Raw genomic sequence first — 109015 nt, forward strand, 5'->3', positions numbered from 1 at the left:
GGCCTGAGATAGAGAGAAATTCACACATGGAATGCAGGATGAAATACTCGAAGAAGGAATTGATTGAAATGTTCATTGTTGAGAAGTTTCAATTGAAGCAAAAGTATTCGTTTTGTTCCACAATAATTATGTCTTTTGTACGCAACTTTGTAATAATTACACTGAGTAACAATTAACCATTTGGAAGAAAATAATATTAAAATATTCTTCGCCCAATACGAACAAAAAAATGACTTTCCGAAATCAATAAAAAATATTATAGACTTTTGAAAGCATATTAAAAACTAGTTGGTTTGGTATTTTGCTTTGAGGCAAGTTACATGAACTTCCCGAAATGTGTAAATAATCGACTTAATCAATAAAAAATAAATTAATTTATGAGTGATTATAAGTATTCCAAGTGGATTTATTACACATCATTGCAAACGAAAGAACGAACACATTAACTCGGAGTATTTTCTAAAAGCAAATTTAAAAAAATAAATAATTTTAATTAATCAATAATTATAATTGAACCAGTTTCCGTGGTATTTTAATGGTTTACTATGTTCAAGACCAAGTACTCTATCGTTATACCAACTAAATCATCTAATTTTAATTTTAACAAACGTCAAAAAAACTACTGATTTTCTCAAACTTTGATGAATTTTTAAAATTAAACTACTTGTCGTGAGGCCGTTATAATTCAGTAAGTTCTATAAGACTATGATATATATCACCAAAAAAGGTTCCATAAAAATCGGCCTATTTTTTTTTTTCAACAGTTAATTACAAAAAAACGGCTCGGTAGATTTTCACCGAGCCGTTTTTCACGGCTTGGCAGATTGTCGCACAAAAAGACAAACAATAGTCCTCACCGAAATACATCAATGGCTTTTAAATTTCTAAAATCGGTTCAGGCGTTTTTTGAGAAAACGTCGATCAAAGGTCTAATTTTGACAAATGCCAAAAAACGATACCAATTTGCAAACTTTGACGAATTTTAAAGCTGAACCAGGGTCGTAGGGCGTAATATTTTAGTATGACCTAGGAAAACTATGGTATCTACCGTCAAAAAAATAATCATAAAAATCGATTTTTTTTTTTTTAAACTTTATTACAAGAAAACGCCCAGGCGATCTTTACCAAAAACTAATCAGCACGATTCCCAACCAATATCGTTCGAACGGTTTTTGAATTTTCAAAATCGATTCAGAATTGCGGGCTAAAAACGTAGACGAAATATTTTTCACTTTTCTGCGACTTATAAAGAAACGGCTTGGCCGAACGTCGCACAAAATTGACAAACAATAGTCCTCATTCAGATACATCGAGTGGCTTTTAAATTTTTGAAATTGGTCCGCCGTTTCAAGAAAACGTCGATTTACGGCAAAAATCTGTTCACATACACACACACACACATACTTTTTCCAAATTTGGTCTCATTCGATTCAGAATGGCTTGAAACGTCGAGAAACAAAAATAGCAATTCGGATTTTTTGATGATTGAAAACATAAAACTTCTCCTTCGCGGAAGTTAAAAATAACTTAAGTAAAGTTTAATGAACCATAATAAAGAGCACTTCATTATTCGCTCAATAATGTATTACTCAAAATAAATCTTGCAGTTAATTGAATAATTGGAAATTATTTTTATTTTTTCTTGCACAGATTTATTGCCGATCAAAATAATTTTTAAGGCAATATCCTGGGTGTAAATGCATTTAAAGAGATTATCTCCTATGATATATCTCTTTTTAGAAATAAATATAATAAATTCCTAATCCTAAAATAGTCCCGAATAGGGAATGCAATACCGGTATACCGGTATACCGAATTACCGGTGAACCGCCCGATTTTTCGGCGGTATTTTTACCGGTATTTATTCCAAAAATACCGGTATTTTCGGTAATTTTACATAAACGCTATTTGATATACAAAATACCCTAATGTTTAAATTTCTCGGAACAAATTTATCTTTAAATTCTATAATCGCATAAACAGCTATATCTTCACGTGCTTCTATAAGATAAACAAATGTCAAATATTATCTCATCTCGTCATTAAACTGAATATTTATTGCTTTCCAAAGGGCTTCATATCGTATTACAATAAATAGAATAGTACTGATAGATAATTCTGTTTGTTTCATCTTTTGTAAAAATGTAACGGTTTTTAAATATTTGCGCCAAAATATTTTATATCATATTGCGTAATCTTTATTTTTTTCTAACTTTATACATAATAATTATGATAATTACTAAATATTTTTGTTTCTTATTACAATTATAAAATATTATTTTTCGACGTTTTGAAGTTTGAAAATACTATAGAAGCATCGCATTGTTTTAAATAACAATACTCAACAATTATAGTAACTAATTATTTATCTCGACAAAGTATCCGATCTTAAATTAGTGTAGAAAAATTATTTTTTTTAAAATATTGGAGATTATGCTAATTCTCATTGGATACAGACAATGCAGTTTATTATAATAATGCAATATGATCTTTTATGAGTTTTTGGCCTTTCTTACTCATAAGTTTGTTTTTGGTGAAAAGTACTCAATATACTTGATAGTGATAATGAATTAATTAAATTGCATATGCTTTTGTTAAATTATTATTTAAAAAAATAAATTTATTGTTTTATTTTATTGTTTAGTTGAATATAGTTGTAGTTGTATATACGTTTTTCTTATATTTGTACTAGTAACTTTCAATTTTATTTACGTTTGTTGAAGATAATAAAAATACCGGTAATTTACCGGTATTCCGGTTTTAAAATGAAAAATTACCGAAATACCGGTATTGAAATTTTCCATCGGTATTGCATTCCCTAGTCCCGAATTTTCGTAATAAGAAATATTTATGATAATTAAAAAAGGATAAAATAAAGACACAAAATTTCATAATCAGAATATTTGATAATAATAAATCAATAAATAGTAATTTTTCATTAAAAATGCTTCATATAAGACTATGTAGTAATAATATGTGTGTAACTTTAACTATGCAAATTAGATCAATTTGTAAGTATGTAATTAATATAAGAGTTATCAAATTTTTTATTTAAATAATGAATTATAAGAATATTAAAAAAAAATATTTTAAGGATAAAATTTTAGAAAGTTATTGTCTATTAATTTAATGTAATAATATACTTAATATTTTTTTATCATTGATTTTGTTTATATTTTATTATAGTTTTTGAAGAAAATTTTTTTTAAATAAATTTGTTAAAATAATTATGTTGTAATAATTTATTTTTCAATTTGAGGTAAAATTATGACTTAAATATTTTATATTCCCAATATATTTATATTAGTTTTACAATTGAATAGTAGAATTATATTTATATTAGCTAATTTAGTAGAATTTATACAGAAATAATTTAAATTTGTTATATTTAGGAAAATCTAGACTTTTTTAATTATTTCAATGAATATTGATAAAAATCACTGAGAAATGTTCAATATATGAAATTCTGGTTAGGGAGCCTCAATTAATCACGTGATCGATTTTTTTAGGATTTTAACCTCCCCCCCCCCAAAAAAAATTGATTTGTTTGAAAATTCAGGTAAAATATAAATGCACGTGATATCTTACGAGCCCCACGTGATATTTAAATTTATTAAATAATTTTTGTAGTAATGCACTGTTTCTAAAGAAGCATCAAGCCTTTCAAATTTGCAATAATTATCTTCAAATTTCAAAATATATAAAATAATCTATTATCTTACCGTTTGAGTGACGAAGGTGGTTCTAAGCTATTTGCACTATCACTCGTTTCATCTCCCGTTACGATTGGTGTGGGTGGCTTGTCCAGGGAGTCTTCAGTGTATGAGGTAGTTGAATCATCCATAACATCTGCTGACACTTTACCTAAAAACAAAAAAAAAAAAAACAATCAATATAAAATTACCTGTTAATATTAATAAATGCAGCAATTGAGTGATTTACCATTGTGCTTACCGTTCACAGGTTCCTGATTACTTTCATCGGACGGCTCAATTTCATTTCCATTAATACCATTGTGTGATAAGGGTTTGTCTTTGGACATAGGCGGGAAGCCGGGGACATCATCTAGTAACTCGGGTCTTAAATCTGATACTATGTAGTGCGTCCATAAGGCTAACTCAACCCTAAAGGGATAATTGATACACCATTAGTATATGTAAACATATAAATTATATATTATTATTAACTTCCCGTAGGGCAAGTTATAGTAATCGCAAAAAAATCGAAAATGAACATTTTTATATATCTTTACGTTTCAGAGGTTTCTGAACATTTTGGCATACCTTAGAAAAAATGGATGTATGTGTGTGTGTGTGTGTGTGTGTGTGTATGTATTATGTGCGGATACAAATTTTCGTCGACGATTTCGGAAACACGGATCAACCGATTTGAATAATTCAAAAAACATTCGATTCGTATTGATAAGGAGACGTGCTGATTAGTTTTTGGCGAAGGCAGGTCCAGCCGTTCCAAAGATACGGGGCAAAAAGTGCCGAAAACGGTAACTCAGTTTTTAAGAGAACGGAGCGTCCGATTTGAATAATTCAAAAAACATTTCACTTGTATTAACAAGATGAAGAATCGATAAAATTTTAATGAGGGCAGGTCTAGCGGTTTCGGAGATCTAACGAAAAAAGTAAAAAAAAGTGCCATTTCGCGGTCAAAAATGATCATTAGACATATGCACATCAAATTATCAGATATTTTATAGAGATTTTAACAATAGATATAAATTTTGTTTACATTCCTATGGGTTCCGTACCAATATTTATCCGTTAGACAGCGACGCGGCGCTTACGCGCTTTATATTTTGTCTCTATGCAGTTAAAGCAGTACGATTGCTTTGAAAAAAAGTTCAGATCTTCCAAGATATATCAAAATAAAGAAAACATTTTTTTTTTCAATAAAAAAAAAATTAAAAAAAATTTTTTTTAGAATTTTTTTTTTTTTAACAATTTTTTTTTCAAGAAAAAGTAATTCTTTGTCCAATTTATAGTTTCTCAAAAATCTTATTTTTGCGAAGTAAAATTTTTTCAAAAATGTTAATCGTTTTTAAAAAAATAATAATTTTTGGTACGGGAAGTTCCAGCAATTTGCCTTAAGGCACAATGCCCTAATTGCCTTAAGACAGAATTCCACTTACAGCTAGTTTATTTATTATGTTTACCTGTGTGGTGACCAGTATTTTTCCTTCTTTTCTTCCCCATTTTCAGCACCCTCCTCTTTCTTTTCATCTCCGTTCAGTCTGTTAACAGTAGCCTGGATGTGCGATACAAAGTTTAAATATTCCTTAGTTGTGTAATCGATTCCTTCAATTTCTGGAATTGCCATCAGACATTCATCGGCCATGAAAGGGGCAGTTTCTGGAGCAGCAGCACATAAAAGAGCAGATGCCATCGTAGTACCTGGAAAAAATTTGATATTAAATGTATTTAAGAAATTATATTTAATTTATTATGTGTTTGTTATATTTCTTACCAACTCCTTTCAAATTTGATAGTGCTGTTATAGCTTGTTCTAAGTTTGGGAGTTTACGGAAAGCCTTTTTGGTTTCTGCCATCACAGCTCTGGGTGTGTTAACTTTTACTAAATAAGACAGCTGTGGGTAAAACTTTCCACGCTGAAAACAAAAACATTAAAAATATATTAATTTAGATAAAAAATGAGTCCTTTTTGTTTGCTTAAAAATTAATAAATGTTAAGATTCTTACCGTCTGTTTCCATTTCATCATCTGCACAAGTTCTTCGTGAATAAGATGTGCATCCTTACCACGAGATTTAATTTTTTTTGGCAACTCATTTTGGTACCTTGAAAAAATAGAATGAATAATTTAATTACATGTATTTAATATACATAATTAAGGAAAAATTTAATCTAAGTAATGAAAATATAATAAAAAAATGTATGTGTAATGAATTTAGAAAGAAAATGAAAATAAAATAAATGTGTTTTTTTTAAAAACAATTGAAAATATACATGCATAAAATACACACTCATACATAAAAAGATCAGTACTGGTGGATAAATGTGAGTTTTTAAAAAAATAAGCAGAAATTAATTAAAAAAAATACAAATTAAATGTCTGAAAATCAAATTAATTTAATAAAATAAATTTGATTTCATTTATTTGTATCCTTGTGAAAGATACACATTAAGATGTTTTTGAACTTTGATCCAATAATTTACAAAAATTAATAAAGTAAAATGTCTATTAACGTTTCGAGTCTTTATTCAGCTCATCTTTAATTTTAAATTAAAAGAATTACAAAATTATAAGATAAAAATATATAAAAAATTACAAAATACAAATAGTAATTCTAAAACGATATATTATGGAATAATATATAAACAATATATTATGGAATATTATTTATAATTTTTTTTATATCCTGTAATTTTTTAATGTAGCTCTGAAAATGAGTCAAATCAAGACACGAAACCGAAAAACCCAAAGTTTATTAAGAGATTTTTATTTATTATCGACGTTTCGGAACTAAGTACGTTCCATCTTCAGGACATCAGTCACAAAACATGTATTTTGCAGCCAAATTATTCAAAATAAAAGGCAATAAATAATTAACTATTTAGTACGTACGTTTCGACACTGTATGTGTGTCATCATTCAGCAAGTTAGACAAATTCAAACCAGGAAAAATAAAAAAAACAAACTTTCAGGGCATTGTTTAATGAAAAAAACAAACCATTGATTAAAATTTAATAATTAAAAGTTAAATATTAAAATTATGTAGTAGAAAAATAATCATTATCATTGGACTAAATGCTGATTATTTTGCAATTTGTTGATCATGTGACCAAATTAAATAATAAGTTGTATTTTTCTCTTGGTTTGGTATGTATTCATATTTATTATAATTGTTACATCTTCCAGTAATTCTGTAAAAAATTTAAATTTTTGTAAAAGAACCTTTTGGAAATTTTTCAATGTGCTGAATGATGACACACATACAGTGCCAAAACGTACATAATAAACAGTTGATTAAATTTTGTATTAAATAAACAAATATATTTTGTATATAACGAATGTATTCTGTGTGGATAGATATCAATTTAAAAATATGAACAAACAGCACTTTTTTGGACTAATTTATTAAATAATATTAATTTTAAAAACGTTTTGAGACTAGGTTTGCTTCATTATCAGTGTATTATAATTTTATAAGTTTAATACATTAATAATGAGACAAACCTAGACTCAAAACGTTTGAAAAATTAATATTTAATAAATTAGTGCAAAAAAGTGATGTTTGCTCATATTTTTAAATTGATAAGATTTAATCTTCAGGGCAATACATCAATTAAAAAATTGTAATTTATTATTCCATACTTTTCGACATATTTTATGTCATCTTCAGTGAAATGTACATTGGAACACTCTTAATTATTTCATGATAATAATAGTTCACAATAGCACTACTAAAATATTTCTTGTCAATTTAAATTGAACAATTATATATATTATTAAAAGAAATTTCTAGTAGTAATAGTATATATAATTGTTCAAATTAAACTGGCAACAAATAGTTTAGTAGTGCTAATGTGAACTATTATTATTATGAAGTAATTAAGAGTATTCCAATTTACATTTCACTGAAGATGACAAAATAATATGTCGAAACGTATGAAAAAACAAAAATTTTATGAATTTTTACAACTTTAAAGAATTAATTGATGTACTGCCCTGAAGACTGATATTTTAACATCAAAATTATTATATATATGATAGTTTTGTCGACGTTGATACATATTTGAAGTATTTTGCAGCCCCGATCGCCGAATTAAAAAAATATTAATATAAAAAAAAATTAAACGTTTCGACACTTAATGCGTGTCAACAGTAATCTAAAAAAACATATTACATAAATAATATGAATGATGACACATTAAGTGTCGAAACGTTTAATGCAAAAAAAATTATATTTTAATATTTTTTAATTCGACGATTGGACTGCAAAATATTATGAATATATATATATATATATATATATATATATATATATATATATAATAGCTGACTCAGCAAACGTTGTTCTGCTAAGTAACAATTTATTTAGTATACAATTTTTAGTATATACATATACATATATATATATTTTTTATTTCGACGAATGGGCTGCTAGTTACTTTGAAATATGTTTCAACGTCGAAAAAACTATCAAGATATATATATATATATATATACGATTTTATAAGTTTAATATATATATATATATATATATATGTATATATATATATGTGTGTTAAATTTTTATACTTTTGATGTTGAGATATGTGAGATTCAATCTTCAGGGCAATACATCAGTTAAAAACTTGTATGACTTTTAAAACATTTTTATTGTTTCCATACGTTTCGACACATTATTTTGTGTCATCCTCAGTGGACTCTAGTTTGAAAGCACAGATAGAAATTATTGATCAAAACTAATTTATAAGAAAGTGATATGGTATAAAAACTTACATGTAACATTGTTGTTACCCACATGTTACATGCATTTGTAAACAATTATCATTATGAAATAATTATGATTACTACAATTACATGTGAGTTTTTACACCACACCACTTTCTTATAAATTAGTTTTAATTAATAGTTTTAATCTGTGTTTTTAAACTAGAGTCCACTGAGGATGACACAAAACAATGTGTCGAAACGTATGGAAACAACAAAAATGTTTTAAAAGTCATACAAGTTTTTAATTGATGTATTGCCCTGAAGATTGAATCTCATATTATATATATATATATATATATATATATATATATATATATATATATATTAGGTTGTCAAATATCTCCCTTCCGCCTTGTTGTATTATAAACCAAGAGCAAAAAAGCGGAAGGGAGATATTTGACAACCTTATATATATATACATATATATATATATATATATATATATATATATATACATATATATACATATATATACATATATATACATATACATATATAATTTTATAACAATATTAACATATAAGATAATGTGTATATGAAATATATATGATGAGAAAACAGTTTTGTAAGCCAATCCAATGTACCATATGTTCAACAACCGTGCGATTTTTCAACCAAAATTGCCTTCAAATTAACCAGCCGTCGATTCCCTTCAATTTTTTTCCCAAATTCGACCCAATTCCTTTGGAAAAATGTGATAAATCGTGGAAAAAGTAGGTCACCGTCCGTCCGTCCGGAATTAACAATTAACCGCCAGGGACTGTACTCGCTCCACAGGTTAGAATATGTGAATCATCCGAAACCACACATAGGAAAATTACATTACACCAATTGTGAATTACAGAAATATAGGTTTTGCGATGATTTTAGTGTTAGTGAAATCACATCAAGACAAATCGAGACCGAGAAAGAAAATATTGGGGATAAATTAATAAGAACGCTTAGAAAAGCGTTCAGTCAGAAAACGCACGCCGCAGGATAAAGATAAACACGACCGGTGGTAATAGATTCATTCTTTCACAATCTTTGTATCAAAATGGATTTTATTTAAGGTTCTTTATACGTGGTGAAGATAACTCCATCTTGAAAACCTGCATACGTAGTATGTTCGTACAAAAATTCATCAAAACGTTCAAATTTAGTGTTAAAAGGACCTGAACGCATTACCGAAGTGTTCACGGGGTACGTACACACAAAAAACGCGCCGAGTGCACCCTCAAAACCGTCGCTACACGTAAAATAAACTTTTCACCCAGGCAGCCATTTTATGTTAAAAAAAGTATCACTATCAAAACAGCATGTGTGTATTAACCCGGCACTGGTCATTAAACAAAGGCACAAAGATCCAAAAGGATTTAAACAAAAAGCACACAACCCTCCACCTCGCCGATTGTACCTATCCTCTACCCACACTACTTTTCTTTATACTTTTTTACTATCATCTCACCAATTATCCAACTTGATCAGTTCCTCCGGCTTTTTCGATCGCTTCTCCGCTTTCAGTTTCAAAGCTTCAGGATACAATTTCAGTACGTGTTCGAATTGCTTACAGTTTCCTTTTAAGAAAAATGTTGCCGTGTCCCGTGCGGAAGCCATTGCGATAACTTAACTACTGACGACGAATGCGGACTCGACGGTAGTTCGCGCGATCGCCGAACCGACGGAGCGGCGGCACCACTCTCGCCACTCGGTGAGGACGAGGGCGACGGCGGTGCGCATGCGCGGACAAGGGGGACGAGAGAGAGTGCGATAGAGCGTGGCCTTGCGGGTGCGTTGGGAACGACGGCACCGGGAATTAGACAATGACGTACTGGTGGTAATGCATCGATGGTAATGTATCCTAGACAATATAATAATATATATATAATGCGTTTTATTGCATTCGAATTGCATTTGTCATTTGGGGTCGTTTTATGAATGAATTTTGGGCGGATTCAATATCAATGCGATCATCGATATCTAAAGAAAAAACATAACTAGGGTGCATGGCATCATGCCTCATAGAATGTCTAGAATGTCCTGTACAGTATTTTAAATTTTTGGAAAAAATCTACATTTTTTTAAATTTTTTTTTTTTAATTTCGAAATTTTTGAAAAACATTTTTCATTTTTTGGAAATTTTGAAATTGCTTGTAACCCATTCAAGTCGGTTGATTTGATACATACTGTCGAAAATGTCAAGGACATTTGTTTAAACTATATAAGTAAACTTCAAACCTAACCTAAAAAATATAAAACCTTTATAAAATATGTAATAATTTCATGTGCATATGTCAAATGATGATTTTGGACTCAAATGACATTTTTGAACTGCCTGTAGGGTAAGTTATAATAATCGAAAATAATTTTTTTTTATATTTTTACGTTTCAAAACCTTCTGAATATTTTGGCATTTTGTGTGTGTGCGGATACAAATTTTCGACGATTTCGGGAACACGGATCAACCTACTATATTCAAACTTAACCTAACTGAACTTCAAACCTAACCTAAAAAATATAAAATGTTTATAAAATATTTAATAATTTAATGTGCACATGTTAAAGGGTGATTTTGGATCCAAATGGCATTTTTTAACTTCCTATAAGATAAGTTATAGCAATCGAAAATGAAAATTTTCATTTATCTTTACGTTTCAAAACTTTCTGAACATTTTGGCATTTTGTATGTGTGCCGATACAAATTGTTGACGATTTTGGGAACACGAATAAACCGATTTGAATTATTCAAAAAACATTCGATTTGTATTAATAGAGAAAAAAAATCTTTTTGTTTATCTTTACGTTTCAAAACCTTCTGAACATTTTTGCATTTTGTGTGTGTGTGTGCAGATACAAATTGTCGACGATTTTGGGAACACGGATCAACAAATTTGAATAATTCAAAAAACATTCGATTTGTTATAATAGTGAGAGGGAGAAAGAAATTTTTTATTTATCTTCACGTTTCAAAATTTTCTGAACATTTTGGCATTTTGTGTGTATGGGGATACAAGTAATCGACGATTTTGGGCACACGGATCAACCGATTTGAATAATTCAAAAATCATTCAATTCGTTTTAATAGGAAGAGGCACTGATTAGTTTTAGGCAAAGGTCTAACCGTTTAGAAGATATAGGGCAAAAAGTGACAAAAATGGCACTTCCATTTTTAAGAGAATAGAGCGGCCGATTTGAATGATTTAAAAAACATTCAATTCGCATTAAGAAGGAGAGACGTTGATTAGTTTTTGGCAAAAGCAGGTCTAACCGTTTCGAAGATACAGGGCAAAAAGTGACAAAAATGGTACATGGGTTTGAGAGAACGGAGCAGCCGATTTGAATGATTCAAAAAACATTTTACTTGTATTTACAGACTGAAAAATTGATAAAATTTTTGTAATGGCAAGTCCAGTGGTTTTGGAGATCTAGAAAAAAAGTTGAAAGAAATGTTGTATGAATATTTTAATTATAAAATTAATTTTTATGGGTTCCGTACCCAAGTTTATATGTTAGACTGCCACATTTTGTTTCGTTTCTAAAACTGATATTTTAGATATTCTATTTGCAATTTTAGCATTATGATCAATTATGAGTGCATTGAAAACAAGTTGAAAAATGTTAGAATATAAAAAAAATATTTGAAAAAAGTCAAATTTTAAGATTCTCAAAAGCTTGTTTAGGAATTTTAATTTTCAGTACAGGAAGTACTTGAAATTTATCTTAAGGCGCGATGCCATGCATCACTAGTTTATTGTTAGACTTATAGGTTAATTGAAAAAATATATCATCATAAATTTAATGTTCCCAATACTTATTACGAGAAACTACTCAAGTGCAATGATCACCAAAAAAAGCTGTTTTAAAAGTTTTCTTCAAATTCATACGTTTCGACTACAGTCCTAGCCTTCAAATATGTAACAGAATATAGTCTATATATATCTGTTCCCTACGCACTCTCAAAGTCACGCCAGTCGTCGTTGTTTTCCGTGGCTGTACCTCTAAACCTCTAGTTCTATGAAATCGCTTTGTACGCTGTACGAATGCGAACGGACTCGGGCGCCTTCGACGCAACTGTCCCTCGTCGCTCGACGCTCGTCGTTCGACGCTCGGCGAGCCGTATGCGCGCTGAATAACACCGTGTGCGCCGTTCGGCGTACACTCGGCGACACAATTCAACGACCGATTTGGCTCCCGACTAGTGTTGGAACGAAATATCGAGTACAGAGTAAATATCGATACTTTTGCTATCGATTTTTTAGCTCGATCTATTTTCCAATATCGATTCTTTTCGTCGATAGTACTCAAAAAGAATCGACAGCGTAATCTATGAACACCACTCATTGCAGTCATAATTGTTCAAAGAAGTGTCAAAAAATTTAAGAAGTGTCAAAGAATTTATTGCTTAAAAACCCAAAATGAATATGACCACACTAATAAATAAAGATGTTTATTTATTACTCTTGTGTAAAATGAGATGGTTTTTTAAAGTACCTTAAATGTTTTATAAAAACATATTCAACAATCGAAGAAATAGGTTGTCAAATATCTCCCTTCCGCCTTTTTGTATTATAAACCAAGAGCAAAAAAGCGGAAGGGAGATATTTGACAACCTAATATGATTGTTTCAAATAACAATACTCACCAATTTCAATATATTAGTATATTTCGTTTATTATATTTCGATTCTTTTTTTAAGAAAAATACTCATGTATTGAAATTTTTGAATATTATTATTTGAAATAATTATATTTCGATTCTTTTTTACGCAAAATACTAATATATAGAAATTGATGAATATTATTATTTGAAATAATTATATTTCGATTCTTTTTTACGCAAAATACTAATATATAGAAATTGATGAATATTATTATTTGAAACAATTATATTTCGATTCTTTTTTTACGAAAAATACTCATGTATAGAAATTTTTCAATATCAACATGCAAACATATGGGTTTGAGTTTCTCGGAACCATTTAAACTTTAAATCCCATCGCTCCGAAGGGATGTTTCTCTACAAATGTCGAAATATTATCTTGACCGTCATTAAACTGAATGTTTATTGCTTTCCAAAAAGCTTCATATTGCAATTTTTCAAAGTTGCATGCTCGTTAAAATAATAATAAAAATATTCAACAATTATAAAATATTATTTTACTTAAAAGTATTAACAATAATACTTAAAAATACTTAAAAAGTATCGCTTTTTGAATATAGTATCAGACTATTATCAAAATTTTGCATAATTGATAATTGGAACGTGAACTTATATATAATTAGGTAACGATTTAGGACATTTTTTTAGATTTTTTCAAATAACTTGGAAATTTTGCACATTCCAATTTATTTTCATTAGTAAAAACTAGATAAAATTTAGTAAAATTCGGTATAAATTGTTGCATACACTTTGATATCAAAATTTTGTATAAAACCAGTTGAAACTTCAACTTGTAAATAGTGCTAATTAGCATTTTACCTTTCAAGTACATTTTTTTGGATTTTTTCAAATATCTTGGAAATTTCGTTCTACACATTCCAGTTTATATACATTAGTTAAAACTAGATAAAATTTATTAAAATTTAGTATAAATTGTTCTATGTATTTCCATAATGAAATTTTGAATAAAAATAGTTTCAAAACGGAGCTGTATGTATATTGTGTTAATTAGCATTATACATTTTTAAAGTTTGATGGATTTCTATAGATTTTTTCAAATAACTTGAAAAGTTTGTTCTAGACACTTTAATATATTTATATAAGTAAAAATCATATTGCAATTTTTTAAAGTTGCATGCTCGCTAAAATTATTCATACAAAAATATTCAACAATTATAAAATATTATTTTACTTAAAAATATTAACAATAATACTTAAAAATACTTAAAAAGTATTGCTGTTTGAATATAGTATCAGACTATTATATTGTTTTAATCAAAAATACTCAACTATTATAACTTGTCTTTTTTTAAAAAAAAATAGAATATGAAATTAGTGAAATATGAAATAATAAAATATGAAATTGAAAAATTACTGTTAAAATTTTACAATATTGAAAATGATTCTGATTTAACACATCAGATACAAGCAATAGAATTCATTCTAATATTGTGATGTGATATTTAATTAGTTTTAAATCTTTCTTGCACTTATGTTTGATTTTGATGAAAGGTACTCAAAATTCGATATTGAGTACTATCGATACTTTCGCCACAATATTTTTTTGGCATCGATATTTTGATTAGATACTTTTTAAAGTACTCAATATCGATCTTTTGCCTGCAATAGAATCCATTCTAATATTGTGATGTGATATTTAATTAGTTTTAGATCTTTCTTGCACTTATGTTTGATTTTGATGAAAAGTACTCAAAATTCGATATTGAGTACTATCGATACTTTCGCCACAATATTTTTTTGGCATCGATATTTTGATTAGATACTTTTTAAAGTACTCAATATCGATCTTTTGCCTGCCATAGAATTCATTTTAATATTGTGAAATGATATTCAATGAGTTTTAGATCTTTCTTGCACTTATGTTTGATTTTGATGAAAAGTACTCAAAATTCGATATTGAGTACTATCGATACTTTCGCCACAATATTTTTTTGGCATCGATATTTTGATTAGATACTTTTTAAAGTACTCAATATCGATCTTTTGCCTGCCATAGAATTCATTTTAATATTGTGAAATGATATTTAATGAGTTTTAGATCTTTCTTGCACTTATGTTTGATTTTGATGAAAGGTACTCAAAATTCGATATTGAGTACTATCGATACTTTCGCCACAATATTTTTTTGGCATCGATATTTTGATTAGATACTTTTTAAAGTACTCAATATCGATCTTTTGCCTGCAATAGAATCCATTCTAATATTGTGATGTGATATTTAATTAGTTTTAGATCTTTCTTGCACTTATGTTTGATTTTGATGAAAAGTACTCAAAATTCGATAGAGTACTATCGATACTTTCGCCACAATATTTTTTTGGCATCGATATTTTGATTAGATACTTTTTAAAGTACTCAATATCGATCTTTTGCCTGCAATAGAATTCATTCTAATATTGTGAAATGATATTCAATTAGTTTTAGATCTTTCTTGCACTTATGTTTGATTTTGATGAAAGGTACTCAAAATTCGATATTGAGTACTATCGATACTTTTGCCACAATATTTTTTTGGCATCGACATTTTGATTAGATACTTTTTAAAGTACTCAATATCGATCTTTTGCCTGCAATAGAATTCATTCTAATATTGTGAAATGATATTTAATGAGTTTTAGATCTTTCTTGCACTTATGTTTGATTTTGATGAAAGGTACTCAAAATTCGATATTGAGTACTATCGATACTTTCGCCACAATATTTTTTTGGCATCGACATTTTGATTAGATACTTTTTAAAGTACTCAATATCGATCTTTTGCCTGCAATAGAATTCATTCTAATATTGTGATGTGATATTTAATGAGTTTTTCTTGATCTTTCTTGCACTTATGTTTGATTTTGATGAAAGGTACTCAAAATTCGATATTGAGTACTATCGATACTTTTGCCACAATATTTTTTGGGCATCGATATTTTGATTAGATACTTTTTAAAGTACTCAATATTTTTTTTTTTTTTTTATTTATTTTATATATATATACATTATTTTCATATCTCAGTCAGGCAGAGTTGCCTGGTATTAGAGATTATGAAAAACAGTTTTCATATAATATATACATTTCATTTGACTATAATATCTATTTCATTAATATAATATCTATATATAATTAAAAATATCTTATAATATCGATCTTTTGCCTCGATATTTCTAACACTACTCCCGACCCGAGGCACACGCCGCGTCCGCTGAATACACTCTCTCGAATAAAGTCACCTCTTTATCACTTGCCGACGCTGACGCTCTTTATCTGCTGCCCCCGAGTACGATTCTGTACATTTCCCCATCGTCGCCGACATGCGTGTGCTGTGTGCTGTGTGTACATAAATACAAAACAGCTGATTAGCACAAAAGTCTTTTTGACAGATCCAAGAATCAGTTGTTCGCGGACACCGCCACCAACGGATCGGTGGATCGGTGTCTCTCTAGCACGTGGTGGACCGACACCGACACGGAGGCTAATAAAAACAAAACACACGAAACGCCGGGTCGGACACATGTGCTCTCGCAAACACTTGTGCGCAATTGATAATAATACGATGCGATACGATTCGATGACATGACGACGATAATAAACAAGGAAGGACGGAAGCTGGCGGAAGCAGAGGGAACGGCCGAAGACGAAACGATAACAAATCAAACGATCGGAAGAAGAAGTTTCGATCAACAGTCAATTAAAGAAATAGAAATTTGAGAGAACAAAATAAGTCAATTTGGGTATATTTTTGTTATCATGCAATTTTTGATGTACTGATGGATTTACTTGAATATATTCTCTACAATTTATACCTAGAGATGCATGTCCTTAAGGTAAGATGCCATGTCACTGTAAATTTTCAAAAATCTTGGTACGAAACCCAAAAAATTAAAAATAAAATTTGTACTTGTTTTTGTAATCTTTATAAAATCTGTTATTATTAATCTTATTCTGTTATCTCACAACACTAAAACGTGGAATCAATTTAAGCTTTATTGCTATTATATAAAGTTCATATTAAATTACAAGCACTCATTGTATATTCCTTCTAAACGATTATGCGGATTTTGATAAATCTTTCTGAAGTTTATTAAGGAAATTTTCTAGGATGTATGTGATTATAAAGTACTGGGATTTATGTGCAATATTGTAGAAATAAATGGAAAAAATTGCAAAAACGACATGTCATTGTTTGCATTGAAAATAAATGAAAACTATCATCTGCCAAAAATTTCAATTTACCTATGAACCTAGACAATATTAGAATATGTATAATAAATTTATGATCATGAATAAGAAAAATGAAATGTCTACATTATTATTGCCGAAAGGCAGCTGAGATGTGCCAGAAATTAAAATAATATAAGATTTTTTTTTAATATATAATTTCTTTGCATTTTTCCACAATATTTTTAAAATTCGTAATAATTTCACTTCATAATTACAAATGAGAAAGTAAAGATGAATGCATACAATTCGGCCTTCACGATATCGATTAGTAGAAGTTCAAGACGCAATTTTGGATATCTTAAATAACAAAAAATTAAATTAATTTAATCCAACATGAAGTACCAGTATTAGGTTATGGTTATGGTTATGTTATACCGTTTAATAAACTTCAATTTCCAATATTACAGTGTGGGAATTGAGACTCATCATTTTATTTAAAGAAGTTCTACATTTATCATCGCTCATATTATAAATGTATATGCATTTTGGGGTAAAGAGTAATTTTCAAAACAATAATTATTCTTTTTAGGTAAACGGTAAATATTAGTATATTATATTAAAAAATTGTAGACATGGGTACAGGACAACGTCTGTCGGGTCATCTAGTATAATATAAATCAACTAGGTCAAAAATGTTAGAGTAATTTTACTCCATGAAAACGCTCATTAAACCATTCAATTTGTTATCATTATTATAGAATACAAATTGTTTTTCCTATATAATTAAGTTTATTAAAGTAAAGTAAAGTAAAGTCATCTTGGTCCGGAACTCAAAGAATTGAAAACAAAATTTGTACTTGTTTTTGTAATCTCTATAAAATATCTGGTTGTTTGATATGCACATGTCTCGTGATCTTTTTGAGCTCCAAATGGTTAACTATTTTATATCTCTGAAACGGCTAGATCTGCTTTTTCCAAAAACTACTCAGCCAAACCAATCGAATGTTTTTTGAATCATTCTAATCGGTTGATCCTGGTGGACGAAAATTTGTATCCGAACACACAGAAAATCTCTGACACATAAAGATATGCAACAATGATCATTTACAATTTTTTTTATTTATATTTATAAAATGCCATGTCACTGTAAATTTTCAAAAATCTTGGCACAAAACCCAAAAAATTGAAAACAAAATTTGCACTTGTTTTTGTAATGTCTATAAAATACCTGATAGTTTGACGTGCATCTTTTTGAACGCCAAATTGTTAACTTTCTTATATCTCGCCTAGATGAGGCTAAGGCTAGATCTGCCTTTCCCAAAAACTAAATTAGCCAAATTTGAATCATTCTAATCCGGTGATCCTTGTTCCCCAAATCGTGAACGAAAATTTGTATCAGAACACACAGAAATCTATATTTTCTAATTATGCCAAAATGTTCAGAAACCTTTGACACGCAAAGATATGCAAAAATATTCATTTGCGATTTTTTGCAATTAATATAGCTTATTATCCTACGGGAAGTTAAATATATTAAGATGAATAGTAGATGCACCCTTTCAAATAAAAACTATTAATTAATTAATAAAAAAAGAAATAAACAATTTCATGAGTAACTACCAGGTCACAGGAATCATCATTAATATGAATTAAGCCAAAAATTACCGAGAAGAAGATTCAAATGAATGGCCATGGTAAAAAAATCATTAGATTTTATCTTTATCATTATAAAAAATCAACAAATTATTACAAAGAAACGGTTCGGCCAATCTCTGCCAAAAACTAATTAATTAATCAGCATTACTACTTATCGAGTTACATCGAATGGCTTTTAAGTTTTTAAAATCGATTCATCCGTTTTTGAGAAAACGCCGACGAAAGGTCAAAAATCGACTCACATACATACATACATAATATACATACTTTTCCCAAATTTGATCTCAAACGATTCAGAATGACTTGATACTCCAAAAATCATAAAATTAGCAAATCGGATTTTTTAGCGAAAACAAACTTCGGGTAGTTAAAAATGACAAAAAACAGATATTTTAAATTTTTGGTTCTCTCAATAAGTGAATTATTTATTCAATAATTCAGCCTTACTTTCAGCTTTTGCTATATCTAATTATTATTCCTGTAGCTTTATTTTAATATTCATATTTTCTCATTATCTGAAGTAATAAATTCATTAAGCAGCTGATAAATTACCTATGTTTGTGCAATTTAATAAACCAATATTAGTTTTGTCATATGCAAAGAATACACATTAATAAATGACTAAATAATTATTACGCAATTTTAAATCAATATGAAAGATTTTAAAAATATAATCAGAAAGAATCATTATATATAGTTCAGTTTCTCGTACAATTGATTTTTCAATTATTTTCCATCCAGTTCGAATGTTATTTAAATATTTATACCCGTATAAAATAGTTAGAACGTTTTTAGAACATTTGTGCAGCAAAATGGGGTAATTTGCTATGCGGGTAATTGTTTAAATAGAAGTAAACTATAAATTGCACATAAAATTTAAAAATTACAAACAAAAACAAAATTGAAAAACAAAGCGTTACTTCATCTATTGATAATTTAGTTCATATATTGGTTTTTGTTAAATATAAGATTAAAATTTTAATTTATTAAAGAAGACAGCAGAAATGTTCTTTTAAGATTTTCAGGTATCACAATCCTAAAACATTTAGCTCTATTTTTTGACGTTAGAAAAAAATTTCTCCTGAGTGTTTTTCCCCAAAACTCAATATTTATATTATCTATAAATTTATATTAACCTCGTTGAATAAAATTTCAAGAAATATTCTATGACTGTACAGTAGTCGATGATTCAGTATGGGAAATACAACATGAATGTGCTGCGCCCACATTATAAAATTATTATATAAAATTTATTGCATTAAATATGTAATAAGAATAAAATTATATATTATATACAAAAAAACAAATAAAATTAAAGCAATAATTATTATTCGTACAACTGTATGTAAATTAAGGTAAAAGCTAATTAGCACTTTATGAATTTTGGTCGTTTTTTCAGATTTTTGTAAATATCTTAGAAATTTTGTTCTGGACTTTACAATTTATTTATATTAGTAAAAACTAGATAAAATCAGCTAAAGTTTAGTATACGAGTATATTATTATATATACTTGCATATTGAAATTTTGAATAAAACTAGTAGAAACGCGGACTCGTATATTAAGCATTATATGTTTTAAGTACATTTTTTGGATTTCTTCAAATAACTTGGAATTTTTGTTCTAGACATTCCGATTTATATACATTAGTTAAAACTAGATAAAATTTAGTAATATATAGTGCCAATTGTTTTATATACTTGCATACTAAATTTTTGAATAAAAGTAGTTTCAAAACGGAGTTGTGTGCAACTTAGCATTATGCATGAAGTATAGATTTTTATGGATTTTTTCAAATAACTTGGAAATTTTGTTCTGAACATTTTAATCTATTAATATTAGTAAAAATTAGATTAAATTTACATTATATATTACTTTTCATAAAGTATTACTAAAAATAGTAAATATATTAAAATGATGTACATATATTACATTATTCAGTATTAAATAATTTAAAATTCATGTGTTCTTAAAATGAACTAATTACTTATGTGGTGATAATTTGAATAATTTTAATAATATTTTATACTTTTTAATGAATTTTTTATCTTTACCACATATTATTTCAAATTATCGGTATAGTAATTTTATAAGGGCTAAAAGCAGACTAAATGCGGTATATATAATAACTGAAAAATACATAGTATATTATTTCTGTAATATAAATTAGAAATAATATATATTCGAAAAAATGAATTTTATATCTAGAAATGTATTGAATTTAATTATCTTGGATAAATAGCAGGATATTGGTAAATTCAATATTAAAAAAATTATAAAAAATGATATTATTTCATAATTTTGTATTTGTCAATTGAATTAATATACAAATTACCGTTGTAATAATTATTCAAAAAAAAATAAATAAAATAAACAGTGCATTAACAAAATGCTTAAGGGGGCGTCCATTAATCACATGAGGTTTTTAAGGGGAGGAGGGGTTTGATAAAAAATCACAAAATATCACATGGGGGAGGGAGGGTTATGGTAAGATATAATGTGTATTTATTTTATAACTGATTTTTTTTAAACAAATTCAATCATTTTCAAAAAAAATCAAAAATTTTAGTTTTTTTACGCAACTAAAAATACATGGGTTGTTTGTGGGGGAGGGGGGGTTGTTTTGAATATCACCACGTATGACAAAGGGGGAGGGGGGGTCCAAAAACCTTTAAAAACTAGCCTCCTAAGCAATAGTTGTAAAACAATATTCAAAATCTACCAAAAATGAAATATCTTTGTTTATGATTATTAACTTCCCGTAGGGTAAGTTATAGTAATCGCAAAAACATCGAAAATGAAAATTTTTATATATCTTTACGCTTCAGAGGTTTCTGAATATTTTGGCATACCTTAGAAAAAATGGATATATGTGTGTGTGTGTGTGTGTGCGGATACAAATTTTCGTCGACGATTTCGGGAACACGAATAAAGCGATTTGAATAATTCAAAAAACATTCGATTCGTATTGATAAGGAGACGTGCTGATTAATTTTTGGCGAAGGCAGGTCTAGCCGTTCAGAAGATATGGGGCAAAAAGTGCCAAAAACGGTAACTCAGTTTTTAAGAGAACGGAGCGTCAAAAAAAAGTAAGTTTTTGTCAAAAATTTATAGTTTCTCAAAAATCTAATGTTTGAGAGCAATTTTTTTCAAAAATGTTAATCTTTTTAAAAATAATAATTTTTGGTACGGAAAGTTCCAGCAATTTGCCTTAAGGCACGATGCCATGCGCCCCACTAGTTAACCCATAAGTCGGTATCTATGATACAATATAACAGAACACCTTAATCATCCCTTATTACCGTTGTAATAATATCATTTGATTAGGTTAGGGGTGAAAAACAGAGCAAGACGCATTTATCGATCATATTCCTCGTCGGCAGCGAACGGTGCGGCTATGAGAGTGTGCGAAGGCGAAGTGCCTTTGCCTGTCAATACATACGTCGACTGCCGGCTGCGATCGCTGCGGGCCCCGAGAGAGAAACGACCGACGACGCTAGAAAGCGAATAACGAACACAACTGACGGACAGCCAGAGGACGGAGAGAACGAAGGTTCTGCATTGTAATTGGTAATGGAAAATTTAAGGCAAAATACATTCTCCAAAATATATGAAAAAATAATTATAGCAAGATTACTAAATTTGCTCATTCAAAAAATAGATAAACATCAATATGGTTTCCTCCCTTCATCAAATAAACAAGGTGCCCTAATAGATTTGACCAATACCACCAGTCAGCACCTTGAGGAAAATATGCATACAGCTGCAATTTTTATTGATTTACAAAAAGCTTTCGACACTGTAGATCATGGCATATTACTCAATAAATTAATAGATTTGGGTGTAGTGGGTTTGTATTACAGCATAATTAAAGATTTCCTCATGAAAAGAGTGGTAAGGACGAAGGTGGGAAATTTCACAAGTGGAGGACGTAACATAACTTGTGGAGTCCCACAAGGTTCTGTATTAGGACCTTTATTATATCTGTTATATACCAATAACCTTAAAGATGTAAAATTAAAGGGCAGATACATATTATATGCAGACGATACTGCCATAGTCTATGCAGATAAGGACAAAAAAGGCTCGAAGATACAATAAACACGGACATGAAAACATACACCGACTGGCTAACTGATAATAAACTAACAACTAACATCAATAAAACAAAATACATATATTTCAAACATAGAAAAAATACCGAGAAACTAAATATTAAAGTAAAAAGAGAAATAGAAGAAGTGGAAAGCATAAAATACTTAGGACTGATAATAAATGTAAAATTGACATGGACAGAACATATAAACAAAATAAAAAGAAAAATAGGAACATTAACAGGGGCATTGAAAAGGATCCACTCTTTCGGCAAAAAAATTAAAATACTAATTCTTAAAACGCAAATAATACCTATAATTTTATATGGAATAATAACATGGAGCCAAACAACTAAAGCTAACCTAAATGACATACAGAGAATAATGAATAAGCCAAGCCAAATACTTACAGACAGAAACAAATAATCATTAACTAAATAACATAATTAAAATAGAGAAATGCAAACTAATACACAAAATGAAATATAACCGAATTAAAACAAGTAAACACTAGACACAAATCAATATATACACGAACACTACACTAGACAACACAACAATTTTCACATTGACCTCAATAGAAAGAAAAATTTGAGAGAAAATGTTATATTGAGCGCTAGTAAAATATATAATGAATTGCTAAACGATATTAAGATGACCAACGATGACAATGACGATAAACGAAAAATAAAGAAATGCTATAAGGAAATTGAAGACAAAGAAGACTGAAGAGTTATATATAAAGATAGAAATATTTTAATTATAGTAGATGTTATATTAATGAAATAGTCAAATGAAATGTATATATAATATATGTAAACTGTTTTCATAATCTCCCATAACAGGCACCTCTGTCCGAGTTATTTGAAGAAATCTAAAAAAAATGTACGTAAAACGTATAATGCTAATTAGCACAATATACATACAACGCCGTTTTGCAACTAGTTTTATTCAAAATTTTAATATGCAAGTGTATACAACAATCTGCACTATATTTTAGTAAATTTTATCTAGTTTTTACTTATGTAAAGAAATTCAAGTGTCCAAAATAAATTTTCTAAGTTATTTGAAAAATGTAAAAAAATGTACTAAAACGTATAATATTAATTTGCACAATTTATAAGTCCGCGTTTCAACTGGTTTTATTAAAAATTTCAATATGCTAGTATATATAACAATTTGCACTATATTTTGATAAATTTTGTCTTGTTTTTACTAATGTAAAAAAATTCAAGTGTCTAGAAAGAAATTTCCGAGTTATTTGAAGAAATCTAAAAAAATGTACTAAAACGTATAATGCTAATTAGCGCAATTTATAAATTGGAGTTTCAACTGATTTTATTCAAAATTTTATTATGCAAGTGTATACAACAATTTGTACTAAATTTTATTGAATTTTATGTAGTTTTTATTAATATAAATAAATTGAAATGTTTAGAACAAAATTTTCAAGTTATTTGATGAAGTCTAATAAAATGTATTTAAATCATACTGTATAATGCTAATTAGCACAATATACATTTAAAATATAATACTCATGCAAAATATAATTTACCACTTACCTTTGACCTTTTCACCAACTACAAATTTTAAGAAGTCAACGCCATCTTGTACTCCTTTACTCCGGCTTAAAAAAATACGAATAAAAACATAATTTTAACCCGATATGAAACTTCACCAACATTTGTACAGTTAGATAATACATAATAGAAGTGTTTTATGCTATTTTCAACACCAATATACATCACTTTATATTAATTTTCAATATTTTAAATAGCACGATTCAAAACACAAACTGACACTTTGAACTAAGATGGCGGAAGTGAAAGAGAAGCACCCAAAGTACCAACATTGAACATGTACCAACTTGATAACGGAAAAATATTAACGGATTACAAATATTATTATTATTATTTTATATTTAATATTGAAGAATTATTTTATCAATTATTTATTTTTAATTCATCATAAGTTTAAAATTCAATGTTTAGAATCTCTGGTATGTGATTTCGTCCGAAACCGTGCTTTTCCGTTGGATTTCGTTGAAACTTTCCGTTAGTAAGTACTTGGCTGTTACGTCCTATAGATTTTATAAATATAGAGGATTAAATATATATATATATATATATATATATATATATATATTGCAATATTGAATTATTAAAAATTATATAATTTTTTTTGAATTTTTGTATTGGCACGGTGCAAGCTTCAGACTAGATAACAAATGTCAAAACAGGATCAAAATTCTAAATTAAAAGTTCTTAATTAAAAATTATTATTTTAAATAAGAATGATTCTACAAATAATTGTTTATGTAATTAATGTAAAACAATAATATTATTATTAATAATAAGTGCATGTTTGTGATATAAGAGCTTGTTTAATTTTATTTTGTTTGGCTCACAAGTAGAAAATTATTAAGTAGTTTTTATCAATGTTTGGTAAGTTTTATAAGAAACGCTTTATTGATTTACTTTAAATATATCTATGTCCAATAATTATCAGTATTATCATTTTGCATTTACCATTTTCAGTAGTCTTTTATATTATTGGTTCAGACTAAGTTCTTAGCTATTCATTATATAACTATTCATATACATACTACAATCTCTGTTTCTCATTCAATTGTTCATTTACCATGTAGATATTTTATAAAGAAAAATTCTAGAAAGATAAAATAATAATTATTTATCAAATTTGATCATTTATCGAAATTTGAATTTCGCGCTTTCGACTTCAACTTCACTTCGTTCAGTTCTTAATGACAGTTCACCTTTGATGGCAGCCATCTTTTTATAGTGACTTTTGTGGAAAGCGCGTGCACGCTAATTAATTAGCGATTTTTAATTAAATTCTTAATTATATAAAATTAATTCATACATCACATTGTTCTACTAATTATGCACATCAATTTGATATAAAATTTGTGTGTGATGATATGTTATTAGATCAGATATGTGACAATGCTCTTCAGCCTTAACATTATCTCTTTCAGCTTTTAATTCCAATAAATTTTATAATCAAACACTTTATTTACAGCTTCCAATGTATCCTTTATATAATGATATATTCATATATGCAATTATCAAGTATGTAAATGTGTTTGTAAGGCTGCAAGGACTTTTATAATATATCTGTAATTGTTAAATTTTAAGTCGCCAATTCTTTTACGAAAGTCTCTAATATATTCGTCGCGAAGTGTCGTGTGTTGAGTCACGAAGACTCCACTTGGACATTTGCAAATTATAAATTAATAGTATAAAGTCAGTGATCAAAGTAATGTAGTGTAGCGATTCACATGTGTTCAGCTTTGGGGCTTCTAGCAGATGCTTTGGAGGATTTATTTTGAGGAGGAGATTCGGATTTAATTCTATGCAGCATGTGGAAACGTCAATGTGAGTCCAAGCAATCTTTTTACACAACGTGTCAATGAGTACTTCTCTGGAATCATATACAGGACTTTATCGTACAATAAATTTTGCCCTGATAATGCTCTATAACTTGTAATGAATAATTTATTGCATTTGTATTGTATAAATCAAAACAGCCTGTATGTATTTCAGTGAATATTTGTTGACTCGTGCATCATTAGTATTTTATGCACATGCATCTGCTAAATGTTTATTTATTTATTTAAAACAATTGCATAGTAATATTAGTGATACAGACGCTTATGTCTAAAGCTTGAATCTATTTCGTTTTATTCTATTATTAATATAATTAATATTTCAGTTTATTTAGTAAATGAAGGTTCATTTTTGACATAATACTAAAACACTAAACATTGTTTTTGCAATTCCAGTGAAGGATGAATAAAATTCAACTTACTCTTCAGTACTTACTCTCAAGTACTACTTTAGCAGACGTGTGTGCAAAAATATCGAATATCACTTGCAATTTTGTGATATCAGTTCGATATATCAGACACACTTTGTTTAATTATTATTATTTGCAAGTGATGTTCTACAAGCATAAAAATGATTTTATACAATTCACTATCGGGAAAACATCTTGATTCACCTTTTCAGCAACAATATTACAAATTATTTAAATCAATATAATGCAATAGTTTGTACTTCTCTTATGTATTAATTGAAATTAATTTGTTTTTTACTATAATTTCATAAATAGTAAATCAAAATATTTTATTATCCTTTAAATAAGACTATGAGGAAAGGTTTCTCCAAGTTCTTGTTATAAAAGTAATATGTCTATATTTGGTTTCATTTTTTGTGCAGCCACTTTTCGTGTGCTGAGATATATTGTTGTTAATTTGCTATTCTGATGACTGCATTATCCTCAGCGAATGTTTTGTTTGAATATCATTTGTGTAAGGGATATACAGAAGGGTCCTAGCATACACCCTTGAGGAACTCCTAAATTAATGGTATTTCAGATAGGACTCTAGTTCTGAAGAGTCTGTTTATCAGATAGCATTTCAATAGCAAATATACCTCAAGGAAAAGTTACTTATTACAAAATTATCTTTTTTACAACACTTTGTGGATGTTGTTAGCTGGTATCATTACATTTTTAAATTACATTTCTAGTATCAAGAATCATGTGTTTTCCCTGTAGCGATATTGACTGCATGCACATTCATTCTTATTAATGATAACTCTTTAATTAATACTACATTAACTCGATATAAATACAATAGTCACTTTACTCTAAAAATTATTAAACTAATTATCCCATAATTGCTTTAATTAAATTTTCAAAATACATTTTCTCAATATTTATACCTTTGTTCTGTTAATGTAATTATTTTCTTATTCGAGTTGATGTAGTTTGATTAAAGTTTTGAAGAGTTGATTTGAATAAAACAAAATATAGTCATCATTTCATTCAATATTTAAATTTAAAGATTTTTTCATTCGATTTCTAAATGATTCAAAATATATAAGTAATTTTTAAAGTATTTAGAATGCTAGTGTGTTCCATGATTTTTTAATTTTCATTTTTAAAGTTTTGTTGAATTCAGATCAACTATATTTGTTTGTGTCTCAATTAATTGTAAAGGTTTCATATATTTCATCCAGTCGTATCAACAATTATGATTCGATTAATATCATTTTTAGGATTTGATCAACATAGTATCATCTATAATTGAATAATTCTTTCAAATAATTTTTTCTTCAAGTCCAATATTATCTGAATCCTTTTCGATTAAGACTGCATGAACATTCTTATTTATGGATAACACGATTGTTGGTTTTGATCAAATTCTTTAAAATGCTCCATCTGACTTTCCGAATTGTTTATTAAATGCAGCAATTTCATCGTAATTTTATATTAAATTTATTCTATCATATCGCTGCACAGCTAAATTATAGATTTTTATTCTTTTATTGCTAAAAACAATTTTGATCAAGACTTGCAATCAGAGTTTCAAAGAGTTGACTTGAATGATTATACGAAACATAATTTTGTTTAAAAGTTTATTATTCGATTCAAGTTGTAAAAATTATTTAACTCAATTTCTAAAGAATAACAATCAGCTTTAAACAGTTTTGAAGTTTTTAATGTTCAAGTTTTCGAACATTTTTCATTATTTCATTTTACAAGTTTTATTGAATTTCTTTTATGGCTTTTTCTAATAATTTGTATATTATTCAAGTCAACTAAATTTGTTTTTGTCTCGATTAATTGTAAAGGTTTCACATGTTTTATCAAGTCGTATAAACAATTTTGATCGATTAATATTATTTCATTTCATCGATTAATTAAATAATTCTCTCGAATAATTTTTTTTTTCTAAGTCCAAATTTTCTGATTATAATTCTTTCGAATATTTTTTTTTTTTCTAAGTCCTTTCAGATAATTTTTTTTTCTAAGTCCAAATTTTCTGAAACCTTTTCAATTAAGACAGACGAGTTATTTATGCATGCTGTATTATCCCAAAGCCAACATTCGAATGAATGAGGCTCACATTGAATATTTCACAACGAGAAATTTTTATTGGGACAAAGTTAAAATTTTTAACTAAGTCCCAGTAATTTTTTCTCGTTGTGAAAATTTCAACGTGGACTTTATTTCATTCGAGTGTTGGCTTTGGGAATTGGTGTGAGGGAACACTAAAAAACATAAAAAAGTTTCAACGCTGAACAGAAAAGAAAAAAATTGATCTGGGACTTAAGGGTTTTTTTTAGGCTCTCCCCCTCCCCCTTCCTCCTCCTTCTTTTTCCCTTTTTTTTCCTTTTTTCCGCTTTTTTTACATTTTTTTTCCTTTTTTGGTGTTTTTTTCGCATGTTGTGGTTTTTGGGTAGATTTTTGGGTTCGGCATGCATTTTCCGCGATGTGTCTCTCTGCGTGTGACCTCTCGCATCATGGACCTCAGGTTGACCATCACTTGGTGTGTTCGTTTCAGGACCCTTTGCGCTCGCCAACAGCCATTCACCAGCACTGCTCCATTTTTTCTGCTTCAGAGTTCCTTGTCGTCGCCTTCAGCCGGACTCGATCCTGCTCACCTTGTGCCTCCAGAGTGATTTCACCGAGTGTGCGGTCCCTTAAACCACTCGGCTATTTGAATTATTGATGATAAAAGTTATTTTTATTCCTATATTGTATTAATATTGAATTTTAATAAAGAATATGTATCATACACATCTCTCTTATTCATCACCCTTGTCTACCCTTCTCTTTCCCCAGTTCTTCCTCCGCCTTCGTCATTTTCTCTTTATGTATCTCTCTTACAGTCAAGTGCGAACTTTGAGTTTTTGTTTTTCAGAAATATTCTAAGTGTCAAGGTCGAAATGCGCCACCTGAATTTAATATTTTGAACTAATATTTGACGATTCCGAAAAACTAGGATTCGAATTTTTCAGCCCGAGTCTTTGGGATTCGATCCGAGGGACCTTTAGCCAGTCAACGTGATGTCGACGACTAAACGCTCTCGGCTATGCGATTGCTAAGGAATCCGTACTTTTTTGGAAACGCTTTTGTCTAATTCGGGAAGGACTGTTGAAGTTCGACAGCTCCAAGTATTTTGCGAAGACCTTTGCATCAGGCGCTCCAATCTAGTTATTTAAATTTAATTAACCTGCCATCTGAATTTACTTTTTTGAACTAACATTTGATAATTTCGAAAAACTTTACACCAGTTATTTTTCATCTACATACAATTACTTCTTCTGGGATCGATCCGGAGAATATGCAACTACAACGACGACCACTTAACGCTCTCGGCTATTTAGTCGTTTGCTAATAACTATTTTTAATGGGAATGCCTTTTGTCTATTTCGAGGATTTAAAGATTTTTGAAAATTGAATATCGGTATTACGTCTGGAACTTGCACTGTTCTATACATTCTAATGCAACTAGTTTTTATCTATTATCTGAAGATTCGAACTACAGCACCATCGGACTGGATAACCGCTGTTGCTACTTAACGACCTCGGCTATTCATTTCTTAAGCGAAAAAAAATTAATGGGAAAGTCTTTTGTCTAGTTTGAGGTACTGAACTTTATGAAAAATAAATGGTATTGTCTTTTTTATCGTTTAGGAGATTCGAACTACAGAGTGCATCATCTAACAAATGCTACTAAACGACCTTGTCCACTTAGTTGTTACACAAAACATATGTTTGAGTTTTCATAACGACTTCTATTTTGTCTTTGATATCTTGCTAATTTTCCAACCACAACTTATAGTTTATTTTCTTACACTTTCATTCAAGTCAACGGAAGGACAATGGATCTATTATGGACAACTGGATAACTTGAACTACCACGAGGATTGGGATTCGAACTGGGTCACTCTGGACTCGATGATATGAGTTAGGTCCTTTAGCCGATTTGGCTACCAAGATGCAAAATGGCCGTCGACTATATGGGAGGACACTGAGAATGGATTTCTGGCCAATATGGGGGTGAAAAAATACTGGAAATTGAAAAAGTTGCCGGAGGGGTTGCAGAATGATGGCATACGATTCTTCAGGGTTGTGCGGAATTTGAGCGGGAGTTTTCAGGGGGGACAATTTTGTCCATTTTTTGCTCAGAACACCCCAAAATGATGCTTTAAAAATTTAATTAACCTGCCATGGCAGGATGAAACGTTTTTGATGGGAATGCCTTTTGTCCATTTGCGATTTGGATAGCAACCGTGCCATGGTAACCGTCGCTAATACAAAATTTTCAGTATTTTCAATTATTTTGCGATTTTCGTTGCCTGGAAACTGTTGCTAGCTGGTACTGTTGAAGTTTGACAGCTTTAAGTATTTTGTGAAGACCTTTGCATCAGGCGCTTCATTCTAGTTCTTTAAATTGTGTTTACCTGCCGCCTCGCACTTATTTGCTGTGCCATATTAATTTAAATGCCATCTACATTTAATCCTTCGAACTAACATATGGTAATTTTGAAAAACTTAGAGCTTGTTTTTCACTTACAAACGCGTGTCTTTTTGGGAACCTCCAACTACCTCGACGTCGACTTAACGTTCTTGGCTATTCTTTGCAAAATATATGGTATTGATGGGAAAGTCTTTTGTCAAATTCGGGAAACTAAACTTTTTTCATGCATTTAAATTAAAAACCTGACTCACTGAAAATAAACATACCTATAATAAATATTAATAAAACAAATATTTTTGAAAGATCAAGTATTTAATTAACAATAATTATTATTACACATATTCTATACAAATCTACTTATCATATAAACATTTGGCAATTGTTAAGTGTTAAACCCTATAATTCCTTTGGCCTTTTAAATGCATAACTTCAAAACTAACAATTAAGTACTCAATATTATAATATAAAAATATATTATAGATATAAACCATCAAAACTTAATCTCAAGTCTCAATATTAAAAATAAACAAAATTAATATCTCAGTTTATACATAGTCGTGTGTTCATTTCGCCTTTTGATATGTCACGATTCACAATTGACAAAATTGAGTTTTTCTCACGTCCACCTGGAAATAGAAAAAAAATATAATTAGAGCTTACTCTCTTATCTTACTACTCTTAGTATTTAATAATAATGCCATTCACTCCATTTAGCAAATTTATCAGATGATATCTAACACATGTCTTTTACTCTTATCTAAAATCTTATCTTATACCAAATCTGACCTCAGGCTGGTCGTCCTTGTCTGACTGACCGATCTATTTCTGCGAATCTGCTGTCTCGCCCTCGCGCGGCTCTCGCGCTCGCGTTTGCTATCGTTGTCCCTTTTCATCATCGAGCATTCCAAATCTGCGAGGAAAAGATAAAAGATGAAAAAAATTAATAAATTAACTTATCTATAAATCTTCATAGCAACTACAGACCCTAAAGCACTTGATAAACTCATAATTAGATAAAAATTGGTTTCATCCAAAAGAGGTTTGACACAATCACGAGAGTGTATATTTATCTTTTACCTGAATTTTAAAAATAATCCAAAAATCCTTAAAAAGAGATCACATGATTTAAGGACCTCTCCTCTACAGTATACTTTATTTATTTCTAACATATTTTTTTTTCTGTTTATTCATGATATACTTTGTTATTTTACAATTCAATTGATTTATTTTGAATAACTATAATTTATAAATTAATTAATTAACAAGTTAAGAAAAATTACTTTAATAAAACGAAAAGACTCTACCGACGAGCAACCAGAAATTTGAGCAAGAAAAAAAGGAGTCTACTGACGAGTCAACCTAAAATTTTTTTAGGACTTTACTGTTAAGCAAACTAAAAAGTATTTCGAACGAAATAAGAAAGACTCTTACGAATAAACTGAAAAGTTGCTGAAATAAAATGAAAAACGACTCTACTGACGAGAAAACTGAAAATTTGCTCAAATAAAATGAAAAGGACTCTACTGATGAGCAATTCTGTAGAGGATTCATACGAAATAAAAGTCTAAGGTGTGAGGGTGAAAATTTAGGACTATGGTTTTTTCTACAATCAGCGTGTTGGAAAGTAAGGCTAGGTTTTTATTTTGTTTTTATTTAGTTTTACTAAGTCGAAATAAATTCAGAAACATTATTAAACGGATTTAGTTTTACTAACAATAATTGGAAATAAATTTAGAAATATTATTAAGTATTTCTCTTTTTTATACTATTTCTATCTAAGGTAATAAAGCAAGATTGTGCAAAGAGTCTATAAATTGTGTTTTGTTCGTGGTAGAGTAATTATATATATATATATATATATATATATATATATTTTTTTTTTTTTGTTACAATTTATTTTTGTTAATCAAGACTTTAATGTCTTATTTACAAAATTGATATGAGCAAAAAAAAAAATACAAAAAAACACAAAATGCAATACATTGAATATAAAATGAAAAAAGTTGAAATAAAAATTAAATTAAAACAGTAATACAAAAATAATAACATAAATGAACGATGACGTGATGATGTATGCCGCGTACTACGTCAGGACGCGTGCAGACATTGGGCTAGGAGTTTGGTAGATCGGAAGGCCATTTCTTGCTCAATCTTCTTATCGGTCTCTGAATCGCTTGAATTGTAGGATTTGTATGCTGGATTAATTTGTTGTTAAAAGATGAACTTCTAATCTTGATCATTTCGTTGAAAATTCGAAATATACCAAGGCGCATTAGTAAGGATACGCAGAATTTTATTCTGGCACCTTTGAATGATGTTTATGTTAGATTTGCAAGAGCAACCCCATAGTTCGATTCCATAAGTCCAAATGGGCACTATGATAGTTTTATACAAAAGTACCTTGTTATCAAGAGAGATTTCAGATTTCCTCCCAAAAAGCCAGTAAAAATCTTTTATTTTCAGTTGGATTTGTTTCTTTTTATATTCAATGTGCGTTCTCCATGTCAATTTCGAATCAATGTGCATGCCTAAATATTTAACAGAATTGCATAGTGGAATTATTGAATTGTTCATGATGATAGGTGGACTATTGTGATGTTTTAGAGAAACAATTATGTGCTGAGATTTTTCGATATTGATTTTGATATTCCAATCTAAAAACCATTTTTCGAGACTAGATAAATAATTTTGTAACTGACAAGTTGCTGTTCTAATATCGGAATTGCATGAAATAATTGCTATGTCATCGGCGTAAGTGCATATGGTTAGAAGATCATCTGTGGGCATATCGTTTGTGAAAAGAAGATAAAGTACAGGGCTTAGCACACTGCCCTGTGGTACCCCGCATTCTATATTTCTGATGCTCGAAGTCACATCTTTAATTTTGATTCTAAATTTTCTATTAAGCAAATATGAGCTTAAGATATTGAAGTAGTTTGGAAAAGTTGTTTTGATTTTATATAGGAGTCCTGAGTGCCAAACCTTATCGAAAGCCTGACTGACATCTAAGAATACGGCTACACTGTGTTCCTTTCTATTCATGGCTTCAAGAATACGAGACACCGTTCTGTTGCATTGTTGAATTGTAGAGTGATTTTTTCTGAAGCCAAACTGATGGTGAGGAATCCAACTATCATTCGGATGATCTTCTGACAATCTCTGCAACAAAAGTCTCTCTAAAATTTTCGATAAATCGATAAAAGACTGATAGGACGGTATGAACTAGCAGTGTGATGGTTTTTGTTTGGTTTAGCGATCATAATAATTTCTGCAGTCTTCCACGCTGTGGGCCAATAATTGTATTGAAGTATGGCGTTGAAAATATTTGTTATATATAAGATACCTTTTGTAGGCAATTCTTTTAACATCTTTGGAGTAATTTTATCCATACCTGGCGAAGATCTATTTTTTATCCTTTTTATTTCACATAAGACATCATTTGGTGAAAAATGTCCTAACGGTGTAGAATGTATGGGTTGATTTACGAAATTGTTAATTAAATTATTCTGGGAAATATTTCGAGCGCTAAAAATGCTACTTAGATGATCAGCAAATGCCTCCGCTTTTTCTTCGTTGCTTTTTGCCCAAATGAATCCGTTTTGGTTGGTTATTTTCAGAGGAGGGTTTTGTTGTAGGGGTTTCTTTTGTTTCTGATTGGTTTCCATATGGAATTATCGTACCTATTTAACTGCAATATATACGACCTGAATGTACAATTCTTCCATTCTTTCATTTTTTTCCTCAGCGTGTTATTGAGATGATTAAGCGATGTCTTATCCGTTGGTAGATGAGAATGTTGCCAGGTTCGTCTTGCTCTTCGTTTCTGTGCAATTAGCTTCTTAATCTCTTGCGGAATTATTAGATTATCATTTCTTGGATTAATGTTCGGGGTGATCTGCTTGGTTGTTTCACGTACAATCTCAGAAAAATAATCTATATTATTTTCTATATCAATAACGCTTGTAGGCCTAGATTTTGGAAATAATTTTGAATCAAGTATGGATTTGAATTGAATCCAGTTAGAAAGATTGTTGTGTAGAATATGATTGTTGATAACTGGAGTAGGAAATGTGCTAAACGTCACAAGTATTGGAGAATGATCTGAAGAGAGATCGTAACTAGATTCAATATTGAGATTTGAAAGATCAATACCTTTCACAATAAAAAAATCTAAAAGGTCTGGAACTTTAGTAGGGTCAGAAGGCCAATAAGTTGGACTGCAAGTTGAAATAAAGGAGAGGTTATTTTGCCCTATGGCTGCATGAAGAATCTTTCCTTTGGCTGTAGTCAGTCTAGAACCCCAGGCAATATGTTTACAATTAAAGTCACCACCAATGATAAATTTATTACCTAATTGAGAGAAAAATGAAGAAAACTGAGCACAAGAAATTTTGAATCTTGGTGGACAATAAACAGCAGAAACACAAAAATTATATAAATTTGTTTCAACAGAAATTTGAGTTGCTTGTAGAAAATCATCAGAAATATTTGGTAGAACAAAATGCTTTATATTATTTTTGATTAATATAGCCGAACCGCCGCGAGCCCTGCCACTTGGGTGATTTGAATTATAAGTAGTGTAGTTATAAATTTTGAAGTAATTTTTTTCAGTGAAGTGAGTTTCTGAGATTAATAAGATATCTATTAAGTTTAACTTTAAAAAACATTCTACTTCATTTTTGTGAGGTATTAAACCGTTGGCATTCCATTCAGCAATTTTAATTATTTTTGCCATTGCTTTTGTTGTTGACTAACGTGGATAACATATTTATTATTATGGTGTTCTGTTGCAAAAGCTGATTGAAGATATTTTTAAATTCTAAAATAAGTGTTGCTAGAGAATCAGAATCAGGATTTGAAGGTGAATGATTAGAAGCAGAGTAATTGTTTTTTGCAATGTCTGCATAGGATGAATTTTGAATTGTTGGATTTAAGGCCGGAGAAATGTTGTTTATTTTATTATTAGAATTAGAATTATTAGAATTTTTAAAATTTTGGTTATTTGGATTTGGATTTATGACTGATTCATTTACTGGAGATTTGTTTCTTTGTTCTTTAATTTTTTGGAAGTATGAGCAACCGCGATAATTAGCTGGATGAGCACCGTCGCAAAAATAACAACATGCCGGAGCATTCGGATCTTTGGTACAAGCTATAGTATTATGATTGTCACCGCATTTTAGGCAAGCAAATGGTCTATTGCAGTATTTTTTGGTGTGATTAAAGAGTTGACAGCGAGTGCATTGTATAATGTTGTTGGACTTTCTCGGTGGTTCGACGCGTATTATGCAGTTGAATAATTTATAAATGTTATAAATATTTTTGTTATTTCTATTTGGTTCCAGATCAACAAAAAACATATTAAGAGGTTCTTTTGTTATTCTATGTCTAATATTTAGGATATTACGTACGACATGACCCTGTTTTAATAGTTCTAATTTAATTGCATCTGTGCTTGTTGAAAAGTGTACATTTCTAAGAACAACCCTATAAGCCTTCTCTTCTTTTAATTGATATGTATGATATACGGCATTAGTTTCTTTTAGATGTCTAGATAAAGTTCGAAAATGGTCGACAGAATTACATAGAATTTTAAATGTATTGTTAGCTAAACTTCTCAGGAAATATTGATCGTGCGGAATTATTTCATTTAATTGATTAGACATATCATTGATATCGTCAACTCCATAAATAAATATTGGAGGGGGCTTACTGACTGGAGCCGGTTTAACTGAGTTGTCATCATTAGCTGTTTCTATTGTTGAAAGGGCCGAAAATCGGTTTTGAATTTTGACATCTATTCCTAATGGTTCAAATGAAGTTTTTCTTTTTTTGAAATTGACTACTTGCCATGAATTAGGAGGTTTCTTGACATCAGAATGTGGTTGAGTGAGGCTTGTAGATGCACTATTACTAGATGATATTACTTCCTGTCTTGAGTCAGAAACTGATGAAGTTGAACGCAGCGAGACCTTTTCCGATGTAAACATATTGGTCCGACCTTCTTCGCGAGGTATCTTGCTGTATTTGCTGGATCCAATAACGGTCTTTCGTAGTTTTGGGATTTCTGATGGTTTACTGTCCGATTCCATATTCGCTTCTATATCTTGATTGAAATGTAAGACATTTTTTTGATTCCACAAACGCACATTAGAGTCTCGATTATGTATGGTTTTTTGTAAGCAATTATTTAATTATCTGTACACTTTTGTAAGCTTTTCATGCAATTTTAATAAACCGTAAAATTCAATCTGACATGCACTTGTTTTTTTTCCATATATATATATATATAATTATATATATAAGTGGTAGAGTAATTATATATATATAATTTATAAACTCACCAAATTCTCTAATGAGTGTTCTATCGCGCTGCTTTTTGCTGCTCTTACTGCTCCAATTTCTGCTTTTATCTCTTCTTACTAAAAATTAATACATTTAGTAAAAATTCATCTTCATCAAATCCATCTCTAAAAATTTCTTTTCTAAATTTAAATTTATTCGAAAATTTTGGAATACAATCTTATAACCAAGGACGTTAAATATTTTTTCTATAGTATATATTTTTATTAGTTTTTCTTCTATAAATCTATTTTTTTTTAATGTCTTCTGTCTAAATATTTCTAAATATTTATATTTTAATCAGTCTTTATGTTTTAATCAGTAATTTATATCTCTGATAATAATATTTATATAAATTTTGGATATATTTGTTTTTTTTTTAATATTTACCTCCTTTTGCGCCTTTTGAGCTGCAGCACAAAGTCAAAGCAAAACTGTCTCGAAAGCTTTTTGACATAAACCCGTAGACAATCGGATTTATACAGCTAAAAAAATTTTATTATAATTAATTTTCTATATACCAAAAATTAAATTCATATTCATATTAAGTCCTTTAAAAATTACATGGAATACAGTAAATAAATGCACAAATAAGATGTTAATACAAGAAAATTGATGTAGTCTAATTTAGTACAGCCGGATTATAGGTAAATTACGTCATAGTTCTTTGCCATATAAATTGTTTTTGTAAACATTTTAGTTATATTACTCCAACATGACTACTAAATGAATTAGTTATTTAAAATGTATCTCATACATTTGAAACTTGCTTCTATAGTGCTTGAGTTCACAAAAGATTCCTGTTTTAAAAATCGTAAAATCCGGAACACAAACCATCTCCAATACCTAGATGCCGCCTGTCTTTCGGTATCTATTATAATATTATCTTTTATTATAATTCCCCTAATCTCTAGAAAAGGTATCCATTATCCTTTACCTGTTTCTTATTTCCCTACCTGTTGAAATAGGCCATGAGATGGAACGCGGTGTGCCAGTGCTTGTTGGGTCCCTGTCTGACCGGAGATCCAAGGCCAAAAGAGGTCATAACATTGTCCACCAGCAACGGAGACCAGCAGACCGCGAAAAGGGTAACAACCACCGACAGCATGTGTATCACCTGTCTGACCATCTTCTGTTCGGAGCTGGAGGTCCTGGGACCGATTCGGCGCCTCTTCACTTTACCTGGTAAATGACAGAGATGTAAAGAAGAGTAGCATACCTCAACCTGCTGTTTTATATTTGAGAATATTAGTGCAGTAAACAGAGCGTTTTAGGTCTGAATTTTTTTACTGTGCGTTGAATGAAATTTTGGAATTAGGTTCATCTTACCCTCAAGTTCAAAAGTGAAAACAATTCGGATGACACCCCTTCTCAATTGTGTAATTAAATTTTTTCAAAATAACGTCGGAAATCGATAGAAGAACAAATTATAAGAAAAACTAGTGGGGTGTATGGCATCGTGCCTTAAGGCAAATTGCTGGAACTTCCCGTACCGTAACAAAATGTTCGAGGAGTACTGAATGTTTTTAAATAGATTATTATAAATATTGTAACATTATTGTAATTATTTTCGATATACAAAAAAAACTAAAAAAAAAAATTATACAGTTTTTTTTTCCAAAATCAATTATTTTCTTAAGACAAGTAGAAAGTTCTTTGAATCATTTAAATCGGACTCTTAGTTCTCTCAAAAACTGCCATTTTTTACATATTTAGCTCCGTATCTTCGAAATGGCTGGGCCTGCCTTTGCCAAAAACTAATAAACACTTCTCCCAATCATTACTAATTGAATGTTTTTTAGATCATTCAAATCGGATACTCCGTTCTCTCAAAAAGTCGATTTCTATTTTTTGCGCTTGTTGCTCCGTATCTCCGAAACGGCTAGACCTGCCTTCGCCAAAAACTAATTAGTTCTTTTCCCTATCAATAGGAATCGAATGTTTTTTGAACCATTCAAATCGGTTGATCCGTGCGCCCGAAAACGTGACTGGAAATTTGTATCCATACATACATACACACACACACACACATCCATTTTTTCTGAAGTATGCCAAAACGTTCAGAAACTTTTAAAACGTCGAGAAATGTAAAAATTTTCAATTCCGATTTTCGGCCCATTACAATAACTTACCCTACGGGAAGTTAAAATGTCTTTTATAGTTTTTCAAAAAAACTAATACTTTTCAAGTTACTGGCCACTAAAGATTCATATATTTCAGGCGTTTTTTTTTGTTTTTTTGCAAATATCTCCTGAAATATACATTTTAATGAAAATCATGTAATGAACAAAATATTGTCAATAAAAATCTTAATAAATCGGTATTACATAAAGTGCTCTAGGAAAAATATTAAGCAAGATTTGAAAGAGCAAAGTTGATTTTTTATTTCGTTCAAGATTTAATTGTTGTATTTAAAGCCATCTAGTGTCGAGGTTTTACATTTTATGCATTTCGGTGAAATTGGGTTTTATAGTGCTCAATATTATTTAAAATGAGTGCTGTTACAAGTTTTTTGCGTGTAAAATGAGTCAGCTATCATGCAAATAAGAAGTATATACAAAGTTTTTTTCTTTCAAATCATATGGTTTAATGAGCGAAATTTCCACCAGAATTAAAGTAATTCACATTCCATCTAGAATTCACTTCATTATACACATCTTAATGGATTTTAGCAGATTCACTACTTTAGTACAAACTATTTTCAGAAAACTCACGATTTTATAAAAACTTTTTTTTCCAATTTGCTTTGCTTTCCTAGAATACTTTATGTAACACCGATTTATTAAGATTTTTATTGACATTATTTTGTTCATTTACATGATTTTCGTAAAAATGTATATTTTAGGAGATATTTGCAAAAAAACGAAGAAAAACGCCAAAAATATATGAATGTTTAGTTACTAGTAATTTGAAAAGTATTAGTTTATTTGAAAAACTATAAAAGACATTTTTTTTCTTATAATTAGTTCATCTATCGATTTCCGGCGTTATTTTGAAAAAATGTAATTACACAATTGAGAAGGGGTGTCATCCGAATTGTTTTCACTTTTTGAACCTAATTCCAAAATTTCATTCAATTCGGAGCACAGTAATAAAATTCAAAAGTTATAGCCTTTTTGCCTCTCCGTTTACTGCACTATATAATATATACATCACTCACCTTTGTGTAATTTTTGCATAACAATATAGTTCTTAGGATCCCCCAATCCATTTTCCACTAAACTATCATCCGCTACCGAATTGTCGGTACAATTATTATAAAACCCTGCTGCAGAAGTAACTTCCCCGTTATCACAGACTAAATTATACGACTTGCTATTAAAACTATTTGCGTTCTCATTGGGAGAAACATCCTTGCTGGCACCGACATCTTCAGACTGATCATTGCCGGAATTGTTGTTGGACTTATTGGAATCATCCTTTTTATCACCATCATTTTTATCATCTTGTTTCAAAAGTCCTGAATCTTCTTCCTGATAATTTACTTTCCCGCAGGATGTTATTTCGCCGCCTATGGGTCGCCCCGCCGAGGATTGAATTCGGGGGTCCATCTGGCGGCCTCCGGTCATCCGGTGTCTTCGCTCGGTCACTTTCCAGATTTCGCAACAGATAGCGGCGTAGCATAGGGACATCGCAGCCGTCGGAGCCAGGAGGACGAGGACTAGCATGTAGATCTGAAATAATAAAAATAAATATTGCTGTAAATAGCATTTTGCCTTGAGGCAAGTTGCTCGAATTTTCAGAAATTTGCAAATAATCTACTTAACTAGCTGTAAGTGGAATTCTGTCTTTAGGCAATTACGGCAACGTGCCTTAAGGCAAATTGCTGGAACTTCCCGTACCACAATTCAAAATTCGAATAATTAAAAATAATCAATAATAATCAATAAAAGTTGATCAATGATATGAAACTTTTAATAAAATTTCGAACCATATTAAATCATTCTATCTTAAATTTATTTTGAAATATTTTGAAAATTCTAAACTTTTTTTCAAAGCAATCGTACTGCTTTAACTACATAAAGACGAAATATCGAAGCGCGTAGGTCGTCGCCGTCTAACGCATAAACATTAGTACGGAACCCATAGGAATGTAAACAAAATTTATACTTATTGTTAAAATCTCTATAAAATATCTGATAATTTAATGTGCATATGTCTAATGGTCATTTTTGACCACCAAATGGCTCATTTTTTTGCTAGATCTCCGAAACCGCTACATGAAAATTTGATCAATTCTTCATCTTGTCAATACAAGTAAAATGTTTTTTGAATTATTCTAATCGGACCTCCGTTCTCTTAAAAACGGAGTTACCGTTTTCGGCACTTTTTGCCCCGTATCTTCGGAACGGCTAGACCTGCCTTCGCCAAAAACTAATCAGCACGTCTCCTTATCAATACGAATCGAATGTTTGTTGAATTATTCAAATCGGTTGATCCGTGTTCCCGAAATCGTCGACAAAATTTGTATCCGCACACACACACACACACATACATCCATTTTTTCTAAGGTATGACAAAATGTTCAGAAGATTTTGAAACGTAAAGATATATAAAAATTTTCATTTTCGATTTTTTTGCGATTATTATAACTTGCCCTATGGGAAGTTAACTAGTGGTGCTAATTGCAAGAACTTTCCTTAATGTAATTTAACATTTTCAAAAGCTCTATAATTGTGAAAAAAATTTTTTTGCTGATATTGATATTTTTGAAAAAAAATGAACTTTTTTGAAAATCTTGAAAAATTTGAAAAAATATCGATTTTTTTTTAAATCTTCATATTTTTGAAGACATTCAAACAAATTTGAAATTATTTTATTAAATATATATTAAGTATTTTTGAAATTTTTGAAAATAATGAGCTTTTTAAAAATTTTGAAAAAATTGATGAAGGATAGATTTTTTTAAATGTTGAAGTTTTTGAAGAAATTCAAACAAATTTGAGATTATTTTATAATTTTGATTTTTTGGTCAAAAGTTTCCCTTTTTTTGACTCATAAAATTGCCATTTCTGGCACTTTTTGTCCCGTATTTCCGAAACAGCGAGTCCTGCCATTGCCAAAAACTATTACGTCTCTTTACCGGTAGGAATCGAATGTTTTTTGAGTTATTCAAATCGGTTGACGAAAAACTGTATCCGCACACACATACACACACAGACATCCATTTTTTCTAAGGTATGCCAAAATGTTCAGAAACCTCTGAAACGTACAGATATATAAAATTTTATATTCTCGATTTTTTTGGAAGTTAATATATAAACTAGTGGTGCATGGCATTGTGTCTTAAGGCGAATTGCTGGAACTTCCCGTACCGTAATTGATCTATGCAAAATCACAATTGTTCTGAATATTTTCAAATTAATTAAATAAAACTTTTATATCGGAGTATATAAAAGTGTTCCATAGAAAATATTGTAAATTTTATCTAGTTTCACCGTATCTAACTGAAAATAGATGGTTTTGCTAAAATTGTCTTAAATTTTTTGTGTCTTTGCATTCAGAAACCTAAATCCTTCTGTACAAAACGTAAAAATTATTTTACTAACTCCAATATATTTTTATTGTTTAACAAATATTTGTAGTATTTAATTGAACTTATTATTTATCCTCGGCAAACTCTTAAAATCCTTTTTCTCATTGATTTTCTTTCATTTTATTTATTTTATGTATTTTAGCCTCGCGATGTCCTTCCTCTTCCGAGTAAACAGCAAATTCAAACATTTACAAAACGATATTTTTTTCATTATTTATATCTGTTGTCTTATACTAAATAATACTATTATTAATATTGATCGAATAATAATCCCTCGACCTACCTACTCAAAAGTCGTTTTTCAATGTTAAACAAGAGAAATGATGTTTTTGCAAACACTATGCACTTTATCTTCAGATTTATATTCTTGAATTATAATTTTGTTCGCAGTAGACGCGAAATAAATTAGAATAAATTATAAAAAATGGGAAGGATGGACTTGTGATTTATTTTGATGCAGAATACTAAGATAAATTTAAAATTGAAATGGCATTTATTATAACTATGATTTATTTAATTTTGTACAAATTTACTAAATATTTTATGTATTTTACATGAACTGTTTAAAAGTTACAAGACAAATAACAAATAAATGCATTAATTCATAAAAAAACTGAGCGCGCGCTTATTTACATTCATAATGTCTATTTATAAGTATACAGAGTTGCTATAGGGTATTATAATGTCAGAAAATTTTATCAACTGTTTAATTTTCTATAAAGTTTTCTAATATTTATTAATATTATATATTTTAATACAAACAAACCGTTTAAAAGTTAAAACAAATTTAATAAATAAATGCGCCAACGAGTTGCATTGCTAAATCATCATTGCAACTATACTTGAATAAGGATTAAAAAGTTATGCATTTTCAGTCGTCATTTTAAAATACACCGAGTTGCTGTAGGGTACCATAATATTAAAAGATATTAAAGATTATTTAATTTTAAACAAATTTGTCAAATATTTTATTTATATTAAACAAACGGTATAAAAGTTACAAGGGATATCATAAATCAATGCACGGTTGAAGATGCAGTTTGCAATTGAAAAAGCGAATCTGGTAAACGTTTTTGCAATTTGAAAGTATACCGAGTTGTTGTAGAGTCTTTAGATATTAGAAAAATATATAGATCGTTAAAATTTGAATAATTTTTTCTCACAAATAATTTATATCAACCGAATGGTTTTTTATTTACAAAGCGTGCAAAACATAAATGTACTTTTGGAGCATTCATATAAATTTTACACTTTTGAAGTCAATTTTAAAGTACACCGAGTTGTTGTATGGTTATATAATGTTAAAGAATATTATAGAGTATTAAATTTTGTACAAATTTGACCAAAAATTGCTTCTATTCTTTCAAAATTAATTAAATAACAATAAATTTCCTTTACCCTTACCTCGTAGGCTCTCCATAGAGTAACGTTGTCCCAATCGCGGACGCACCAGTACGCCTTGAATTTCTCGCCCACTTGCATTTGCACCTTAGAAAAATCGGGTAAAAATTACAAAAATCCCGATTTTTATATTTTATTTATTTAAGGCACACATTAAAGTTCTCGTTTGTGTAAATTACCTGTGCAAAAAGTATTGGTATGGCTAGCAAAAGTGATGCTAACCATATGCCTGCAATTATTCTTCTGGCTTGACTTACTGTGCAAATGTATCGGGCTTTCATGGGGTGGACGATGGCGTAATATCTGGGAAAAATATAAATTTAAATTATAATTAATTGAAATTAGTATAAAGAATTAGTTCATTCTCAAAATTCTTAATTTATTTTTATTTTCATATATATTTTATAACTTTTTATAAGATTATAAAAAATACATATATGCCCACACTACGAATCATTTTGGATATTTTTGTATTATATTAATTAAAAAGCTGTATCATTATGATTTCTAAAACTATTCGGTATTTTTAAACTTTCTAATCTTAATTGAAAATAAAAAATTGACTCGTGCAATAAGTTTAACATAATAACCACGAACGATGGAAATTATGTACTAGAAATTCTCTTCTCTCATAATGAATATAAAATTTAAACAGACCTTCATGAATATAGTTTATCACAAAGTTTTTCAGCTTTTTATATGAAATAACTGTTTGAAATTATTAATTAAAATCGATGTGAAAGGGCTTTCGAACAATTTGAAACGATTTGATGTTACATAACAAATAACTAATAATCGACATGGAAGTAACTATTATATAACTATTAGTGAATTGACTGAATTATACGCAGTTGATGGAAATATCTAGTAGTAACGATATTATATGTATATATATATATATATATATATATATGTGTGTGTATGTATATAAGAAATCGATATGAAACATGAATGAAACGTCTGTGATTTATCGTTTTTCGTTTCATTAGACAATAATTTTCCGGTCATTTTAGCAAAATCATTCATTACTGAAACAAACAGCCAATTAAGATAGAATATAATATATATCTATAATATATATTATATATTTTATTTGAATGGTCTTTAAATTAAGGTTCATATAATATATTTTATTTGAGTTTAAAAATCGGGCGTTACATCAATAAAAAATAGAATGAGAGTTTTTAGAAATTTATTTAAAATCCATACGTTTCTGCTAGCATCTTAACCTTCATTCAGTGGCAATCAATATAAAAATTAAAACTAAATAAATATGTAAAAAAATTGAAGGAAAACAATAATAATGATAAAAAACAATAATAATGATAAAAAACAATAATAAAAGGTATGAGAATGTATGTCATCATTCAGTAATCACCAGGTCAAAAGCATGAAACTTATACATCTTAAAAAAATTAAATGTTTTGACTGAATTTATTGCAAAACCATAATTATTAGAAAAATAAGAATTATTACTATTATAATATTTAAATGAATAATAGAAAAAATCATACTGTGTAACTTGTAAAAGAGACAAAACCAATGTCAATTGACATTACATTTAAATTTTCATTAAATTTCGTTCGCTTTTGATCTGGTGATTACTGCATGATGACACACATCAAGTGTCGAAACGTATAACTAAAAAAATGTTTTTTCCTTAATTTATTAACTTCTTAACTTATAGGGTAAGGTAATACACCGAAAATCTAAATTGAATTTTTTTGCATATCTTCACGTTTCAGAGGTTTCTAAACGTTTTGTCATTCCTCAAAAAAAAATGGATGTGTGTGTGTGTTTTGTGTGTCCGCATTTTTTCGTCCACGTTTTCGGCCGCACGGATCAACCGATTTGAATCATTCAAATAACATTCGATTCTTATTGATAGGAAGATGTGCTGATTAGTTTTTGGTAAAGGCAGGTCCAGGAGATACGGAAATCCGAGCAAAGAGTGCAGAAAATAGAAGTCGAGTTTTTCATGAAAATAAAACCACAAAACTTAGTGAAAAAATCGGTGGATAGATATCTTTGAAAATTTCATAATTTTTTCACTAAGTTTTTGTGGTTTTATTTTTATGAAATTTTCAAAGATATCTGTACACGGATTTTATATATTCAATTTGTAATGATTGAGAAAAGTGGTGATTAGTTTTTGTAAATGTAGGTCCAGCCATTTCAAAGATGCAGAGCTAAATGAACAAAAATGGTAGTTTTTGAGAGAACTAAGCACCCGATTTGAATGATTTAAAAAACTTACTGTGTTGACAAAACAATTGAGTTTTTTTTTCTAAAAAAATTGTTTTTTTGCATATCGAAAATGATTTAGATTTAATTTTAAATCTGGCTCTTTAATTTTAAAGTTCTAAAGCTTACTTATATACTTTAAATAAATAATTTCAACTTTGCAATCAGTTTATATAATTCTTATAAATATTAGACAATGTTACAATATTTACAATCTATTTGAAAACATTTCGTTACGGTACTGGAAGTTCCAGCACTTTGCCTTCAGGCACGATGCCATACACCACTAGTCAAATATGTTTCAATGTTGAAAAAATTTCAAGCTATTTATATATATATATATATATATATATATATATATATCATTTTTGCTTACCTTTCTATGCTCATTGCAGTCAAAGTGAGTACTGAGCAAATTGCAGAAACATTCTGCATATAATGCACCGATTTGCATAAAAATAAACCCAGAGCCCACGTGTAGGAAAATAGTTTTGCAATCTGAAATAAAAAGAAACAAATATACTACTCGATAAATCTAAAATAATAACATATACATACATCAAATTTTAAAATTACAAAAGCATGTAAAAGCATGAAAAAGCATGAAAAATGTAAAAAGTTTTCTTTTTAAAGCTCTGGTGTTTGTTTCTGTTCAAGAATTTTTTTATATATAAATTTTAATTGTCATTAGAAACTATTACACTTACACAGCAGTTTTTTTAATATTTATTTACACTAGTAGTGTATGGCATCGTGCCTTAAGGCAAATTGCTGAAACTTTCCGTACCAGAATTAAATACTCGAGGGAAAAAATTCAGTAATCAATAAATATTACAATTGTTTTAAATATTTTCAATTAAATAATTATAAATACTGTATATTTTATCATATATTCTATAGCCACGATCTTATCACATAAAACACTTGAAAATGTTTACATTAAGAAGAAATGTTGAATGAATCCATCTGAGGATATATTTTTCACGAGTAGAATAACGCATATGAAATATATTAGGTATTTGAAGTATATAAAAACTTTGTATATTTTTGAAAATTTTGAAAAAGAAAAATTTCTGATGATTTTGAAATTTGTTCGAACCGTATAAATATCCAAACATACATATATATATATATATATACACACACATACATTAAGTTTTCTAATATATGCCAAAATGTTCAAAAACCTCTTCAAAAAAATATATAAAAATTTTCATTTTCGATTTATTTGCGATTACTAAAACTTACCCTACGGTAAGTTTACACGTATATAAATAAATCAACTCCAAATACTCCTTGTACCAAAAAAATCATTAAAATTATTACTTTATCCATTTATTCAGACTTTTCCCTATTTTGATTTAATTTACTAATAAATAAAAAAGTGCACTTCAAGTACAGATAAATATCTAAATTATTTTTCCAATGGTAACAATTATTTTCTTCGAGCAATTTCTATGTAGTTACTCTTTGAAACCCATTCAGGATTTAAATGGGATTGCTTCGATAGTTTTTGTACTGTAATTCATATGTATATATACACATGAAAATATATAAATATGTGTGTGTGTGTATGTGTCGATATAATAATGGAAATTCTGCCACCGCCCTGGGGGGCTTTGGGGGCTTCGTTCGTTCGTTCGTTCGTTCCATAATCTGCCTCTTCAGATCGAATATTCACGGTCGATTACGCGATTCCATTCTTACATGGGCCAAACTGAATTGCACATTTATTAAACTTAATTCCATACACACACACCTACATAGTAAACATGTATATACATACACTGGGTGTCCCAGAACTCAACGAAAAGCCGAAACATCTTAACAAAAAAGTTAAAATAATTTATCACGCATTGTTTAAAAATTATGAGCTTTTAAGTGCAACCTAGAGCTTTGGTCAAAATGTGACCATTTTTTGGTTATTGTGGTTAATTTTTTTTACTTTTGTTTATTTAAACTTTAGAACCTTAAACATGAATTAACATTTCTAGGACCACAGTGAAAAATAATGACACAATTGCCCCAAGTTTTTCCATAATTGTTTTGAAATGAATAAAAATTGCATTTCTTGATGATTTTATAAAATTATAACTTTTTTTACTTAAATTTAAAAAAAATATTTAAACGCATAATGGACTATATAAATATATGGATAAATAATTTAAATTCAAAATTATTCAGTGGAAATAACAAATTTCACTTTTATCTGAAGAACTAACCATCATATATTTTGTCATTTTTTCTCAGAAGCAATGTTTCACATGCTAATCTATATAAATTTAAAAAAAGTTTAGAACTATATAAATTCATATCATTCATATAAAATAAAATTTATATGTATTATTTTTATTTCTCAAAATTATCTGTACTAATATGTGTCAATAAGAACCTGTGCAATGGATTAGTTAATTTCCTGGACTTTTTCATCAGGAAATATCTACAGGTATCTAATATATTAAACTATGTAATCGAATTGGATAATATAATGGAAATTGCCCAAGTTTTTAAGAATTACTTTTTGTAGAACTATAAATTTAAAATTTTCAAAAATCGATCGACTTTGAGAACCTCTCCTTCAAAAAAATGCACTAAAGTGTGTAGACAAGTTTAATCAAAAGTAGGTGCATTTAATCAGGATTATAAAAATTTTTGTAATAAAAAAATTCGAGTAAAAAATAAAAACCTAAAAATAACATCATTTTCTTTAGGCAGAGAAGCATGTTAACATTAATTTAGCCCTTATAGTGTTATTTTTAGGTTTATATTTTTTACTAGAATTTTTTTATTATAAAACTATAAAGTATTTTACCATTTTACAATTTAGATTTAAATGCACTAACTTTTGATGAAATTCGCCGACACACTTTAGTACATTTTTTTTACACACGAGGGCCTCTCAAAGTCGATCGAATTTGAAAATTTTGAATACACAGTTCAATGGTTTAATTCCTAAAAACTTGGGACAATTGTGTCTTTATTTTTAAATTTGGTTCTAGAAATGTTATTCAAAGTTATGCATTCAAAGTTTGAATGAACAAAAATAATCAAAATTAAGCACCAGGAACAAAAAATGGTCACAGATTCACTAAAACTTTGGGTAGCACTTAAAAGCTCACATCATTGGTGAATTGTAAATTGGTGAAATACTTGATAGTTTTATAATAAAAAAATTCGAGTAAAAAATAAAAACCTAAAAATGACATGATTTTTGCTAGTGCGAGAGAGAAACATTTGAACTTGAAACGCGTTAGGCGTTATTTTAGGTTTATATTTTTTACTTGAAATTTTTTATTATAAAACTAAAAAGTAATTCACCATTTTACAATCCTGATTAAGTGCACTAACTTTTGACGAAATTTGCCTACACACTTTAGTACACATTTTTTTTAAAGGAGGGCCTCTCAAAGTCGACCAAATTTGAAAATTTTGAATTCACAGTTCAATTGTTTAATTCCTAAAAACTTGGACAATTGTGTCTTTATTTTTAAATTTGGTTCTAGAAATGTTATTCAAAGTTATGCATTCAAAGTTTGAATGAACAAAAATAATCAAAATTAAGCACCAGGAACAAAAAATGGTCACAGATTCACTAAAACTTTGGGTAGCACTTAAAAGCTCACATCATTGGTGAATTGTAAATTGGTGAAATACTTGATAGTTTTATAATAAAAAAATTCGAGTAAAAAATAAAAACCTAAAAATGACATGATTTTTGCTAGTGCGAGAGAGAAACATTTGAACTTGGAATGCGTCAGGTGTTATTTTTAAGTTTATATTTTTTACTCGAAATTTTTTATTATAAACTATAAAGTATTTCAATATTTTACAATTCTGATTGTATGCACCAAGTTTTGATGAAACTTGCCAACACACTTTAGTACATTTTTTTTAAAGGAGGGCCTCTTAAAGTGGATCAAATTTTAAAATTTTGAATTCACAGTTCAAAGTCTTAATTCCTGAAAACTTGGGACAATTTTGTCATCATTTTTGACTGTGATACTAGAAAAGTTATTCAAGGTTATGGATTCAAAGTTTGAATGAACAAAAATAATAAAAATTAAGCACCAGGAACAAAAAATGGTCACAGATTCACTAAAGTTTTGGGTTACACTTAAAAGCTCATAATTTGAGATAAATTATTTTTCTAATTTTTCGTTGAGTTCTGGGACACCCTGTATATACATTCTTGAACCATCAAAACCAGAAAACACTTTTTGTTGACTTCTACAAGAAAAACATGGAAAAAGGTTGTTTTAGCTTTGTCACTTTTTCATCTTTCTAAGAAATCAATCACTACAACTGTCTTAATGCGTTTTTTGCCCCGAACTTACTATATTTGTAAAAGTGGAGTCAAAGATATCGTAAAAGACTGTTTGTTGCCCCAAAATATAAGACCAATTGATCTTTTTTTTATTTATTAATGATTATTTTGATTCCTCGATTAATTACGTCACGGAGGTACCAGCAGTTTTCCTTAAGGCACAATGCCATGCACCACTAGTTATATATACATCTTTAATTTGAAATTCACTGAGCATTTAATTTTACAGTAATTAAATTATCTTAGTTAAACTAGTTGATGTTAATGGCATTAACCCTAAATTACCTAAATACATTAAAATTATGTAATGCAAGAACATTAATTAAAAAGATGAAAGGCAGAGTAGCATGATGATAAATTGTATAGTATTCAAAATTAATAAAATTTTCGAGCTATTTCTGAAATCAAATTTTATTTAAATTATTTTACTTAATATCAAACAATGATCAGTAATAGATTTAGATTCAAAATAATAACAAATTAGAAAATTTAACAACTTAAAAATTAAAAAAGCAGGGCAAGAAAAAGGGTCTCGTTAGTTTTCCTGAGAAAATCTGACACATTTGTACGAAAAAATATAAATGCATATATATATATATATATATATATATAAATATATATATATATATATATATATATATATATACATATATGTAGGTTTTACGATAACGATGCAACGAACCATAAAAGTAGCTTACATATCGACATGAAATGCAAAAAGATGTATCGGAAAAATATTTTTCCGGTAACAGTAATTGGCAGTTTGCATTCAATACATACACACACACCCATATATATATATATATATATATATATATACATATATATATATATCTTATATATATAAATAAAAATCTATATAAATCCTTCTTGTGTAAAATTGAAAATCAAAATATAAATGAGTTATATTTAAATACACATTTCGCACTCTGCTGAATAAATCGATAATATTTTAAATAAAATTGTTGTGGGTATGTTTAAATGCTTGTAAAATATATATATATATATATATATATATATATATATATAATAATTTCACATTTAAAATGAATCCCATTAACAAATCTAAATATTTTTCATTTTTTTATGCAAATGTATGTAATTGAATGTTCCAAGTGAGAAAAAATATTCCTTTTTTAAATAATTTTACGATGAAAGGTGATATGATTTAAAATCACTAAAACCCAAATAAAAAAAATTAAGTTTTTTGAGATAATTATGATAGTTCAGGTATACTTCGGGGCCAATTCTCGAATAAAATATACATCTGAAGATAAATAGTTATTTTTATTGAACAATATAGAATTTTTGTGTATCTATTTTTCACAAGTTACTACTATAAATGTTTTCATAAAATATTTGTTTAAAACAATATTCATTGCAATGATTTTAAATATTTTTTTCGCTCTAAAAAAAAATAATAATTTCTATTTGAGTTTGATGAAGAAAACATTTGAATTAAAATCATTTATGCACAATACTTATTATTTAAACTAGTAAAAGAATTATTCAAAGTCTACTACTCTCTAATTAATTTTATTTGTTTCATCACCGTTAAAAAATAATTATCATATTTTTTGTATGATGCAGACGAGAGCTTTTCGTTATTAATTCATTAAGCTCAAAATATTATCGGAAGTAATTGAAAGTCGTTTTATCATTATCCAAACATAAAGCTATCTATCATACTTATCTTGTCAAAAAATACTACTATCGATATTAACTAATATATATATATATATATATATATATATATATATATATATATATATATATATATATATATATATATATAATATATATAAAGAAAGGTGTCCTGGCATCCATCTAATTTGTAAAAAAAAGAAAATAAGAATGACATATATACATTAGCATTAAAAAAACAAAAAATTCTTGATATTTATTTAATTTTTTAAGAAAAGACTTATAATTACTATGAGTATTAGTATATTAAATTTTATAATAAAATATATAATTAAAAATTATAATTATATTCTATACAAAAAATATATTAGTACATAGTATAAATTTTTATAACTGGACTATAAATATTTGGAGTTACCAAGGTAAAGGTGACAAAATTTTGTGAATTGCCAAAAAACTTGTAAAATTTCTTTGAAAATAAGAAAATTTAAGTATGTACACTTATTGTATATACTTTCAGAAATACTATACTATAATTACAGCTCTTAACTATATATAGTACATGTAGTATAAAGTTTTATAACTCACTGTCAATATTTGGAGTTACCGAGGTAAAGGTGACAAAATTTTGTAAATTGCTAAAAAACTTGTATAATTTGTTAAAAAAACAATGAAATAAAGCTGTTTTAGTTAAATGATGGCTAGAATATTAGCCTAAACGTGCGGATTTTAAAGAAATTTGAATTAAGATGGTCCTTAAAGGAATTGAGAACTTTTGTAATCTTGTTAAGATTTAGGAAATCGTTATATGTATACATACATATATATATATATATAAATATAAATAAATATATATATATATATATATATATAGATGTGTGTGTATGTATGTGTAAATATACGTATATATACAACCCTCCTTATATACATTAAACTGTACTTAATTTGTCAGGTCTTGAATTACAAAGGGATTAATATGGAAATAGAATGAATTAACACTTCAAAGTCTTAAAGACTTTACGATATCTTAAATTAAATATCTAAAGTAACACACAAACACACACACACACATATATATATATATATATATATATAAATATATAAGAAATTATATCATGGATGTCAAAGCCCAATCGTCAATTCTGTGCAATAGAATTTTTTTACCACAAAATTTTAAACTAACTTTTTAAATTAAAAAAAAATAAATCAAAACAATTTACAAAGTAATATCTATTATATATCTACATATATATTTTGGCCTATGTGATATTTAAAACAAAACAACATTTCAATAAAGAATCTGATACCTATCATACATTTTGAGTAATTTAAGAAAAAGTAAAAAAATGTACCCTGGGAGTACTAGGAACAATACTAAACATATCAACTAAATTTTGAGACGGAGTTTATTAACAACAATATATATTAAATTTATTAAATACCATTTATTAAATATATTAAATACCATTCTGCAGATAATTCATCATAGTATAATCCTACATTACAATATTTCATAGTAAGTTTTCATACAAATTTTTGAGAAATTTGATAACAAGTGACAAATATGTACTCAAATAGTACTAGAATGCTAGTAAAAATATAAATACCGAAGTTGAAACTAAATTTTCCAGTAAATTTTGTTCATAACAATATATATAATATTACACCATTTATTAGATAATTTATTTAATTTCAACATGCATTAATAGATTTTCTAGTTTTTATAAAAATTTTCGAGTTATTTATTGAAAACCCAGAGAGTACTAAATTAACACTAAAAATATCAAATTCGAATTTTAAATTAATTTTAAATTACATTTAGTTAATAATAATATATATTTTAAAGATAATTTATTACATAAAAATCCTACATCACAATATCAGTATGTGTTAAACAAATTTTTTGAGTTAATTAATAAAAACTAAAAAAAATTACTTATATCAAGGGTAGGTAAAATGTTTAAGTATTTTTTTTAAATAAATTTTGTTAGAAACATCAAATAAATAATCACACCAATATTTGTCAAATAATTAAATAAACTCTTTAAAAAATTAACCAAAAATAAAAAATAAATGCACGGTGCATCAAAAAGCATTTGCTTACTTCTAGTAGTTAACTTTGTTTAAATAATAAATTTCTTAACTATAATTTGATGTACCTAAAAATGAGTAATTAACTCTCAAATATAATAATAGTTCATATTTACCATTTTATGGCTCTACGATATTTGTTTGTCCTTTATAATTAGCGGTCTGATGCATTATTTCGTTGTACAAATTAATTTATTGTACGGGTTTATATGAATTTTGCCATTATAGATTAATAATGGGAGCTTAAGCTGCCCTAATTAGCAATTAATCTGCTTAGAAGTTGCCCGTAATTATCACATTTAATCTAATTTCAGTTAAATGACGTCGGATTCATTATTCATGCACCCATGTGCTCTGCCAGACGACAAACGCAATTATGGCAATTATTCGCAACAGTTACAATAATTAAAAGATATACACATTTATATATACATATATATATATATATATGTATATATATATATATATATATATATCAAAGATTCATGCGAACACCGCGATCGTGTTTAGTTTCTAAATATCTTCAAAAGTTTCCAAATTATATTAGTGTGTTAATAAATAATATTTAAAATACTACAACTATTGCAGTAAATTATTAAACGTCTATATATATGATATTTAATAAATTTTACCGAGTTTTTATCTCTCATAAACTACCAGGCGTATTCCGGTGCGGGCAAATGCACTTTAACCCGGAGCGAGGCCTCGTTCCAGGTTAAGTGTCAATTTAGCGTACCGGTCGGGAAAACAATTATGATTACGATTTATTAATTTAATATATTTATTTATACATACTGAACTCAACGTAGTAATAATATTGATCGTAATTATTATGAACAAAAAAATAGATAAAAAATTATTTGACGAAGTTATGAGCTTTATGAGCAACTTAGAGCTTTGGTAAAAATGTGATCAAATTTTGGTTATTGTGGTTGATTCTTATTACTTTTGTTTATATAAACATTGGATCTGTAAACGTAAATAACGGTTCAAAGACCATGGTAAAAAATAATGACATATTTGCTCCGAAGTTTTTAAGAATTGAAACATTTTGTTGTAGTATAAATTTAAAATTAAATACTTTGAGCGACCTTCCACTAAAAAAGAAAGCACTGAAGTGTGTTTGGAAGTTTTATTGAAATTTTATCGGATTTAATCAGAATTGTAAAGTAGTAAAATATTTGGTTTTGTAATAAAATTTGTAATAAAAAAAATGAGCAAAAAAATAAAAACCTAAAGAAAAAACATATTCATAAAAATTAACCTTAAACTCAGAATTTCGAAATTTTTATAATTTTTTCATAATAGTTACGATCAATACTATCACCTTGTTTCGGCTTGACGTTGAGTTCTGGGACACCCTGTGCGAACAGCGTTTTTGAGATGATGAAAGATATATGATAAAATGTTCTACATGCATCCATCCATCCAATTATATCAAAAAGGATTCAGTTAAAAATGATGACTTTATTAAATTTGCAAATGTCTGGATTTGATAGAGATCAACTAAATAACTAAAGTATTAAAAATCAACAAGTATTACATAAACTACAATGCTAAAATGTAAGGAAACAAAAATAAATAATAAGAATGAAGTAATTTGCAGTAACTTACCATACAAATAATTAATATTATTTTATTTATTATTATTATTTTCTATGTTTTTATACATAATTTTAGGAGAATTTTCTTATTTATCCATTTTATTTTTCTAAATATTGATATGATATTTTAAAATGTCACTTACACGTGGTTTAGTCGATGCAGTGGAAAAGGATATATATGCATATATATATATATATATATATATTATATATATATATATATAACTTGTGCAATTTTGTAAAATACGATTCTAGAAAGCAATTTCTCTTAGCGAAACCTTATTTAACGTTTATTGTACTTTGAAACCACTCATAAAATGAAACTCTATCAAATGTACTACAAACATACACACACACACACACACACATATATATATATATATATATTAAATATATTTAATATGTTTCTAGCACGCCACATGAAATATCAGATTAAAATAATTCTATCCCAATACTTCTTATAGAAAAAACAGACAGACATACACACACACACACACACATACACACACACACACATATATATATATATATAAAGATTTTTAAATTTCGAAACTAAAAGCGTTGGTCCTTCTTCAACAAAATATTTATTTAATATATTTATTTTTTCTAACAGTTTTGGGAATATAGGCTGTCTTTTTCTATAAGAGCTCTATTCATAACAAATATAAACTAGCTGTAAGTGGAATTCTGTCTTAAGGCAATTAAGGCATCGTGCCTTAAGGCAAATTGCTGGAACTTCCCGTACCAAAAATTATTATTTTTTTAAAAACGATTAACATTTTTGAAAAAAATTTACTTTGAAGAAATAAGATATTTGAGAAACTATAAATTGGACGAAAAATTACTTTTTTTTTGAAAAAAAAAAAAATTAAAAAAAAAAAATTTTTTTTAATTTTTTTTTTTTTTGAAAAAAATTTTTTTTTTTCTTTATTTTGACATATTGTGGAAGATCTGAACTTTTTTTTCAAAGCAATCGTACTGCTTTAACTGCATAGGGACAAAATATAAAGCGCGTAAGCGCCGCGCCGCTGTCTAACGCATAAGCATTGGTACGGAACCCATAGGAATGTTAACAAATTGTATACTTATTGTTAAAATCTCTATAAAATATCTGATAATTTGATGTGCATATGTCTAATGATCATTTCTGACCGCCAAATGGCTCATTTTTTTACTTTTTCCTCCATATCTCCGAAACCGCTAGACCTACCTTCATGAAAATTTTATCGATTCTTCATCTTGTCAATACAAGTGAAATGTTTTTTGAATTATTCAAATCGAACGCTCCGTTCTCTTAAAAACTGAGTTACCGTGTTCGGCACTTTTTGCCCCGTATCTTCGGAACGGCTAGACCTGCCTTCGCCAAAAACTAATCAGCACGTCTCCTTATCAATACGAATCGAATGTTTTTTGAATTATTCAAATCGGTTGATCCGTGTTCCCGAAATCGTCGACGAAAATTTGTATCCGCACATACATACACACACGCACACACACACACACACACACACACACACACACACACACACACACACACACACACACACACACACACATACATCCATTTTTTCTAAGGTATGCCAAAATGTTCAGAAACCTCTGAAACGTAAAGATATATAAAAATTTTCATTTTCGATTTTTTTGCGATTACTATAACTTACCCTACGGGAAGTTAAAAATTACTATACCTTCATGCAATTATTTAATTTACTCTTTTTCTTTATAACTAAATATTTTTTTTAAAAAAACACTCAACAAAACTCGAAACGCACCAAAAACTTTGAAAATTTATCTTCATTCTACTGAGTTTATTCTAATACTAAAATTTTCACTATTGAAAATCAATTACTAACATCCTAGGACTTAATATCGTGGATCACTGATATCAATTTTAATTTGTAAATATGAATAAAAATACATTTTTAATCCATGGTAAAAATAATTATTTTTGTGGTTTAAAACCACAAACCAAAACCTTCCATACTAAACTCTCCTATTTCATCCTAATTTAATTTAACCTACGGGCGGATTTGGGAGCTTCCATTTGGTTAATAAAAAATTGCTATAAATAAATTTACACACATATATATATATATATATATATATATATATATACATATATATATATATATTGTGTATCCATTATATTAGCGATTGATTTAAATCTCTAATCGTGTGTGCGCAGACTGAATAATGTATGTAATATTTTCGGTACATTTCACCTGACTCTGTATGTGATTTTATAAATTTGCGGTGTCTAAAGAGACGACGAAGACGACACCCAAGAAATCCTTAAATAAATCGAGAAATTTTGCATTTACATTAAATTTCGACACTCGCTTTGGTAGGAGTTTGCTTAAATAATAATGTAAACATTTTATCGAGAAGATTTCGATTATACATCGTAAAATGTATTATATAAAGTATTTATATTTGTAATTATATTTTTCTATTATTTAGTCGTTTATTAACTTCCCGAAGGAGAAGTTTATGTTTTCATCAAAAAATCCGACTCGGTAATTTTATGTTTTCTCGACGTTTCAAGCCATTCTGAATCGAATGAGACCAAATTTGGAAAAAGTATGTGTGTGTGTGCGTGTAGGTGAACAGATTTTTTGCCGTAAATCGACGTTTTCTCAAAAACGGCTAGACCGATTTAAAAAATTTAAAAGCCATTCGATGTATCTCGATGGAGACTAGCGTTTCTGATATTTTGTATAACGATCGGTCAGGCCGTTTCTTTGTATATCGCAGAAAAGTGAAAAATTTTTCGTCCACGTTTTAGCCCGCAATTCTGAATCGATTTTGAAAATTCAAAAACTGTTCGATAGATATTGATTGGGAATCGTGCTGATTAGTTTTTGGTAAAGATCGGCCGGGCCATTCTCTTGCAATAAAGTTTTTAAAAAAAAAATTTCGACGATTTTTATAAAAAATTTTTTAACGGTAGATACCACAGTCTTGCAGGTCATACTAAAATATTACGGTCCTACGACAAGTCGTTTAATTTTAAAAAATCTTCAAAGTTTGCAAAAATTTGTATCGTTTTTTTGGCATTTGGCAAAATTAAACCTATGATCGACGTTTTCTTAAAAACGCCTGAGCCGATTTCAGAAATTTAAAAGCCATTTGATGTATCTCAATGAGGACTATCGTTTGTCAGTTTTGTGAGACGATCTGCCAAACCGTTTCTTTGTAATTTAAAAAAAAGTGTTAAATATTCGTCCACATTTAAGCTCATCCTACCGAACCGATTTTGAAAAATCAAAAACTGTTCGAAAGATATCATTTGGGAATGATGCTGATTAATTTTAGGTGAAAATCTACCGAGCCGTTTTCTTGTAATGAACTGTTGAAAAAAAAATTTGAGCCGATTTTCATGGAACTTTTTTTGGCGATATATACCATGGTCTTATAGAACTTACTGTAATATTACGGCATTACGACAAGTAGTTTAATTTTAAAAATTCGTCAAACTTTGCTAAAATTATTATCGTTTTATTAAAAGTAGGATTGACGAAGTATAATTATTTACACATTTTTTTTGATTAAGTCGAATATTTACACATATCGGGAAGTTCATGTAACTTGCCTCAAGGCTAAATACCAAACCAACTAGTTTATTTATTTATTTTACACATAGCCCACAGAATAGTTTCAAAAAGAACCTAAAAATTACAATAATACAATTAAAACACAAAATAACATAATACAGAATGTTTTTAATGTAACAATTTTATTAAATTACAATAATGTATTCCTTATTTGTTCATAAAAAATTTGATACATTTTGTTTTAAAGAGTCTTCTAGAAAAATAGCAACAAATTCCCAACTTGAGAGCTTTTTGTGTAAATTCTTAATTTAATTTTTTATTTCTATTCATTTTTTCTTATTTATTTTTACATTTTTAGCATCTTTATTAACACAAACAGTATGAATAAAAAAACTAAATAAAATAGTTTCCCATTTTTTTTATCAAAATGCACTTAACCTGGAGCAACCCCTTATTCAAGGTTAAGCGTCAGTTTAGCGTTTAGCCATGGGAAAACATTCGCAAATACGTTTTGTTCAATTATGAATATATATGGATGTCTGCATTCGTGTAGGTATATATGAACTCTGAAATATTATTATATGAAACATAATTCATTGACTGAGATGAAAAAAGAAAAAACAGGGCGTTAATAATTCTCAAAACCAAATATTGGATAATATTTCACACAACATGATCAGATTTCCCTTATAAACACAATATTGTGTCTGTCGCCGATGGCTACTTGGTAAATTAGATATATAATTATAAAAAATAATAATAAATAACGATAATTGACATTAAATTTTTTATCGTAGATTTACCAAAAATTTTCCACAAATTTTTCATTTTTTTTATTTCAATGCTTTCGTTTGACTAATTTAAGATTTACTAATTTTAGTTTTACTACCCTTCCAATTCGTGGGCGAGTTAATTATTAAAGTTTCTCCAGGTAGTAGAATCTGGTTGTAGAAGTATATTCTAAATTTTCATTCAAATACGAAATGTTCGTAGAAGTTTGATTGAAAATCGTAAAACTAATTACATAAATTTAGTTGCAATATTGTCGATTGAAGTGCTTATGTCACAGTTAATCAGCTTTTTCCCTAAGGACTTACGTAACTTGTACGCAAATCGAAGAGGAAATGGATAATATACACACAAACACACATATATACTTTACTATATATATATATATATATATATATATTTATATATATATATTATTTAAAGAAAATCCACCTTAATTTAGTACTTTTCCTGATAAGCTCCCTTTTGCAGGTGCTTTTATATGCAAGATTTTTGTCACAGTCGTAAATTTTTTATCAGAACCTCGTTTATGACGTTTTTTTTATTTATTTATAACGTAAATAGCATTTTTGAGCTATAAAAAAACTCAAATCTTATGAAACATACATAAATAAACACACAAAAGTGCATGGAATAATTTCGTATGTAAGTTTAAGGTTGTGGGAAAAATACCTACAAGTAGAATTTTGTAAAAAAATTATAATTTTAGTGTTTATTAGTGCAAACGATGTACTTATAAATAATGTGAATGATTTTAAAAAATGCAGCATGAATTGCATTTTGTAAAATTCAATAGAAATTTTATATAAAGAGAAGAAAACAAGAGCAAATTGATACAATATTCAGAAAATGTATTTAATATTGTATGATAATCAAAATGAATTGTAGTAGTTCTCAAAGTACATACAGACATTTTGAGTAGAGAAATATTATATTCATTTTGGAAAATTGTCACACAAATGACGTATTTTATAAAAATCCTCTAGCAACTTTTGCGAAAGCAATTTAAAATGTCCCAGAGTTGGCGTGAGTAATTTTTTTAATCTTTCGTTTCATGCTAAAAATATCAGCAATTTTATTTCAGATTTTCAGAGAGAACACGTTGAAAAATAATATACTCGTATTTAAAAGTTGTAACACGAATGTAGCATTTTATAATAATTATTGAAAGTAGTAAACGTGAGAGCAATTTAAATAACGTCCAAGTACAAGTTTGAAAAAATTATTAATATTTTAGTTTGTGTTAAAAATATCTGCAGTTTTAGTATTTGTTGCTCTAAAGAACGTGTTGTAAAATGATATACTCGAATTGAAAAATTGTAACATGGATGATGATTTTTTTAAAAATTCTTGAAAATTTTACATTTTTAGATAAAGCGAAAGCAATTTAAAATGAGTTTAAGCAAATATTGTTATATTTCGTGTTGTGCAAAATATATCATAAATTTCAGTATTTGTTGTTATTAGAAATATATTGGAAAATATTATATTGCAATTTAAAAGTTGTAAAACAAACGGTGTGTTTTATAAAAATTCTTGAAAATAATATAACACTAATATCAGAGGCGAGTAGAATTTTTTCTTCTAATTTCTTAAATTGATTTTGCTCGTCAGTAGAGTTTCTTATTTGTATTTTTTAAATAATTTTTGCTTACCAGTAGAGTTCTTTTTTGTGTTTATTTTCCAAATTATTTTTGCTTGCCAGTATAGTGAGATTTTTTTGTTTTCTTAAATCATTTCTGCTTGTCAGCAGATTTTTTCTTTAATTATATTTGCTCGTCAGAAGGGTCCTTTTACTGCTTTTTTTCAATCAAATTTGCTCGTCAGTCGAGTTCTTTCTTTCTAATTTTTTAAACCGAGTTTACTCATCAGTAGAATTCTTTTTTTTCTATTTTGAACCAAAATTGCCCATCAGCAAAGTTTTTTTTTTCACTTTTAAAATCTTTGCTCGTCAGTAGAGTCCTTTTTACTGTTTTCTTCAATCGATTTTGATCGTCAGTAGAGTACAGCCCTTAATTTTAGTTTTCCCCAATCGATTTTGCTTGTTAGTAGAATTCCTAATTTTTATTTTCTTAAATCGATTTTGCTTATCAGTAGAGTCCTTAATTTTTCTTTTTCTAGATAAATTTTGCTTGCCAGTAAAGTTAGTTTTTAAATTATTTTTGCTCATCTGTAGAGTTCTTTCTTTTTGATCATAATCTAGTTCTATCTTATTAATTTTATTAATCTAGTTTCATGAAATAACTTTGTCCCAGTTGTCGTTTTACACAATACATGTAAGCATAATAACTAAACTATGTATTTAGTTGTAATACAATATTCAAGCTGGTTGTAAAGTTTCGTAAAATCCATCATCGGAATAGACTGGAGTTTAATCATACACCTAATATCCATATTGTGACAGAAATTCTGCATTAATGGAATAAATTCTAAACCACATGACAACATGATCAATTCCACCGAAATGAATATTCTATTCTCATCTCAGGCATTTCCACCTGATGTTGTTTTTGTCGCCGGTGGAGAAATGTCTACGAAGAATGGGAAATTAATTCCAATTGGCATAATATTAATTACAACTGTCTTGTTTCTTGACAAACCGAATAAAAGACGAACTTCGAGAAGTCTATTATTAATAGATAATATTACCAGATAGAGAGTGAGTATCGTTGTTCTGTAGTTAAGTTTATGTAATTACATCATGTGATCGAAGGGATTGTGTTCCAGACAGTTTTCGACACGAACTTCTGAAACTAATCAACAACTATCGTGGTAAAAGGACTCAAATAGTAGTATATAGGTGGCAGAGATAAATTATTTTCGGGGATAAAAAATATGATTAAGCCCACGCCATTGATTTTAGGAAAAAAACACCAACGAGCCGATTGGAGAAAATAAGAACAAACTTAAGGAGAAGCTTCGGATTTATCCGACTTGATAATTTTTAACTCTGGAAGTCAAATGTACTGAAATGTGTCAGTGTGTGTGTGAACCTAAATTTGACCTTTCATCGACATTTACTCAAAAACGACATTACTTATTTTTAAAAATTCGAAAGGTCATTTTACAAAGCTCTATAAATAAATAAGGATTAATAAGACAGAACTGGCTTTAAAACAAAACGAAAGAACTCTACTGACGAGCAAAAATAATTAAAAAAAAACACAAAATGTGAATTTGTAAAAAAATGATTTAAAAAAATAAAAAAGGACTCTACTGACAAGCAAAATTAAACAAAAAAAGTCGGAAAAAGAACTCTAATGACAAGGAAAAATGATTTAAAAAAATAAAAAAGGACTCTACTGACGAGCAAAATTAAACAAAAAAAGTCGGAAAAAGAACTCTAATGACGAGAAAAAATGATTTGAGAAAAAACACAAAAAGAACTTTACTGACGAGCAGAAATTATTTGAGAAAACAGTAAAAAGGACTCTACTAAGGAGCAAAAATAATTAAAAAAACACTAAAATGATTTAAGAAAACAGTTTTAAGGAAACGTACACTACTGACGAGCAAAGTTAATGAAAAAAAGTAAAAAAAGAACTCTACTGACGAGCAAAAATGATTTAAAAAAACAGTAAAAAAGAACTCTACTGACGAGTGAAAATGATTTAAAAAACCAGTGAAAAAGAACTCTATTAAAAAATAAAATAATTAAAAAACACAAAATAGAAATTTGTGAAAAAATGATTTGAAAAAAATGAAACAGGACTCTACTGACGAGCAAAATTAAACAAAAAAAAGTTGGAAAAAGAACTCTACTGATAAGCAAAATCAATCCAAGAAAACAGAAAAAGCACTCTACTGACGAGCAAAAATGATTTAAAAAAAAAACACAAAAAACTCTCACTATACTGACGAGAAGAAATGATATTAGAAAATAAAAAGAGAATTCTACTGACGAGCAAAAATGATTTAAGAACATAAAATTTTTTTTTGATTAGATTTTTTCATTGATATTGTCTTTAAATTGTAGTATTTTGTGTTTTTCCCGGTTTAAATTTGTCTAACGTGCTGAATGATGACACATATACAGTGTCGAAACATACATAATTAATAGTTAACTATTTATTACTTTTTATCTCCATTATTTCTCTGCAAACCCAATTTTTTTCATATATTTAAGTTCTATATGCAATTCATCAAATCTTAAAAATCTATAGCATTAATTCCATTATTTTATGAATAGCATCTATTTCATTATTTTATGAATTTGTGTAAAATAAATACAATATTTAATTTATTTGCTTAAATAATACTTAAGTCCGGTAAACCGGTACGGTAGAATGCACGTAACCTGGAACAACCCCTTGATCAAGGTTAAGTGTCGGTTTAGCGTACCGCTTAGGGAAAACAGTGGGAAAACATTTTCAAATACGTTTTGTTCATTTATATATATATATATATATATATATATTCATTTATTTATTTATTTAGGCGTGTAAAAGTAGTATAAGACGATATAAGCCCGAACTGGATCTCATCCAGGATTTGACACAAAATTGAAAAGCAGTCTCGTAGGCGCTCTATAACGACAAGCCCGTATATCTCCCTTTGTGCCTTTCTATATTATAGATATATACAGTTGTATAATTTGTGGTATCTGTCGTATCTGTGGAAAGATAAAAGAACAAGAAACGTCAGATATATCCCGCATAATGCGTTCAGACATAGAATAGAATTCACCCTCTATAAGGAACTAATTCGGAGACGACCCGTGTAGTTTTATTTGTATAATGACCTCGACACAAGAGAACAACAACTTGTCTACACGGATATATATATATATATATATATATATATACTAGATGACCCGACAGACGTTGTCCTGTACCACCATTTAATATCCTATCCTGCACTTTTTAATATCCCATTATGATGTCCTGTCTTTGTGGTTCATTTTTGGTGTACAGCATAAGCAGTATAAAAAATTCAGTAATAAATAATATAGTATCTGTATTAAAATTAATTTTACCACACAACATAATTGCTTCAATAATTTAGTCTATAATTTTCATAAACTCATACGACATATTAGTTGCCTTTTGGAAATTATAATTTCCAAAGTAAATTTTTAACTTCCCGTAGGGTAAGTTATTGTAATGGGCCGAAAATCGGAATTGAAAATTTTAACATTTCTCGACGTTTTGAAGGTTTCTGAACGTTTTGGCATACCTCAAAAAAAATGGATGTGTGTGTGTGTGTGTGTGTGTATGTGTGTGTGTGTGTGTATGTATGTATGGATACAAATTTCCAGTCACGTTTTAGGGCGCACGGATCAACCGATTTGAATGGTTCAAAAAACATTCGATTCCTATTGATAGGGAAAAGAGCTGATTAGTTTTTGGCAAAGGCAGGTCCAGCCGTTTCGGAGATACGGAGCAAAGAGTGCAGAAAATAGAAATCGAATTTTTGAGAGAACGGAGTATCCGATTCGAATGATCTAAAAAACATTCAATTAGTAATGATTGGGAAAAGTGCTTATTAGTTTTTGGCAAAGGCAGGCGCAGCCATTTCGAAGATACGGAGCTAAATATGTAAAAAATGGCAGTTTTTGAGAGAACTAAGCGTCCGATTTAAATGATTCAAAGAACTTTCTGCTTGTCTTAACAAAATAATTGATTTTGGAAAAAAAAATTTTGTTCCATTTTTTTTTTTTTTTTTTTTTTTTTTATTTTTTTTTAGTTTTTTGTATATCGAAAATATTTCTGACTATAGTTCTAATATACTTTACAAATAATTTCAACTCTGCAATTCAGTTTATATAATTCTCATAAATATTAGACAATGTTACAATATTTATAATAATCTATTTGAAAACATTCAATATTCCTCGAACATTTCGTAACGGTACAGGAAGTTCCAGCAATTTGCCTTTAGGCACGATGCCATACACTACTAATTTGTTATCTTATTTTTTTGATATATGTGTGTGTTTTTTCCTTGTTTCAATTTGTTTAAGGGGGTTGTTCTTTTTTCGTTACAAAAAATGCAAGGTATTTGTTTTTGTTTTTTCTCGAAATGTATTCATCATAGAGATATGCGTTTTTTTTTAAACAAAAATTACAAAATCATAGAATATTACGTGATTTTCTTCTTTTCATTTTGCGCCGTCATTTTTTAACCAGGGGGCGCCAAAGTCGGTCTTGCAAAATCGATCTCTTTTGCGGTGCCACAGATAAATCCGTTGCGCATCGCCCGAAACAAAAAAAAAAGAAATTACGTTGAAGAAGGAGTTTGTTTCCAGTCCTCCTATCAAAATAAAAAAAAAAGCAAGAAGGAAAAAAATGGCAGCTATTTAAAAAAAAAGTGTCAAAAAAGGCCTTTTTTTGGGGCGAGAAGCTTCGCAAATTTTTTTTGCGTAATGTTATCAAGTTGTTTGAGGTAGGGGGACTCGGTATTGCAGTGGTGAACAAATTAAAAAAAAATGCAAGTCGATCCGACTTGTAGTTTTTGTTTAATTTGTGGCACCGCATTGAAAAAAGTCAATTTGAGAAAAACGTATTTAAAGTTCTTAATATAATGTACTGAATACACCATTTAATTTAATGTACTAAATACACCATGGTGTTCAAAGATGCTGACACATTAAAAAGGTCATGTGCATGAGGTATTATAATGAAAAAGAGGAATCTGGCATACAATAGCTCGCGGAGCGATAAAAAAACGCTTTTAGAGGATCATACATATAGAGATATATATATCTATAACTTCGTCAAAAAAATAGATATTGAGATGATTTTTTTTTTGAAATGATTCTAAGGGTTTTATCTTTCATAATATCAAAAAATCTCAAAACCGAAACAAAGAAAAATAAAAAAAGAACAACCCCCTTAATGTGCTGAATGATGACACACATACAGTGTCGACGTACACAATAAATAGTTAATTATTTATTGTTCTCATTTAGACTATTTATTAGTCGTAAATAAATATTGAAAAAATATATTTTCACGTGGAACAAAAAAACTCTAGAGTTTATAACAAAATTTATATATTTATCATTTGTTGCAATTGAATTGAAATAATGTTTCGTTTACAACCATTACAATATGATATATATTACAAAATTAATAAAAACAATTTCATTTATTTTTATTCACATTCATTTATTTTATTTTAACAAACAATCGATTCCGTTATTAAAAACAAACTGTTTTTCATATAAATTTTGACAAGTGAAAATTGATGATTACTAATTTTATCTATTAATAAATAATAATAATTAATTCAATACTGAAAATTAATGATTGCAAATATAGTGTTTATTAGTGGATTATAATGACACGTTTTCAAAATCTATTTTAATTATTTACTATTTTATGAATATTTGGTTTAAAATTCATTTTAAGTGCAAATACACGTAAATAATTTGAATGCAAAATACGACAATGTACAATCTATGTGTAGAACCAGAATTTCCATAGAAATTTGCAAAGGGATTACAGCTTATGTATATATACATTGAGTCCTTCATATAAAGTCCTTTCAATCCCATGTGAGTTTGTATCAAAAATTGGATTGATGAATGTGTATGTTGTAATATTTTATTTAAATTATTTGTATGGTAAATTTTACTATATATATATATATATATATATATATATATATATTTCCTTTATAAATTGGCTTCGGTATAGTTCCTGCGTTTGCACAAAACTTTTCTATATCTAATTTAGTGGCAAAGTAGTAAATCGCATTAAGAACTTGACTTTTATATTTGTCTTTTCTGCGACTCAAATGGCAAGAGACTAAATACAATTAAACCGACAAGTTAAAAGAATTTTTACGACTTCGAAAAGTACAAAAATCTAATAAGACATTATCTAGAAAAGTAGACTTCTCCATGAAAGTAGTCAAATGATTAAATAATTAAGATTTCTAGATTTTGCAAAAAAATTGGATTTTAGTGTTAAATACTTTACTTAAAAAACATAGAAATAGAAGGAATCATATTTTAGTCAAATAAAATATGAGAAAAAATATTGAAGAGCTTTCATAACAATTTCTCTATAATAATAAAATATTCCAATTGAAAAATAGTAGTTTAGTATATTTTTACCATTTCTGGGTTTTGTATACCAAAAATATGTGTATTAAATTTTGACATTTAAATATTAATTTAATAGTTTAATGAGTTAATTATAAAGGATTGTATCGATACATATGTATTCCGAACCGAATGTTTTTCTATCCGATTCGTAGTTTATTTTTTCAGACGAAAACAAAGGTCTGCATTGATACAATTTCAAACTGAATCTGTATCAACGAATCTAAATTTGAATATTTTATGTCTTTTAAACATCTGGCGAAATAAATGCTTTTCTCTGCACTTCATCACGAGAAAACTTCAGAAATAGTCAAATGGCAAAGGTCGAAAATAATAACTTTGAGTAAATAGTCTAAATTTTAGTATGTTCATTAAGACCAAGAACTCTATCGTTATACCAAATAAATCGTCTAATTTCAATTTTAACAAACCTCAAACAAACTACTCATTTTCTCAAACTTTGATAAATTTTTAAAATTAAACTACCTGTCGTAAGGCCGAAATATTTCAGTAAGTTCGGTAGGATCATGATATATATCGCCAAAAAAAGTTCCATGACAATCGGCTAAGTAGATTTTCACCTAAAACTAATCAGTATCATTCCCAACTAATATCTGCCAGAAGTTTCTGCCAGAAGTCTTTGCCAGAAGTCTTTGCCAGAAGTTCTTGCCAGAAGTCTCTGCCAGAAGTCTTTGCCAGAAGTTTCTGCTAGAAGTCTCTGCCAGAAGTTTCTGCTAGAAGTCTCTGCCAGAAGTTTCTGCCAGGAGTCTCTGATAGAAGTTTCTGCCAGAAGTCTCTGCCAGAAGTTTCTGCTAGAAGTCTCTGCTAGAAGTTTCTGCCAGAAGTCTCTGATAGAAGTTTCTGCTAGAAGTCTCTGCCAGAAGTCTCTGCCAGAAGTCTCTGCTAGAACTCTTTGCCAGAAGTTTCTGCTAGAAGTCTTTGCCAGAAGTTTCTGCTAGAAGTCTCTGCCAGAAGTTTCTGCTAGAAGTCTTTGCCAGAAGTTTCTGCCAGAAGTCTTTGCCAGAAGTTTCTGCCAGAAGTTTCTGCTAGAAGTCTTTGCCAGAAGTTTCTGCCAGAAGTCTTTGCCAGAAGTTTCTGCCAGAAGTCTTTGCCAGAAGTCTTTGCCAGAAGTTTCTGCTAGAAGTTTCTGCTAGAAGTCTCTGCCAGAAGTCTCTGCCAGAAGTCTCTGCTAGAACTCTTTGCCAGAAGTTTCTGCTAGAAGTCTTTGCCAGAAGTTTCTGCTAGAAGTCTCTGTCAGAAGTTTCTGCCAGAAGTTTCTGCTAGAAGTCTTTGCCAGAAGTTTCTGCCAGAAGTCTTTGCCAGAAGTTTCTGCCAGAAGTCTTTGCCAGAAGTCTTTGCCAGAAGTTTCTGCTAGAAGTCTTTGCTAGAAGTTTCTGCTAGAAGTCTTTGCCAGAAGTTTCTGCTAAAAGTTTCTGCCAGAAGTCTTTGCCAGAAGTTTCTGCCAGAAGTTTCTGCTAGAAGTCTCTGCCAGAAGTCTCTGCCAGAAGTTTCTGTCAGAAGTCTTTGCCAGAAGTCTTTGCCAGAAGTTTCTGCTAGAAGTCTTTGCTAGAAGTTTCTGCTAGAAGTCTTTGCCAGAAGTTTCTGCTAAAAGTTTCTGCCAGAAGTCTTTGCCAGAAGTTTCTGCCAGAAGTTTCTGCTAGAAGTCTCTGTCAGAAGTCTCTGCCAGAAGTTTCTGCCAGAAGTTTCTGCTAGAAGTCTTTGCCAGAAGTTTCTGCTAAAAGTTTCTGCCAGAAGTCTCTGCTAGAACTCTTTGCCAGAAGTTTCTGCTAGAAGTCTTTGCCAGAAGTTTCTGCCAGAAGTCTTTGCCAGAAGTCTTTGCCAGAAGTTTCTGCTAGAAGTCTTTGCTAGAAGTTTCTGCTAGAAGTCTTTGCCAGAAGTTTCTGCTAAAAGTTTCTGCCAGAAGTCTTTGCCAGAAGTTTCTGCCAGAAGTTTCTGCTAGAAGTCTCTGCCAGAAGTCTCTGCCAGAAGTTTCTGTCAGAAGTCTTTGCCAGAAGTCTTTGCCAGAAGTTTCTGCCAGAAGTCTTTGCCAGAAGTCTTTGCCAGAAGTTTCTGCTAGAAGTCTTTGCTAGAAGTTTCTGCTAGAAGTCTTTGCCAGAAGTTTCTGCTAAAAGTTTCTGCCAGAAGTCTTTGCCAGAAGTTTCTGCCAGAAGTTTCTGCTAGAAGTCTTTGCCAGAAGTTTCTGCCAGAAGTCTTTGCCAGAAGTTTCTGCCAGAAGTCTTTGCCAGAAGTCTTTGCCAGAAGTTTCTGCTAGAAGTCTTTGCTAGAAGTTTCTGCTAGAAGTCTTTGCCAGAAGTTTCTGCTAAAAGTTTCTGCCAGAAGTCTTTGCCAGAAGTTTCTGCCAGAAGTTTCTGCTAGAAGTCTATGCCAGAAGTCTCTGCCAGAAGTTTCTGTCAGAAGTCTTTGCCAGAAGTTTCTGCCAGAAGTCTTTGCCAGAAGTCTTTGCCAGAAGTTTCTGCTAGAAGTCTTTGCTAGAAGTTTCTGCTAGAAGTCTTTGCCAGAAGTTTCTGCCAGAAGTCTTTGCCAGAAGTCTTTGCCAGAAGTTTCTGCTAGAAGTCTTTGCTAGAAGTTTCTGCTAGAAGTCTTTGCCAGAAGTTTCTGCTAAAAGTTTCTGCCAGAAGTCTTTGCCAGAAGTTTCTGCCAGAAGTTTCTGCTAGAAGTCTCTGTCAGAAGTCTCTGCCAGAAGTTTCTGCCAGAAGTTTCTGCTAGAAGTCTCTGCTAGAAGTCTTTGCCAAAAGTTTCTGTCAGAAGTCTCTGCCAGAAGTCTCTGCCAGAAGTTTCTGCCAGAAGTCTTTGCCAGAAGTTTCTGCTAGAAGACTTTGCCAGAAATTTCTGCCAGAAGTCTTTTCACGGATACGATTCCAAAGTTTAAAAGAACAAAATTGATAAAAATTAATCACAACAACCGAAAAATGGTCACAATTTCATCAAAGTTTTAGAATGCATTTTAAGTTCTTAATTTTTAAACAAGGTGAGATATTTTTTTCTAAATTTTTTTTACCAAAGCTCTAGGTTGCATTTTAAGCTCATAATTTTCAAACAAAGTGAGATTTTTTTTCTAATTATTTTTACCAAAGCTTTAGGTTGCATTTTAAGCTCATAATTTTTAAACAAGGTGAGATATTTTTTTTCTAATTATTTTTACCTAAAGCTCTAGGTTGCATTTCAAGCTCATAATTTTTAAACAAGGTGAGATATTATTTTTTCTATTTTTAAGTTATAATTAAGTTAAAGTCAATACTATCGCCCCGTTTTGGCTTGACGTCGAGTTCTGGGACACTCTATAAATATACAAAATTTTCTTTACACCCTTCTTTAAAAATTATTGACAAAAAGCAGAAAATTATTAGATAACTTGTATTATAAATAGTACTTTCTAGCAGAACGCATAGTTTTAAGCTTTCGAAACAATAATCAAGTAGTCAGCTTAACAAGTATTCGTAAGTACCGCAAACTATAAAGCATACAGTCGGAATTTGAAATTCAAAAGCTCAAAGCTCTCATAAATACATAAGTAATAAAGAAATAAAAAATAATATATAATATGGACGTAAGCACTTTAGGATTTAATTTGCATATTTTGAGAAATTTGAAAAAGTTTTATGCATTAAATGCAAATACTGTTAGCTCATAATTAAAAGTTATACGTTTGAAAATAAAGATTTAAAAACTATCCTTGATTTTTTTTATCTTTACCATTTGTTTTACAATTTCTTTTTTGTGGCCCCATCAAGAGCTCTACCTTTGCCTCCGTTGCTCGAAAAGCATGTGTTTGTTTAAAAATAATATCGATTTGAAGTGCATGTGCAGATGTGCATTCGCAGATGCGAATAAGTGCAATCGCAATCGCAATATAATATTTATCTACAGAGTGTTCGCATGCATTTTATTATCCAGCCAGTCTGTACTCTGAACTCAATGTATGACGCGATCGACTATAAGTGGATAGATGGATGGATAGATGGAGATGCATCGATAAAATTTATATAAACATGAAATATTTATATCATATATATAAAAATGAATCGCAAAATGTGTTGGTAATAACTTAACACTGGACCAATTTGGCCAATTCTTTTTTTAAAATGTGCGTTTAAGTCCAAGGATGGTTCTTACGGAGAGAATAAATCGAATAATTGCCGGGAAAACCCTAAAAACAGCCCTTTTCGTTTTCTAACTAAAGCGTAGAATCAATTTGAGCTTTATTGCTATTATATAAAGTTCATATTAAATTACAAGCACTCACTGTATACTCCTCCTAAACGATTATTCGGATTTTGATAAATCTTTCTGAAGTTTGTTAAGGAAATTTTCTAGAATGTATGTGATTATAAAGTACTGGGATGTATGTGCAATATTGTAGAAATAAGTGAGAAAAATTGCAAAAAACGACATGTCATTGTTTGCATTGAAAACAAATGATAACTATCATCTGTCAAAAATCTCAATTTACTTATGAACCAAGACAATATTAGAATATGTATAATAAATTTATGATTATGAATAAGAAAAATGAAAAGTATACATTATTATTGCCAAAAAGCAGCTGAGATGTGCCAGAAATTAAAATAATATAAAATACAGTATATGTATGGCAGATTGAATGATACACATATGAACAGGATATGACAAATTATTTCACTTAAAATATGAAATTAAGTATTAATCAGGGCTGGTTCTTCCTTTAATGTGATGCATACTAAAAATACGAGCGCAAGATTCGGATATTAAATTTTTAATGTAGTTTTTTTTCAATATATAATTTCTTTGCATCTTTTACTAATCTTTCCGCAATATTTTTAAAATTCGTAAAATTTTCACTTTATAACAACAAATGGGAAAGTAAAGATGAATACATACAAATCGGCCTCACGATATCGATTAGGAGAAGTTTAAGATGCAATTTTGGATATCTTAATAAATAAAAAATTAAATCAAAATAATTCAAAATAAACTACCAGTGTTTTGTTTAATTTAGGCTAGATAATATAGAATAAATCGCATAAAATGCCCAAAATAAATAAATAAAATCTTTCTAAAGTCAAATGTTAATTAATGATAATAATTTTAATAATAAATTGATAAAATAGGTAAAATAATATGGGGGGGGGGGGGTGCGTCTAGAAAAATAGGCATGCGGGAGCTGAAGACTCCGGGGGCGTCCCACCAATAATTTTGGGTGAAAAAATCCAAGGTAATATTGTACTTTTACCGCGGATACTATATATTAATTTCTTTCTGAATTTGTTATACCGTTTAAAAGACCATCAATTTCCAATATAGTGTGGGAATTGAGACTCATCATTTTATTTAAAGCAGTTCTAAATTTAAAATCGCTCATATTATAAATGTATATACATTTAGGCGTGAAGAATAATTTAAAAAAATTTTTTTTGGTAAACAGTAAATAGTATATTATATTAAAAAATTGTAGACGTGGGTACAGGATAGCGCCTGTCGGGTCATCTAGGATATATCTATATATATATATATATATATATATATATAAATACATATATATATATATATATATATATATATATATGTATATATATATGCCTGTGTCTATGTTTGCAAAGAATTTCTCAAGTCCTTAACGTTAAGTTCATTTGGCATCGGCGCCTCCACCGTGCAATATTTTCTTACGAAACTTTTCTAATAATATATCTAATTTATGCTATTGATCTTTTATATTGGCGATAATAGACTGTGTTTTTGCCGAAAGAAACGGATCAGCACTTATAAAGAAAATTTGCTGATGAAAGCGATTTTTTAAATAAAAAATAGTACGGGGTACGTGAAAGGAATATAAAGTATTGGAAAATAAAAGAATATTTTATGCTGTTCTTAATATATATATATATATATATATATATATATATATATATATATATATATATATATATATATATAAAGTTTCTCTGTAGTAGTTTATTTCAAAACGCATTTTTCCCAATAATATATTTTCTCATACATTTCGCCATTGTTTTCTTCTTCAAAATATTTATGGAATTCATGACATTTTTTATGTAACAGATTATTAAAATATTTTATATAAAAAGATTACTTTAATATAAAACATTACTAACCCTGATTTTGCTCAAAGAATTCTTTAAAAATATATGTAGGTGAATTTAAAAATATAAAAGGTAGCGAAATGAAGTATTTCAAAAGTTTTTTAGGTTATTTTTGAACAAATTTATTATTGTTAAATTATATAATAATAAAGATATAACTCAAATTTGATTTTGTGTATTTATAGTAATGTTACATATCACTATTACTTCTGTAATTTGACAAAAATATTCGGTTTGTTTAGTCACATTTTTTTAAAATTTATGATTGATAATATAAATTTTCGATTGATAATATAAATAAATTCAGTTAAATTTTATATTATTTGCTTTTTTCACATTTTTGAATCTCAAAATAATTTGACATATTTCTCTTTTTTTTAAATTTGATTCAATTTTTTGTCTTTATAATTACATTAATTATAAATCATTTCTGATTTATAATTAATGTAATATTTTGACTATAAATTCTCTTTTATTATTGTTAAAAAAATCATATTTTTTGGTTTTTCAAGTATCAAGTATTTTACCATTTTAGAATTCTGATTAAATTTCAAGATTTAATTAATTTTTTAAGTTTTAAGGAAACTTGCCGACACATTTTAGTAAATTTTTTAAAGGAGAGCCTCTGAAAATCGACTGATTTAAAAAAATTTAAATTCATAGTCTTAATTATTCAAAACTTGAAGTAATTGTGTAATTATTCTAGACTGTGGTTCCAGAAATTTTATTTATAATTACGGTTCCAAAGTTTAAATGAACAAAAGTATTAAAAATTGAGCACGATGACCAATAAATAGTAGTATTATCACAATTTTACCAAAAACTTAGTTTGTACTCATAATTTACAAACGAGACCAATTTTTTCAAAAATTGGAGAGTTCTGGGATACCCTGCTAAATTTATTAAAAAAGGTCTTATATAGTATTTTTAAAAATTGTATGGATAAATCTAAAATATTATTAAATATTATCTAAGAACTTAAAAAGTGATTTGTTTAAGTTTAATGTTTACTTTCAAGTTTTTTTTCAAGATTTGTTTCCGTTTAACGTTATGAATACTCGAAATAAATTTAATCTTATATACACAATATTTATTTCTATTTTATCTATTAATTCAAGAGATTTCGCCTGGTTTTCTTCAACATTATATCCTTCTGATAAAATTTAATTGAAATTCTTCCAAGTCAAGATAAGATGTTATTACATCAAAAAACTAAATATAATTAAATTCATATTATTAAAAGCAAATGGACGAAATAAATAGATCAAATGGAGATGGATGGAGTGTTCATATTTTGATTTATGAGTTTCTTATGAAATCAACTTAAGAATGGACGAATGTTTCGCATTCCGGAATTATATTGAATGGATGCCAAAAATACACCATTAAATATTATATATACGCAAATGTACACACATATATATACACACATATTTATATGTAAAATATAAAAGCATATGCTGATAAAACACATTAAATGCAGAGATACCGACCGAATTCGCATATGGCATATGCTGATTATATTAAAGTGCTTGCGTATTTATTCACGAAGAAAAAATACACACATACACATAATAATACACACAAAAATAGAAAAAAATAGATTCATTATATAAATTTTTATTATGTATAATTTTGTGTGTCCCATAACAAACTAGCCCAGCAAAATGCATTTGACCTGAAACGAGGGCTCGTTCCAGGTTAAGTGTCGACTTAGGGTACCGGTTGGAAGAACTTCTTATAATTTCCAAAATATTATTGAAATATTATATATTGATTAGTACATAATATTTCTAATGTTATATATATATATATATATATATACATATACACATCAAGTTTTTCTTCAAATGATTTTCATTCGTCTGTATCAATATTCTAGATAAATATAAAATAAATTATAATCATTTGCGAAAATCATGTATTTTTCGCAAAATCGCAATGCCAGTTAAACGTGACTAGTTTTCACAAAATACAAAAGTCGTGTAGACATCACGTAGTTTTATAGAAGAAAAAAATAGTTTTCAATTTAAAATCGATACGCAATAGAAAATCTAGATTAAATTTTATAAAGTTCAACTTTCATTTAAATATTTATTTCCCATTGTTATGTAACAAGGAGGTACTTTTAATCGAAATGATTTTTTTAATTGCAATTAAAACAAAGAGATTTACATAGAAACATAATTTATCCAATTAGTTTTTGTTTAATCTCGTTAGACTAATTGTAAGTGAGATTCTAATGAGATTCAAGGGCGAGAAGCGAATGCATTATTTAAATGAATTATTTACTTCAGCTTTTTTTTGAAATTAACGTGATTTTGTATTTGTTACGATAAGAAGTAACAAATAATGAAGTATGAGGAATTCTAAAATTATTATAAAATAAATTGAAATAAAATGAATAAATTTTATACACTTAAAATTTACTTAAACTGCAACTCTTGGAGATGAGATTATTTGTCATAATATTAGGTTGTCAAATATCTCCCTTTCGCTTTTTTGCTCTTGGTTTATAATACAAAAAGGCGGAAGGGAGATATTTGACAGATATTGTTTGACTTTTCGAACTTCTTAAAAATCTAGGATTCTTATACCTGTCGCATTTTATTTTTTTCTACAAATTTAGGACTTTTAATGTTAATTTTTTTGTCTATAATTATAGTTAAAAAATTAACATTAACAGTCATTTATAAGTCACTATAATTATAATCAAAAAATTATCATAAATAAATTGTCATAAATTTGTAAAAAAAATTAAAATGTGGCAGTAAGAAAAATCTAAAATTTGTTATTTGTAATATTTTGTATTTTTCATATTAGTTGTTTCTTTCTCAAATTTCTAAATACCAAAAAAATTTGATATTTAATAATAATTTAATATTTCAACCATATTAATTAATATCATCATCTGTTCAAATTATATTTTTTGTTACATTTGTTGAATTTGCAAAAAATATTTGAGTTAGTCAATATTTTTTCCCTGGTTTATGATTAATGTAATATGTCGACTACAAATTGTGATTTATAATATTTTTGCAACCTTATCGTATTCGAATGAACACAAGCAAATTAAATATAAATCATAAATCAATTTATTTCCATTTGTTCAGTCACTGGCTTTTCACAGTGTTTTGTTTTCTACTGTCAAAACTAACTGAAATTTCTAAAATTTTCATATTTCGAATATTAACCGAGATTTTTAATATTGCCTATAAATTAAGTTGAAAATAAAAGCACACGGTGAGCTAATAAAATTTAAAATCGGTTCAGTAGTTTAGGAGTCTTTAGAGGACAAACATCGTGATATGAACTTCATATAAAAATATATATAAAAGAATATAAAACTAGTGGTGTATGGCATCGTGCCTTAAGGCAAGTTGGTGGAACTTTGCATACCAATGATTAATATTTAAGAAAAAAAATCTTTTTTTTAAACTTTGAAAAAAAATAGACTTTCGGGAATTTTCAAATTTTGGGAAAAAATTGACCTTTCTGAAAAATTTGATTTTTTTTTAAACTGTCGAATCATACTAATAAGTATATCCGCGTTCTCGAAATCATCGACAAAAAATTGTATCCGCACTTACATACCCACACATACATACGCACTTACATCCATTTTCTATAAGGTATACCGAAATGTTCAGAAACATTTGAAACGAAAAGATATAAAAAACTAATTCATTTTCAATTTTCTTTCGAATACTATAACTGTAGGGGTAACTACAGTAAGTTAATCCTATATAAATTTAATTCGATTTGTACAGAAACTGTCATTTCAGTGTTTCGCTTTTTCTAAGAATTTCTAAGATTTCAATAATTCAAAAATGAAATAATATTTTTTAAATTGCTCATAACTTAAGTTGGATATAAAAGTATACGGTGAGCCAATAAAATATAAAATCGGTTCAGTAACATAACATCGTGACACGATAAATAGATGTTATGTTTGCACGAGGTTTATATAATACATATATATATAAACAAAATTTTAAAAAATTACACTAAAACTTACTTTTACGGGAATGCAAATGACAATCAGCAACAAATCAGCGGAAGCTAGACTTGCCAAAAATACATTTGTACCACTTCGCATTCGTCTGAAAAATATAAAAAATAAATAACAAATATTCTTAAATTTATAAAATCATAACAATTATAATAATACATATATATTAAATTATTTTAATATTTCAAATCAATTAAAATACTGTACATAATTATCTTAGTTACAATTGTATAATAAATAATTCTGGTCGAAATTTCCCACTAGAAGCCAAGCCAAAATGCACTCAACCTGGAGCGACGCCTTGTTTCAGGTTAAGTGTCAATTTAGCAAAACGGCCGAGAATGAAAGAATGGGGAAAAGCTCATATATATAAATATTAAATATCATAAATGTATAGAGATAATTTTTAATTGTTATAACTATGTAATAGAGTACCAGATGGAATACAATATTTTATAGACTTAACTAAATTTAAAATGTTAAATAAATTTACAAAGGTATAATGGACCAAAATAAAACTATGTTCTGAATTCATGGGCAAAAATTGCTGGTTTAAGTTACGATTTATATTAAACCAGAATAAAAATAAGTTTTATTCTGGCTAGACCTTATAGGCAAATAATGTTAGCTTATGTTATGATTTTGTTAACTTTGATATATAAATTTTTAATTACTATATTTGTTACAACTGCTATATAATTTAACATCTAGTAGCAATAATGAATAATAACATAAATTTAAATAAAAAGAGTACAAAATAAAGGATAAAATTTCCATTAAGCAAATAATAATAATAAAATTGATAAATAAAATAAATAAAATTTCTGAATAATAAAAATAACACTAGAAAAACAATAAAGTAGAATACAAACAATAAGTGACAGATAATAAAAAATATAACAAAAAACAATATTAGAAATAATAAGATTGTTAGTTTATGTTATAATTTTGTTAACTTTAATGAATGTGCACATTTGTGTATATATGTATATATGTGTCTGCCTGTATCTTTTTCAATCTATTCCATAATTTCAAATTGAAAAAGTCTACCCCCATTGTCTACTATTATCTATTAATAAGAAAGAGTCTATAGAAATCATCTTTTATCCAAGAACAAAAGTTCCTGTCAGGAGCACAACTGCGCACTATATAAAACTTTTATTAACTCGATTTTCTCGAATAAATTACAAAGTCTATTCCGAATTCCGAATTCAAAATTCCTAATTCATTTCTGTGTGTTTTAATAAGCCGCTTTTCTTGTCATCTGCTATTTGTCAAACGGATTTTATAGGGAAAACCAGGGGATGGAAAAGAAGGTTGTATGTCGAGTTATTTATATATATTTTTGTATAAAATAAGAAAATATTTGGAGGGTGGTGGCGGGTTATACCACAACGTTTTTCATTGGAACGTCTTTATGGCTTTTATACTCGAAAGCGTTAAATAACTTGAAATTTTGTGTCGAGTGGGCGTTATATAATTCAAATAAGATGAAATTGTAACCTAAGAATATATATACAAATATTTATACATATATTAGGGTGGTCCTTAATATGGACATTTTCGAATTTCCTCGCTCCCAATGGCTTAAATTGTTCCAAATTGATAAAAAACAATTCTCTGAGAGTTTTAGTTCTTAATATTGTCTTTTAGTTAGTGCGCAATTCAATGAAACTTCGTATGGAAAAAGCATGAAAAATTTTTTAAAAATTTTGCAGAGCGTCGAATTTCAATAAAAAGTGATACTAATTTTCACTTTTAATTCATTTGTCGCTAAGTTATACATGAAAAAATGTTTTTTTTAATTTTCAAAATTTTTTCCATGCTCTTTCCATACAAAATTTGATTGAATTGCGCTCTATCTAAAAGTTAATATTAAGAGCAAAAACTTTTAAAGAATTGTCTTTTATCAATTTGGAACCATTTGAGCTCTTGGGAGCAAGAAAATTCAAAAATGTCCATATAAAGGACCACCCTAATATATATACCAGTAAACCCGGCCACGTTTTGCTGTAAAATCTCTCGGATTGAATTTTGATGAACAATTAAGAGTTCAATACTATTAATCAATTTTTTTATTAAAATTTATGTTAAGGGGCGTGCATTAATCAGGTGAGGCTTTTAAGGAAAGGGGGGAGGAAAAATTTGATAAAAAAATCACATAAGGGAGGGAGTAGTCTAGTTAGATATCAAGTGCATTTATTTTACCTGTTTAAAAAAAAAAATTATACGATTTTTTCGTTTTTTACGTAATGATTGTTAGAAGAGGGAGGGGGTTGTAATTTTAAATAACACGACATATCACTAAGAGCGAGATGGTCCAAAATTTCCGTCCGTTTAATCAAAAATAAATAAAAATATTTAATTGAAGTTTTGAAAAAAAAAGTGTTATGTTACAAAGAGTTTTCGGTTGAAATTTTTGAAATTAACCTAATATTGCAAGTTATGCAAATTAGTTATACTAATAATAGAATTAAAAATACCATAATTTTTTTTTACCTGTATCTGCAAGTGGCGTAGACAATTAGGGAATTCCCCACTAATCCCAAAACTAGTGTCGTCCCATAGACAATTAGAGCTGGGAGCAATTCGCCCCAGGCGAAAGTATTATGGGATTCGTCCATGTTATAGTCGTAACTGAAATAAAATAAAAATTATAATATATTACATTTGTTGCATATAAAAATATTAGTTGACTATTCAAAATTTTTTTTTTAAATATTTAGAGTATTGTTACTACTTATAAAAGAGAAATTTTATCTAAAAACAACCCCTTCTATATTAAGAGATTTTTTAATAAGAGATTTTTGGATACTTTTGTTTCATAAGACTTTTTCACACAAAACACAAGGTAAAATTAAACTCTAAATTTACGTTTTTTAAAGTGAGATAAAGGAGAAAATTGAGATCTAAAAATTTATGTGTCTGTTTCTCAAAGTTATCTTTTCTTGAGCGAATGCTAAGACAAAAAGAAAGCCCCATTAATTTATATTCAGTAAGATAGTAAAACAAAAAAGGTAATAAATGCGAGATGCTGAAAACTTGATTTGTTATATAAAAATATTTTTGCTCATCCAGAAAATTATCTTACCTAGACTTAAACAAATAGTAATGTAAGAGAGCTAGATAACCTTAGAATGTAATGAAATATTTTTCTATAAATTTCATTTGACATTATATATACTTATGATTATTTATGTAGATGCACGAAAAAGTTAAAAATTAATGTCAATTTTTTGTGTTTACAAAAATCAGATAATTTTAGGACGCTTCAAATCCATTAAATTAAAATTATATATATATATATATATATATATATATATATATATATATATGTACATATATTATTTACTACACTTACATTTCCAAATAATCATATCCAAAATCCAATCCGGCCCTATCAGGGTCGGACGTTGACAAATTTTCATTGATAGCAAACAAATCATCACTTTTATTAAAATGCATTTTTACTATTTTTTTTATTAAATTTTATATTCATTAAATTCAACTGATAACGTAGTTAAATGAGGGTCGTTGAAATTACATTTTTGGAATAAAACTTAGAAAACATACATATCACTTTCATTTTTGATAAATATTATATAAAGATAATTATTTTTTATTATAAACATAATACTGTTCTATTTAAAAATTAAATTTAAAACTAACTAATAAAAATTATATAAAATTTAGTGCTGAATATAAATTAGTATTAGAATTTAGAATTTTAATTTTGACAAAAATATAAAAAATAAATTATTAATGATTGTTTACCAAATTTAGTCTGAAATCAATTATTTTTAATAAAATATGAAAGTTTTTTTTTAAATGTCTTGACAACAATATATAAATATATATTAAACAAAATATTATTATTTAAACATAATACATGATTGAAACATCAACGTAAACTATTTTGTAAATTTTAGATTTTTTTTAAAAAAAATTCCAATTTTTTTAAATTTGCAGTTTTGCAACTTTAAAAAATATAGATTTGATAAAAGAAATTTTTAATCATTATGAGTTACAATAAAACAAAATATTTAATTTGCACTGACGATGGCGAAAAACACTAATAGAAACATGATTAATCAATGTTGCACTAATTGTTTTAAATTTTAAAATTTAGTGACAGAAAGTGTTGTATTTTATTATCAACTCAATCGGCTCAATCACCTAAAAAACTTTTAGAAGGAAATTACTTTTGAAGCAAAACTTTTTGATGATGGGGGATCGAAACGCATGTAAAAGTTTTTACAATTTTTATATATTTTTTTAAATCTAAATTGTAATGTCAGAAGACGTAATAATTTATTTTCACACCAATCACCTGTATGCTTAAATTCTGTTCAATATTCTAAACAAACTTTTTGTTCTGATGATAGCAAATCAAAACGTATAAAAATATACAATTTTTAAAATTATTTTTTTTAATTAAAATTTTTATGCCAAAAGACGTGATATATTACTTTCACACCAATCGCCTTTATTTTCAACTTTCAATCACCTCTTTGCCTAAATTCTTTTCAATATTTTAAACAAACATTTATATGATTTTATGATGCCAGATCGAAACGTATAAAACAAATTTACAATTTTTATATATTTTTTTTAATTTAAATTTTTATGCCAAAAAACGTAATATTTTATTTTCACACCAATCGCCTTTATTTTCAACTTTTAATCACCTCTTTGCCTAAATTCTTTTCAATATTTTAAACAAACATTTATATGATTTTATGATGCCAGATCGAAACGTATAAAACAAATTTACAATTTTTATATATTTTTTTTAATTTAAATTTTTATGCCAAAAAACGTAATATTTTATTTTCACACCAATCGCCTTTATTTTCAACTTTTAATCACCTCTTTGCCTAAATTTTTTTCAATATTTTAAACAAACATTTATATGATTTTATGATGCCAGATCGAAACGTATAAAACAAATTTACAATTTTTATATATTTTTTTTAATTTAAATTTTTATGCCAAAAAACGTAATATTTTATTTTCACACCAATCGCCTTTATTTTCAACTTTTAATCACCTCTTTGCCTAAATTTTTTTCAATATTTTAAACAAACATTTATATGATTTTATGATGCCAGATCGAAACGTATAAAACAAATTTACAATTTTTATATATTTTTTTAAATTTAAATTTTCATGTCAAAAGACGTAATATTTTACTTTCACACCAATCGCCTTTATTTTCAACTTTCAATCACCTCTTTGCCTAAATCCTTTTCAATATTCCAAACAAACATTTATATGTTTTGATAATGCCAGATCGAAACGTTTACAAAAGTACTGACTATTATTTCCAACTTTGTTTATAATCACATTTTGTTAAACTAATTAAAAAATACTCTTCTTGTCCACACTACCACCAAATACAATTAACTTTTCCACCGTCTATCAACACTTCTATTATTCACTGACGATGACCCAGAGGCGCAAATCGAAACGTGTCCATCGACCATCTTCGGTGCACATGATGTTAAGCCGCGTTCGGCGAACGAAGGACTGAAGCACGTTTTGTTCTTGGCCTGACCATTGCTGTTTCTGCTCCACCAGAAGGCGCCTGCGCCACTTTCCATCTCTTCTGATCGGATTAGCAGCAGATGCAACAGTTGCAGATGACGATGATGATTAGTAGAGATTAGCTATTTGGCATTCATAGTTAGTGAAATCTATTCAGGTCTATTTGAACAGATGGTTATCTATTCAAATGTTCCCGTATCTATTCAGGTGTTTTAAGTACTCGGTTTTTGTCTCTTTAGCTATTTGGCTATTGAAAAGCTTCATGAATTCAAAGAATCATCTACTTAGCTTTTCTATTAGATCGATAGTTATCTCTTGGGGCTTAGCAGCTATCAACTAATTAGCTACTTAACAAAAAAAATTATCTAATGAAGAAACTCATGTGTTTAGTAGGTATGTTGCAAGATAGCTTTCTATCCATTTTATGAGCTAGATAGTTGTGCATTGAAGTACTTTTTTCAGCAATTGTCTATTTAGGTAGATTGGTTCCAGAAGAAGCCGTGTAAAAAAAGACATCGATCTTATACAAAAATGGGTGATTTGTTCCTAATCTCTAAAACCTATTAAAATTAGTGAAAAACAAGAATTTTTAAGAACAAGAATTCATGTTTATTATTATTAAATCAAATATAATATATAATGATTATTTTCACAAGCATAGTAATTAATGATAAAAAAGATATGCACTCTAATCTTAAAAGTAATATAAATTCCCCTAAATTAATGCTATTCACATTTGCTTTGACCAGTAAAAATTGTTTGTACGCGCTAAAAGGGAATTCACTTAAATCTTTAAGCTAGTGTTTCAAATACATAAAATTTCAAATCGTGCATAATGGAATAAAATCGTGTAAAAAAATTAAAAATATTCAATTTTCAAACCGTGTTATATCAAAACCGTGTACAAAAAGACCGTGTAAAAACAGACTTAGGTGTATACAGATAATTCAAGCAATTGCTTATTCAGATACTCGGAAATATAGTATAATATAGAAACTTCAATCATTCACAAATTATTCAGTAACTTCCCTAAGGAGAAGTTTGTTTTCATAAAAAAAACCGATTTGCTGATTTTATGTTTTCTCGACGTTTCAAGACATTCTGAATCGAATGAGACCAAATTTGGAAAAAGTACGTGTGTGCGTATATGTGTGTGTGTATGTGAATAGATTTTTTTGCCGTAAATCGACGTTTTCCCGAAAACGGCTGGATTGGTTTCAAAAATTTAAAAGCCATTCAATGTATCTCGATGAGGACTATCGTTTGTCAGTTTTGTGCGACGATCTGCCGACCCGTTTCTTTGTAATTTGGAAAAAAAGTGTTAATCTTTCCGTCCATATTTAAGCTCATACTACAGCATCGATTTTAAAAAATCAAAAACTTTTTGAAAGATATTACTTGGAAATGATAGTGAATAATTTTAGGTGAAAATCTACCGAGCCGTTAATCTTGTAATTAACTGTTGAAAAAAAAATCAGTCGATTTTCATAGAACTTTTTTTGTGATATATATCATGGTCTTATAGAACTTATTGAAATATTACGGCCTTACGACAAGTAGTTTACTTTTAAAAGTTCATCAAAGTTTGAGAAAAAAGTTTTGATGTTTGTTAAAATTAAAATTAGACGATTTACTTGGTATAACGATAGAGTACTTGGTCTTAATAAATATACTAAATCATTAAAGTCCCACCGAAACTGGCACAATTATAAAAATTATTAATCTTTGAAAATTTGCTTTTAGAAAATACTCCGAGTTCGTTCGTTTTTAATTATGTGTAATAAATCCACTTCGAATACTTTCAATCACTCATAAATTAATTTAGTTTTTATTGATTATGTCAATTAATTTCGCATATCGGGAAATTCCTGCAACTTGCCTCAAGGCAAAATACCAATACCTACTAGTTAATCATCTATTTACCTTCTATTCAGGCTTCACCTTATAATACATGATTATATATTATAATATATAATATATTAATATTATTAAAATACAAATTCATCTAATGAGATTCTGTGGTATTCAGTTATTATCTAAATCATTATACAATAATAAGTAAAGTAAGTATATAACTGAAAAGCTAATTAATTTAGCTACTTGACTTTTTATCCTTTTATTATTTAGCTAATTCTATTTAGTTAGCAACCAATAGATATTTAATATTACAAATATTCACAAAGATATTAATTTATTGAGTTAATTTTTACAAGACATGTAAATAAATAAAATATGATATAAAAATAGACTTTTATTAATTTTTTGTATAAACTAAAACCGTAGATTGTTTGATAAATCGTAGACTTAATTATTTATCTATTTAGCTATTCATATCGTTGGAATTTATCTATCAAACTATTGAACTATTTAAGTAAATCGATAACAATTATCGATCGATTCGATTCGATTGATTTAAATCGCGAATAAGCGGCCGAGACTGTTTACCATTAGGGCCACTAAAATTAGAAATACAGGGCCGAACTACAAGAAAAATGTTTCATACTATTTACAATTTAATTTATTAGTTTAAGTTATTATTAAATAACTTCTAAATTTATAATTTATTTGCTGACCTTAATAAGCTCATTAGTTGAATAGTTGAGCTAATAATATATCAATTTCAGATTATTTAATATATATAAATAAAAGCTCTTCACTAAACAAACATTGACTTAATGTTATTAAAGTTTTATGGTTTTTATATGATGTATTTTGCTTATATTCTTTTTATTAATATTTATTATAAAACTTCTAAATGACAAACAAATATTTAGATTGAGTGCACTCGTAATGTAAATATTTGTTTTCTTATTTGGTAAATCAAATTTAGTATCTGTTTTATTTATTAGTTTTTCATTCAATTTTTTGTATGGTGACAAAGATTAAAAAATTACTTATATTTAAAGTTTACTCTGTATATTCAGAATAAAAATAATATAATTAATTTTTTTCTAGTTTATTATTTTTTCTACATATTTTTTTTAGTTTATAGTACGACTCTATGCTTCCAGTATAAAATTAAAAATAAGTTTACTCAAACGGTATTTAACGGCTGCAATGAAAATTGTTTATGTAATAAAATTTGATGGAAAAAGAAATGTATACACTGACACATACACACACACACACACATATATATATATATATATATATGTATAAATATATTAAATATATACATCGTATGATACTTTGCGATCATTTTCCGAGCGTTTAAAAAACGATCATGTTAATTTAATGTAAATCTCTAACTTAATTGCATTCCTTAAATTTCATTGCAAAAATAAATTTTAACAAAACGTATTAAATTTAAGGTTTTGCACCAATTTTCAAATAATTTCCTATTTATTTATAATAAATCCCTTTACACAGGCCTTTAATATTTTATTAAAAAAACTGAGGTTGTTTTTGTAAGTGAACAATGATTTTTATACTGGAATTATGAATATTTAACCACTTTTTCATTTCTTCACATGTACCGAAGACGGGTGAAATCAAGAGCCGAAACGTATTAATTAAACTTGTATTAATAATTGTACATTGCACCAAATATATCATTTTACTAAGACTGACCCTTTTGTAATTAATACGTGTGAACAAACAAATTTCCATAGGCCTCTAATATTTTCAGTGATGGACAAAAAATAATGCTGCAATAACAGCTGAATTAAAAAAATATTTTTTAGAAAAATACTCGCTGTATCAAATTCATAACGGTACAAATTATATGCCATGTCAAAATTTTACAATTGTAAAAATATACTAACAAAGCCAATTGTTATTGAATAAATTGATAATGATAATTAAATGATCCTATGATCTATTGAAAATTGTTAATAAAGCAAAGTTTGTCTAAACAATTTCTACACCCTTGTTATTCCACATTATTAAAAATAATAAAATATCACAAGGGGAGATTATGTTAAGATATCACCTGAATTTAAAAAAAACGAAATTAAAAAAAAAAATCCAAAAATTTTGCTGTTTTTTTAGATGACACCAAGATACAGCGAAAGTCCAAAAACTCTTAAAAAACTATCATGTGATGAATGCACGTTTTCTAGGAAAGTTTCATATATTTCTTGAGGTAGAACTGCACTCACTATTTATTTTTCATAGGCCTCTAATATTTTATACCGACCATAAATTACATCTTTTTATAAAAAAAATTCAAAAATTTTGCTTTTTTTCCTAGATGACACCAAGAGACAAGGAAAGTCCAAAAACCCTTAAACAACTATTTATTTTTATATATAAAGGCATATTGCAGCTGAATTAAAAAAATAATTTTTAGAAAAATACATTATCATAAGAATTTTAAAAGTTTCTGCATATCAATTGTTTATTGATTAGAATCGATAATGGTAATTGAGTGATGCAATCAATTGAAAATTGTTAACAAATTCCTACGCCCTCGAGGGATTCCACCCACTATTATTTTCCACAGGCCTCTAATATTTTACATCGACCATAAATTCCATCTTTCGAACGTCACTGCCAAGTGTCGTGTAATAAAGCAAGGTATTTTCCTCCTCGGAGAATTACAATTTTCCACTTTTCTAATTTTAATCCTAATTGCCTCGTCGGGCTCTCGGGCGGAGTCTGTTTATTTGTTTTTAGGAAGTCGTTCCTGTTCGTTGTTCGTTGTTCTGACGATTATTCGGGACTTTATTATTAATGGTGTGGCCTTTTGGCATTTTTGTCTCGCCGCAAAATAAATATTTTCTTTTAAAACGTGCGTTTCAAATTAGAAACGGAACATAGCTCTCTCTAAACCAGTCAGTTAGTACTCTGACGATAACCTGAATTGTTTTCTTAATCTCCATCATCGTGATGCCTTGATTATTATCTCAACTTGGCTATGTAGTACTGGCCAAATTGTATACATAATAGAAATATAAATATATGTACATGTACTCTAGCCAATTATTCTAAAATGCTAGGTGTCAGTGGCTTTTGCCTTAAGCCTCCATTTCGTACATGTATGGGAAAGATCACGCATCTTGCTTTAATACAAAATGCCACTAACACCTAGTCATTTCAGAATAATAAATTTAATATACAATATATAGATGTGTCTACAAAAATTTACAGTATAAAAACACATATGTCCTAATATATAAAAATCGAGTAATTAAATACTTAATCATCAGTGGCTGTCATATTTTTGTTATACTTATTATTATCTTTCACTTATTGTTTTTATTCTACTTTATTGTTTTTTTAGTATTATTTATATTATTCAGAAATTTTATTTATTATACTTATTCATTTTATTATTATTATTATTTGCTTTTATTTTATAGTAAATCAACATACTACGGATATCATTTTATTGAAAATTCTATCCTTTATTCTGTACTATTTTTATTAAATTCATGTTATTGTTTATTACTGTTACTTGATGTTAATTATTTAGCAGTTGTAACAAATATAGTAATTTAAAAAAAATATTGATATGTTTCAAAAAATGTTTAATATAAAAATAAGTATGTTTTCATATAAAAGATATGAGTAATTAATAATTTTATAAAATTATATCACCACGCGTTTATTGCAAAACTCTGAAACCCAAAATTTTCCGTTTTTTTTTTAATAAATATAAAATTGCTACAGTGCTAAAATTCAAATATAAAATTTATAAATATATATAGAAAATATTCAAGTACAAAAATATATATGTCTCCATATATAAAAATCGAGTAATTAAATATTTAATCAGTGTATGTCATAATTCTATAGAAATTCAAAGAATATTTTAATGTTACTTTTGAAAGTCTGACAAGGTTATATTTTGAGATAGAATTTTATAATTTAAGTATGTTATTTATTGATATATTTTGAAAAACATCTAGTACAGAAATAAGTATGTTTTCATATACAAATTATGAGTAATTAATAATTTTATAAAAGTATGTCACCACGCGTTATTTCAAAACCTTGTAACCCAAAATTTGCTGTTTTTTTTAAATAAATATAAAATTGCTACAATGCTATAATTTAAATATTCATATAATAAATATGTATAGAAAAAAATTAAGTACAAAAATATATATGACTTCATATATAAAAATCGAGTAATTAAATATTTAATCAGTGTATGTCATAATTCTATAAAAATTCAAGGAATATTTTAATATTTGTTTTGAAAGTCTGACAAGGCTATCTTTTTTGTGCTAGATTATTATAATTTAAGTATATTATTTATTGATATGTTTAAAAAAATATCTAGTACAGAAATAAGGATGCTTTCATATAAAAAATATGAGTAATTAATAATTTAATAAACTTATGTCACCACGTGTTAATGCAAAAATCCAATGGCAATCAATACGACGTTTGTGAAACTGATTTTTTCTAAAAACAAATATATTTGCTATTATATTATATTAATTCATTTACCAAAGGGTTAAGTCTCTAACGAGATTATTAAAAGTCAGTATTTCATCAAAGGTGCTCCAAAGTATTTTACTAAATTAACAAACATAAAGGAGTTTCAAGACGACGAGGACATTAAAGAAAACATTTCCAAAGAAGCAAAAACTTTGCTGAAAAGCACAAACTTTAGTAAGAAATTTAAACAAGAAAACTGGGTACCTGAATGTAAAATACTGCATTTAGCAAATTGATTTAGTTTTTGACAAAAGATTTTGTCGGAAATTAATTCTAAGGCGAAAAATATATTAAAATGCAACGAACAGATTAAAAATAAATTAATTACATGAATTTTGTATATGAAAGCATATATATTTTTGTACATTACAATTTTTTAGATACTTCAATGTATACAATATTAAAACTACAGCGAATTAGCACAAAAACTATAACTGTCCCTAGTATTTAAAAATATCTTTACTATTCAATGGCATGAGAATTTGCAAAGCCTTATTAAATTTTTAATAACACAGTTTTTATATATGAAAGCATATGTATTTTTGTACAAAATATAATTTTAAACTTATTAATGTATATTATACTAAAATTATAGCATTCTAGCAATTTTATATATATTTTACAAAAATCAGTTCCGAGAATTTGTGTTCCAGAGCTTTGCAACAAGGCGTTGTGACCATAGGTTGTGACATAATTTAATTAAATTATTAATTACTCATATTTTTTATATAAAACGATATTGATGTTTATACTAGATATTTTTAAAGACATATTAGTAAATAACATACTTTAAATATAAAATTCTAGAACAAAAAATATAGCCAGGTCAGATTTTCAAAATAAATATTAAAATATACCTAGATTTTTTGTCAAATTACGACATAAACTGATTGAATATTCAATTACTCATTTTTTTTATATGAAGTCACATATATTTTTATACTTGAAAATTTTCTATACATATTTATCAAATACATGTTTAAATTATAGCACTTTAGCAATTTTATATTTATTTTAAAAAAAGTAAGTTTCAAAAACTTCAAACTGCAATCAGATTAAGGATTTTTGCAATTACGTTTGGTGACATAGTTTTATTAAATTATTACTCATATTTTATATAAGAAAACATACTTATTTTTATATAAGATATTTTTAAAGACGTATTAGTAAATAACATACTGAAATTATAGCATTCTAGCATAAAAACTATATCAGTGTCAGATTTTTAAAACAAATAATAAAATATACCAAGATTTCTGAACAAATTATGACAAAAACTGATTGAATATTTAACTAAATAATTTTTATATATGAAGACAAATATTTATTTTTTATACCAATAACATCTGTATTAAATTTAACTTCAAAATTTTTAAATTTGGCGCGTTTTGTAGATTCATAATCCATCTGTGTAAAATATTGGGAAGCTTTAGTGATGATTGAGTTGAGTCTTTGCTAAGTAAATTTTAATATGTAATTTAATTTAGTATTTAATAAAAAAATATATATATAAATAATAATCATATAATTAAGAATAAAATAAGACTATAATTTCATTTCAAAATAATATTTGCATAATGAATAAGAAAAAGTTTAAGGTTAGTTGACAGTGCAAAGATACACTAAACAATTTCCATAGGTTTTTGTGATTAAATAAAATAAATTTAGAGAAAAAATTGTTAACTATATATAATTATATATGAAAATATTGTTTATAATATTAAAAATGCAATAACAAAAGAATTTTATCAGAAACTGCCTAAAATGGCAGACTTCACATTTGCACTTTGTAGCAGTGAAGGCAAACCAAATATATATATATATATATATATATATATATATATATATATATATATATACAAATATATATATATATATATAGATATATATATATATATATATATATATATATATGTATATTTATATAATAAAAAAAAGTTTTATACAGATTGAGTATAAAGAATACTTTTTTAGCATTTTTTTAAAAAAAGTCTTATGTGTCGAGCCCCAAATTTTTTGTAGCCAGTAACTTGAAAAGTATTTACTTTTTTGAAAAACATTATAAAAAATTGTTTTTTACAATTAGTTCTTCTATCGATATCCGACGTCATTTTGAAAAAAAAAATTATAGCAATTTTTGACACCATGTAACTTCTAAATAACTTTTTGAATAACTTTTTTTGTATTGTAATTCAGTAAAGTAAGGCAAAACACGACTGCATTAAATTAAAAAAATAATCTGTCAAATTGAACTATATAATTTTATCTGCAAAATTTCTGGCACATCTTAGCTTTTTCAGGAAATAATAATATAGATATCACATTTTTCTTGTATATTACAATATTCTAATATTATTTAGGCTCATAATTTCAGCTAAATTCAAATTTCATGTGAATTGACATTTCTAGCAGATGACAGTTCAAAGTCAAACAATGATAAGTGGTTTTTTGTAATTTTTGCTATTTATTTCTACAATATTACTATAGTTTTATCGTTTATTAAATCTTAAAAATCTCCTTTGACAAACTCTAAGAAGAATTTTCAAAATCCGAATAACCGTTTAGGAGAAGTATCAAATCATACACCGGTACAGAAGAATTTTATATATGAAATATATACATAATACATATATATATATATCTTATATATAAAATTCTTCTGTAACAATGTAAGTTTCATATTTCCTCCTAAACTATAATTCGGATTTTCATGAATCTTCCTGAAGTTTGTTCGGGAAATTTTTTAGAATGTTTTGATTCATAGAAATATAGTTAAATTGTAGAAATAAATAGAAAAAATTACAAAAAACCGCTTATCATTGTTTGCCCTTGAAAATATTTGAAGCTTAGTTTGACATTAAAAACAATTGAGGACTGTCAATTAAAAACATTTCTATTCACTTATAGGCTAAGGCAATATTAGAATATAATAAATTCATAATTATGAATAAAGAAAATGTAATGTCTACATTATTAATGCCGAAAAGCAGCTGAGATGTGCCAAAAATTAAATTAATATAAGATGCAAATAATATAACATGCATTTGACAAGTGATGCAGTCTGCGCATGCGTCTGACGTGCGCGTGGTTTGCTTTTGCTTGCAATAATTTTGTTTGCGCACTTTGCGAACAGATTCGCCGTACGAATTCGCGCAAAGGAGCGAGCCATAAGTGATTGCGCTCAAACATATTCAATTTGCAGTCGTTTTGCCTTACTATACTAAGTCACAATACAAAAAAAATTATTTAGAAGTTTCATTGTGTCAAAAATTCATATGTTTGTCATTGGGTACGGAATATTTACTCAATGGAGCGCTTTGAGTCTGAAATTTTTACTATTTTCCAATTCGTTTGGAATTTTGGAACTAGGTTCATCTTACTCTTCAGAAGTGAAAACAATTTAGACTCCTTTACCACTTCTCGGGTGGATGACATTTCTTTTCAGTGGTGTAATTTTACTTTTTTCAAAATAACGTTGGGTATCGATAAAAGAACTAATTATACGAGAAAAATATTTAATAATGTTTTTCAAAAAAGGAAATACTTTTCAAGTTACTGGCTACTGAATATTTGTTTCTTTTTTGCGTTTTTCATCATTTGTTGCTAACACCTTCAAAAATATACATTTTAACGAAAATCATGTAATGAACAGAATTATATCAATTAAAATCTTAATAAATCGTTATTTTATAGTGTTTTAGGAACATTATTAGGCTAGATATGAAAATGGGTTTTTATAGTGCTCAAAATAAGCTTTAAAATGAGTACTTCTGCGTGTAAAATGAGTGAGCTATCATGCAGATAAAGGACGCATGCAATGTTTTTTTTTTTCATTTAAATCAAATACTTTGAGTGCCATATCCACCAAAATTAAAAATAATCGTATTCAATCTAGAATTAACTTGGTTTAAGAGATCTTGATGGATTCTAGAAAATACCACAACTTTAGTACAAATGATTCTTAAAAAACTCATGATTTCATGAAAAAAAAAAAACATTTTAAAAAAAACAACCAATTTCTCATCATAATACCTCTGAAAGAATACGTATAAAAGTATATATATAAGAAAATTCGAGGTATTTTTCTGACTAATTATTATTGTTTATTATTTTTTCGTTACACAAATATTGATAGATGTATGATTAATTAAGGAGCTGTCCAACCAGAGGTTTTCGAGCCCTTTAACCCTTCGCCGTTTTACAATAAGAGAAGTTACGGTAAAATTAATGATAGAGAAAGTTGTAGCTCATTTAATCACCTTTAAAATAGTGTATTACAAGTTCTGATAAAATCAGAATTAAAAGAGTAATAATCCAATTATTGCTGTGGATGGTGACGGAGTGCAAATTGTTAAAAACATTGAAACTAAGATAAAGATTAGCCTATTTCCAAAATATCAAGTAAATTGGAGCACAGTAAAAAAAAATTACAGAGCAATAATTTTGTTGATCGTAAGTTGAATAGAGCACATGTGAACAGGATTTGACAAATTAATTCACTTCAAATATAAACTTAAGCAATAATGTATATTGATTTATTAGAGAAAAAAATGCAATTTAGATATTAAAATTACTTAAAGCCAGTTAAAATATGGTACAAAATTATAAAAATTATAGGCAACATTATTGAAGCAATTATTTTGGGTGAGAAAAATAAAAGGTGATATTGCACCTTTGCCGCCAATGCTATATATTAATTCTTTCTGAATTTGTTGTACTTTTTAAAAGATTTCAATTTTCAACATGAGTATCTTATGCTATGACCATAAATCAAAAAGGCAGACGATCATTTTTAGTGTGATAAATTTGGAAAATCAATGTTTTAGTCGTGAATAAACAAAAAATCATTCATTTATACATCCACATCTACAGGTATGGCTAAAAATACTATATAACCCTTAAATGCAATAAAATAAATTGAGCTATTGGAAATAAATTTGTTCTATAAATCGCAGTGTTTAATTTTTAATATACAATTTTATTGAACATTTTTTAATATTTGTTAAATAAATAATTAAAGTGTTAACTGTGGGAATTGAGAACAATCATTTTATTTGAAACAGTTCTACATTCAACATCACTTATATATTGGTGTAAATAGTAATTCAAAAAACAGTAATTATTATTTTTAACTAAGCAGTAAATATTAGTATAAAATATTGAAAAATTGTTGACGTAGGTACAGAACAACGTCTGTCGGGTCAGCTAGTATATATATAAATTTTTAAATACCTGTAGAGAATTCCATGCATGTAAATCTTGTTCATGTACATTTAAATATTAATTTTAAATAATTATCCATTTCAATCAAAATTTCGAATTGTTTTTCCCCGGACCTCCGAACGTCCTCCAATGGAATTCTGATGGCAGTAAACAACTTCGTACACTTTCTAGTGCGACAGCTAAAATAAATAAATAATTATTTGTGTAATCAAAATATGTCAACAATTTAAATATAATTTTCACTTGAAGAAATCATCACGTAATACACAATCGTAAAAACATTCAATGAAAATCGTACGTAGAACAATTTAAAATTGTACAATGTCCTTGCATACATATGGATAATAGACTTATAAAAATCGGATAAAACACTTATAAAAATTGTTAAAAAAATATACAAAGTGCTTGAAATTTTGTGCACGTTAAAACACACAATTTGTGTATCATTTACCACCCTCCCTTGACAAATGCCAATAATTTGCTGGCTTACTTCCATATTCCCATAGTTTGTATTATGCATAAATATTATTGTAAATATCTCAAAATAATATGGCTGAAGAGAACAGAGGTGGGCCCCCACACAGATCAAGTCAGCCTCCGAAACAATATGATTATTTACTAAAAGTCCTCCTTGTCGGTGACAGCGATGTTGGGAAACAGGAGATTCTATCCGGTTTGGAAGACGGGTCTGTGGAATCCCCATTTGGAACAGGTAGGATAATAGACACATGAATATATGCATATATGTATATATATATATATATATATACATATATATATATATTATATATTTGTTATATTTTAGCTTATAAGACGACAACAATCCTGCTAGATGGTAAAAGAGTCAAGTTACAATTATGGGACACGTCCGGTCAAGGCAGGTTTTGCACGATAATACGTTCGTATTCAAGAGGTGCTCAAGGAGTCTTGCTTGTGTACGATATAACCAACAAATGGTCTTTCAATGGGATCGATAGGTGGCTCAAGGAAGTAGACGAGGTAAATAATACATACATACATATATATATATATATATATATATATACAATATATATTTATATATTTATATATATATATATATATATATATATATATATATATTTACTAGATGACCTGACAGACGTTGTTCTGTACACATATCTACATTTTTTCATATAATATACTAATATTTACCGTTTACCAAAAAATAATAATTATTGTTTTTTAAATTACTCTTCACGCTAAAATGCATATACATTTATAATAAGAGCGATGTTAAATGTAGAACTGCTTTAAATAAAATGATGAGTCTCAATTCTCACACTTTATTGGAAATTGAAGTCTTAAACGGTATAACATAACCATAACCATAACATAATACTGGTACTTCATGCTGAATTAAATAAATTTGATTTTTTGTTATTTAAGATATCCAAAATTGCATCTTAAACTTCTCCTAATCGATATCGTGAGGGCCGAATTGTATGTATTCATCTTTACTTTCCTATTTTATGTTATAAAGTGAAATTTGTACGAATTTTAAAAATATTGTGGTATAAGATTAGTAAAAGATGCAAAGAAATTATATATTGAAAAATAAATCTATATTGAAAATTTAATATCCGAATCTTGTGTAGGCGCCCCCTAAGGCGTGCGCTCGTATTAAAGGTAGGACCGGCCCTGATTAATACTTAATTTCACACTTTAAGTGAATTAATTTGTCATATTTATTCATATGTGTATAATTTGATCTGCCATACATATGCTGTATTTTATATCATTTTAATTTCTGGCACATCTCAGCTGCTTTTCAGCAATAGTAATGTAGATATTTCATTTTTCTTATTCATAATCACAAATTTATTATACATATACTAATATTGTCCAGGTTCATAAGTAAATTGAAATTTTTGGCAGATGATAGTTTTCATTTATTTTCAATGCAAACAATGACATGTCGTTTTTTGCAATTTTTTCCATTTATTTCTACAATATTGCACCTACATCCCAGTACTTTATAATCACATACATCCTAGAAAATTTCCTTAACAAACTTCAGGAAGATTTGTCAAAATCCGCATAATAGTTTAGAAGGAGTATACAGTGAGTGCTTGTAATTTAATATGAACTTTATATAATAGCAATAAAGCTCAAATTGATTCTACGTTTTAGTTAGAAAACGTTTGTATGAGAAATAGAAAAGGGCTGTTTTTAGGGTTTTCCCGAGAATTATTCGATTTTTTTCGACGTAAGAACCATCCTTGGACTTCAACAAATATTTTAAAAAAAGAATTGGCCATTTGGTCCAGGCGTTGTTGAGTTATGCGCTTACCAACACATTTTGCGATCCATTTTTATATATAAGATATATATTCATTTATTTATTTATTTATTTTCCTTTTTCCAGCATGCCCCAGGTGTTCCAAAAGTTTTAGTAGGTAATCGTTTACACTTAGCCTTTAAAAGACAAGTGGGAGCCCGTGAGGCTGAATTGTATGCCCGAAGACACGGCATGGCCTGTTTCGAAGCAAGCCCCCTTTGTGATTTCAACATTCGGGAGTCTTTCAGTGAATTGGCTAGAATGGCTCTGCATAGGAACGGCATGGAAAGGCTATGGAGAGGAAACAGAGGTAATTCACTTAAAGCCTGTACGCATATATTTAACTTCCCGTAGGGCAAGTTATAGTAATCGCTAAAAAATCGAAAATGAAAATTTTTATATAATATATCTTTACGTTTCAAAGGTTTCTGAACATTTTGGCATACCTTAGAAAAAATGGATGTATGTGTGTGTGTGTGCGTGTGTGTATGTATGTGCGGATACAAATTTTCGTCGACGATTTCGGGAACACGGATCAACCGATTTCAATAATTCAAAAAAAAATCGATTTGTATTGATAAGGAGACGTGCTGATTAGTTTTTGGCGAAGGCAGGTCTAGCCGTTCCAAAGATACGGGGCAAAAAGTGCCGAAAACGGTACCTCCGTTTTTAAGAGAACGGAGCGTCCGATTTGAATAATTCAAAAAACATTTTATTTGTATTGACAAGATGAAGAATCGATAAAATTTTCATGAAGGTAGGTCCAGCGGTTTCGGAGATATAGAGAAAAAAGTAAAAAAAATGAGCCATTTGGCGGTCAAAAATGATCATTAGACATATGCACATCAAATTATCAGATATTTTATAGAGATTTTAACAATAAGTATACATTTTGTTAACATTCCTATGGGTTCCGTACCAATGCTTATGCGTTAGACAGCGACGCGGCGCTTACGCGCTTTATATTTTGTCCTTATGCAGTTAAAGCAGTACGATTGCTTTGAAAAAAAAGTTCAGATCTTCCACAATATGTCAAAATAAAGAAAAAAAAAATTTTATCAAAAAAAATTTTTTTTTTTTTAAATTTTTAAAAAAAAAATTTTTTTTTCAAAAAAAACTAATTTTTTGTCCAATTTATAGTTTCTCAAAAATCTTATTTTTTCAAAGTAATTTTTTTTTTTAAATATTAATCGTTTTTAAAAAAATAATAATTTTTGTTACGAGAAGTTCCAGCAATTTGCCTTAAGGCACGATGCCCTAATTGCCTTAAGACAGAATTCCACTTACAGCTAGTTAAACATATATTCTCATCTATCCTTTATTTTATCCCTTAGTTCTGAGTCTCCAGGAGCTCTGCTGCCGAGCAATAGTACAAAGGACCAGCGTCTACAGCATAGACCAGCTCCCCTTGCCTCCTCTGGTGCGAAATCACTTGAAATCCTACGCCCTGGTCAGCGGTTCCCAATGGAGGCCCACGACGTCCCTGAGCAACTCCTCCAATTCCAAAGGAACCAGCAATTCCACGTCCTGTTTCCGGGTCGTCCACAAATTGGGGGGCGGCGACAGTGGTATATCCAGGGACAGCGGTAGAAATTCTTGTACCATATCGTGATTAGTAGTAAAGGACACTTCTGATAAACTGAGTGTGTGATGGTGACGATGACGATTATGATGATGATGAAATTATTATTTGTGATAACGATGGTGAAGTTTTATTGAACTTTTATATTATGACTAACCATTGCACCCAAATGGGGCGTTTTTGTATTTTGTATCTATTTAATGTTGACTAACACAAATTTGATGTAGGTTTATTTTTTATTTCTTTTGGCCGACTTACCGAAATAAAATCCTTAAAATATTATAGGCCTATGAAGAGTGGCATTAATTATAAAAATTAATTAAAACTTGGACTTTTCATAGGACTCTAATACTTTAAGAGTTTCATTTTCTCCATGCAAATGTGTATTTATGTTAAATAAAAACAGAAATATAAATTGTTAACGAAACAAACCTTGCTCTTGTAAATTAATACAAAAAATTATGTTGTAACAAAACAATTATTCCTTTGCAAAATGAATAATAGTATATTTTAAAATAAATCTTGTAAATATGTGTGCGTACGTGTTATTATTAAGAAGTCTGATCTCACAAGACTTTGTTTTGATGTTTTATAAAAACTAAGCATTGTATTATATACAGATTAAGAAGAAGAAGGGCAGTTATTATATTAATACCATTTTATCAGAATAAATTTTATATTAATTATTTTCTATGTTTAGAATTGCGTACAAATTAAATAAAAAATATATATAGCAGGACAGTCTAATACGAACACTGTGTTTTATTAACCCATCTATAGAAAAATTAATTTTTTTACTTTTTTACGACGTTTCCAGACATTCTGAATCGTTTAATTACAATTACAGTTCTTAGGGGCAAAAACTTTGTTAAAAAAATATGGATATATATATATATATATATATATATATATATATATATAAACGGCCGGACCTGCCTTTGAAGAAAACATATTTATTGGAAATCAGAATAATTGGTTTTTCATAAAAGAGAAATAATTTTTATTTTTGAAATAAACAGTTGAATTAATTAGGGGGGGGGTTTAATATAGAAAAATTAGTAGACGTTTCGACACTTAATGTGTGTCATCATTCAGCAATCTAAAGAACATATTGCAATAAATAACAATTTCAAATTAAATACAAAAACACAGAAAAATATATACATTCCAAGAAAATACACAAAAAAACAAAAGTTATTAAAATACACTAAAATTGTGTATGAATTTTTTTTTTTTTTTAGAGAACACCATAAGTAATATATAAATTAATAAATTTTATTTCTTTTTCGTGTTTTTCCTGGCTTGGTATGTATATAATTTTTTTTCTTTTTTGTATTTAATTTCAAATTGTTATTTATTGTAATGTGTATATTTTAGATTGCTGAATGATGACACAGATTAAGTGTCGAAACATATAAAAAAGATTTTTCCTATATTAACCCTCCCTTTTTAATTCGACAATTGGGCTGCAAAATCATTTTAAATATAAATATACATTAAGGGGCACAAGTAGTGTAACCGCCTAGAAAAGGTGATTTTTGGGAATTTATATTAAAAAAACTACTTTATCAATCATTTCAAAATTTTAAGAATATATTTACACATGTTTTAAGAATACATAGTAAAATTTTTGAAAAAAAAAAATTAATAATTTTTTAAGTTATCGTCGATCTCCAACGGCGCGACAAAAAAAGACTCTTAACTGCCGCAGTGATTCCGGCCTTCTACGTGGATGAAATTTAAAAAAAATTCTCATTAAACTAGATAGATAGCATATTGTCTGTAAAATGACCTACGATAAATAAAAAAAATCAAAAATTGACAAAATGGCGGCGTTTTTAAAAGAATTCGAATTTTACCCAAAATTTTGGTCGTTTTTGGACTGCCAAAATTCGATTTTTGATCCGATCAAAAAATCGATAGTTCATTTTACGGAGAACTATATATAGAACATGTAAAAAAAATCGATAGTGATCGGATCATTTGTTTTTGAGTAATCGCTGCAGCAAATTCGGAAAATGCTGTTTCGAGAAAAACGCGTTTAAAAATAAAATAATCGTTATACTATATACTATATATACACTCTTCAAATGGCTATGACTCAAAAAGTATTTAAGATATAGATTTCAAATTTTAGTATGTTATATATAAAGGTATAACCTGCCGAAAGATGGAAAAATTTAAAATTCAATTTTTTGAAAATTTCACACTAGTTGTGTCCCTTATATATATATATATATATATATATATATATATATACATATACATATATCGAAGCAAAACGACACTTACGTCTAGTTTTATTTACTATTTATTAAAAGACACCTTTTCGTAACCATCATACATATATTGGTACATAATTTCAATACAATTTCACTTTAAAATTATAATTAAAACGATTGAAATGAGTACATAATTTAATTATTTAAAATCTCAAACATTCATTACGTATAAAACATTTAAATCGAAACATGTAAAAACACAGCATTACATTTTTGGTGTTCATTAATTCCATAATTATCAATCTGTATATATATTTATGTACTCATTTATAACTATATTAAATAAATATATCTAAAATTACCAAGTTACACAACACTGAGTAATTCCAGTAAAAATAAACTGATTAATACGGAAATCAAGTTTATTGATATATATATATATATATACGTGGTCTGTTCAAAAAGTACCCGGAATTACTAATAATTAAATTTCGCGGGTCTGGAGTGTCTGATTGTCAAAATTTTTTTTTATTGTGTTGGTATACATGCCCCTAAAGTATGATGAAATTTTCAGCTATATTCACTGTTTACTTTGTCTGTGGTAGTCGCTAAGGTTCGACGTGTTTTTCTGAGCTCGGCGATTTTTACAATGGAAGAATTGAAAAGTCAAAGAATTTGTATTAAATTTTGCGTAAAAAATGAAATAAAGTGTTGCAAAGTGCAAAAATTCACCAGATATGGCTCCGTGTGACTTTTTCCTATTCCCAAAGTTGAAGAGACCCATGAAAGGACGGCGGTTTTCCTCGATTGAAGAAAATCGCTGAGAGTGCTCAAGGACATATCAAAAAGTGAATATCAAGGGTGCTTCGAAAATTGGAAAAAACGCTGGCATAAGTGTATTATATCTGGGGGGGACTACTTTGAAGGGGACCACATTAATGTAGACGAATAAATAAATATTTTATATTTATATACGAAAATTCCGGGTACTTTTTGAACAGACCACGTATATATATATATATATATATATATATATATATATAAAATTTAAAATAATTTTCATAATACCTTTCAAGTTACGTATGTTCACTCATAAATAAATTAATCAATATATATATTTAATCCACATATACATAAATGAATCTATTCGATATAATATTCCACTATGCCTACGTTTATTATAAATATTCAACTATTTGTAAAACCTACAACCAACAATTTGAAACATCACGATATTGAACTTACAAAAATATTTAAACCGCAAAAAGCCTTATGTACATTTTTTTTCATTAGAGTCAAAGAAAGAGTATGCGAGCAATGATGACTACTCTATGTTAATAAGTTTAAAAATACTCTATTTCGAATACTATCAGGAGGCGAAGTAATTAATAATTGAATGATGATGATTTTTTCAATTTAAAATGGTAGAGAATTGGTAAAATAATTTTGTGAAGATTAAATGTAGCAAGAGTCATTCGACAATGTATAACTCCTATACCTCTCTTTATGACTTTAAAATTAGTATCAATTTTCAGTTAGAGGCGTTGAATTTATAACAAAGAAACATCATTTATCATTCAAAATAAATGTTTGATTGACAAACCTATGAAGATATTTCCAAAAATTTGTCATGGCAGCAAAATAAGTTTTACAATGTCCCAAATTACAATCACAAATGTGAAGAAAAAATATTTTTTAAATAAAAACCGTTCAACAAATACTGAACCAATTTTTTGTAAAAGAGTGTTAACTATATATTTATTAGACGGTTTATTAAACGGTTAGTAATTTTAAAATCGTTTATTATGAATTAATTAAATAAGTTTTTGAAGTAGAGCCTCTTTAAACACGTCCAGGACGCATTTCTACAATATGAAGTTGGTTACGGTTGACTTCCGTGAATTCTGATTGGTCATCGGCCGATGAGATTATTTGAATAGAGTTAACGCGATTGGTCGTTTAATGTTTCAAAAGAAAAAAATCGATATTTTTGATTTAATTGATGATAAATAAATATAAATTAATGAAGGATAGATAATTGCCAACCAAACAGCCAAATGTGATTGAATTTAAAAAAATATTAAAAATGTATACATATGTCCACAAAAAATAATTATCAAAATATTATTTATTAATAAAAGATATGTAAATGATGCATTTACAATTCTGATTGGTCATTAGCCGATGACGTTATTTGAATCCAGTTGACGCGATTGGTCGTTTAATGGTCAAAACGGAAAAATCGATATTTTTAAATCAAATGAAAAACTTGACAGTGAACAAAAATTAAATATTAAAGTATTTATCATTTGTTAATAAAAATAATGTAAAGAATATATTTTTATATTGTCTTATATTTTTAGCCACAACTAGAAAGTATTTCATGAATTCTGATTGGTCATTGGCTGATGTTCAATGTTTCAAAACGAAAAAATCGATATTTTCGAATCAAATGAAAAAAATAGACTGTCAACAAAAATTAATTATTTATCATTTATTATTAAAAAATAATGTAATTAATTATTTAATTTAATTTATTAATTAATTTAACTGCAAGTCGAATTAAATCTTACATTCAACCATAAAACACAATGAATTTTTGAACAAATATTTGTAAAATACTTTAATATTTTAAAACTGTTTATATATGTAATTTATAAATTTAAACCTCAACAACAATCGTGAATGCAATTGACAACAGTACAACATATTCTGTTTTTAAATCTCGAATAATTTTGAGGTTATTTTGTAAAATTAAATTTCTGTTAAATAATCTCTGAATGAAAAGACAAATCTAAACTTTGAATGAAAGTTTAGAGAGGTAGACATATAAACAACAAATGGACTACAAACGAATCAGATAATTTGTCAATTATTATATCATCATTTATTTACACATGTTGCAACGTTTTTGCAAATTTATTCAAGACAAAATATCATTTACAACTGATTTTTAAGTTAAAAAAGTTCTACTTCAATCATCTATGACTATTTTATATTGTAAAGAGAGGCATGGGAGCATTTAAATACTGATAAAATAAATTAATAAGAGTATCTGCAGATTTGGAAAATTCATAATAATTTATTTGATTAAAAGAATAACCAAAGCCAAAACCAAATCAAAGCTTTTAGAAACCTCAGTACCTGCTTATCGTCAATAATGTGTCACATAATATATTAATTTCTCTATTGACTTACACATATAATATATAATTACCTAATAATTACGCATTATAAAAATGCTATCATAATTTATAACATCTTTGCAAGGATAATGAATAATTCTATGATTATGAAACATAAACTAAAATAGAAATCATATCAGTACAAAAATAAATTAAATAAATCGACAAACCAATGATGCGTCCATGGAGAGAGTCTTTTTGATAACATTGTTCATTTAAAATTATATCGTACAAGCACATGTAACTTTGTCTATTATAGCACTATTGTTCGAAGTAAATGATGTGTGATATTGCTTTCTGAAAAATAAATATTCAACTGATTCCATTAAATAAAAGAGTCAGTTAATTATAAGAATTTTTGGTACTAACCATTTGTTGAAGGGGCTCATCTAAATTCATAAATTTGAATACTGTTTTCGGGTACATGACTTAAGGTAAGGGACTGATACCTAAAAAATAAAACAAATGATTATACACAATTATTAATAGGATTTTGTAGTTTTACCATTCAGAACTTCGATGATAATAATATCCTTCTATAGTAGCAGCGCTTTTCTGAAAACATATATAATAAAATCCAGCAAATGATGCTCCATTTATATCTTTAATTGTATGATCAGGTACCTAAAACAATATTTAAAATTATATACTAAAAACACCAAAATTTATAATATAATTATATTTACCAAGAAGTGCTCCTTCCATCTCATAAATACGTAATCTGTATTTGCTAAAGCATCATAATCAAAACTATCAGTATTAAATGTTTTTGAGTATTTCGAGAACGATTCAAATTTACTCTGCAAAAAAATACATCTTGTTAAACAAACTGGAAAAGTTCAGATTAGTTTATTATTATCTTTTATTATATACCCAGTGTTTTTTGTCGACATCTTCATCAGCATCCCATTTTCTCGTAAGAAAAGGATATTTTTTAGATATTATTTCCCCATCAAAAAATGTTGTCAAAGTGGGAAACTCTTCAGTAAGTCCTTTTATTTTTAGATACCCACATAAATAAGAATTCTCCTCGTCTACATGCTACATGATAAATACATTCATAGTACAAAAAATATATAGAAATATAGATGAATATTTAGTTGTTTATGATATATATAAATAGTTTAAGATATTTTGTAGTGTTGTTAAACGTATTAAACGCAGGGCAAGTTTGGACTTTGATTCATCACATTAGTGATAAACAAGTACAGAGTAAAATAATAACAAATATGCAATATATATTAAAATAATATGAACAAACGTATAGACTGGTATTTGATTCGTCCAATTCTCGATTTACCAACCACAAGCACAGCAATTATATATTACAAAGTGAAAGGAAAAAGGAGTGAAAGTTTAGACATATTTCTAAAACAAAAGACTGATCTAACCTCAAAACGACTTCGACTTCGTACGAATTCCCTTTAGACTTCTGATGGCCGTGGAATTTTGCCCATTATATAAAAAGCGATTTAGTGTCAAGCCAGGTTGTTTAGAATTTGCTGGCGGAGGAGGAGCGATCCACACGCACTGGCATCTTTATTTACATTTAAAAACACTTTAATTAATAAAAACACTGGGCGATACAATCTGCTATACAAATCTGACTCATTTGAGTTTGACAGATTGAGGAAAATGACAAACCAAAAGACGAAGGCGCGCAAACGCTTGAGTAAAGAGAAATAGATCCGTTAATAATGGAACGACGAAATCCGTTAATCAGTCGTTAAAGTCTTAAACGCAAAGTAAAATAATTAAATTTTTATATGTAACACATACGCAATTACGTTATTTTTTTATAATTAGAGCCAATTAATTCAATTTTATTATATAAGTATAAACAATACCAACGTTATTTATGCTCCAAAAATACTGTTTCTTCAATTATATCTGCTCTTTAGTGTTGAAAAAGTGAAAATCTATACTTAAAAGTAATAATTTTATTAAATTATATAATATTATAATATTTCCGTTACAACTGTGTCAAAATGTTGGCAACCGCGCCATTAACGGAAATTCGGTAATTTCAAAATGGCTCTTAACGAAGTGACAGTTTGCTAAAACAAAGCAGCTAAAAAATTTAAATAAACACTGTTATTTGAGTATTTGACATAAAAGTGTATAGTTTAAAGAATTACTCATCATGCAATAGATAAATTGGTTTGTTAGCGTCAGGTTATTAAAGTGTTTTGTGGGGTTACAGCTGACTAATGTAAGTACAAATTATATTCAATATATTTATTAAATATTATAATAGAATAACAGGCGCATGAGCTTCCCAATATATGTAATAATCAACTTAATCAATGAGAATTCCAATTTTGCAGTTTTTCTATGAAATTTTTAACCTACTACATCACTCAATAAGTCCATACCAATGTTTATATTTGAATATTGAAATTTTGAATAGTTTGTAGTTAAAATGCAGACCTTATTATTTACTAATAAATTTTGACTCATATATACATACTTTTACCACTTGTAGTGCCATACAATTAAGAATGACTTGAAACATTGACAAAACATAAAAAAAAAATATATTGGGAAGTCATTACTTGTCTGTTATTGCAAAATCGACACAAATACACATTTATGTAATCAATTTCTAGCGCTGTTTAAATTATGAAAATTGATCTGTTAAATCTGAGTAATAACTTAAAACTTTTATATTTATTTATATAAAAATTTACTCTAGTCATTGGTCATGACTAAAAAAATTACAGAAAGGTTATTAAATCACAATCCATTAGATTTTTCTAAAAACTCAAATAAATATTTTATTAAAAAAATACCTACATGGTTCAAAAATGCATAAATAAATATACAATAAAATTTTACCTATAAACTTACAAACAAATGGCTTGATTTTCAAATAAGACTAAAAAAATATAAATTTATCATATAATTCTAATCCTTCGTATTTCAAATCAGCAAACTTTTGTTTATCCATTATCACATGTCCATCCATTCTTAAAGCTGTTACGTAAGTAGCCGTAACTCCATTGTACTCATAGGATTGTTAAGCTATTATTATATCATCTTTTGTACCGGGGAGAATTTTGAAATGGAGGATCCTAGTGTGGGATCCTTTTTCGATTTTATCTACAAAGGATCGCATACTATTGTCTGTTACAGCAGTTTTGAAGTAAGTTTGTTTTACCTGTGGTGACTTTAATGTTTTTAAGTCCTCATCAGCTGTAACAATGGCATTGATCCTTTAATTCATCTAACGTTTCATTATATCTGTCTCCGAGCATCTTCTCGGGAGTGCAACCCATTTTTGGGTGTATTTTCAGACAGACCAAGCTAAGGCTTCATGGATAACATATCCAGGGGGTAAAGGAATGCCTAAGGCTTTTGCTATTGCATTGTATTGATTTGTCCATTGGATATGCTTCACCTAGTAAAGAATACAATTATAATATATTGTATTGTATAAACTAAATTTTTGTGTTAATACCTCGCCTGTTGTGGAAATTGTTTTGACCCATTGGGGGTCTTTATGTTCAAATTCTCCTGATGGAGTGGTCCATTCTTTACCCATTGATCCCACGTAGAG

The 109015-nt window shown here is 28.0% G+C and overlaps 3 protein-coding genes and 2 pseudogenes across 3 annotated transcripts in view; 1 reads left to right on the forward strand and 4 right to left on the reverse strand.

Moving 5' to 3' along the window:
• LOC113372758 overlaps nt 1-10142 on the reverse strand; it is a 21270-nt gene extending 11128 nt beyond the window's left edge. Inside the window, exons 1-6 of the mRNA XM_026613101.1 lie at nt 9919-10142; nt 5712-5808; nt 5479-5620; nt 5168-5405; nt 3943-4124; nt 3723-3864 (exon numbers count right to left, since the gene is read on the reverse strand). Of these exons, the coding sequence (XP_026468886.1) occupies nt 3723-3864; nt 3943-4124; nt 5168-5405; nt 5479-5620; nt 5712-5808; nt 9919-10067 (950 nt within the window). The 5' untranslated portion in view covers nt 10068-10142. The remainder of the gene's footprint in view (nt 1-3722; nt 3865-3942; nt 4125-5167; nt 5406-5478; nt 5621-5711; nt 5809-9918) is intronic.
• A 21682-nt stretch (nt 10143-31824) lies between these two features.
• LOC113372759 (somatostatin receptor type 1-like) lies at nt 31825-84611 on the reverse strand. Its single transcript, XM_026613102.1, has 12 exons — nt 84424-84611; nt 81508-81645; nt 79015-79099; nt 47222-47343; nt 44781-44904; nt 44605-44688; nt 40825-41338; nt 38621-38846; nt 38055-38149; nt 37667-37744; nt 32109-32232; nt 31825-31948 (listed from the first exon to the last, which is right to left on the reverse strand). The coding sequence occupies exons 1-12, from the start codon at nt 84609-84611 to the stop codon at nt 31939-31941; spliced, it is 1788 nt and encodes a 595-aa protein (XP_026468887.1). The 3' UTR covers nt 31825-31938.
• An 11707-nt stretch (nt 84612-96318) lies between these two features.
• LOC113372243 (ras-related protein Rab-40B) lies at nt 96319-100330 on the forward strand. Its single transcript, XM_026612570.1, has 4 exons — nt 96319-96880; nt 96974-97167; nt 98555-98777; nt 99802-100330. Exons 1-4 carry the CDS (start codon nt 96718-96720, stop codon nt 100077-100079), a joined length of 858 nt encoding a protein of 285 aa, XP_026468355.1. The 5' UTR covers nt 96319-96717; the 3' UTR covers nt 100080-100330.
• A 5102-nt stretch (nt 100331-105432) lies between these two features.
• Nucleotides 105433-106993, reverse strand: LOC113372244 (annotated as a pseudogene).
• Nucleotides 106994-108334: 1341 nt separating this feature from the next.
• LOC113372760 overlaps nt 108335-109015 on the reverse strand; it is a 2648-nt pseudogene continuing 1967 nt past the window's right edge.

This window comes from Ctenocephalides felis, unplaced genomic scaffold, assembly GCF_003426905.1.
Source record: "Ctenocephalides felis isolate EL2017-DRISC unplaced genomic scaffold, ASM342690v1 CF-g0.4_SCAFFOLD_01604, whole genome shotgun sequence".
Taxonomy (NCBI): Eukaryota; Metazoa; Arthropoda; class Insecta; order Siphonaptera; family Pulicidae; genus Ctenocephalides; species Ctenocephalides felis.

What these genes read in the sequence shown, in the direction of transcription:
- LOC113372759 (XM_026613102.1), bottom strand. Translation starts at nt 84,611, where the DNA reads ATGGAAAGTGGCGCAGGCGCCTTCTGGTGGAGCAGAAACAGCAATGGT. An exon ending in AATAGAAGTGTTGATAGACG is followed by an intron (nt 81,646 to 84,423) that starts GTGGAAAAGTTA and finishes ATTTTATTTCAG; the next exon opens with TTACGACTATAACATGGACG. An exon ending in AACACTCATTAGAGAATTTG is followed by an intron (nt 32,233 to 37,666) that starts GTGAGTTTATAA and finishes TTTTCCTCGCAG; the next exon opens with ATTTGGAATGCTCGATGATG.
- LOC113372243 (XM_026612570.1), top strand. Translation starts at nt 96,718, where the DNA reads ATGGCTGAAGAGAACAGAGGTGGGCCCCCACACAGATCAAGTCAGCCT. An exon ending in GGCTCAAGGAAGTAGACGAG is followed by an intron (nt 97,168 to 98,554) that starts GTAAATAATACA and finishes TCCTTTTTCCAG; the next exon opens with CATGCCCCAGGTGTTCCAAA. An exon ending in GCTATGGAGAGGAAACAGAG is followed by an intron (nt 98,778 to 99,801) that starts GTAATTCACTTA and finishes TTTATCCCTTAG; the next exon opens with TTCTGAGTCTCCAGGAGCTC.